Below are 144,179 nucleotides of genomic sequence, written 5' to 3' on the forward strand. Positions count from 1 at the left end.
GTTCGATTCCTGCGGGAGGCAAAAACAATATTTCCTGGGCAGCCGATAAGCGGACCTAGGGGGGATTATTGATTAAGCCGGTAACATGCTCGGTTGGCCGACACGGTTGAAGCGTGCAGCGGATATCGGGGTGTTACATTAAAAAGGCGCCTTTTTAATGTAACACCCCGATATCCGCTGCACGCATCAACCGTGTCGGCCAACCGAGCATGTTACCGGCTTAATCAATAATCCCCCCTAGGTCCGCTTATCGGCTGCCCAGGAAATATTGTTTTTGCCTTCCGCAGGAATCGAACCATGTACCTAGGGGTTAAGTACATATTCATAGCAATTCCTGCTACCAATTGAGCTTTAATGTAACACCCTGGATTTCCGCTTACCCCGCAGGGATTCCGGCCTACCAAGCATGTCACCAGCTTAATCAATAATCCCCCCTAGGTCCGCTTATCGGCTGCCTAGGAAATATTGTTTTTGCTGGATTTCCGCTTACCCCGCAGGGATTCCGGCCTACCAAGCATGTCACCAGCTTAATCAATAATCCCCCCTAGGTCCGCTTATCGGCTGCCTAGGAAATATTGTTTTTGCCTCCCGCAGGAATCGAACCATGTACCTAGGGGTTAAGTACATATTCATAGCAATTCCTGCTACCACTTGACCATATGGTCAATTGGTAGCAGGAATTGCTATGAATATGTACTTAACCCCTAGGTACATGGTTCGATTCCTGCGGGAGGCAAAAACAATATTTCCTAGGCAGCCGATAAGCGGACCTAGGGGGGATTATTGATTAAGCTGGTGACATGCTTGGTAGGCCGGAATCCCTGCGGGGTAAGCGGAAATCCAGGGTGTTACATTAAAAAGGGATTATTGATTAAGCCGGTAACATGCTCGGTTGGCCGACACGGTTGAAGCGTGCAGCGGATATCGGGGTGTTACATTTTCCTTTTGACATTTTTGGTTTTCTAGCAACATTTTGTCACCTAGAACAATGAATGTAGTTTTTAAGATGATTGATTTTGTCATTCAAAAAAGGGTACATGCGCAACTTGTTATCCATTTACTTGTTATTTCTGTATAATTCTGCTTATATTATAAATCATATTAAAAAGAATAAATTATCAATAAATTGAAACAAATGAGATGAACTTTTAACTAAAATTATGTATAAATAACATTTATAATATTCTTACTATTAGAATTTGTTGACCCTCTATCACTCTTTTCATGTGTGAGCGCATATTTTCATTTGAGGAACCATGGTGTTGGGGTGATAGACAATTAGACTATCAACAATGGTTCATGGATTCAACACCTTCCTTTTTCATTTTCTACACTTCACATCATCTTCTCTCTCTTCCATCTAATAATTCAGCACTCATTCAATTTTTACGCACTACAATGATTTTATTTAATAAAATTCAACACCCTACCCCACCATTTTTATTTCATATTCTTATTTCATATTCCTATTTGTAGACAAAAAAAATAATGAATTTTGGTGGAAAAAAATTTACAATGAAAAAATTGACTCCAAATGATTAGGGTAAAATAAAAATCTAAAAAATCACAACAACCAATAAGATTTTGCCAAATATTTTGTGTGACCCTCACTCCCTCCTCATTTAACATGTTGAATGTTTTCAACATCAATTAATACACCTCACTTTCAACATCTCATTACAATCATTCAACTATTTAATAAAATTTTCAACACCCTCATTGTAAGTGGTCTTCTTTCTTTCTAGCATGATATGACGATACATAAATAACGTTAAAGTTTTTAGCTAGAAGAAATCTCAAACTTTTTAACAAACCTCATAATTAAGGTGCCAATATTTTTCTTTCACAAAAGATTGACTCACACTCCTCTCAACATACCTATTTATCTCTATATAATTCGTAAGGGAATTCGATACCTTTTTTCTTTCAAATAGGGGGTTTATGAGTTACTTAGGCTATATTTGACCAAATTGTTTGTATGATCCAATAAATTTCACTATTTTAGATTGGGCCAAAATATATAATATATTTTTTTGTCAAATTTAATCGGGAAAGATTAGAAATAATAATGTTAAAAAGTTTTAAAAAATTTAAATTTATGATTTTTCATTTGAGTTTTTAGCAATACCTACAAAAGTTTTTCAAATTTCTTTAAAATAGATTTTCCAAATATTTATCTGTTATTTATTCGTGGGTAAATCTAAGTTTCCACTGATAAACTTATTTACCGAATGAATTATAAGAAAGATTTCCGAAACTTTACTAATTGCTTATTCGTAAATAAATTTTATATTTTCGTAAATAAACTTGTATATCAAATAACATGTAAAAAAATATTTTTGAAAATTTACCTGCGGATTATTCATGATGAATCTACTTTTTTCGAAGATTATGCCCCATATCTCTACAATTGTACTTTTACATATATAAAATTTTAAAAATATCAAATTTATCCTTCTTAAGTATATTTTTTCACCATTATAAATTTCTCTGATTTCCTTAAAAAATATTATCAAGAAATCTAAAAGCGACTTATTCGTAAGTAAATTTAACAAATTTTTAGATTTTTTTTAAAAATTTATCCGCAACTTATTCTCGGATAAATTTAAGTTTTTTTTTGTTGAAATTGTTCATAGAATAACTAAATTTTCCAATTGATTCTTGGATAATTAGTATAAAATATTTTTAAAACTTATCTATAACTTACTCGTAGATAAATCTATATTTTTTTGAATAATTTATTAAAATAATTTTCACAAAATTTATGCACATAATTATATAGTGGAATACATAAAAAAAAATATTATCCTCAGCTTAATCTTTGATAAAACAAAACAAGCTTTCTCCTCTTAGTGTTATTATCTGCGCCTTAGCTTAGATTAAGTTGCGAGTATTAAGTTATTATTATAAATATAATAAAGTAATATACTATCAAAAAGTATTTTATTATCTTAATTAATTTTGTTTAAAATTTATAATTTGTATCCTAAATATAATTTCATTTAATTAATTATTATACCCTAATTAGTAGCATGAAAACCGTTTTCTTCCTTTATCGTGTCGTTTTCTTTCATTCTCGAGGTTGAAGTTTTCTATATGTTTCAAATTGGCTGCATCGAAAGTTCAAAACCATGGCAAATTCTTTCCAATTTCTTCATTTAATTTTGTCTGCTTTAAGATTTCTTATTAAATCCCACAACATAACCCCAAACTATTCAAACCTTCTGTAACCCTACTCTTTCATTTTCCCTCCCAAATCAACAACGCTCAATTCAAAATCTAGTAAGTTTGTATTTTTTGAAATCAAATTATTTCTGTAATTTATGTTTGTTAACAATTTAATATTCAAATCCAGGCAGAAAAATGAGTCAAAGGATTGACTCTATCAAGGACATTAACAACACAAAGGAAACTTGGTGATTGGCGGTTTTAATCGTTGATGTCTGGAGTGTTGTTAACAGTAAGGGAATTGAGCATATGGAGATGATTATAATGGATGCATCGGTAATATTTATTTTCAATTCTTTCTATTTTTTTCATTTTATTTCAAGGATAAAGCTAACATGTGCCTCAAGGGCACATGTTAAGAAATCTAAATATAGAAAATTAGTATTGAAAAGTGTAATAAACATATTAATTATTAACTTTTGATGAAAATAATGCACAATTTTTAAGAAAAAATTTCACATTTAGCACTTAACATGTGCCCTAAGGGCACATGTTAGCATTACCCTTATTTTAATTAGTAAATCGTAAGAAAATATAATTTTTTTCATTGATTTTAGGGTGATAGAATATAAGTTTTGACTCGTGCTGGCCATACACCTAAATGGAAATAACGTGAGGTCATGACCTGCATAATCAACTACGACACTATTTATGATAATGATTTTCAGTGGAAGTTTTGTGATCATCCCAATAAATTAGTGTTCCTAGGTGGTACTACTTCCTGATTTTCATTGAAGTATTGTTTCTATTTGCTCTCATGTTTGATAAGACTGTACAAATTGCATATAATTATGTCAAGGATAATTAGATTCATAAACTAAGTTATTAGAAGATTCAATTTCAGGTTATGAAAAATCTATATAAATGATGTTAAACTTTATTTTACTTTTCTTATTTATTCTCTGTGCTGACAGTGAAGTGAGGTTAAAGGGGTTGAGGAAACTGAAGTAATATATTTCACAGAACAAAGATTTGCTTTGACAATTTATCCCTACAAGTGATGATGATTATTTAAATGTGTTACCTCATTGACATGATTAGTTTGAATAAAAAGTTATTCTCCATCATGTTTGAGTTTGAACTTATCAAGGAACTTGATGAAGATAATTGTACATTAACACTAAAGTTATGAAGTTGATGTTAATTACGCATTAGTTGTCAAGAAAAAGCCATATATATGAAAAAATTAGTATTAATGGAAACAAACCTGAAATACTCATTTTTAACCATTGGGATGGTGAAAAATATGAAGATTTTTTTTTTTGAAGTTTTGAATTTGTAACTCAGTTTACGCAAACTATTTTCAATAGTTTGTAGTTTGAAATTTACAACTTCTTATATTTTATTTTGATGTTATACATATTTTTGAATATTTTAAAAACTCATAGAAGTTTTTGCATAATGTTTTTTCAATTATGCGATAACTATATTGCCATTGAATAACAAATAATTTAAATGTTAAAAATTATTTCCTGTGAAATTATTTCATTAATTACTATAACTAATTATTATGAATTTTGATTTTTGTATTCAACGGAAATATTGGATTAACTCAGGTTTTTGGATTTCAAGTTCAATAAAGTCGTAATTTACTTTACTTTTTCAGTTCCAAATTCATAGGAAATCAAAATCATTTATAAAAAAATTAATAAACCTTTTATTTTTTCTTAAACCTTAAATAAAATTAATAAACATTTTTTCCCTCAAATTATCAAAAGTACAATTAAAATCATTTTAACTAAAATATGAATTCTTCTCAATTATTATAACAAAAATATATCATAAAATAAATATTATGATATGAATCATTACAATTTTTTCAATTTATTTAAAATAAAAACATATATTAAATTTCAATGAATGAAAATGTTGATATAAATATTATATATATATATATATATATATATATATATATATATATATATATATATATATATATATATATATATATATATATATTTGAAAAAGATAAGAAAGTAATGAAAAGAAAACAAATATAAGATTTTATTTTACAAGTAATAAGAAAGTAATAAAATCATATAATTCATATAATATTGAACATTATAAAGTATACAAGATTAAGGCATTAGAATAAGATATAATTTTTGCACATAGTGTGAGGATTGAAACAAACGTTGAAAAATTGTGGGGGCGAGCCTCTCCAAAATTTATAGAGACAAAATAATATTTAACATTGTCAAATAAAATGAAAATTAGTTAGTGGGGGCTTAAGCCCCCATATGACAGTACTTGCATCCTCCCCTGCTTGGTATCATATGAATATAGTTAATTTTGATTTTCATATTATAAAATACTATTTAGTAGTAACAATTAGAAGTCGAAAAACTTTTTAGACATATGAAATCATAGCTAAGTTGAACGATATACAGAATATCTTGAGACTTTAGCTATAGTAGATATCTTGAGGTTTTAGAGGGTTATCTGCAAGTAAGAATGGGAATAGGTCAGACTGACCTACAAGAGCCTATAGTCTAGCCAATTTAAGTTCAGGTCAGGCCATGACTATTTAATAAAAAGGCCAGGCTTAGGCTTTTTTAAAACCCTATTTAATTACATAGGTCAGGCTTAGACTATTAAAAAAGCTTATGAAGCCTTATAGGTCGGCCTATATATATATATATATATATATATATATATATATATATATATATATATTAAAAAAAGACTAAATAGATAGGTCTATATATGCATATATATTAGAAAAAATGTTAAACAGACCGGCCTAAATATTCATATATAGGTCGACCTGTAAGGCTTCTTAAGTAATACGAATTAATTGAAAACTTTAATGAGAAAGAGACTTTTAAATAGACTTTCAGGTCAGGTCAGGCTTTTAAAAAGGCCAGACCAGACTGGAAAAAAAAAAGAGCCTATAGTAGGCCATAGGCCAGGCTCAAGCCTTGTAAGTTTATCGTAGGTCATGCTCATGTCTTATAAAGCCTAGCCTAGCATATTCACACCCCTATCTGCATGACAAATTAGCTTAGACTCTTTATCGTGAAGAGCATTGTTGGTTTCAAAAGTCGAGAGATAAATGGATTATTTATAGAGATAGGAACACTAAATATTATCATTCGAAGACCATTGTGCATAGAAGGAGAAATGGAATAATGGCTCTTAGTAGGGTAGAAATAGGCTGGGCCGAGCTAGGCTTTGCCAAGCCTGGGCCTGGCCTGTCAAACAAACTGAAGCCTAAGTTTGGCCTATAGCTTGTCGTAGGCTTATTTTTAGGCCTGAGTCTGGCCTTTTCGAAGGCCTAGTTAGCCTACATAAAAGCCTATTTGTGTTAGCCATATGGAAATAAGCATTTAAAATAATATTTAAATAGATTAACTAACAAAAAAGCAAGAGACTAAAAATTTGTTTGCATTGACTTATTTTAACTTACCTATTAACATTAATTCTGTGAGACTATTTGTTTAAGAGAACTTATGAAAATGATGCTCATCACGTGTTTTCATCTTATTTTCACAAGGTCTTCAAGATAATCAAGTTTTACTTATGTATTTTAATTCAAAGTACAAAACATAACATAATGATAATAAAAAATTATTCATATTTATTTAAATAGGCCGGTCTGGTAGGCTTAAAAGGCTTTGTTTAGGGCCTGAGGCCTAGCCTTTTTAATTATATAGGCTTATAAAAAAGTCTAGGCCTTCTCCATTTTAAAAAAATGTGTGGCCTGGCCTGAGCCTATATAGGCTAGCCTGTAGGCCCCTGTTATCGGCCTGACCTATTTCCACCCATAGCTCTTAGGAATGAGAATAGAGACTGAGAATATGATGTGGAGAAGATGAAAGAGATGGTGATGTGTTATTTATCTAAATTTAAGAAGACCATAGAGCACATAGTTTCCTTTTTCTCTTATCCTACTTACTTGGAGGATCATTAAGTAAGCTTGTGCACCGTTCTGTCTATTCTAGAGGTCAAGAAGGCTTTATATATATATATATATATATATATATATATATATATATATATATATATATATATATATATATATATATATATATATATATATATATATATATATATATATATATATATCCTCGTAAAGACCCGGGTGGAGATGAGTTTTGGCTCTTTTTTACCATAATTATTGGGATATTGTGGAATCATCCTTACAACATCTTGAGAGTAGGGTTTGGAGTGCCCCTTTTTGATTAGTTTAGTAAACAATACTCTTCTTGCATTTATTTCGAAGATCGAGCAACCTGAGTTTCTCACGCACTTTCGTCATATTTCCTTTTTCAATGTGATATATAAGCTAGTTACTAAAAGTATGGTAAATCGTGTAAAACCCATGCTAAATCATATAATTTCCTCTAATCAATCTAGCTTTATCTTAGGGAGGAATATTCGTTATAATATTCTTATTATAGTTCCTGAGATGGTTGTTGTCATATTTAACACATGTGCAAGTATGCATAGTACAATAGTAGCAAGTGGTAAAGAGTAACATAATCATTCTCACAGTCACAGGGATTAGCTTAACTTAAATTGATTCCTCAAGATCAAATTTTGTAAATAGTCATTAGCAAAAGATAATAATAATAATAATAATAATAATAATAATAATAATAATAGTTGTTGTCACAAATTCAGATTTAATCAATATTGTGTAAGATTAAATAAGTGTTAACAAGTGTAGGCATGTTGAGAAATGATTCATTTAATGAGTTTCATGGTGTGTGTATGATGAGAAATGTTTTGACAGATAAGGTCAGAACGTGATCTAATGGTGTATCCCTACAACATCAAATAAATGCAACTAAGTTAACAAACAAATTCATAAGTCTCACATTAACATTAGTGCAGGTATTTCATAAGTTTTCATTTCCCAATTGGTTGTAATTATTTATTCCTAAAGCAAATAATTAGCAAATATCCCTATTATACTATTTTTAGCCATATTTATCATGAGTTCCACTTATTAAAGAAATCCTCAACATTAATAAGCCTTTACCTAATTTTATGATGATCAGGCAAAGAAATAAATGTATAACAATAAATCACATGATAAGATGCATCACTAAAATCACATCATTTCACACAGAAGACTATTTTTCATTAAACTTCACATTGCTCAAAATAAAGAGTTTAGCTCATCGTGAGCATGGCAAATACAACAAAAACAAGTTCTCAAGCTTAGCATTTCTATACAATAATGAAAAGAAAATATAAGCTTAAGAGTAACACTTCTATTTATTTCAATCTTCAATCAACAAGAGGCAAGACCTATCAAGCTTGAAATACATTGCATTCTTTAAGAAAAGGAAGGTAGAGATTGCTTCTAACTTCTGGGTTAGCCTTCTTCTTCTCCAAGGAAATTGTATTTTTCTAAGTGTTTCTCAAGTTTTTCAACTTCTGGACCTCATATCTTTTCTCCAAGATGATCCCTTTATAGCCTCTTTTTTATAGGTTTCTCATTAAACATTGGATCATGGGCCTATTGATTATCCCTTGATATGGCCCATGGAATTTAAAATATTCACTTTTCTTATCCTCTTGTACCAGTACTAGGAATAATACACAGTACATGCATGAGATAACTTGTGTCTTGGCAGAACTGATGTGTAGAGAGGACAGGCAGTGCACTATAGTAACGCCTGACAACTTTTTGTAGAGTTTTGTCATGTAGTGCTCATATTTACTGCTTTAACTTTCTAGCTCAGCTTTTGCTTCCATTTTGACAAGTCTGCCGTGTTAGCTCTAATTTTGAGATGAACAACTCTCTTCATCATCTTCTGGCTCAAAGTTCTATTGATTATATGTACGAAGTTTCTGACGCGCAAGAGCTTATTATCAAAGTACTCCTACACATGCACTAAACACATAGCACCTAGTATGCTCAACTAAAAACTAAGCTAAAAGCAATAAAACCTCACTAATTACCTCAAGTTAACCTCAACATATCTCTTAAAACCAAGTATAAAGGGCTTGAATATCTCACAAATAGTGAGTTATATTTGGTCCATGCGATGAAGAGAGTGAAATCCAAAAGGTTTTTATGTCATTAAAGATTGATCTAGAGAAAGCTTATGACTAATTAAAATGGAAGTCTGTTACCTAGTGTCTTCAGGACTGTAAGTTTCCCGAAGAACTTATTAATTTATTTATCATTGATTTTCATCGTCGTACTTCAAAATTTAGTGGAATAGGGACAAGCTTGATAGCTTTGCTCCCTCCAGAGGTTTTCATCAAGGTGAACCCATATCTCCTTATCTTTTTGTTATATGTATGAATTATTTGTCACATATTATTGCCGATCAAGTCAATGGAGGATATTGGAAGCCTATGCATGTAGGACGCGGGGGACCTTAAGTTTCTCATCTCTTTTTGCATATGACCTCCTTCCTCTTGCAGAGGCCAATATAGAGTAGGCTTATTGCATCAAAAAATTTCTGATCCAATTTTGACAAACCTCTGCTCAAAATATCAAATCTGAGAAAACTTAAATTTATTTCTCAACAAATACATATTCCCAGCTTTGACAGAGGATTATGCAATAAGCAAGGTTTAAAGGGGCCCAAATCTTGGGCAACTATATTTGGGAAAACATTACCCATGGTATAAGCAACAAGAACTATTTTTGCATACTACTGAGCAGATGCGATGACAGTTGTGTGGATGGAAGCATCAGTGCTTGAGCCTGGCAGAAAGAATTACGCTATGTCAATCAGTGCTAATTTTTATCCATTATTTTCATATACAGTATACTGAAATTCCCACTATTTATCATGATTTGGAAAAGTTACAAGAAGGTTTATTTGGGGAGACACGAAGAAAACCTACGAGACTTGTTTGATCGGTTGGGAGATTTCGTGTATGCCTAAGAGTCAGGGTGGCATAAGCATTAGGCGAAACTCAGTTAATGATTGATGTTTTTTTGTTTAAAATCATTTAGAATTTATTGACTAATCCTAAGGATTCATGGTGCCAGATTCTTATCAATAAGTAAAACCTTTTGGAGAATATGATCAGCAAGCCAAATGTTTCTAATTTATGGAAAGCTTTGGCAAAGGTGTGGGACACGTTTTAAAATAATATCATATGGAAGCTTGAAGATGGAAGAAGGGTTTATTTTTTGATGGATCATTGGACTCCAACTGAGCAACCTCTTTTCTTCAAATTGGCCAAAATTGATATGATTATGGATACCACCATGATGGTTAAATATATGGTTAATGTAGTTTGGGGAGTGTACAGACAAAATATAAATTGTGGGTAATGCATATAAGTATCTTTTTTCTTATCCGAAAGAGGTGGAAATAAATATTTAGTAGAATATCATTTGAAAATGGAAAGGTCTCCACCGAATACAAACTTTCATGTGGTTTATGGATCAAAAGAGACTCTTTTATAACTCTCGGCACCATAAGTGGAACCCAACTATATTTGGAGATTGTAACTAGTGTATGAATAAAGAAGAGAACTTAATTCATATGCTTCGAGACTAATAATATGCCACACATGTATAGATTAGACTTGTCCCTTATAATAAAATGACTCAGTTTTACTCTTTTCCTTGTAGGGGTTGGATATCTAATATTCTTAAAGGAAATGTTACGGATTCACACAAAGAACACTGGAGGTTAATATTTGTGATATCATGTTGGTATTTATGGAAGTGGAAGAACAAAAAACTGTTTGGAAAAGGCCTTCAGCGATCTGATAACCCATGGGTAGTTTTGTGTTAGAACAAAGTTAGGTTTCCAGCGACAGAGATCAAACATGTTCAATGGTACCACCTAAAGGGTGGTTGGAATAAGGTCAATTGTGATGAGGCCTACAAGAAGTCTACTTCTTCAGTGGAGTGTACAGGCTTGTTTAGGGACTCCTCAAGAAATAGGATGAGAGGATATGCTCGGAAAATTGGTTTGTGTGATGCTTTTACGACAAAGATGTGGGCGGTGATACATGTGAGTAGGCTAGCTTGGCATGATAGAATTACAAATATGCTAGTCGAGAGTGACTCTAAAGTTCTAATAGATATCATGAACTAAGAGACGGGGGACGATCACAACTTCCCAACTTTAGTATGTAGAATCAAAATAATGACTCAAAAGAATTCTCACATCAACTTATGTCATACTTTGACGGAAAGAAAATTGTTGTGAAGATTGGATAGCAATTATTGTCTTACGATGAACAACAATGATATGCTCATTTTTTTCAAATATCGTGACGAATGAGTTAAATGTAGTTTTAATTAATAATAACTTTGTGTCCTCTCTCCCTATACGTGTTAGAGTGTCTCGTTAATTTTATTTTTTTTTTCATTTTCTTGGACCTTTAGACCCTCTTTTGAAAGAAAAAAAATAAAAAAAATAAAATAAATGTTTCTATTAATTTGAGAATAATTTAGGGATAACTTTCTTAAATAAATATTTCTATTAGTTTGAGAATAATGTAGGGATAACTTTCTTTACCAAATCATGATTATTTTTTATTATAAAGACAACCAAAACCGTCCATGCGTTCCTTTTCAGTTTCCAAAGTCAAGGCAATTAATTGTACCACACAAATAATAATGATGATGAAATAAATTTTATAATTTAAGCAAATTTCATTTTCCATCATCTACCTAGTCAAATTTTACTAACATAGTACATAAATTCATATGATAGAAAAATAAAATAAAAAATTATGTTGATTCTATACATATAAAAAAAATTGCCAATAGTTTTGAATGCTAAATCACCACTTGCAATTGAACTATATATGAAATTAATAGCTGATTACATTTTGGATCTGGATTCTATTTCCATCTCCTTAGGTAATTTTTTATACTTCTTTTTATTTTACTTTTTTTTGTTAGTTTTGTGTTTTACATATTTGAGGATCACAATCTTAGAAAAAAAATTCTGCAAATCTCTTTATTTAATTATTTTTGATGAAAATAAATTCTGATCAATATTCTTTATTGTGTTTATATTGTTTTTAAAAAAAAATATGTGCAATTTTTTTCTATTTAAGACTGATTGTTATTTGTTACTGATACTTTATTTAGATTGAATAATAATTATTTATTTTGTTTTACATAATCGATGTATCAATTTGAAAAGGGATTGAAATATGTGTGCAAGTTTACATTAAGTCAAAAATGTCACACCAAAATGACAATGATAATGATGTTTATGGAGTGGTAGGAAATATCAACATCAATGGTAATATCAAAGGAAATCTCTTATCTATTTCTTCCATAAATTATAAATCTTCTTTTTCTATTTTTGATATTCATGTCACTTTTTTTTAAAATTGTTTTAATATCTTTTTCATTTGTTTTGGATTTTCAGGTTACTCATAAGAAAACGAAAAAGGTTAAATAACATAGACAATTTCTTAAGTCTTAACATCATTTTTATTTTTATTAGTTGTTCTCTCTTCTTTATTGGAATTTGTTATATATTTTTAAAATTTTATAGTTATGAAGTAATGTGACTATTTTTGTAATTTTTTTAAATATTGAGATTGAAAAAAATCTATTATTTATTTTAATTTAATGTCCTTTATTATTATTATTATTATTATTATTATTATTATTATTAACATTATTGTCATCATCATTATAATAAAACAAATCAAAATTAGTAGTTATTAAAATGTGTTTTAATAAAAAAAATATGAATTTTACTAAATGTCATCGTATCATGTTAAAATAGTGTATATATATATATATATATATATATATATATATATATATATATATATATATATATATATATATATATAATCGTTTATTATTGCATTGTATCCTCTTAACTTAAAATATTATATATATATATATATATATATATATATATATATATATATATTAAATAGTTTATCATATCATACTATAAAAACTATTTAATATAATATATATGGTAGATTATAGAATAGGTCATAATATACTGTGTTGTATCGTGCAAGTCAAATCTACGGTGTCTCTTGCAAGTCCATACTATCTCTTGCCTATGTATTTTTTTCGTTCATTTTCATTATAACAATAGTCTTTTAACAATAATCTTTTTATAGTGTGATGGTACATTAAGAGCTACAATGGAAAATCATATGCTTAAAGAATAATTGTTTGTAGATTGTGTCATTGGCTATAAATGGATGAAATTGAAGACTTATCAATTTTTTATTGATATTTTTTTTGGAAATATGGGATTTTCCAATTAATATTTTTTTTTGGAAATATGGAATTTTCCAATTAAAAATTTTGCTACCATAAACATTTTAGAGTTTATTTGTTAAGTTAAGATTTTTATTGATATTAATATTTTTAATGATGTTGATCAATAATAATAAAGCACATAAATAATAATAATAATAATACAATCTTTTTAAATTAGTTTCAAATTTATCCAATTATTTTCTATCTTAGAAAATTATTTTGTCATTATAAAGAATCTTAATTGGTTATGGTGTGGACCGTTGATATGTCAGTAAATTGGTTTTGAAATTCAAATAAAATATAAATATATTTTATTTAATTGTAAAACAGGAAAAAAAATAGTCAAAGATAAATATATAGGTTAATTAAAGATAAATATTTAAATGAAAGACATTTTTAAAATAAAAATAAAATTGTATCAAATTTTTAATTTTTAAAGAAAGACATCAATAAAATTACTGTATTTTAAATTAAAAATAATTTCAGAATAAAAATATTATATAGATGAATAATATTTGTAAATATTTTTAACCAAATAACCTTATATATCTAGACCAGAACATCTGCAAAAAAGAATAATATTTTATATATATTTGAACAAGGAACCTACTTCAATAAAACATTGCACCAATGAATCAAGAATACAGTAAATTTAAACTTATGCTATAATGGTGAACAACTGTGGAAAACAGTTACATTAAACTAGAATATATTAGAAATCTTGTGCAGTGTGATAGGCAAACACGATACTTTTAGTAGACAGAGCTGGCTCGAGACCGTACGTGTGAGACATCTTGTCCTAAATCAACAATGGAGTTGTTGGACAAATACTATAATGCAGCAGGAGTTGCATAAAGTTAATTAGTAGTCTTGATTAAAAACATTGGTTTTGGCAACCACATTGATTTAACTAAACCGATTATTGTGTAGAATATTAATACATTTAAACAAATATAAAATCGAATTATTTAAGTAATTTAGTGTTTTATTTAACTTTTTTCAACTTCTTTTATTTTTACCTATTTCCTATTATTTCTGGTCATATAATTTTATTTAGGGGTGTAAGCGGGTCAAAAAAATCCAATTAAACCGACAATCCAAACCAAACCAACCCAAAATTAAACCGATTATTATTGGTTTGGTTTAAAAACCGAACCAAACCAATAAAAACCGATGTGGTTTGGTTCGGTTCTCGGATTTAGTTTTTAGGAACCGCCAATCCGATGAACCGAACCAATGGAAATAATGACGCTTTAAATATTTTATTCTACCCATCATTAAACTCAATTTTTTTATCGGTCCAACTATTATCCATCTTTGTTTACACTTCCTTCCTTTAAGCAAAACACGCATCTAGAATCAAACTCTAAAGCATAGACAATAGAAACCATAAGTCACAAAAGTTATGCTTTCACAGAACTGCTGCTCTTGCTGCCCACAACTATTGTTCCTTTCACTACTGTCATTATGATATGTTATGGTCGTCTTCTTCGTATTCAAGTTCTCTTTGTTAATTTTCATATATTTTTGTACCTTTTTTTTCTTCTTTTTCTTCATCAAAACTCATTTAGATCTTGTTACAAAATAGTTTTGATGTGTGTTTGAGGTGTGAAACATGTTAATGAATGTGTGTTTTGTTATATTCTATATGTTAAGCTTTGAAATCCCTTTCCAACTTTCTGATACTAAGTGTTAACTTTTATATTTGATAGGAAACTTGCAAAGGAAATGATGTCACTATTTCGTATGGAATAAGAGCAACTTGTAATTTGTTTGAACAAATATAGCATGAAACATATTATTTTAAAAAATAATAGTATAAAATACACCAAAAATACGATAATGGAGAATATACAGATGAATATAATGTTTAAAAAAATAATAGTATAAAATACACCAAAAAACACGATAATGGAGAATATACGGATGAATATAATATTTAAAAAAATAAATATTGTAAACCGATCAACCAAACCAAACCAAACCGAACCAAACCGGTTAGTTTGGTTCGGTTCCATTTTTGAAAAATGTTGAAAACCGAACCAAACCAAACCGATGGAAATATCATTGGTTCGGACCTTTTTTCAACCAAAAACCGGTCCAAACCGATCCGATTACACCCCTAATTTTATTGATGTCTTTCTTTTAAAAATTAAAAATTCGATACAATTTTTTTTTTAAATATCTTTTAGATATAATAACTACTTTGGGAAAAATATTTTGATTTTCTTATTTAGATCATAAGATATGGCATTCTTACTATATTTTTAGGTTGTTAGTGTTGTTGTTTATAATCTTAAATGAATGAATCATAAAAGCATAAAAGGTAATCTACAATATAAGAAAATTGAATGGTATGGAAAAAACCAAAATGTCCTGCTTATCATATAAGCTTCCACTTGGATGGACTTAAAAGCTTTCTTTCCATTTTCTAAAATTTTTCTTTCTTCATTTAATTGTTGGAAATTCCACTGTTTTTTCCATGCACATCTTTTGAGATTGATATCAATTAATGCACTAAGACCTATTTCCTTACTTTACTTACTACTTTTTTCAAACTGCTATGAAAATAATATATTATTTCTTTAGAAACTTTTTACCCCCTTTATCGTACAATGTGATTATGATCATATTGGATGATTATTGTTTGATTTTTTTAATTTAATATTAATAGATTTGATATTTATGATTATTATAAGTACTAAGCTTTAAAGAAAAAAGATAATATATAGAAAGATTGTACAAATATTAAGTGTGATTGGACAATTCTATATGAGCAAAAAAAATAAATAAATATCAATTAATTTGATCAATTTGATTGTTTTTTTTTTAAAAAAATTATCTTTCACTATTATAATATTCATTTAATGAGTTTGATAGTAACTGATTTTAAGGCCAATAGTTTTTGTGACAGAATAAACTTAGCTAACAATCTCATTTAAGTAAATGATTTTATAAGAGACCATTTTTAATAAATATGTTTTACAATTTTAAATTTTAAAAAGAAAATAATATATAAGAAAATTTATGCTTCTAAAATGAAATTAATAATATTTTTTAAGTTAGTTTTAGTGTATAAAATGTGATTAAAAAATAAGATTATATTTTACTAAATCTTTTGTACACGGGAACATGAAGTTATTGATCAAAATATTGATTATTAACGGGACATGAAATTATAGATCAAAATATTGATTATTAACACGGGACATGAAGTTACTGATCAAAATATTTTTTAAGGTACACGAGGACATGAAGTTATTGATCAAAATAATATTTGTAGACGGGAACATGAAGTTATTGATCAAAATATTGATTATTAACCGGACATGAAGTTACTGATCAAAATATTTTTTATTAATTATATATTTAATTAATATTTTAAATCTTTCTTTGAAAACACAAATATTTCATATCAATTTTCTCTTTCTTCATAAATTTCAAATTCAAATAATATTCTTCTACTCCTAATAAGTTAATATTTCTTTCTATCTTTTATTCTTATTTTCAAATATTATTTTCTTTTTTATATTCATAAGATTTCTCTTTAATTTTTCTCATATTTTTTCATTCATAATTTTTTTAGCTTCTATTTTTTATTACATTTTTTTATCTTCTATTATTCACATATTTTATAACAAAATTATATTTTGTATTAAAAAATTTATTGATTTAAATGTTTTTACGGGTACCAGACATTTTTCTATACATCCAATTAATTTTTTTTACGGGTACCAGATATTTTTCTATACATTCGATTATTATTTTTTCACGGGTACCAGACATTTTTCTATACATTCAATTATTATTTTTTCACGGGTACCAGGCATTTTTCTATACATTCAATTATTATTTTTTCACGGGTACCAGACACTTTTCTATACATTCAATTATTATTTTTTCACGGGTACCAGACACTTTTCTATACATTCAATTATTATTTTTTTACAGGTACCAGACTTTTTCTATACATTCAATTATTATTTTTTAACATATACCATACATTTTTCTATTAAAAAATATACATTTGAAATAAATGCGCGTCCCGTACCAGAACCCGTGCGGACGCACGGGTTTGTTACTAGTTTTTTATTATAAAGACAACCAAAACCGTCCATGCGTTCCTTTTCAGTTTCCAAAGTCAAGGCAATTAATTGTACCACACAAATAATAATGATGATGAAATAAATTTTATAATTTAAGCAAATTTCATTTTCCATCATCTACCTAGTCAAATTTTACTAACATAGTACATAAATTCATATGATAGAAAAATAAAATAAAAAATTATGTTGATTCTATACATATAAAAAAAATTGCCAATAGTTTTGAATGCTAAATCACCACTTGCAATTGAACTATATATGAAATTAAACAAAATACACTTGCTTAACGGTAAATATATAATTTGAAAATATGTTTATGGATGAACAATTTTCACATTACAATTCGATTTTGTAATGATGAGTTAGACCCAACCATAATTCTTTACGTGGTATCAAAAATTTAATCCAAAACGTGAGGGAGTTTATTGAGAGTCTTACATCAGATAATATATAGTTTTGAAGCAATGTTCACCCTATAAATCAGTTTTGTAGGGATGAGTTACACACCCATTTAAATTTGATTAATTTAGTGTTACAAATTATATAAATCATATATCATATATACATAATCGCATAGATTAATCTTAAAACTGAATTAATGTGTGGCCCATGAAGATGAAATTGAGGGGGGAGAGTCCCAACCGCCCAGGAGCATGGTCCTAATGCAATGTCACCAAACGTAACCTTGTCCATAATGTGTCAAGTGTCAACTGGTAGCTATGTTACAGTTTCATAATCCAAAAGAAGAAACCAAAGGCACCCACGTGTAATGATGCCAATTGTGAATTCCAAATATTGGCTAGTGAACATAAAGTCATGTCTTAATCCAAATACCTTATTATAGTAATTGTAACCAACTAATATATGTCCCTACATTGAAAATAAGAATGACACATTAACTTCAATCCTTACATTACATGACTACTCCTCAAGTTTGTGGATAGCTATTGTACTAGAATCAAAATAAAATAAAATTTGATGATGCAAAGCCACTTATGTGTTCACTTCTACACCTCTTTTAATTATGGTGCAAATACATTTTCATTACATCATCCAATCTTAGAGCAATCTGCATTACAGCACAACGAACACTGCCACAAGCCTTATCATCATCATTTCTACTGAGAATGACTGTGCGACATATAAACGACAAAGGAATTACTTTTACAGAACACATAAAGGCTATATTGTTTTTGTGGCTAAGGTTATAATGTTCCCTACAGCACGCCAGTATACACTAGTGTTAGGAAGATCTTAACTTTTTTTTATACTGGTTGGAGATAGAGTATTGAGATAATTTATATAGAATGATACATTGAGACTCTTCATCTTACAAACCGATATTTAAAATGTTGAGTTAGGTCAAATTCTAATAGAGCGTGAAAATAAATGGTAGGTGGTTCGATAACAGAAATCTGATTGCAGTCCATAGATCTTACACCAGACTCTAGTACATGTTTTTATAAATGAAGACAATTGTCACTCCACAAATCAATTTTATAAGATTTAATTTGACTCAACTACAATTCTGAACATGAATATTTTTCCGTACAAAAAAGAAAATTTCAACAACACAAAAATTGGAGCCAACTTAGACATTATCATCATTTTACTTTAATGCCTCATCCACTAAAATACTACTGTATTTTTTCACCATAAAATTATGTTCCAGGAGAAATTATATGTCGACAAAAAATAGTAGACCCCTCACTCCACAGTCTTAACAAGAAATTGTCTGAATGAGATTGAAACAAAATTGTAGTATCAATTACTAGTCTAAAATAATGGAGAGAAGGACCACTTCTTCACAAAGTAATTAATAACCATATTATGTGCCCCCCTAAAATTATTTGGCCCCCCCTCCTTCAGTTGCATATTAACTGGGTGGATTTTGAGAAAGAATATTCTTCTGATTCAAAGTTAAAATTATTTTTGTTTGATTCAATTTTGGATGAGTATTTAAAAAGTTAGATCCAATTCAAATTTATCTAATTTGATTTAATTGATTTTTGGATATTTAAATTATAAATTATAATTTTTCATTAATATTAATATTATTAAAAATACTATAAAATAATAGTTTTAAAATAATATAAAACATATAATATATTAAAAATTAAAATTTATAAATTAAAACAATTGATTGTATTTGAAACAAATAAATTGTTAAAAACAAATTAATAAATTATATTAATAAAGAATATTAAATATCAATGAATAATAAATCAATGTGGTTGTAGTTTTATATTTGTAAAGGATTTGCCGAGGGCAGGAGCTTTGCAGTCTCAGAAGGGGCGCGGCCATCTATCGTCCTCCAAAAAGTATCGCCTCGCCCCAAGAGCCTCCCTCTTGCATAGATATGGGAAAACGTGGGAAAAGACGTTTTCTGGGCAGAGAGAAGTCAAGGTCAGTAGCTGGTCCACGTCTCCCTAAGAAAATGGGATTTAACGGTCCATCACTGATTGAGTGGACGGTGATCCTTCCCGAGAAAATCCTAGGCCCAAAGGTCTCTATAAATACGCCTCCCCTAATAGGAGAAAGGAATCAGATTCTAAGTTACACATAACACTATAATTGATACGCTATACATAAGCATCAAACTGAGATACATAATATATCACTTTACGTGAGAAGGTCCTCTAAAACCACTGTAAAAGGCTTCTTGTCGCCGTGGGCAAGCCCTAACCACCACAAATTGTTATAAATCTACTAAGGCCTCTGAGTACCCCTGACCTTGCAAGAATAGCATGCACACCTGTACTTTTTTACTAATACAGTGGTGTCCACCGTAGAACTCCGGTAAAACTAACATGTGTCACACCTCTGCCATTCTCACTACTTCCATCTTCCTTTCGAAGATAGCCGAGAAAATTCTACACTCAAATACAAACATAATAGTCTGAGGTTTCATTGGTGGAGGTAGTTCCACTCCTCCCGAAGGAAATACGCAAGGCAGGTGCTTGTTACAATGTGATATCTTCTGGTTTCTCCAAGGGTGTGCGAGGGGAAACAAGGGTTATCATCACCTTTTCTAACATGGATGTCATCAAAGTCAACCCTCACGATAATGACCCTCTGGTCATCATAGTGCAACACGACAACTAGGATATCAAGCGGGTATTGATAGATTCTAGAAGCTCAGTTGATGTTTTGTTTTGGGACATTTTCCAAAAACTACAACTCAATCCCAACGACGTCAAAGTGTTCAGTGACTCGTTAATAAGATTGTCCGGCGAACAAGTCCAAGTAAGTGGTCACGTGACCCTAGAGACAACGTGTAGTGAGGGGGCACGCTAATACACTACTAGAAAATTCATTTTTAGTGACAGAAAAATTTTGGTCGCTATAGTGACCGAATTAGCCACCAAAATTTGATATTCATGAGTCAATTTTAAGAGGTCACTAAATCGGTCACTAAAATAAATTAGCCACGATTTAGAGACCAAAATTTTGTGACCGAAATTTCGGTCGCTGTAGTGACTGAAATAGCCACCAAAATTTGATATTCATTTAGCCAATTTTAAGAGGTCACTAAATCGGTCACGAAAAAATATTTTTATATACACTTTAATTTATATATAAAAATTAGAGACCGAATTTCGGTCACTAATATTTTTTTTGTTTTCTTTTTTTTAATCCTCTTTATTATGTTACTATTTCCTTTCCATTTTTTTAAAGATTTTAATTCTCTTTCAATTTTTAATTTTTACTAAAATTTCCATATTTTTTATTGTTTTAAGATATAATATATTTATATAAAATTATATGTATATATATTTAAATATAAAATATAACAATAGATGTTAAGTGGTGTAGTGGCAAGTTCTTAGTAAAATATACGGAGGTCACAAGTTTGATTCCTAGTATCACAACTTTTAATTTTATTTTATGAAAAAGATCACTAAAATCGGTCTCTAAATTTTGGTCACTAAATTCGTCGCAAAAGCTTAGCGACTAGTACTTTTTCAACCGAAAAGTAATGGTCGCTAAATTGATCGCTAAACATTTTAGTGACCAATTTTTAAGCTTTTTCGGACTCTAATTCGCTAGTCGCTAAAAGCGAATTTTCTAGTAGTGTAAGGCGATTGAAGTCAGCTACCTTATTGTGGATGCCTTGTCGCCCTATAATATCATTTTAGGCCGTCCCTCCATCAATGCACTTGGGTCGGTTATTTCCACTCAATACTTAGTTCTAGAGTACCCACTTCCTGGAGGGAGAGTTAGTACAATTTGAGAAGACAATCAAATTGCTCAAGAATGCTCCATAATAGCCTGGCTACAAAAACATAAGATCTCGCCCTGGTGGGTGCCCCCTTTCTGAAGTTCTATTTGCGTACCTTAATTTTTGGGATCTTAGGTTAGGCGCAAACATTGAAAGGCTCACGCCCACAGAGGACTTGAAGGAGGTACAAATAGGCTTTTCATCCCATGAAGTGACAAAGATAGGTAATTTGTTTAGCGTGGAAGAAGAACACGAGCGAGTTGACCAACCCATTAAAAATGTTGACTTCTTTTCTTGGGCTTCCTCTGATATTACTAGGATAGACACTAAGGTGGTGAGCCAACACCTAGCCATCCACCCCTCGGCCAAACCAGTGGCGCAGAGGAAACAAAAATTTTAGCGAAGGGAAGAGGGCCGCCATTGATGAGGAAGTTGGCAAGTTATATGATGTCGAGTTTATCATAGAAACAAAATACCATACTTGGCTAGCCAACGTGGCTTGGGTGATGAAAGAATTGAAATTATTAATAATCCAACACATATACCTCCTTGATGTTTGGAACAATTGAAATAGAGATGCCAAGGTTTAATTCCTACATATGTGACCATTTCCATGTCCACACAAGAATGGTTAGCCAAGAAATCAACTATCACATGACCTTTAACAACTTCCATGGGGACACAGTTCAAGGATAATTTTGATAACTTAATTGTCATTGTCACGCATCTGTTTAATAATAATTTGGTGAACAAGTATTTGATCACATCAGTTTTTAACACAACATAAACACAACAAGGAATCATGTGATATTAAAAGTTTTGTGCAAGAGAAATACAAAATCATACACAATTTTTCAATTGAAGAATATCTAATTTCTGCATCGTTTGATGACCAATTAAGATAATATAAAGCTCTTTCTACATATATTATAAATATGTTACTACCACTTTGACAATTGTCGATCACCGCTTCATCCACCTCTAATCTTTAATCCAACTATTATCAACTATCACTTTAATTTTCACTCACACCATCATTGATCAACATCGATCACCCTTTCATCTACCTCTAATCACCAATCCACTACTATTAACTATCACTTTGATTATCACTCTTACCCGTATTACCCGTATTGATCACTACTCTAACAATTATCGACTGCCATCTACTTACAACTACTATTATTTAAAGGGTTAAATATATAAAATCCCCCTGTAATGTTAGCGAGTTTTGATTTTAGTCCTTGTAAATTTTTTTTTTGCAATCACCCCCTTGTAATTTCTAGATTCCCTCAAGGACTCCTCTGACTGCCACATAGTAGAAAACATTCTCTCTTGCTGCCTACGTGGCAGTCCACGTGGATTTTTCATTTTAATTTTAAATTCCACGTGGAATAATTTTTTTTTAAAATTTATTTTTAATAATTTTATTACTGTTTTTATTATGAACACCCCCCTGTAATATTAGCGAATTTTTATTTACCCCCTCATAATAAAAGCAGTAACAAAATTATTAAAAATTAATTAATTTTCTTTAAAATAAAAAATTAAAAAAAAATTTATTTCATGTGAAATTATAAAATAATTTAAAAAAAAATCAACGTGGACTGCCACGTAGGCAGCAAGAGAGAATCTTTGCTGCAATGTGGCAGTCAGGGGGTCCTTGAAGGAATCTGAAAATTACAAGAGTGTGATTGCAAAAAAAACTTTACCAGGAATTAAAAACAAAACTCGCTATTACAGAGTTTTTTTTATATATTTAACCCTTATTTAAAATACTACTAAATGAATATATTACATATATATTTATAACATTTATTTTTATATTTAGAATTGATTTTTAAAATTTATAAATAGATGACTACTCTAAAGGTAGCCTTAATTAGGGATGGCAATGGGCAGGGTTTGGGCAGGGTACTATAGTACCCGTCCTCATACCCGCAGTTTAAAAAAATCTCCGTACCCGAGCTCAAATTCGCGTGGGTATCAATATTCATGTCCGTACCCGTATCCTGTGGGTACCTCAATGCCCATACCCGTACCCGTTTACCCGCATTTATAGTTAAATTAAATTGTTTAATTACAAAATATCATATAATTTAAGTCTTTTTAATAATATTAAAAAATATATGTATGTTATTGTTGAGTTAAGAATCAAATAAACCTTTTTATTAAAATGTGTAATGATTTAATAGCGAAATATTTTTTAAAAAATTTAGAATCATGTATTTTTATATAATAATATAAATGACATTATAGAAATATGTAGTGTGGGTATAGGGCGGATTGGGTAGTAAGGTACCCGTGCCCGCACCCATACCCGCATATTTTAATGGGTAATTACCCGTGTCCGATACCCATTTTTATGGGTATTTACCCTATCCGATATGGGATTCTTTGTGAATACCCACTTGGGATGGACCAAATTGCCATCCCTAACCTTAATAAACCAATTGTAATAAATCTCTATAGACGACTTATAAGTTATACGTAAATTCTATTTTAAATCTTTAACAAAATTGTTGATTTTTACTAACTTTATATTAGGCGTGTCTTCCAAATTTTAATCTTAATTAAAATAATAATAATAATAATAATAATAATAATAATAATAATAATAATAATAATAATAATTAAGTCTCAAAATTTTATTGAGTACAGAATATTCAAAATAAATCAGATCATAAAATAGTTTTATAACTTAGAGATAATTTAGGTAGAACATCTCTTGCTAAAACATTGTATATATGTGTTGATAATATTGCTTAACATTTTTAGATATTGTAGTGGGGCATGTACCACCACAACCACAGGCATGGGTCTGTCCCTAAATTGCATATCAAAATATTATGTGTGAACAATTTGATAAATATACTTCTCTGAAAGTCAATATAATGTTTTCTCATGATTTTAAAATATAGCAGATATATTTGACAAAATTCGACTAGAGTAGTCAAATCAAGCCAAAGATTTTCCAACAATAATTAATACATGATGGTCTCAGCATGTTATTTGTTAATTAAGCAAACAAGATTACAAGTTGATAAAGTATTGGGCCCTAGAGTGGGGCGTTGCAGATAATTATAGATACAGCCAGGTATGTTTCATCTCATATATATTTATAAATCTTTTAAATTTTAACTTAAATAAAGAGATTCTCAATATAGGCTATGTATTTTTAGGGATGATATAAAAATTTAATTTTACTCATTTTTAAAAAGAAGTTTTGGAAATCATTTTGGGTTTTTACTTGCGGAATTTGTATTTTTATTTGCGGAAGAAATTGTAGGTAAATTTGCTTGTAAAATCATGGGTAAAATTAATATATGCTCTCAAATTGTACTTTGAGACGTATTTTTACAGTATTTAATAAAATAAATATTTTTTTATTTTTTTAATTAAGATAACAGGGCCAAATTTTGAAATGCACAGAATAGAAAACATTTAAAAGACAATGTTGTTTAAGACAACAACACATCTCAAAAAATTAATCAAATGGTATACCAAAAACATCAAAAATACTATCTACCATCTATTTATAACAATTTAATGGCATGAATTTTCAAAATTGTCCTTTTTAAATCAATTATTTACACTAAAAAAAGGTATTTAAGTAATTAAATAATATTTAATTTTTTATTTTCTTCTCCTATTATAGCATAATGTTGACATTTATTTTTCAACTTTCACCAATTAAATTTTAATTAAATATTACATACATTAATTCTCTCTCTCGATTAAAATCGTAAATTTCTCTCATATTTTTTTTCCACACATTCTCAGTTTTATTTTAATTTTTTTTCTCTATTTATTTATTATCACTAAAACTACTAATAATTTATTTTTTAATTTTAATAAAATTAAAAATTTATTTATCTCACGGGTCACTATCAACATAATATCTATTTTATTTTAATTGACTATTGTTTTAATTTGAGAGACAAAATTCTTATTTTTAAATAATAATTTTTTTCTTTATCCGTCTCACGCTTTCTTTTTTATATGATTATGTAATACAATTAAATTTATATGATAATTGTTCGTAAATTATTTCAAATTTTACATTTGTATATAAATATATTTTATATCACATCAAATAATTTTTTATCTCACATCATTATTAACACAAGGTCTATTTTATTTTAATCAAACATCTACCTTGATTTGAAATCTTTATTTCAAAATATCAAAATTTCCTTCTTTTTTTTGTCTTCATTTCTCTTCTTTTCTTTCTTTTTGCATGAATATTTAATACAAAAAAGGGATAGTAAAAGATTAAAATATGTTCCTTCTATTATATCAAAAAAACTTTCTATTTCATTGGTCACTATCAGCACAATACATATTATTTTAAATTAAAATATTATTTTATCAAATTGGATATTACTCAATACTCGTGCAGACAACTAACTTTTTATTTTACGAGTTACCTTCAACACAATATATATTTTATTTTTAATCTACAATTATTTTTATTTAAAATATAAAATCCTTATTTCTAAATATCTTTTTTTTTTCATTCTCCATCTCACAAATCTTTGTTTTCTTTTTGAATGGTATTTAATACAATTAAATATATAAATGATCATTGTTCATTTTATAAATAAGTAACTCATTTTAAATTTACATGTATATCTAAATACATTTTATACCGTATCAAATTAAATAATACTCAACCAATCGTTAGTTGGTCCAGTGGTGATTGGCGTAGGACTTGATAGGTCGAACCACAGTTCGATCCCCCGCAATTGCGATCGGGAGGGGGATGGAACCAAATACATATTTTACTTTTAAGCAACATTAATTGAATTTATATAATTATTGTTCATTTTACAAAATTAAATAACTCATTTTAATTTTGCTTGTGTATCTAAATACATTTTATATTGTATCAAATTATATAATGTTCAATAGTAATGTAGACAATTAATTTTTTTTTAACAGACCACTATCAGGACAATACATATTTTATTTTTAATCAACATTAATTGAGTTTATATCATCATTGTTCATTTTATAATTAAATAACTCATTTCAAATTTACAAGTGTATCTAAATACACTTTATAACATTTCAAATTGGATAATACTCATTAGCGGTGTAGACAACTAATTTTCCATATCACAAGTCACTATCATGACATTATGTATTTTATTTTAATCAACAACTGTCTTTATTTGAGAAATAACATTTTTATTTGCATATGTTAAAAAATTTCTTTTTTTTTCTTTCTCAATCTCACGAGTTCTTTTTTTTTTGTACGGCTATTTAATACAATTGAATCTATATGATCTTTGTTTATTTTACAATTATGTAACTCATTTCAAATTTACACGTATATAGTCAAATACATTTTATAACGTATCAAATTCGATAATAATTCATAGTCGTACAAACAATTAACTTTTTATCTCATGAGTTATTATCAGCACAATACCTAATTTATTTTTAATCAACATTAATTGAATTTATATGATCGTTGTTCTTTTTATAATTAAGTACCTTATTTCAAATTTACATGTTTGTCTATATACATTTTATAGCATATCAAATGGATAATACTCATCAACCCTGTAAATAACTAACTTTTCATCTCACGGTCACAATCAATACAATATATATTTAATACAATTGAATTTATACGATCATTATTCACTTTATAATTAATTAATATATTTTAAATTTATATATATATATATATATATATATATATATATATATATATATATATATCTAAATACATTTTTTATATTATATATAATATTTAGAGTTTAATGGTAGTGCACTGTCAGTGTAAAAAAATATTACACAGACATCCAATCATATTATTTTAAAGTGCCAAATCATATCAGTAATTTAACATTTAAATAATGACATGGTAAGATACATGGTTGTCATTGGTTGACAGTGTAAAAGTTATTTACACTGTCAGTGCACATCCCCTTTTCTCTAATATTTATATATGCGTTCGCACGAATATCTTGTTAGTTCTTTGTATAAAATCACCATAATTGAAGCTTAATTATTAATAATTTATATTGTTAATGATTTTTTATTACAAATCCAATTGCCCATTTCTCTGAATAGCTCATATACATGCCAACTACAAAACAATCGTACTAATTCTTTAAACATTTTAAGTTTTAAAAAATTATGTGTAGATTAAAAAAAACTGTGATAAAAGAGGTCATATTTTATGAGATTAAATTGTAATAAATATTTTTATAAAAAGTTATTTAAGTACAATTAAACTGTGAATTCTTTTTTTTTACTGATATCATAAAAATGGCATGTTGACTGATATTTCTTAAGAAGATATAAAAATTTGAAACTTTTTTTAAAATGTAAAACTATTTCTTAATTTAGTGCAATTCATTTTTCAATGGAAAATAAAGTTAATTTATTTAATATTTGTTGAGACAATTATTACTTAGTTAAAGTTTTTTTAAATATTTTTTTAGAAAATAGTAAAAAAATATATATCGCTCTTTAATGGAAGAACAGTACACTACCTACATGATCACATCAGGACTTTTAATTAAAATATAAATTTTATTCTTTTGAAATCTAATGGGATTGATTTGGTGGTTTTATTCTCTTGATGAACTGTCAAATAGTGAAAAATAGTTTCATTGTCCTATATTAAACAACTGCCGATCTAGTAGTTTAATTAAGAGAATACGAAATCAGAGACCTTTTTTTCCCTTCTTCCTAATGATCATCATCTAGTTCGTTCATCTTCCTTTTTTGCTAATTCATGGCCCCATCGGTAGTAATTCCATGGAACTGCCTCGGTTCGCCTCTCATCTCATCTCCTTTGAAGCCCACCGCCTCCAATCCACCGCCCCCTTTGAAAAAGTCTTTTGCTCAAGCGGTGACCAACATCTGTGATATCCCGATCAGCCAGCTCCCTCAATCTATTGTTAAAGGCGATAGAATCTCCATAACAATCCCTGAGGAGGAATATTTAGCAGGTTTGGCTTCTTGTAAACATAACCTACATGGTAGAATTTTATGGCCGAAAGGTTCGGTGCCCTTGAAAGTGGATGTGCTGAAACAAAAATTGTCAACAATCTGGAACTCGTTGGATAAATGGGGTCTCATCTCTTTGGGGAAAGGCTTCTACGAATTCTCTTTCTCTAATATTGAAGACCTTCAAAGAGTTCGATCTAACAGCTCTTGGAATCTAAACTCAGGACTTTTAAAATTATTTGCTTGGTCCAAAGACTTCAATCCTAATGAACAACATCAAACTTCTGCTCAGGTGTGGATTAGAATTTCAGGTTTATCACAGGAATACTGGAGGCCAAAAATCCTATATGCCATTGCCAGCGCTATTGGAAGCCCTATTTGTATGGACGATACCACCACCAAGTCTATGTTTGACCGATCCTTCGGGCACTTTGCTAGAATTTTGGTTGACTTGGATTTAACTGGAAATATTAGGAATAGCATCCTAGTGGAGAGGAAAAGTTTTGCTTTCTTTGTAAATGTGGAATATGTACACATCCCTGACTTCTGTGATCATTGCAAGTTCATTGGTCATAATGTAGGAAACTGCAGGAAACTGAATAAGCAATCTATCCCAGAGCCAGGATACAGCAATGCCCAAAGTAGGAAAATATATGTGGAAAAGCACAACGAAGTAAGCTCTAAAGGTCCAGGGGAAAAGGAAAAGGTCCCTCTTGATGTGGAAGGTTCATCTACAGTCAAAATTGTCAATCCTAGTGTAGAATTGATTAATGATGAAGGTGATAATCATAATGATTCCATTGCTCAGCTGAACCGTGAGATGGTGTCAAGGAATTTAGAAGAGGAACCTGGAAAAACGATAGAGAATCCTGATCAACAAGACAATTCTCTTGTAATGGCAGTAATAGTTGCCCCAGAACAGAATCAGAGTACTCTCAAGGTAGTGGAACACAGTAGCTCTAGTGAGTCTGAATTTGTGGATGCTACACAAATATATACTGCCCCAGAAGAAGAGGTGGGTGTTAGTCTCAATAGGAATGTTCAGCATGATATGGATTTCCTCAAGCAGTCATGGAATAATATGGCAGAGAAGCTTGATAATCCTGAAGAGATTGATAAGGATTTTCAAGTGGTTACTTCTAAGCAAGCCAAGAAGAAAAGCAGGTCAGTTATTAAACCTAAAAAGGGAGGTCAGAGCTCTAAAGCCAAGGCTGTTTCTTTTAACATTTCTCAATGAAGTGTTTATACTGGAATGTTAGAGGCTTTGCTAATCAGCCCACTAGATTAGCTTTTAAAAACCTCATTAATAAGCATAAGACAGATTTGTGTTTTATAGCAGAACCCTGGATGTCTTTTGATAAATTATCTCCAAGGTTTTTTTCTAGATTGAACCTCAAAATGTTTGCTTCAAACTCTAGACAACCTCTTTCTCCCAATCTGTGGTGTCTCTGTGCTCCTCACTTAAATCCTCAGGTTCTACTGGCTGATGATCAGCATGTGTCATTTTTTCTTAATGATGGTGCTCACTGCTTTGGTCTGGCTGCAATTTATGCATCTACTAATTATGTTAGAAGAAGGGCACTATGGGATACTCTCAGCTCTCTAAAGTCTTTAAAAGATATTCCTTGGAGCTTTTTAGGTGATTTCAACACTATTTTGGGGGCCCATGAACACAGGGGCAAATCTGATCCTTTTAGAACACCAATACTCGACTTCCAAGAGTGGACGGATAATAATAATCTAATTCATCTCCCATCTAGAGGTGCTGAATTTACTTGGAGCAATGGTAGGAAAGGTAATAAGTTCATTGAAAGAAGACTTGATAGAGTTATTTGTGATCAAAGCTGGATTCAGCTCTGCAGTAACACAGACTGCTCCACTCTTACAAGGCACAGATCGGACCATTACCCGATTCTTTTCTCCTTTTCTTATAATTCAATCAAGGTAACCTCCTCCTTTAAATTCCATAAAATGTGGGCTGAACATCCGGAGTGTATCAAGGTGATCAAAGACTGTTGGAATACCAAATTCTTTGGATGCCCAATGTATATTTTATCCCAAAAACTCAAACTGCTCAAAAACACTCTCAAAGTTTGGAACAAAGAAGTTTTTGGAAATGTTCATGAACTGTTATCTCAAGCCACTTCCAAATTGGATGAGATTCAGTCCCAAATTCAAACTGTAGGACATAATGAGGACCTTCTAGTATTAGAGCAAAAAGCACAATTGGATTTAGGAATGGCTCTAAGGATTGAAGAGTTATTTTGGCAAGAAAAGTCTAAAGTCAAATGGCATAATGAAGGAGACAGAAATACAGCATACTTTCACAGGATCACCAAAATCAGGAATTGTACTAAAACAATCTCTGTTATTCAGCATGATGAGATGTCTTTTCACAACACAGACGACATATCCAATCTCTTCACTACTCATTTTGAAAAGCTCTTCAGCTCAAGCAATGATTGTATTGATAATGGTCTTGTGGATGAGGTAATTCCAAAACTAATTACTGATCAAACCAACTCTCTTCTTACAGTTCTTCCTAGCCCTGAGGAGATTAAGTCCGCTGTCTTTTCTTTGAGCAAAGATAGCTCTCCGGGGCCTGACGGTTTTGGAGGTTTTTTCTTTCAAAATTACTGGGATGTCATAAAACTCGATGTAATTAATGCTATTTCGGAATTCTTTTCTACGGGCTTGATACTCCCTAATTGGAACGCCAATACAATTGTCCTTATCCCTAAATCCTCTACTGCCAATACTGTGGATCAATATAGGCCTATAGCTATAGCTAACTTCAAATTCAAGATTTTATCTAAAATTTTGGCAGACAGGCTCGCTGCTATCATGCCAATCATAATTTCTCCCGAACAACGAGGATTTATAAAAGGTAGATCCATATCTGATTGTATTTGTTTGACATCAGAGGCCATCAACTTGCTCCACAATAAATCCTTTGGAGGAAACATTGCTGCCAAGATCGATATTAAAAAGGCTTTTGACACTCTCGACTGGGGTTTCCTACTTAAGGTGTTGAGTAAGTTCGGTTTCTCAGACAGCTTTTGTTCTTGGATTAAAGCAATCCTTTATTCTGCAAAACTCTCTATTTCTATAAATGGAGTTCAAGCCGGTTATTTTGATTGTAAAAGAGGCGTGAGGCAAGGAGACCCCCTGTCCCCGCTACTGTTTTGCATCGCCGAAGATGTCTTGAGTCGGGCCATTACAAATCTCGTGGAACAAGGCAGTCTGGATTTGATCAAAGGCCCTAAAGGCTCATATGTGCCCTCTCATGTACTTTATGCAGACGACATCATGCTATTCTGCAAAGCCAAATCCTCTAACATTGAAGCTCTTAAAAATCTTTTTCTCAGGTATGCGCAATGCTCCGGTCAGCATGTTAATTCCCAGAAATCAGTTTTATATGCTGGATCTATTTCTTCACAAAGGTTTGCTGCTCTTGCTCAAACTGTAGGATTCCAAAAAGGACATCTTCCTTTCACTTATCTTGGGGTCCCTATTTTTAAGGGTAGACCAAAGGCTCAGTATTTCCAACCTATGGTGGATAAAATCAAAGCCAAACTATCTAATTGGAAAGCCTCTCTCCTAAGTATAGCTGGTCGAGTTCAAATTATTAAAAGTGTCATTCACAGTATGCTCATCTATAGTCTCCTCATATACTTACTGCCTATCGGTCTCATCAAAGAGCTAGAAAAATGTTTGCGAAATTTTGTGTGGAGTGGCGATATAAGTAAGAGAAAATTGATAACTGTTGCTTGGCATAAAGTCTGTACGCCTATCGTTGAAGGTGGTTTAGGCATTAGATCTCTCTCCAAAATCAATGATGCTGCAAGTCTCAAAATGTGTATGGATTTATTTAATTCTTCCAATCAATGGGCTCAACTGCTCCGACGACGAGTTCTAAGAAACAATTCACATATTAAACATCACATCTCCTCTTCCATTTGGTGCGGAATCAAAGGTAACTTCCAGGCTTTGCTTGACAATACAACTTGGATTATGGGAAATGGTTCTAAAATTAACTTTGGACTGATGCTTGGTGTGGCCCCCCACTGGCAGAACAGCTTCATATCCCAGCAAATTTGCAGAATGGGCTTCAATCCAAGGTTGAAGATTTTGTGCTAGATTTTCAGTGGAATCTCCCCCCAGGTATTACCGCTCTGTTTCCAACTATTGTAGATATTATTAATCAGATCCATATTCCTCTGTGTCCTAGAGATGACGAGCGCAGATGGATTCATTCGATGGATGGTAATTTAAGTCTTAAAGATGCCTATAAGTTTAAGTCCCCTCCTGGTAATATTCTTGGTTGGGCAAAGCTAATATGGAATTCTTACATTCCTCCGTCTAAATCCCTGTTTGTTTGGAAGCTTATCCTTTCCAAAGTCCCTACCGACGATATTCTCGTTAAGAGAGGTTTGCACCTGTTTCCCTCGCGTTGTGACCTCTGTGGTACTCACGAAGAAACTTTAGACCATTTATTTTGGAACTGTCCCTTTGCTCAGAATTTATGGCAGTGGCTTGCTAGTACCACGAACCTCGCATATCAGCTCAATATTTTGGAAATTTGGGAAGTTTGCTCTCATATTTCGTCGAAACAAGCTAGGACAGTTATCCTCTCTGCCATCATTAATACTCTCAACATAATCTGGTTCTCTAGAAATCAGAAAAAGTTCAACAACAAGAACACGCATTGGAAGTCCGCAATGAATATGATTATCTCAAGTGTCTCGCTAACTGGTAATTCGCTAAAGGTAAACTCGGCTTGTAACATCAAGGATTTCCGTATTCTGAAAGCTTTCAAAGTTATTATCAGACCTCCTTTGGCTGTTCGTCCTGTGGAGATAATTTGGAAGCCTCCTCTTCTTTCTTGGGTCAAATGCAACACCGACGGAGTATCACTGGGTGTCCCTGGACAGGCAGCTTGTGGCGGGATATTTAGGGATAATTCTGCTAAAGTTCTAGGATGCTATGCAGAATTTCTTGGAGAAAGTTACGCCCTTAACGCAGAGTTTATTGGAGTTATGAGAGCAATCGAAATAGCTTCGGACAGAGATTGGAAGCACCTTTGGGTTGAAACAGATTCCAAATTAGTTTCTCTTGCGATTAACAACCCTCATTTTGTTCCGTGGTCACTCAAAAACAGGTGGATCAACTGTATGAACCTATCTCAAAACATGTTATTTATTCTTTCCCATATATTTAGAGAAGGGAACCAATGTGCAGACACTTTAGCTTCATTAGGCCTTACCACTCAAGGTTTTGTCTGGTGGAATGAAGCTCCTGTGTCTGTGTATGATGATTTGGTTCGCAATAGACTAGGTCTCCCTTCGTTTCGATTTTGTTGAGCTAGGAGGGTTTTGGTTTTGGTCCCCCCTCCTCTGTACTCGTTTTTTTTTATTTTTTTTATATATACTATTTTTTGATTAAAAAAAAAAAAAAAAAAAAAAAAACTGTCAAATAGTAATTAAATTATTTAAACCACCTCAATTCATAATACTATTGATGATCAATCACACTCACTGGCAACTTTTACCTTGAGGATCTTAGTGATGAAAAATTGTGAGTTTTGTCTGTTGGTTGGACCCTTATAGGAGCCATTACAGTAATTAAAAGATAGCTTTATTTTCTTTTTTACAAAATTCACTTTATTCTAGAATCAAACAATAACATTTTTTTGTTTATAAAGTAGAATCCACCAATGTCAAAAGATATGTGATTAGAAACTTTAACATTCCATGTCATTGTATCATAAAAGGGATAGTAAAAGATTAAAATATGTTCCTTCTAGAGATGCTCCAATGGGTCTTAGACAAGAAATATATTCCATATTATAATAATGTGCATTGCCAATTATTTTATGATTAAGTTGGATTGGTTGTTGATCATTACTCACATTAATTTAGAAGCGACAAGCCCCCTTTATTTTTTCGTTGAATTCTTAGCTTAAGTTGTAAGTTGTAATATTATAAACCAAGGAAATGTGTCGCACATTATTTTTGTTAGTTGAAGGAAATGTGTCGCACATTTTTCAAATAATTACATCATCATCTTCTAGATGTTTGTTTGACAATAACCCTAATCATACCGTTGTAAGGTTCGAAAGCTATTATCTTATAATTTTTTTTTTAAGCAAAATTATCTTATAAGTAATATACCTTCGGTTTTATACTATTTTATAAGTAAAATTTATTTTTTTAGATTTATATAATTAAAGTTTATATATTTGAGCTATATATAACCTAAATACATTAATTATTTAATAAATTTAAAAAATAAAGTTTGTTTATAATATGAGATCAAGGAAATATATATTAACAACTTTATGCTTGTCAGTTTTTGAGTTTGAAAGAGGAAAAGGATGGGCGTTTAATTTTATATAAATATAGTCAAATATAATTAAAAATATATGGATAAAAAAAGACTAAGAATATTATTTAAGTTGTTCAAAAAGTTAATTATAATTTATAATTTTTGTCAAGAAATTTAATTATATTAAATGACTATGATGTAAATGTAGTAAATATGAAATTATAGGAGTAATAAAACCGTCAAATTAAAGATATATTTGTGTAATCAATTGTTAGTTGGTACAGTGATGATTGACTTAGGACTTGATAAGGAGAAATAGAGTTTGATCTCCCTCAACTGCGATCGAGTGGGGACTGGAACCACTTAAAAAAAATTAAATTTGTATATGTATTACCTCGATTATGAACAAAAACCATAATTTAATAATTTATAATTCTCTTCTATATTTAAGTTTTATATTTAAGGTATGCTCTCTCTTCATTCTATTTTCCTTCTTTTCACCCTAGTTTTTAAGCCATTATGACCAATGATGAAAACAAACTAGATTTCAACTCCTCTTACTCTCTTCACCATTTTCATCATTTTGCAATGGTTCTTCTTTTTAAACCTCTTAATGGCAACGAAATTCAAAATTTAAATTTGAATTTTATTTGTGGAATCATGTAGGTATCAATTGTCAAAACCAAATTAGAAGATGGTGCTTACTATATAAAATTAAAAAATTGTGGGAAGAATTAGAATCCTACAATTATATTATTTTTACATGTGGAGCAAACAATAAAAGACTTAAATTGATGCAATTTCTCGTGGGATTGAATAAATTTTGTAATGTCGTCTATAAACAACTCCTTTTGATGAATCTTTTACCTAATGTTTCATAGACTTAATCATCCACCATTTAAGAAGAAAAATAATGAAATTTGAATACAAGAAGAGATAATATAAAACCTTTTTTCATGGTTATTCAAAAGGAGGATCCAATATCCCTTATTGTTGGATACAAATTTGATTTGTCTTCTTGTTCTAATTCCAATAACTTTCAGTTGTTGCATTGTTCCTGTATCATTAGATAAAATAACATATGCAAGATGTATTTTAGGTAACATGCGAAATAAGTTGTTTCAGCATGCATGTATACCAGCATCTGAGTTTGACTATGGTTGGTGCGAAGAATAGTTGTTTAGCTAAAGTGCTTAACAGATCCAGTTAAGCAAGAGATTTTAAGCTAAAGTGTTAGATAGAACCGATTAAGCAAGAGATTCCAAGATTCACTAAAGTGCTTGACAAAACTTATTAAGTAAAGGGTTCAACATGTGATTGTGTATCTTCCTTGCATAAGGTTTGAATTTTAACTATCTTCAGATATTTTCGTAAATCTTCAGATGTCCTTCAGAAGAGTTGTGGTGTTGAATTCTTCAAAAGATACAAAGGTTTGCCTTTGTGAAGAAGTTTATGTTGTAAAGGTTTGGATTTGGTTCAGTCAAAGAAGATTTTATTGGTTGTACCTTAAAGGAAGTTTTGGCCAAGATTTACTCTACAAAGAAGACTTATATGAAGAAAGTTATTTTGGATGCTATAGTGTAACATGTGGAACACGATATTCCATCATGTATGCTGCAACATCTGGTCTCTGTCAACAAACATATGTTAGTGCAATTTGGGTAGAGAAGTGTGTGATGCAACATCTAGTCCCTTACAATAGACAAATGGTATTATAGTATCGGTCATGATTTATTATATCTAAGACTCACTCTTCAGAAAGATATAAAATTCATGGAGAAGAATTAATTTGGATGTTCTAGTGCAACATGATTGGAAATGATGTTTCAACATGTATGCAGTGCAACATCTAGCCGTGGCCAACAGGAAATGATGGATGTTGCTTGGTGCGAAATTTCTGTTTGGGATTCAACCAGATTTGTTTAGCAATGTTTGTGAGATTTTTTTGGCAGTTGTTGAACATCAAATGAGATTTAAATGGAGGTTTAAATTTGAATTTGAAATATAGAAAATCATATATTTTGTTGGAGAATTTTAGGGAGCAAATAAAATCTAACAATATATGTTATTATTCTGGACAAATTTAACTCAGATATCCAAGGATAACAAGCCCAGAAGACATTGTTATTTAAGGAGACTCAAACCTCACGTTTGAGGTGTGCATGTTGTGAAGATACCTTGTGTAAGGGTTTGTCTTTTGAGTCTTTATGTGTTTTACTTTTGTGCATCACTATAGCGCCTCTATTCATATCTTAAGGCATAGAGGTTGGTTTGATAGTTAAGTTGAAAAAACCTTGTTCCAATATACTAAGTCTATAAGGTTGAGAATAAAGGGTTTATTGTATTCTAAATTGTTGCCATCATAAGGAATAATGTTGAATATTTGTGTACACCACTCTATATTTCAGTAAATTGGCATAGTTGTTGGTTTTTCTTAGTTGAGTTGTAAATTCAAAATTCAATTGACTTGTGAATGAATTTGATCATTAGGGTTAGTGATTGGAAGAAAGTGAGAGGGGTTCTCATATTTATGGGGAGTCCTAAATAGAAAGTCACTAGGATTAGGAATAGGCATTGAGAAACACAAGGTTTTTGTTTATAGAAGACTAAGTGTACTAATTCAAAGTAGTGAATTTCCTTTTTTGGGTAGAGTGCCCTCCAAACGTAGGTGTGATTTCACCGAACTAGGTTACTAATCTCTTGTGTTCTCTTCACTCCATTTCTACTTCATCATCTTGTATAAGCTACGATATTACTCATTATCGTCAAACTAGTTTATCACGTTAGACCAATTGCCACAACATCATGTCCAACATTTGTCCCCTCATGAATAGAATCACAGTTGGCATCAAAGTAGTCACTCTGTTCTGTTTAGGTGTGTTTCAGGGTTCTTATTTTGTTCAAGATGGATAATCTCAAAGAAGGAGGAACAACTCATAGTTCAAAGATAATGTATCCTCCAACAAATAGAGCCAATGGAAGTTATGAAAATTGTGAAGATCAAGGAGAAATAAATCATAGGCTAGCTAAGAGATTCAATAAAGTCTTCAAAAAACTAAACAAGAGATCTAGGAAGAATGTCTTTTTAAATGGTTGAGACAATCAACATAAAGGAAAAAGTAATGAAAAAATCCAGTGTCTTAAATACATAGGTTTTAGACATATTCAATTTGAATGCTCAAGTTTTCCAAGGAAACCAAGAAGAATCTCCAATGTCTCTAATAATGAAGAAGGTATATTTAATCAAGCAAACACTGGTGCTACTTTTAAAGACATGAAAAAAGGTATACACACTAGTGAAATTGTTAGGTAACATGTCTCAACATTGGGTCAAACATGATTGTCTGTACATGAATTGTATGTCTTCCATTCCCATGTACTATTGTAAGTTGTATGGTAGATAACCACACCATCTACATTTATATCCTCAATGGAATGAGAAGTTTAAAAGGCATCATCAACAAGTTTGGCATGGTAAGCCTAATATTCTTTTTATATTGCTTGTACCTCTCACAAGGTGTTCTCTCTTGAAGATAGATATCTTCAACTAAGAAACACTTAATTCATCTCATCATCATATTCATTGGAAGCCATTAGAAAGATGAGATTTTTCTTAGCCATTTCCTAGATAAGCATGTTGATCCTTACATTATTTTTCTTTGCTCGTTAAGAATTTAAATGAGGTTGTTGATTGGAGGAGTGTTTCTTCTTTCCCTTGCCCTTCTTGGTTGGTGGGGAACAAATTCCCCATCTTGAATTTCATATCCCATTTTTCTTATAACTGCTTGTCATGCCTTTGTGTATACATATATAGGTTCTTTTTATACAAAAGGATAGACGATGTAGTGTAGGATTTTTGCCATGAGTTCAACATGGTGTAGGGTGTTTTTATTTCTTTTGCATTCTAGCATGAGAGTAAGTACAACATCTGCCCAATTCTTTGGGACTTGGTTTTCCAAGAACCACGCGACTGATATGTCTTAATTTAGGACTGTGCTATAGTTTCATTTCCTAGGAAACAAGATGTGGTTCACGGTGTAGTGTACTAACATAACGTTTGGACTTAGTAGTCTAACATTGAAAGAAGATGGTATGATTGTGTGAGGATCAATGAGGAGAGTGTAAGTAAGAGAGTGTCGAAGTTAAATTTATTATCTCTCTTGGGAATTTCTCAAAGATGAGTTCTTTGAGACCTGCAGTAGTGAAGGTTTCTATGAAAGAGTAATTTTTGAAGAGCTCTTCATCTAGATTGTGGGTGGAGAAGATTTCTCTATCTAAGAAATTGTGATTATAATTGGTTTCTTGGGTTTGGTTTGAGAATTCTTCGCATGGGGGGAGAATTTTGTGGTTCGGAAAAACTTGGTTTTGAATTTTTTTTGGCAAATTAGCTTAAATTAGAGTTTTAAAATCATTTTCAAATATTAAGCTGCGGAAAATAAATAGCATAAAGTAAAAGTAAGGGATGAAGGAAGACACAAAGAATTTTAGAGGTTCGTCAAAACTAAAGGACAGACTCCTTTCCTTAAGACTTGGTCTTGAGAGTTTCCAATAATACATTAGAGCTTTTAGTAGCAAAGGCGAACCCCCTTATACAAGGAAATGGTGGTTGATCTTCAACCAAATATTACAAGACGATGGATATGAGCGTTTGCGTCTTTTCTCCAATAAATTGTTGAGAGTGGAATGGCCATTCTCCCTTCCCAAATGCGGATTGAAGCAGTTAGTCTCCTTTCCATGAACACGAACGTTATAGCGGTTACTCTTCAAGTACCAAATATATGAGCTCAATTTTAGTTTAACACATAATCAAACAACCTATGAGATTTTAACTGGACTGATCTCAAACCTATGAAGATTTTTATTATCGACTAATCTTCAACCAGTCTTTGTTTTACCGGCTAACCATTAACCAAGGGAAGATTATCAAAACAAGATAACCTTCAACCTATATAGGCACTGATCACACAATCTCCAACCAAATCTTTTATCGGGTGTAGCTTCGAACCACATATTTTATTTCTAAATGGATTGTATTCAACCAAGGTCTATAAACAACATTTCCTTTATTAATGTTACAATTCTACTATTCTTGAATTACATTGATATTCTCACTCACAAAGAACTTTTTACACAAAAGGATTTGGCTATAAGATCTAGTGAGAGAAAGTTAAATAAAACTTTAGAGAGAGAGAGAGAGAGAGTATATGAGAGAGGGAAGAATCAAAAACATGTGTCTGGATTATTAGAAATGAGAAATCAGGCCTCTATTTACAGGAAAAATGAATGCCCAAAACGGAATTCTCATTTAATTATTTTGACCATTATCTAATCTATTAGCTCTTTGGCCTAATCGATTAAATCATAAAAAATAGTTGTTGTTGGTCTTTAAAAAAGGAAATAAGATCTTGCTAGCCGTTTCACATCATTGAGGCGTTGTCTAAAGAACTCTTGGGGCTTAAGTTTGATTTGATCTAATCGATTAGCATAAAGGTCTAATCGATTAGATTGATCAAATATTTCCCTTTAGCTATTTCTACTGCTCCTAAGTTATTTGGCGCAACTTAAAGACACTTTTGAAAATATTTTCTCTTGGTTAAGGTATTTGAAAAAAGATTTTAGTGTGTGTACGCGCTTAAAGTCATATACTTTTACGAAAAAGCCCTTTACTTTTATAAAAGATCGTTCACTTACTAACTCAGGAGATTAACTCCTATTACAAACTCTTTACTAGATATTCATAAATTAAATAAGGTATGATTAAATAAATGAGATCTATTTCATATAATTTTTTTAAAGATTACTGGGGTATTATTTATTGGAATTTAGCTTATTTGTGTTGAGCAACACTTTATGCCATTTAGATATTTTATGAGTGCAAATCAATGATATTCACTTTGTAGTTAACTTCAATGGTTCATGTTTATTTGACATCTCTAAAGTTCCCTAATGGTCATTTGAGTGCTTATTTTAATTGATGATATTTCATTGCCAAAATTTGATTTGTCAAAACCATGAATTGTAAGTCTATGTCCATTACTTGTGAAAATTGTTGTTGTTATTATTTATGTTGATGGTTGTATTTTATGAATTAATGAATATGATTTCATAGTTTATTGAGAGGATTCATTTTTTCATATAATTATATAAAAATAATAATTTTATGAAAAAACAATTTCACCATAACCGTCTCAAATTTTGAGAGATCATGTGTAAGAAATTTTGAAGTAAGTTTCAATTGAGTCGTGAAAATTTTTAAGAAGTCATATTTAACTGTAAATTAATCGTGGAATATATTTTTGAAGACCTTTTTTATCATAGTTTAAGCATGAAAAAAATGCGAGACTATGTACTATAAGCCGTCTTGCACACCCTCAAAAACGGTTATAATCTTCTCTTGTATAACTATAAATACTTTTTAATGAAATGCATTAAAATTTTATGATAATACACAAAAATAATTTTGATTACAACTCCTTCTTTTTTTTTTACGGAAAAAGATTAACTCATATCATTAATAATAATATTTTGAATACATGTTGGAATATCAACGGAATTGTGAAAATTAGCAAGAGATGGAGCCACCCGTGCCAGAGCATGAGCAACCTCATTGGCTTGTCTTCGAACGAACTTAACATGAGAGTTCCTAAAGAAAATAGTCATCAACCGAAATTCATATTATCGTACCCTAGATCATGAACCCAATTTATAGAAGTCAAAAGGCTAGAGCTTCTCCAATAACAACTTTAGTGCAAGGCGAAAACCATTCTGTCCGGGCTGCAATAAAATTGCCCGCATCATCTCTAATACAAGCATCTCTAATCGGGACGGTATTGATGGGCATCTCTCCATCCAGCCAAAAGATGTGATGCTCGCTGACAAATGATGGCCGATGATTTTTCGACAGTATTCCAAACATAATTATTTCTTCTTTTCCAAAAAAAAATCTTTTTAAATGTACTGAAAAGACATCTTAAAAATCTATGCTAAAATTTTTATGATATTTATTTTATAGCAATAAAAAAATCATTTTTCTTTTGTATAAAATTCAATATTTTTAAAACTGGATTTTTATGCCGGATTCAATTTTTAATTAAAAATTCATATGTAAAAAAGTAATACTTAGTTTTAAAAATTGAATTTTATGTCCAAAATAGATTTAAAATTGAAAATAGAATATAATCTTTAAAATTGATTAGGAAGTGTATAATCAATTATAAAATTTGGTTATACTCTAACCCATTTTATAATCAATTTTTTAGAAACAAAATTATTTTATTTATGAGTTGATTATAATATTCAATTATGATAAATAATTATAGATTGTAAATAATCAAACTATCAACATATCCCCATTTCTAAGTAGAGATGATAAAATGGATTAGGTCAACCGGTCGGCACGTTTGACCCATTATTTTTGACGGATCGGGTTGAAGTTTTCAACTTAATGTTTTAAGTTGGTCCACTCTGCTTAACCCGCTTAAAAAATAGGGAGGGGGCGGTTTTTGACAACAGACTTTTGGTTAAATTTTTTTTTTTAACATGGAGTGAAGATTAGGCATGAGGAATTCAATTCAATAATTTTTTTATTGATAAAAAATTGAATGTTGCATCTTGTATAAATATAATTGTATTCCATCTTTTCAAAACTAGGTTTCTTTCCATTTGTTTTATCTTTTCACAATCGTATTCCATCTTTTCATCTTTTCACAATCGTTCTATTCGATCATCCAATCCACCGTTTTTGTTTTGTTCTTCTTCCTCTCTAGAGACACACAATCTTTCTATTTTCATGTATAGTGAGACAAATACTTAAACACCTCACTGAATTTTATAGAGATGAGACATTTACAAATCAGTTTTAGATTTATTGCAATTTTAGTATTGTACATTTGTATTATCATGATCTCAAGATAAACTTCACAAAAAAATTTTTTTTATAGAAAACAATCTCATTCATTAGATGAAAAAGAGAGAGTACAAATATAGAGAAAGAAAATGTGTTAGGACATTTTCCATCCACACATTAACAACAACACTAATAATTAAGACAAACAAGCTATGGACATCAAAAAGCTTTTAGAGGTTAGAAACCAAAAGGAAGGTACCAATCCAAAACTTTAATCAAATCAACCAAGCAAAGTTATTCAGCAAGAGACAAGTGAGTTTTGGAACCCCAACCTTTAAATCTATCCAGTTACGGATTATATCTTTAGCTTTGGCACTAGCTTTATCACGTTCAAATCGATTATTCAGGTTCACAATATTGATTAATCTCACAACTTGTGGATGAAACAATTGTTGACCGAAAAGAGGAGTTTGATTTGCCACATCCCTAGTAAGATTCTTACTCAAAAACACATTTCCCTCATCCAAGCTTCTTTGAAGCATTTCATCAAATATCTTGAGCACAAACTTAAAACAACCTAAACCTAATAACAACACACCCAACAAAACAAACCAAACAAGAAAAAATAGAATCCACAACAAAACAAGCACAATAAAATAAACTATTACATAAACACACACACAAACTCCGGGCTTCCTTATTTTCCTATGGTGGCGGCTCCAGTAGGGGTCGTTTTCCATGTCGATACCACTATAGATCATCAATTGGTGGAGGTGATTTTGGGGTTACAAGCGATTGATGGTTGATGGCAGAAAGGAGGAGGAGCTTGATGGAGGTTGGAGGAAGAAACATGGATGAGAGTTTCAAAGGAATGAAAAGAGAGAAGAGAAAACTTACAGCGGAGGAGGAATCTCCATTGAAGAGGAGATGACCACCATAATGGTGGGGAATAGTTCCCATGAGGGAGGAAGAGCCCCTATAAGAGGGGAGGTGACACCCATCAAAAGAGAGGAATCCTAAGTTTAGAGAGGGGAGAGTTTCTTTCTCTAAACATTATGCTTTTTTATTTTCTTATTTAACTTCAGAAGAAAGCTTTAATATTTTTTGTTTAGGATATAATTATGTCTTTGAAGTTTATGCATCTTTTCTTATTAATGTTTGGATATTAGATTGATTTTTGACTTTGGTATGCCTAATTTTTCTCTCATAGATTGATTAATGGCTTTTTATTGACAATAATACAACAAGTTGTTGCGTATTTATTACCAAATGATATTATTATGACAAAAATAATATGTTTCGAAATATCAAAGTGGTCATGTAAATAGAATTTATTTGTGTATAAAATATTATTATTTTTTAAATTATAACCCATCACTCATTAACATAGATAACTCTTGTTATTTTTCTTCTTCTTACTCATATATATATTTTTAATTTTTTATTGGAAGTTCATTTCAATTTTATTAATATGATAGTTGAATTAAAAATGCTGCATGTTCCTTTACACATAGTAGCTAATTTTTTTTTCTTGTTTGATGCCCTGTTTTTTTAATATGTTTTTTGTTCTTGTGCTTACGTCTATTTCACAAATGAGAAAAAAAATTTGTAAACTATTTAAAATTTTGGTAAGGATTAAGTTTTTATAAATTATATAGTAAATTAAATTTTAAAAAAAGTTTGACGAACCGATTCATCAACCTATCAACTCGTTTATAAATGAGACAAATTTAAGTTTTGAAATCAAACATTTGATTATGTGTTTGAAAACTACCACTTATGTTTTTCACGCTTTTCACCGTGATTTTTGAAAAACTACTATTATTAATCTTTAATTTTTACTGAACACATATTATCTTTGAGATTTTTTAAATTTTAAACATAGACTAAGTTGATTCGCCAGATTCAATTTCACTTTTAAACAGATTTAAACATGACGAATCTAAATGGAAAGACAATCCGCTTTGTCACCACTTTTCTAAAAAGTGAGTGTTAGTGTATGTTTGGTTTGACTTTTGGAGTCGTCGAAAACAATTTTAGTGATATAGAATTAATTTTGGAAATTTCTTTAGCCACCTCTCTATGGGGGTCACCCCAGCGAAAATCCCAAAATACCCCTGCTTCGGAAATGAACTTCCGAAGCGCTTTTTTTTTAAAAAAATTTCCATAATTCGGAAGTGCATCTCCGAAAACACCTCATGGGGGTGTCTTCGGAGATGAACTTCCGAAAAGCATATTCAAACAGAAAAACCAGTAAGCAGCGGCAATAGAGTTAGCCAGAAGAGAAGGCAGAGTTGAGGAACATCTCATCTTCATGCTCAATATGTAGATTCTTGGATTCCATTAGAAAATCAATTTCTTCGCTTTTAAAATCAATATGTAGATTCTTGGATTTCATCGCCGCGAACACTATCCATCTTCTGGATTATAAACATAGAACTTTGACTTTTCCAGCGCACCCCTTTGTTTGATTTTTTTGTAATGACGTCCCCTGATGATAATGATAAACTATAGCTTACATTGATTGGCTCCTTTGTCTCGCGAAAACTCAAGTTGACAAGACTTTGAACAGCTTCATGTCTCTTACTTTGTTCCATTTTCAGGCTACAACATGCAAGAAAACCAAGAATAAGCTTAACCAACCCCCTTAAGTTGAGAATATTATTTGGATCAACATGCTCGAGTTCAACATCATCATTCACAACAGATGATTCTTCTTTGGATAGTGACTCAGAGATATTTCTAGCACCAACTTTTCTGTAAATATCAGATAGTTTACTCTTGAACAATGGTGTCATGTTATGCTTAGGATACCATACAAAAACTTTCTCGCTCTCAAAAAGCTTCTTCATATGAAGGTTATCTGGAATAAAAACATCTTCCTTATCGGCCAGAAGTATATCATTATTTCCTGATGTCGTAGGTAGTTTCTTCAAACTGTCAGCTCGAGTACCGCTCGCCATCGCTTAACGACGATGGAGGGTTGATGATCACACCTTTTGAGATCAAGAACGACGAAGATTTAGCGGTTATGTGGACAACGTTCGACCGATTTTCTTCGAAAGGCCCGATCGAGTTGGACGCCAAACTTCAAAGATCGGCGGACGACGTTATCAAAATGTTGACTCATCCCCACCTACCCGTGTTCAACAATATGTAACTTTAATTTTCAGTAATATTATCGTTGTAATCTTCACCCGATTAAATAAAGCGAATCGTTGTTGTTTTTCATTTTTCTTCTGTCCAGACATAAATTCGGAGGTTCATTTCCGAATTCCATCATGGGGGGTGAGTTCGGAGATGAACTTCCGAAACACCACATTTTCTGAAAATGTAACTTTATTTCGGAGATGCATCTCCGAAATCAATATTTTATATTAAAAAAAACACGTTTTCGGAAGTTCATTTCCGAAAACACCTTTTTTTCAAAAAAAAGTACCGTTTCAGAAATGAACTTCCGAAACAAGGGGTAATGTTGTAAATTCACCAGGGGTGGGCAAGAAGGTTAGGAGGTGGGTGAAGAAATTCTCTTAATTTTAGGTGATTTTAAGATGTCTGATTAGACAAAAGTAAAACTGTTGTTGTCTCCAGAATTGATTCTATTTGAAGTTAGAATTTATAACTTCTGTCTCCAGAATTGATTATCAATGATTGTTACACTGAAATTTATTGTTTAACTCACTTTTACATAAATGTATCCAAACATACTCCCCGGTCTTAAAGGGTGAGTTTTTTTTTTGCAAATTTGCTTATATTTGAGACCGGATAGAGTAATTCAATTATGCTAAAATTAATTTTACCAAAGTCAATTCTGTTAGAATCAATTCTGTTGCTAATCCAAACACAGCATTAATTTTGTTTCTTTCAATCCCAGTATCTTCTAATTAAAATGACCTAAATGTTCTTTAAAATCAGTTACAATTTTTTATACTATTAAAGAACAGTAAATACGATAGTATGCTTCAGTAACATTTATGTCAAATCTACACACAGGATCCAATTGCATCAATTTCTTCTCAGATCCAAAGACTTCATAGTTCAACACAACACCACCAGACCATTCACACACAAATGGTCCTTATATATACTCAAAAGACGTCAACCTCCATCGATTTTGTTCCTACATTACATTATTACCAATTAAATAATTAAAAACTCTACGAAAAAGAGTTTTGTCGTTTACCTCCCTATTTAGTTTCTCTCTCTCAAGTTCTAGTTTTTACTCTTTCTCTCATCACATTCTCTCTCACTTATCACCTCCCACCCTCCTCTAATAGCATAACATTAATAATTTAATTATAAATTATAAATATTATCCCATCTCTCACCGTTCGATTCCTCTTTCATCTCTCAATCTCCACCGTTCATTCTGTCTCTCTCCCACTATGTATTATTCCTCACACCCTATTCCTCTTTCCATCTCCGATTGGCCCGGTCGGCGGTTCGGTCCCGATCCAATTGGCTCGTCTTCAGTGTAAAAAACATCCCCCTCTTAAACCTTCTTCCCACCTTCATCTTCATCCTCACAAACCTCACACGTGTCACCAAATCCGTTACACCGAACCGAAAAAATCTTCAGCTTCGTATAATCGTATCCGATCCGTTATAACTAACTCTAACAAACAATAAAACCCGAGATCTTCGGTAACCGTTTCCGTTATGGAGGAGAAAGACCAAGACAAAGAAAAAGACACGTGTCCCGGCGTCGGAAGAATGAGCGCGAGATTAACCGACGTCGTTCTCGACTGCGTCTTACCGTACGTCCACGATTCCAAAGACCGAGACGCGATTTCTCAGGTATGTAAGCGGTGGTACGAGCTCGATTCGTCGACGAGGAAGCACATCACGATTGCTTTGTGTTACACCACCACGCCGGACCGGCTCCGGCGACGGTTTCCTCATCTGGAATCACTGAAGCTCAAGGGAAAACCTAGGGCGGCGATGTTTAACTTGATTCCGGAGGATTGGGGAGGATTTGTCACTCCTTGGGTTAAAGAGATTTCGAAATACTTTGATTGTTTGAAATCGTTGCACTTTCGTCGGATGATTGTGACGGATTCTGATCTTCAGATTCTGGCGCGTTCTCGTCATCAGAGTCTTCATGCTCTTAAGCTTGAAAAGTGTTCTGGATTTTCAACGGATGGACTTTACTATATTTGTCACTCTTGCAAGTAAGTGGTAATTTCTGTTTTTATATAGGGATAGTAGAATTGTTGTTTTAAGTACTAACTTTATGTTTTGTTAGTAAAAAAAGTAACTTTTTAATATAGTGTTGCCGATAATTATGCTCAATTGTATGGTGTTATTTAAAGGATCTGAATTAAAACTTTGATGAAAGAAAAAATTGCTATATGAGAACTATGATATATATTAATATTTACCTTCCGCGAATGTAATTTTTTTTATATATTTTTGTGAATTATGTGAAAAATAATTCATATAATCATGCTCAAACTCGGGTTCAAATTTGGGTCCTTGGTTAAATTAGAAGAGATCTTATTTCAATTTGAGCGTTTTTGGGTATTCAAAACAATTTTTTAAAAATATCTTGAGAAAAAATTGTGTTTATTTTATGAGTTTTCAATGCTTCATTTGTATTGAAAATTCTCTGTTTCATATTGAAAATAAAAATCCTCTGTTCTGTTCTTTTTGTTGATATTATGGAGAATCTCGAACAAATGCTACTGTCATCGTTAACTTTGATGTTATGTTCTAGATCGTAATGAACCCGATGTCATGATTTTTGCTCACATGTGAGTCAGAGAATGCAACTGTGTTAAAACTTTTGAGCAAGAGTTTTATTGTCTACTCTTGCTAATGAACAAAATATTTTTGTGATTGATCATTGATGAGCATGACTGAAAATGATGGAACTACTATGACTGTTAAACTTCAACTATGCTGACCAATTCCTTAAAACCGGGGAGGAACATGATTGTTGAAGTCCTCCTAATTTTTTGTTTTGTGTGAAATATTCAAACTTGACTTTTTCACTTGATCTGGATGATGTAACCAATCCTATACATTGTCTTTTTTTTATTATACATGATTCAAATTAATGGTATATGTCAAGGTAGTGGGAACTATGAAGCCACCAACTGACTTAGCTAATATACTTAGCTTCTAATCCTTTCACATCTAATTGTATTATTATATTTGTGATTGCTTTATTCTCTGACTTACCACCATACACTTCTCAGCCTCATTTTCCAGACTGTCTTATTCTATGCTTATGCCCCTTTCACTCATTAATCACAGGCTTTATGTTCTTATGTCTTTTCAAATTAATTAGTTTTTTTTCGTCTCTGAGCTTCTACTCTAAATCATCTGTTAGATTGGACTGTTTGTAAGGATTACTCCTAATTTAGAACCTCACTTAGTGCCTTTTCTTTGACACGAGATGTTTAAACTTTATTGTGTTCTGTTTGGATCAACAACTTTAAAGGTAAAATAAAGTCAAACTTTTTTCATAAGCTACCCTAGAAAGCTGAAATATGCCGAAAGTAGCTTATGGATATGTCATAAGCTAATTCCATATGCTCTTCCAAACAATCTCAATAGAAAAACTCAAATAAGTTGATCCAAACTTGGCCTTCCTCTAAGTCATTTCTTCTTGGAACTTGGAAGTAAAAAAGAACCTATACTTGCTTTTATTATTCCAAAAGGTGACTAAACTGTGACTGAATTTTCTTTCTGGCAGGAATTTAAGGGTCTTGTTTATGGAGGAAAGCTCAGTTGTTGAGAAAGATGGTGAATGGCTGCGTGAGCTTGCTTTGAATAATACATTTCTTGAGACATTGAATTTTTACTTGACTGATATTAACAGTATCAGGATTCAGGACCTTGAACTTGTAGCAAAAAACTGCCCCAACTTGGTCTCTGTGAAAATTACTGATTGTGAAATCTTGAGTCTAGTAAACTTCTTTCGATATGCATCTTCTCTCGAAGAATTTTGTGGAGGTTCCTACAATGAAGAACCAGAAAAGTACGCTGCTGTATCATTGCCAGCAAAGTTAAATCGATTGGGTTTGACATATATTGGGAAGCATGAAATGCCAATTGCATTTCCTTATGCAGCTCAACTGAAAAAATTGGATCTTCTCTATGCAATGTTGGATACGGATGATCATTGTACATTAATCGCGAAATGCCCCAACTTGGAAATCCTTGAGGTAAGATTCTAGAACTTTCTCTAGTCAAATTTGCTCACCCTTCAAATCCTTACGATGGTTCTTGTAATCTAGTTTGGTGGTCTTTCAATTTTAATAGTCTAGCCTTCAAAATTTATCCACTATGCAGAAATATATGTATTTTATAAATTGCAGTCAGAATTGCACTGTGATCCCTGATGTTGTGGATTAGTGTTGCCAATGTAGCCACAATAGTCATGGAAGCCTCCAAAAACTTTATATTGTGTTGGTGGCTGCAATTAATATGCATTCATATATTGACTTGAATATTTGGTTGTACAAGGAAAGGATGAAACTGTAAAAATAATAAAATATACAACAAAATGAATCTTGGTACTAATTTGAATGGGTAAAAGGTTATTTTGAATGATTAAAACTGCATTTGAAATTTTAATAATAATCCAAATATCTTTTCCTCATGGACAGTCAAGGAATGTAATCGGAGACAGGGGATTAGAAGTACTTGCTCACTGCTGTAAGAAGCTGAAGAGGCTAAGGATCGAAAGAGGCGAGGATGATCCTGGAATGGAAGAAGATGGTATTGTTTCCCAGAGAGGACTTATTGCCCTATCACATGGCTGTCCAGAGCTTGAATACATGGCTGTTTATGTATCTGACATTACAAATGCCTCTCTAGAACACATTGGCACACACTTGAAAAACCTTTGTGATTTTCGCCTCGTCTTGCTAGACCGCGAGGAGAGAATAACTGATTTGCCACTTGATAATGGAGTGAGGGCTTTACTGAGAGGTTGCGAAAAGCTGAAAAGATTTGCTCTATATCTCAGACCCGGTGGTCTAACTGATGTAGGACTAGGTTACATAGGAAAATACAGTCCAAACGTGAGATGGATACTTCTTGGTTATGTCGGAGAAACAGATGCAGGGCTATTGGAATTCTCAAAAGGTTGTCCAAGTCTTCAGAAACTTGAAATGAGAGGATGTTCATTTTTCAGTGAGTATGCACTAGCTGTTGCTGCAACTAGACTAACATCTTTGAGGTATCTTTGGGTACAAGGCTATGGAGCATCAACATCAGGACTTGATCTTTTGGCAATGGCTAGACCCTATTGGAATATTGAGTTGATTCCTTCTAGGCGCGTAATCGATAATCATCATCCAGCTCATATTCTTGCTTATTACTCCCTTGCTGGACCAAGATCAGATTTTCCTGATACTGTTATACCTTTGGTTCCTGCAACAGCAGCATCCTATTTTGTTAACAGGTAAAGTTATGTATTTGTATATATACCACCAATTCCCCGTTTTTCCTTTAAAAAATTGCTTGCAAGTGGCTCAAGTGTGACAAGTGTTGTTTTAGGTAGAAGGTTTCAATTTTCACTGCAATTTCTAGACATTATTATCAGTGTTGTAATAAGGTTGTATTCTTTTTTGCAATTCAGATATGCTTCTACCAACTCGTCCAGATTAATTTATTTTCCCCATTGAAGATGCTCAATTTTGTGAATATAAAATAAGGATTATTTATATATTTAATTTGTAATCTTGATAGGTTTATCATGTTTTCTTTTTTGTGTGAGATTAAGCTTCATTAGGTATTTTTGCTTGTTTGGACCATTCTGATTAAACATGATGAAGAAAAATAAGTAAATTAAAAAGAAATTTTTAAAGTGGTGGAAGAATTCAGATTTGTGCCTTATCTAGTGGAATCTATGACACATGGTGTGTTTCGGTTCATCAGCAGACACAGTTGGAGTAAATTTATAAAAATATACTATTTTTGTTTGCTGGTGGCAGCACCTTAAAGTCAGTGCTGTTACTTTTGTAACCACCACACATTTAATGACATGTCGCCCAACAATACTGCTGCATTTAAGGGATAATAATGCTAATAGGAGTAACATGCTGATCGAAAATTAAATACATGAAGTGTAGTTAAATAAGAATTTTTTACATATGCATCTCTTTTGATAGTTATGTTCAACTTTGTCTTCTTTCTCTAATTATTACAGTCTAATTATATATGCAACTGCTTTTATTTAATAACATTTTATTAATTTTCTTATCAATTCTGTGTTTTCAGTTTTCGATTTAAAATTAATTTTTAATAATTTGTTATTAAGGAAATTAAATATAATGTCAATTAAATGATGAAAATGTGTAAAATTTGAAAATATTGTCCCAATTAATTTATTTTATTTTAAAACAAAATTTCACAACAAATTAACATGGTTTTTTTCTCCACTAGTTTTTTGGCACAGGCTAATGAACTATTTTTTCTGTCACAATCCATCTATTTTTTTCTAACGCAAGGAAAGTGAACATGGTTAGATCTATTTTATTTCTTTGTTTTTTGCTACAAAGATGTGTGAGCTCTGTTTTACTGTATTGTTCTCGTGTGTTACAAGGATAAGTAAATTAGACCTATTTTACTTCATTTCTGTTTCAGTATAATGACGAAATGTAAGTCTATTTTACTCCTTTTATTTTTCTTTCTTTATAAGAACGAAAGAACAATTCTTAAAATTATTTTAATCTATTTTTTTATGTACAAAGACAAGTAAATAGTGCAGGTTTATTAGATTTCCATTTTTGTATTTTAAATTTATTTTATAAATTGAAAGACTAATTTTGATATTCTATAATGTAAATATACGTTGTTTAAGATCAAAAATAGTAAATATACGTTGTTTAAGATAAAAAATAGTTAAAATTATAGTTTTTTCAAAAAAAATTATCTTAAAAATAATTTTGATGAAAAATTATTTGAAATAGTTTTAAAATTAAATAATTTTTTAAAATTTTAATTTTTTGCATTAAAATAATAAAATATCTAAAATAGTAATTTAAGAATAACTATTCAAATAAGTTTTAAATTTTTATTAATTTTTTTATAAAATAAATAATATGCAACATTGTATGAATTATATTTTAAAAAAGTTGAAACAAACTGGCAAACTCATATTCACTTATTTTCTAACATTATGCAACATTATCTTATAAAATATCGTTTTCATTCTTACAATATCACTCTAATAAATCTAAGAGTTGATTTAATTCTAAAAACTATGTTTTAAATTGAAAAAGTTATAAAGGTTAAAACTTGTTTTATTATATAATACTGTAAAACTGTTTTCAAAATTATTTTTTTATATTTTTTAAACTTACAAACAAAAATAGTATATACGTATATTTTACTTTTCAAGTTTTTTTATAAAAAAGTACACAATTTTCTTTTGAACCATAGTTTGTTGAATCGGTTTGCAACTTCCTTCATGTTTTGTTTCTTCTTGTGGCCCTTTTGTTTTTTGGTCTTTTTGTAACAATTCATTGTACCAATGGTGACTGCATTACAATACTTCTTTGAATTTGTCTTTATTAGTATTGAAATCTCCAATTGGTTGATCAGTTCATGTTTCTCTAACCGACCCATTTGTGTTTTTAGATTCTTGATAAAAGTACTCCCACTTTTTGGTTGGCAATTGACATTTGTATGAACTGTTTTAACGTGTCCTCCAATTTTGACAGTTTATCTTGTTCAGAAAGAGCTTGAGTATAGTTCTAATATAGTTGTTGGTTGGACGTACCTACTTCGAATCTCCACTATTGGTTATAATTATTTCTCTGCTGAAAAACTGTTATTCTAGTATTCTAACCTCTGTTGTGTTAGAAATCGGTATGATAATCCTGGATATCTTCGAAGAATCGTGTTCGTTCACTTTCCAAACAAAGTATTTCGACATTATTCTTGTCTGGGTTCACGAAATCTTTGCGGGGATAATTCTTGAAGAGCAATATGTTTTCTGACAATAGAGAACAGATCAGAATGTAGAGAGGAAGTATATATCGTGTCCCAAAATCGAGGCCAAATGACTCCTTATATAGGAGACCAATAACAGAAAACGAACAGACACACCTTTTCGGAAAAAAACGGTCATGTCTTTTGGGAAATGGTACAACTATTCAAATGAATTTTTCGAACGGGGCGCTGCCCTGCACCCCGCCAGGGGCTCTGCCCCTTGGACCCCGATGGGGCGCTGCCCCGCACCTCGTCAAGGGCTACGCCCCTTGGAACTCCGTTTTTATTATTCGTATTCAGTTACATGTTTGGCTCGACGAACGTGCACTCCGCACTACCCTAACTCGTTTCAAACTTAACGCATAATTGCATTGGCCTATAGTAAATCACATTACTACCAAAATACATTGATGATACTAAAATCACCAACATGTTGATCATTGACGGCTAGTGTACAAAATTCAACTGAATGATCTCCATTATATAATTCATTGTATGCAATCTGCTTATGCTTAGGCATTTCATGCATTTTTTTAGTTGTTGATGTAGCTTGGATAATTGCTTTGCAAGTTGATCCCTTGTTTGCGTTAACAACTTATTATGTGCCAAAATTGCTTCATTGGATAATTTCTTTTGTTGTAATTTGTTTCTAAAGATGTGTATATGTGTGAAATCATCTAAATCATGATTCAGGCATCTTCGTAACATGGAATTGTATCACTACTAGGCTTCACATAAGATCTCCAATGCACTTTGGAAAGCACACAATGATGGCGGTCTTTGCTTCTATGAATTTGTTATGTGAGAAAAATCAATTTAGAAAATTTTCCTCTAGTGAGTTTCAATTGGTCATCACTTGTGTTGGCTGATCCCAATGCCATTCTTTTACTTTTCCAATTAATGAATGGGGAATAAAATCATAAACACTGCCTCCTCTTCTTCTTCTTCTCCGGCTGCACCCAGAGTTCCAAATAACTCGTAAAACTTTATGAGATGCATGCATGTTTTTTCATGGTCTAACCTTGTGAAAGGATTAATATATAGAATCTGTAACAATCATGTTTTCACCTTAGCTTGTCATGTATTTTTAGGTCTGACTATACGTGCTAGTCACCTCGGGTTGTTGTGGCAAGGTAAGCCAACACCATTGTTGTTGTTCTGATTTCCATTATTCCCAACGTTGTTATTTATATTTTGACTGTTGGCCTTTTTGTTGTTGTTGTTGTTGTTGTTTCTTAGATATGCCATTTCTTTTAGCTTGATAGAAGATGTTGAAACAAATGTTGTTGTTTGGTATTTTAGCTTGGCTAGTTGTTTTTGTCTTCTAGTTTTGTTGTTGTTTCTGCGTGTGGTTCTTTCAATCTCGAGATCAAGTTGATTTTCATAAATTTTACCTCGCATAAACAACTTAGAATAAAACTAGTCAACAACTTTTAGTAAGTTAGTTCGAAAAATAAAAAATAAAGTATGCACAAATATGAACACGAAAACTTAAAATGATAAAAACTATCACAATGCTTTATAACATCTAAACGTTAGTCTCTGACAACGACGCCATTTTATTGTAGTGAACGAAAGTAAGTCATGTGTTAAAGGTCATTGGTGTTTAATTTTCCAAAAAAAAAGGAGTACGATACATTCAAGATCCGCCATGAAAGCAAGAACCAAAACCAAGTAAAATCTCAAATCTTTATCTAACTCACTCTTATACAGGATGAACTCAACAACTGAGAACACCAAGCTCAACATCTTTTCAAATACCACCAAGGTTAAGGAAACCATGACTTCCTGGAGACACTTTCAATAGAGACAATAAACATTCAAATCCTCCGAAATGAGCATCTCCATTGCAGATTTGAAGCCAAGAAGGATTTCAGTTTCAAAGAAGAAGAAGCTAAAGAAGAAGAAGAAGAGGGTTATAGAGAAAGTAGTTTACTTTGATTCAGATGCTTCAGAGGAGTGGGATGTTGATTGAGAAAACTTTCTTATGACACGAGGGTTGAGTGATGATCAAGGCTAAGTAATGTAATAAAGCTTCTTTAGAAATTTTGTCTTGTAATCATTCTAAGTTAATGAAAGTTTATCCAATTGACATTTGCACGAAATACTCTTTTTCTAAAACTTCTTATAATAATATGCTTTAAAGAAATTTTCAGAAACATTCCTCAACCATTTAAGCCAAAAATATTTAAAATAAAACGAAAAAAATGAAGATATATTTTATCAAAAAAATACTAAATCCCAGTTAATATAGCACAGTGAATGAGTAAACATGAGAGAATCTGAGAGATATGAAAATCCAACAGATAAAACATCAAAACAGTACATAGGACTTCCCATATAAGTGACAAATAGGTGGGCAGACGATACTCCAACTATTTTCTATTAGAAACAATTAATCAAGTTCGGAGTTTCAGAGGCTGAGATGCTTCAGAGTCAACTGTACATCAGAATTCATTTTAGAGCTTCTGATCACAGTATCTTCCTATTATCATCAGTCTTTGATTCTTCATTCAGAAACCAACACTACTATTCAACAAAATGCATGTTCAAATTTTTTAATAAAATCAAATCTATCAATAGTAGGAGACTTGGTAAATATATCATCCCATTGATGATCAGTATCAATGAACTATATATCTATTACACCCTTGTGAACAAAATCTCTAATAAAGTGGTGTTTGATTTGAATGTGCATGGTTCTTAAATGTTGAACTGGGTTCTTTGTCAAACAAATAGTAACAGTATTATCACAGAAGATAGGTATACCGCTCCCACAAATCTGATAATCCTCTAGTTGATACTTCATCCAGAGTAGTTGTGTGCAATAACTAGCAGTTGAGATGTATCCAGCTTCTGTTGTGAACAAAGCAATAATTGCCTGTCTTTTACTAACCCAAAATATAAGGTTTTCACCAATGAATTGACAACCTCCACTAGTGGATTTTTGTTTAATTCTATCTCCAGCATAGTCAGCATCACATAATTTAACTAGCTTATAGTCTAGAGATTTCTTGTAAAGCAATCCTAGATTAGTTGATCCCTTCATATACCTAAGGATCCTCTTAATAGCAGTTAAGTGAGTTTCCCCGGGATCTGATTGAAACCTTTCACAGAAGCAAACACTTAATAAGATATATGGCCTAAAAGCTATTATGTAAAGCAAGGAATCAATCATACCTCTACACAACTTCTGACAGACTTCGATGCTAATTTTCTCTTTGCTTAGATTACAGGTAGGAGTTGTCATGATTTTACAATCATCCAACTTAAACTTCCTTAGAAGTTTCTTTATATATATATATATATATATATATATATATATATATATATATATATATATATATATATATATATATATATATATATATATATATTGTTTGGTGAACATATTCTACAAATGATCTTGCTTCTGACTAGTGTCCAGTTTCTTCAGCCTCAAAAGCTCAGTCGGAGCTTCATCCAATGCAGAATCAATAGTTGGATTTTATCTAGCAGTTTAATCCCCTTCTACTTCCTTCAAGAGTTCTTATGCAGAATATTACACTTGCATAAATTTATTTCAACAAAAACAACTCATTCACATTCAAAAGATTACTACTTCATTAAACTTCACATTATGCACCAAAACGAGTTTAGCTCAAACTGAGTAAAGTAAATACAACAGAGAAAGATCTTAAGCTACACATTCCAAATCAATAAGATATAAATGATAAACCTAAATATGCCATTTCAATAACTAAAAATTTGTTAATCATCAAATGACGTCTTCCTTCATGCCTCCCAGAGTTATATTCCTTCAGATCTGATAAGACTGAAGTCACACATAATTCTTTTTCTTCCTTAATTTCCTTTATGAAGAATTCTTTTCGAATTTTAGAACATTTTTCTTTATATATGTTTTCTCAGCTGCATAATGTCTCTCTATTTGAATCTTGGTCAATTACAATTATTCATTAACTTAAGCCCAAAAATAAACCATATTCCATTATGTTGTACTATGATAGTACAACGCACATGTGAGACAACGTGACATTGTGGCAACACCATCGCATTAGCAGCATTGCTGAAGTAGTTATAGCAGACCAAAATAACTTTTTAGACTTTTGTCCTCTAGAGTTCATCCATTCTCTTTAACTTTACATTTAATCCCTAATTTCCTTCCTTGTAACTCTCCAATGTCAACCCTAATGTTGTGATTCAAACCTTTTTCTAGCATTGTCACCAAAGCAACTCCTACACATAAAAAATAACATAAACACTAAAAGAAAGAGCGCCTAGTATGCTCATCACTAATGAAGATAAATCCACAAAAACACAAGTAAATATTCTTAAATAAGCATAACTTAACTAAATAATTCAAGTATGAAAGGGTTAAATATCTCAAAATAAATGAGTTATCACACCCCCAAACTTGCTTCATTACCTATCCTCGTGTAATATGACAGACAAGCTCAAAATTAATAACTGAGGAAATATAACTACAACATCATATTTCATACAACTAGATTCCTCTTTTGTGCTTTGCATTCAAACATTAGCACAACTCAAACTTTCTAAGAAATTTCTTAAATATCACATGTGTGTGTAATACACACAATGTCATGCTAAAACTCTTCTTTGAAAATAGATAGCTTAAATCCAAGTTTGGTTACTCCGCCCTATGGTTCAAGAATTTAACTTTCAGTTCAAAAGGGGGGGGATCAACTAACTTATTCATCTACAAGCTTTTTAGTTATTTTTTTTAACTTATTCACAAACTCACTCTGCCTATCACTCTATGGATGGTAAGTTGTTGATATTCTCAACTTAGTGCCATTTAAGCAAAGTAATTGTTGCCGAAAATTGACCAGTAAATACGTGGTCCCTATCAGAAACCATACTCCGAGGCATTCCATGGTATTTATATACCGTGTGAGCAAATAGCACAATTATATTTGCCACAGTGAATTGAGTAGCTAACATCCCAAAATCATGTAGTCTTCTAGATATTATGTGAATGACATTATGCCATCCCAACAATGAGGCATGGAATTCTTCCAAGAGTGCTTATTTGAGAGGAGATTTATTGGGAATGAATAACTTGCCTTCAAAAAATACTAATCCATTTAAGATTGGGATTCCTTGTGGTCGATAGGGTTGCCCTTTATTGTGCTCACAAATTGTTAAATACCCCATCCTTGTCAAGTTGTTCTTTGAAATCAACAACAAAGACCACTTATGGAATGGATAAAGCTAAACAATGGACATGAATAATAGCACTATTCTGTCTTAATAATAGAGCTATACAATTCCACTTTGTTTGAGCTTCTGGTTTGTATACAATATCCAATGAATATCCTAATAGCTAAATAAAATTGTTGTTTATGGAGTTTGTATCACCTGTGTAATGAGCTCCCTAAGACTCATTTGATACGTATTAATGGTAAAATCACTCCCTAACAGGTATGTCCTCCATTTTTTAATAGTTGAGGTGATGGCACAAAGTGATGTCATATGTGTTGATGCAGAAAGTAATCCATGGTAAAACTACTTACTATAATAGAAAATGGGGTGTTAACTTTGGATGGGGGTTTCACCAATCACTAAACCTACAACATATGTTTTTATGATAAACTAAAAATATTTAAGAGGGCTAGAATCGTTGCTTCAGAAATAGCTTTCTTTAATAATTCAAAAGCTTTGTTAGCCTCTGTTGAAAGAGTATTGTGGTGTACTTTTCGTTTATATCGTATCCACAGGGATTATTGCGATATCACCGCCGTTCTATAGCCTATTTTGTCTTGAGTTAATGTTACTTTAGTTTTGAGTTTGCAAAAGTTCATTCAATCAATTTAGTAGCAAAGAGTAAATTAATGAAAGTTCTAAGTTAAAGAAAATGTATCAAGATTTGATTTCATCAACCTAAATTTGTATGCCTCCTTATAAATATATGTATATGAACTCGGTAACGATCAATATAATTACGTATCGACGCCTATATCGTCCGTGTCCGCAACGATATAGTTAGATTTACCGTATTGTTTAACCGACGATTTCTCCACCGTTTAAACAATACGAATAACGTTTTTAAAACCGATACTAAGTAAACATCAAACGCTAAATCCATGTCTGCAATTTATAGTTTGATAGATGATAAAGTTAAGTCTAGATACAAACATTGATGTCTCAAACACCTATACCAAAGAAAAGCTTTAATAAACAAACTAAACCATCTATATTGATCATCACTTGTTCATACATAGTATATTCACAAGAAAAACATAACAAAGGCTAGGAAGATTACATCTTATCTTGATACAAAAGAGATTTAGCTATCCATGAAAATGGTAGCTTGCTCAAGAAGGAAAGGATGAAGATCAACAAGCATCTACGGCGATTAATCGACGATCAAAGCTTTGAATCTCCAATTCTTCACTTGCTACAGTAGTTAGGGTTCCAAGAGCTCTTAAGAATGTCAAGAAGAAGATCAAATATCACAATTACTCCTTATATAGTAAAACAGTTTTCTGTCCAGGGCGCGTCGCACCCTCCAGCGCGCTTCGCGCCAATAAACTTAAAAAATATAAACCGCCAATGCGCGCGACGCGCGCAACTCTCTGGTTTGGAAGCTCCAAAATATCTAGCCCAGGACGCGACGCGCCCATATCTCCGCGCGACGCGCGCTATCTTCTGCCCAGCACTCTCCAATGAAGGCCAAAACAAGCTCCAAACTTCCCAAAAATGGCTAAAACCTACAAGATCACAACTAAAACACATATTATCATTAAAAGAAAGCTTAAAATTATAAACTATAAATAATTATCTAAAACTTCAGGGAATTGTACGAATATCCGATAAAAACGGTCGAAAGGTGCCATTAATTAAACTAAATATTAACACAATTTGGCACCTAACAGCCTCATCGCTCAATTCAAAGTTATCTTTTCTGAGTAGAGCATTGAATGGTTCTGCTATATTAGAATAATGCTTAACAAAATTCCTTTAGAACCATATGAGTCCTGTAGGCACAAGGTTTTGAAACCATGGCGAGCAACTAAGTAAAAAAACTAACATTTTCCTCTTTTTCTGTAAATATCTTGTAAATAAAATAAAGCAAGTGTTTAATTAAGAAAGAAACAATCATTTATACACACATTCAAACTTAACTAACTAGGCAGTTCCCGTTGAGTACAACGAATGTGTGGAGTGCTTAATACCCTCCCCTTGCATAACCAACCCGCGAACTCATATTCGGTGGCGACTCTATGTCTATTTGAGTGTTTAGACGCTCAGATATTTTTCGCATAGCGACAAGGTCTGAGATCAATTTTGTTCCTTAAATTCATACTGAATTGAAGTTTGAAATCGGAAAAGAATCACATTTCTTGATTCTGCGGGATTGGGAAATATGAGTGTTGGTAAGAACTAAGTGATTTACACAAGATCGAAGATGAATGGAAGAAACAATATTTTGAACACAAAGCTTCCAGTATTCAATGGAAAAAATTGGAATCGGTGGTTGATTCAGATGTGTTTGTTGTTTAGAGCTCAAGATGTTCTTGCTCTCATCAAATGACGGTTACATGCCGGTTGCACAAGATGCAACATAAACGAAAATAAACACACAACGTAATACAAGGAAGAAGGATCAAAATGCATTGTTCTATATCCCTCTGTGTGTGAATACGAAGGTGTTTGAGAAGATTGCCAACGGGACGACAACGAAAGCTCTGTGAGATGTACAGGTGCAATGCTATGGCGGTGATTCATCAGTGAAGAAGGTGAAGTTATAGTCCCTGCATAAGCAATACAAGAATATGAGCATGAAGACCAATGAGAAGGTACAATATTAAATCTCCAAAGTGACTCTGATCACGAATGAGATGAAGGTTTGTGAAGGAACTCTCTTTGAATAAGTAATCATTGAAAAGGTACTCAGATTAATTACTCCTCAGTTTGATTACATAGTTGAAGCCATATAACATTCTAAATACACTATCAGCATGAGAATTGAAAGTAGTTTAGAGGCATAGGAGTTACGTCTGACTGAAAGAAACTCTGAAAGGGAGTCTGAACAGGGTCTGAAGGCTTATTTTGTTAAGAAGAATAACAAGCAAGCATTGAGAAGTAACCAAAAAAATAATATTCAGAAGTTAGAACCTTCTTCTTCATAAGAGAAGAAACAAAAGAATATTTTGAAGGGAAATGAAAATTTTGATAAGACAGAGGTTCAGTGGTACAACTGTAACATATTTGGCTACTTTGCCTCTGACTGTTGGTCAAATAAAGAAAACAAGTAAGAAGAAGCCAATATAGCCAAAGGAGGTTCAGAGGATGAACCTGTGCTATTGATGGCATATGAGAATGAAGGTGAAAAGATGGTAGACTGGTGGTATGTGGACACTTACTACTCAAATCACCTAATTGGAAACAAGCAATGACTTGTTAATTTTGACTCTAGTAGAAATACCAAGATCATATGTGACGATGATAAGTCTCTAAATTATAAAGGAATGGGAAATGTCAGAATGAAATTTCAGAATGGAAAAGGTGCTCGGATCAAGGATGTATGGTATGTTCCTGACATGAAGAGAAATCTAATGAGTGTTGGTTAGCTAATTGGAAAAGGTTTTTCAGTAACCATGAAGGACAATCTCTTGAAGTTGTATGACTGTAATCTGAAGCTCATAATGCAGTATGAACTTAGAAGAAATAGAACATTCAATGTGAATGTTGAAACAAAAATTACTTAATGCCTTAGTACAACAAGTGTTGCAAAGAAGAGTGAGTTGTGCCACAAGAGGTTGGGGCATATGAACTTTAGAATTTTAGGGCATATGAGTTCAAAGAATCTAGTACTTGGAAGTCTTAGATTGTGGCACCAGAGAAATCATGTGATATATACATGAAAGGCAAGCAACCAATATTTCCTTTCTCGTAAGAGTTTCCTCTAAGAGCAACTCATGCTTTCGGTGTTGTGCATTCTGATGTATGTGGTCTTGTTGAAGTACCTTCATTTGGAGGAAACAAATAATTTGTGTCATTTGTGGATGAGTTCATAAGAATGATTTGGGTAGTACTCATAAAGTTAGAATATGAGGTGTTTGCTGAGTTCAAGAAGTTCAAAGTAAAGGTTGAAAATCAAAGTGGACAAAGGTTGAAGATATTCATAACAAGTGGTGAAGGTGAGTTTAACTCTGGAGAGTTCAAGAAGTTATGTGAGGAGAATGGTATTGAGCATGAGGTAATTGTTCCATATACTCCAAAGAATAATGATCTTGATGGAAGAAGAAACAGTACGGTGGTTGATATGACCAGAAGCTTGTTGAAAGAAAAGAATTTGCCTCACATATTCTGGGGAGAAGTTGTTGCTACTACAAATTATGTGCTTAACAGATGTCTAACTAAAAAGTTAAAGGAAATAGTTCCTCTAGAGAAGTGGACTCGAAGAAAGCAAAGTGTGAGCCATCTGAAGGTGTTTGGTTTTATTTGTTACAAACATATTCCAGATGCTACTATAAGGAAATTGGATGACAAAAGCAATTCCATATTGCTTATAGGTTACCACTAGGTGCCCATAAAATCTATTGCCAAATCACTAATAGAGGTGTTGTCAGCAAAGATGTGATAGTGAAAGAATCAGAAACATGGGAATAGAACAAGTCTGATCCTGCTTTTGGAGTTGAGATGTTTCTAAAGATGCCCCTGAAGGAGAATCTTCCTAAGAAGGAGATTCTGCCTCTTAAAGAGACTCTGATTCTGACAAATATTCTTAGTCTGATGGTGATTCTAAGTCTGAAGGTGACTCAGACTCTGAAGGTGATTCTGACTCCAAAGGTGACTCAGAATCTGATGGTAATCCAGCCTCTAATGGTAATCCAATTTCTAAAGGTGGTCCAGACTCTGAAGGTGGAACTTTTGAAGGTGTACCTGGCTCTGAAGGTGAACTTGTGCAGTTCTAGAGGCCACAGAGAATCAGACAGATACCAAGGAGACTTATGGATTTTGAGTTGTTGCATGACACTATGATTGACTATGAAGGAGAAATCATACAGTGTGCCATGATGATGGATGTTCAACCAGTCAGCATTGTTGAGGCTCTCAAGAAGAAAGTGTGGCTAGAAGCCATGAAGGAAGAACTTAAGGTCATTGAAAGAAACATTACATGAGAACTGACTGTTTTACCAAAGAACAAGAAAGCCATCACTGTGAGATGGGTTTCCAAGATGAAGCTGAATCCATATGGGTCAATTCTCAAGCATAAAACAAGGCTAATAGCTAGAGGATTTCTACAAAAATCTGGTTTAGACTACATTGAAGTGTTTGCACCTCTAGCGAGACATGAAACAATCAAACTGGTGATTGTTATAGCTGCAAATAGGAATTGGCCTTTGATACATTTATATGTAAAATTTGATTTTCTGAATGGTCCATTGGAAGAAGAAATTCATGTGTTACAACCTCCTGGATTTGTGATGGAGAGCAAAGAAGGGACGGTGTACAAGCTGCATAAAGCTTTGTATGGACTTAAACAAGTTCCAAGAGCTTGTAATATGAAAATTTGATTTATTTTTTAAGCATTTGGGATTCAAAAGATGTGAAACCGAGTATGGTTTGTAAGTCCATTATACCTCTGATGACAATGTGATTCAGGTGTATCTTTATGTTGATGATATATTGCTAACATGAAGCTGTAGTGCTGAGATAAACAAGTTCAAGAAGGTGTTGATGAAATCATTTGATATGACTGACCTTGGAAATATGGTACTCCATCTATCCCAAAATAATTTTCATAGTTAACACCGAGGTAGTGAAAATCGGACCGGACTGGCCGATTCGACCGAATGGACCGGGAACCGGACCAATGTCTAGTTAAATATGTCTAAAAAACCGTCATATCACATAATCGGGAAATGAATTAGAAACCCAGATAAAAACCGAAAGAAATCGGGAAAATCGGCGATTTGGATGGTTCCACAAGTTGGACCGTGATTGTCATTTTTCCAAGAAAAAACAGAATGGTGCAAATTAATTAATATGAGAAAACATGATTTCGAAGGTCTTGAAAATATTGTGGCCTTATTAAATCTATAAACCTGCAAAGATGCTAGCAAAGTTAAGATGTTAAAAGAGAAAAATAGTGTGTTGAGTAAATATTATGAGAAGGTGTCTCATAGATGAAAAGTGAAAACACGACATTGGATTGGAATAAGAAAAAGAAGCAGCGCATTTAGAGAAAAAGTGGAGATGATGGTTAATACAAGTGAAATAAGGGTTTTTGTTTTCAAATAAGTTGTGGGCCTAATTTAGGAATATGACCTATTACCTTTGTTTTCCCTTTAGTACTTGGTTGAACTTTTCTATGTTTGATTTTTTTACCTAGTTTATGCTAAATGAATTTCTAATGTCTTAATTTTGTTATAGCGTTTTTTTAGTTGATTTGATTGTTTATTATAAAGCTTTAAAATATTTTTAAATAATCATATATATATGTATATATATATATATATATATTAATATTTTAGATAATAAATAATAATAAAATATATATTTTAGTAATACTAGTTGAACCTCGGTCCAACCTGGTTCGACCTTGAAACCATAAATCCCTTACTACTCCGGTTTAATGTCGAGTCCGATTTCAATTATTTTGGTTAACACTTTCGCACAAATTAGGAAATTATGATAAATAAAAGAGAGAGAATAAAGAATTTACCAAGTTATCCTTATTAATTATTAGTGTATTCAAATTAGCACTAATGTTAGGTGAGAAAACAATAAAGTAAGAGTATTTATTAGAGGGTACAATTGGAGAATAAAAATAAAATTGCATTGGTAATGTAAAGTAACAGGTATTTTGGGACGACTAGACAATTATTTTGGAACGGAGGGAGTATATTTTTTCAGGAATGTAGATTCTACGCTCTGAAAAAGGAATCATTATGCATCAGCTGACGTATGAACTTGAATTGCTGAAGAGGTTTGATTTGATAAAAAGTAAATCTGCAGTCACACATGCATGAATAAACCATAAGCTAGACTTTGATCCATATAGTGAGGAAGTAGATGCTACAACCTTAAAACACTTGGTTGGTTCTCTAAGATATATGTGCAATACTAGACCTAACATATGTTATGCAGTTGGTTGGTGAGTAGCTTTATGAGTAAACTGAAGTGGTCACACTATCAAGATGCACTCAGAATCGTCAGGTATGTAATGGGGAATCTGAAGCATGAAATTTTGTTTCCATCTAGAGTGTCAGTATCAGATGCTACTGAGCTGATTTTCTATTCAGACTCTGAGTGGTGTGGAAACGAAGTTGATAGAAGAAGCACTACGTGTTACATGTTTATGTATCTAGGTGCTCTCATTTATTGGTGTTCCAAGAAGAAACCGGTGGTTGCATTGTCAGCATGTGAAGCTAAATACATTGTTGGAGCTTTTTCACCTTGTCAAGCTATTTGGCTGATGAATTTGCTGTAGGAACTGAAGTTCAAAGTGAGCAAACGAGTCAAGTTGATGATGGATAACAAGTCAACAATAAACCTGCTCAAGAACCCAGTGCTGCATGGGAGAAGCAAGCATATAGATACTAAGTATTATTTCACGCGCAATCACTTTCAGAATGGAATGTTAGAAGTTGTTCACTGTAACACTCAGAAGTAACTTGCATATGTGCTAATCAAGGCGATCAAAACTGAACACTTCATCAATTTGAGGGATAGAATTGATGTTGTTGAGTTTTAAACCTGAATATGGATTAAGGGATGACGTTGAAATGTAATCCAAATTCAAGATAACTTTAGTTTCATTTGCATTAGAGTTTAGTTTGCATTTGAATTTAATTTGGTTAGCATTTACATTTGGATGTTAGTATATAAATCCATTGATAGTTGCATTTGTAACAGAATTCCGTTTTCACATTTTCGAGATAGAAAGTTAGTTACAATTTGTCTCTCTTTTCCTCTGTAATTCTTTCATTTTCATCTTGTGCTCCAATGAAGGTTTTCTGGTGTTAACTCCAACAACATTCTCATACATCAATTTTTTTGTTTTATGCTATTAACCTAGATGTTCTGAGTTTGCTTATAGTTTCATTTTTTTATTTTTATTCTTAATTTTTTTTGGAAAGTCAGAAATATATTAATCAAACTGGAATACCAGAGGTACTCAAGCCCAATACAAAAAATCGGTCCAACATTAAGGAGACCAGAAATATTGCTATCCAAATAAAACTTAACCTAAATACAACAAAGGATCTTTGCAAAATTCATAAAAGTTATATTTGACATAAGAAATATCCTCAATAAAAGACTATTTCCAAACTACTGCTTTAATGTCCCAAATAATGTCCAATAAAAAACAAACTTTATTGTTGAATATCAAACCATTTCTCGCCCTCCATGAGGACCAACCATCGTTTTAAAATATTAAATGAGTAACATTGATCAAACCATTAATAAATAAATCAATATGCACATTGTAGTCTTCTCCATATCAAAGAACACTTAACATTTAGAAAGTGGTCAATTTGCATTCTTTATTCCTACTAATAGTGTTTCACAATTCACATAAACAAAATTGTCCACATTGCATATGCAACATTCTATTGAGCTGTCTAGTAAAACAAAGAATCAAAATAAAGCATGATGCTTCACAAGACTAATAAAGAGTAAAAGAAAAATCACTAGCTGACGCAACAGTGCTGCCACCACACAAAAGCTAATTCAAAAAATGCAAAAATAAAATATCAAAGGACAAAGTTGGATTGGTTGAGAATCAGATATTGATAAAAGAAATTAAAAATCTTATATTGTGTGAACCATATTGGCATATGCTTACGTGAATCTGCCAATTTTTTCTGACCCAATGAAGCATGTGATTCTAATTAAGTGGAATGCAAACTCAGATTCTACTTAAAAAAGTGATTCTGATTTTTAAAAAAAACAAACAAACATGGTCAACTTGGCCTTATTGCACTCACAAAGCAAACAAATGATTAATAACATTTTCAATGACATAGAAAAAAACGTTACTGTAATATATGCTTCTCAGAATTTTCAGTGGAAGTGCTTATATGAGTCAGCATCATGAGTAAATGACCTGGCTTCTCAACATATATATGTTTTAGTGGAAGTGCTTATATTTTCATTTTTTTTCTTTCAATTTTGGAATATCTAATAAGCCTATTTTGAATTTGAGGTTTATTATTTTTTATTCTTTGGACCTAACTTAAGGGTTGATATAATAAACTAGCAAATTTAAGGGTTGCTTTGAATATTAAAGGCGTAATTAGGTTGTTAGAATACGATTCTATTCGGTCAGTAAACTTTTTTGTCACAATTCATCGTGGAATTTTGACGGTTGGATGAAGATCAAACAATTCGTATATTGACTTTACTAATTCAAATATAAAATATAAATCATGTGATCTTTATGTAACAACTGTAATCTATGATTACTAAAATTTTGGTAGTAGAGAATTCAAATTTAAATAGCGGTTTTTTATTATAAGTAAATTACGTGTTTAATTTAATAATCATAGAATTTAATTATTAGTGATATTTGTCATATATTGCTTTTGAGACTTAGTATGCTTCAATGGACATCATATCATATGATACAAATTGGTCCTTGAAAAGATAGACATAATCACAATCATATATAGACATAATCACTATTATAGTTAAAAGACAAAGTGAGAAAAAAAAACATCAAAAGAAGTCTATTCCAAATTCAGATTTAAAGATTGATACATTATTGGAGTCTGCTTTTAAGGTTCATGATGTTCATGAACCAAGTAGCTTCATGTCATCAACATTTAAAGTGCATGAATACCAAAAACAGCTCCTTTGTTGAAGTCTCTAGAAGCCGTCGCGAAACCGGGGATTTTCATCTTAGCATAAGATTCATGAAAAGAGCAATCATATAGATCTTGCCCTTGAAGTGATCCATCATTGTAGTGACTATTACTACTCCAGCACATTTTTTGTTTGTTCTTATCTGATGATGCAGAAGAAGTTTCTGTGAGACTAAGAGTTGTTATATCATGAATGCTTGGTCTTCTTTTATCTTTTCCTCCAGAAGAAACCTTTTGCCTTATGTAGTACTTTTGTGCATGACTTGCTACTTGCGTCGGAGTCTTTGTCACGACGAAATTGCGAGAGATGTTTCTCCAATCGCCTTTTCCGTACTTTAGAAGTCCCATCAGAAAACGTCTGTAGTTTATAGAATCGAAATTGAAACAAATCAAATAGCAGTCATATAGATGTAGAGTAAAATCAATAACTAGTAATTCGGATAAGTAAAATTGAATTCACTTATCCGAATTCATGATAAGTTATATCATTTAAAGAGCCGCGGCATCAAAGTTTTTGACATGTCTTTATAAAAGTAACGCAATCACAATTTAGTCTTCATCAGACGCATGTGATTTTGATTTTTCGCAATCTCAAAGATCGTGATTGTGATTGTGATTAAAATCGGCATATCTCACTAATCTTGAGTGAATAAAGAATACATTATATATTGGCTAAATTTCAATATCAATATTAATAAAGAGAGTTGAAATAGCGTCATAAATATACAAAATCCGTCTCTAATTTTGTCGCTAAGAGTTAGAGACGTCAAATTTAACGACCAATTTTATTTTTTTCATCTCTAATTTCTCCAATTATTTTAATTTTTAAAAATATTTTCTTGCTCTAGAATCTAAAAAATAGAAAAATAAAGAAACAATTATAGATTCAAGATTGAAGATCGATGAAACTCACCTGTGTTCTTCTTCGGTCCAAGGAACCCCTTTCTTCCTCTCATGATCAGAACCTCTAACACTTCCATGTCTTCTTCTATTTCCATCATAGTTTTGATTTTCCACAACTTCAAAAGTGAAAGAAGAGGCAAGATAGCCCGGAATCGGAACATTACCAGCTTCGATTTCACTCACATCTTCTTCCAATTCCCTATACTGTTTAATCACATCAAAAACAGTCTTACCAGGAATCATCTCAGCAATCTTGAACCATCTATCTGGTGTATCATTATCATATATAGCAAGAGCACTTTCAAATTTCTTGTTATCTTCTCTACTCCATTCTGTGTTATGACTCTCTTCAACAAACCAACTTGGATCCATCATAAAATAAGGAGAATAAAGGGTTTCCAAATCCATAGCTTCAATCACAAATAATAATACTAAAAAAAAAAGAAGAAATTATAGAGATTTGATTGAACTACTAAGAATCTTTTACTTGTGAAGATTAAGATAAAGATGAGAATCTATCAAAATCAAACCTTTTAGAATCATATAGAATCTTAATCAAGACCATGGTGTGCTAAAATTTTAATGTGTGAGTGAGTGTGATCATAATTAAGTGAGACTAAAAAAAGATGAGAATCATAAATATAAGAACATACAAGAAAGATGAAGAGGGTGAAAAAAGCTAAGAAGATCCAATAGATAAAAAAGAGAGATTCTTTTCAATCAAAGAAAGAAAAAAGATTGATATAACTATTTTCACTTTGTCGTTTCTTCATGAGGAAGGAATCATTGCATTACAAACATATAGTTACATATATTATATATACATGTATAGATATACAAAACTTAGTATTGAGTTTGAGAGAGTAGAAGTAGAAGGAGAAGGATTTGATTATGGTTTTTTTTTGGGTGTGTTTAGATGATAATAAGGTTGAGATTAGAGTGTGACACTAGGTAGTAGTAGGTGCTAGATTGTAACTATAAGGCTAAAACTAACGACAAAGTTTTGTCCTTAATTGATTATAGTATTAAGAAGAGTTTAAATAAGGATATGGAACAAAAATAATAGTAAAATATACACAAACTTTTTTGAGGTAAAGTATGAGTTTATTATATTCACATACTCATCTTAAGGTGTGATGGTTATGTCGTGCAAGTATCAAATTAACCTTAATTTGGTGGGTTGTCTTGTTATTCTTCTTTTTTAGAAAAATAAAGAGAAGAATAAATATCCAAAATAAAAGGAAAGATTAATAATAAGAAAAAAATATCACATCTATTCTTTATTATAGACAATTTTGAGATTATGTGTTCTTTGATATAAGAATTTTTTTAGATTTTCTTATCCCTTATTAGAAAACTAATATTACAAAATTAACTTTGTTCTCCCTCATATATTCTTTTACTCCAATTGTATATTTCATGAGAAGAGAAAAAGAATTTATTGAAACCTATTAGATTGGGTTCGAGCTAATAGCAATCATATAAATGAGTTAGATTCTATATTTTCACTCAAATTTTAAGGTATTAAATATATGAATATTTTTATTTATAAAGTGTTCAATGTAATGAATCATTTAGTGATGAGTCACTACTATTTAGAAGATCTAGATAGTGATTAGTTAATGGATTACAATATTATAAATAGATACCTTTTGAATGTAATGGATTATCAATAAAATAATTGAAAAAGTTAATTTTAAATTTGTTAGCTTTTTCAATGTAATTTTTCTCTATTTCTCTTAACCTGAAAGATATGTCTATGACATTCAACATCAACTTTTTTATAGAAGTAAAGCTTTAACTCATATTTGAGGTACTTAGCCAATATGCTTCTAAGTTTCAATACTTGTCACATAGGTGCTTATTTTGTTCCTTGAGAGTATGTTTTATTGGTGGACAACACAACATGATATAGTGTGAATTTAAATTGACGATGGGCATAATTGATTTTCATATAATTGAATTTGTTAGAATTGATTTTTTTTTGTTAGAATTGGTTTTAATATAATTGAGTTTAGAAAACCAGTTCTGGAGATAAAAATCAATTCCACTTTAGAATAAATCACTCTAGAATCAATTTTACACCTCTAAAATTGTTTTTGACCCATTCAAAAGTCAATCCAAACATAATAATATTCGAGTTGATATTCTTTGAATGATTATATTACATAAGTACAATAGACGTTGTGAGGTTTTAATAGTTAATAGTTATAAAAAAAAGTTTGAAGTTTGAAGTTTTTGAAAAATTTTAAGATGAATTTAAAAAAAGAAAGTCACAATTGTTGTTGTATCTTTGGCCTTCCCAAAATCTCAAGTATAAGGTGGAAGTATGTTAGTGATTTGTGCTTTAACATGTGTTTTGATGTTATTATTAGAAACCTTTGAAAAATTGTCGTGATCAAAACTGTTTAACAGTTGTCACTTGAAATGTCTCTTTCTTTGATCAGATGTCATCATACATCATTTGAGAAATTATCATCATCAAAATTATTTGACGATATTTTCTACACAAATCCGTACACAACATAGAACAATGACATGTACCCCATTTTAAGCTCCTCGATCATTGGGATCAACTCACAACTTTCAACATTGTTTTGGGCTCTATGACCCTCTTAGATGAGTCACACTCATGAATAAGAGTTCAAAAATGAAAATCACAAGGAAATAAAGAGATACATGGTAGAAGGTGCTTGCTACAAACATACAAGATAAAGTGAAGATATTAGAAAAATGAAAAATCGGGAGCCTATTTAAAGAGTTTTTGTGGCACAAAAAAGGACGCTTGTATTTAAAGCTATTCTCCAAGGTTGCGGGAAGTATGGATATGCCATGAAGTTGCTAATATTTCCAAGACATTTGGAAATCATTACAGCTAGTGTAAAGAGGCTACAACTAGTAAAAGTGAAACAATAAGAGAGGAGGTTAGGGAACCAACAATAAGAGAGGAGGTTAGGCAACCAACATACATAAGTCGGTCACAGTCAAAGGTCATCACTAGAGCAAGTTAGCCCAAGAGGAATTGTTTGTTAAGGCACATCAGAGAATTGTTAACCGGTCTCAAAAAAACATCTCACCCCTACGCGGCTCATACTTAGAAAACTGTGTAAATGTATAACCTCCCGTAAGGAGTCAGGAAATCATTTCTCCCCTACATGGATCATGCATGCTTAATGGACTATTTAAATGTTTGACCTCTTGTTAGGACTCTTGAAAGCATTTTGTCCCAATACAACTCATGCTTGGGAGAATGTGTACATGTTTGACCTATTTGGTCGGTTCGTCAAAAGTAGGTGTAGGATTGTAGCCCTGAGCCAACAAAGCACGCCCCAAATTAAAGCTCGCTCAACAAAACAAGGTCATGTTGAGTCAATCGATGGATCAATCTGATTGTGTCAATCCAAAACTAACATGGAGGGAATATTTTGATTAGGATACAATAGATAAGATATGTATGGCTAATTGATAACATTATGGTCCAAAATCTAGCAATAAATTTGAATTCCAATTACTAATAAAGTATGATTTCAATTAGCATTAAGATACCACCGTAATTAGTAACAGCCACTTTAAATGACTTTTGATTAGGGATGGCAATGGGCAGGGTATGGGTAGGGTACTTTAGTACCCATCCCCATACCCACGGTTAGAAAAAATCCCCGTACCCGAGCCCATACCCGTTTGGGTAGCAACTTTAGCACCCGTACCCGTGTCCTCTGGGTATGTAAGTACCCATGCCCGTACCCGTTACTCGCATTTCTAATAAAAAATAAATATATCAACTATAAAATATCATATCATTTTAAGTTTTTAGTAACATTTAAATGTTTTCAAAAAACTTATTGTTAACTTATGAAATAAACGAACACTTATGTTACATATGTAATGGTTTAACATCGATGTATTTTTGAAAATTGATAGACATTTATTTGAATATAATAATATAATTCAAAATATATAAATATATATGTTGTGCGGGTATGGGGCGGGTTGGGTACTAAGTTGCCCATACCCGCACCCATACCCACTTATTTAAGTGGGTAATTACCCGAGCCCGTGCCCGTACCCATTTATGTGGGTTTTTACCCTACCTATTATGGGTATTTTTGTGGGTACCCACTGGGGATGGGTCAAATTGCCATCCCTACTTTTGATGGGTCTCGAGTACAGAATGGATCATAGCTACTATATAAGGAGATGATAATCACAGAAAAGACGGACATAATTAACGAAATAGACTATTGAGATTTTATTTCTCTTTGTATTATTATTGCATCGTTATTTATGAAGTCATCATCTCAACCATAGAAATACAGATAATCATTCTACTTATAAGAGACAACGTCTTTCATTGTTAAAATTTGAAACATTTTTCCAGTGCAAACCCACAGGAGAGCACTTATGAAAGTTGTATATGTTAAATTTTTTCCTTGAATGTTTCACAAAGTTGATATTTCTCAATTAGCTTATTTAAATTTTATGTTTATTGCATGGTCGTGTAATGAGACTTACTTCGATTAATTTTTTAAGATTTTTGTTTTATTTAAAATATCAAATAAAAGTTTTTATTTAGCGTAAATAATCACATTGGATGTGTACTAGAATTAAATGTAGGTATTTCTTTCGGCCGAAATTTGAATTTTAGTTCCCCATTGCAAGAACCTAACCCCTTAGTGATACCACTTAAACAACAGTTAGTTTCTTGCAATCAACTACAAATAGTGATACAACTTTGAGTTTTATTTTAGCGAAACTAAGGCAATCAACTTAATTTTAGTTTTAAATAAATTATATTGACAATATCTCAATGCACCCCATAATACTTTTAGTTAGTTGGCGAAATTTCATTTTTGTCCCTCCGTTTTCGGAGGTGTATTGAATTGTTTCGTATGTGTATCTACGGAACCGTTTAAACAACGTTAAATAAAAAGAGTGTTTCCTGAAATACACTTTCGAAATTAGGAAGTATTTTTAAAAATATACATGGTGCGTGGGAAATTTCATGGGTGAAATGAGAGATTGTCATTTTGAATGTTAATTTGGTTATCTATCTTTAAAAATATTTATAAATCTGTAAATATGATCCTCGAATGATAAATAGTAAAAGTAATATTTTACAACTTGGAAGCATAATTTAACACTTATTGATGATAACAAGTTTTTACAATCTTAGATAAATATCAATTGTGATGGACCATATATGACTGAACAATGTAAATTACTTGTTTGATTGTAAAATAAGACTTTTTGTAATAGTATCTATAAGTAGCTTTTTTGGGTGTACAAGTACACATTATCATCTTTTACATTTACAAACTATCAATTGATGAATAACACTACATGATTTTGAAATGTTTAAATTATCATAAATACTTTTGGAGACCATGATGTGAATGAAATTATAAAGATTCTTTTTTTTATATACTTTAAACAAAAGCTAGTGAGATGATATGGAAATTTGATGCTTGAAGATAACCATGTTTTGATTTGCATGTGAATTCTTTTATGATAATAATTAAACAATGAAGGAAATGACTAACAACCAAGCGCCTGTAGCTCAGTGGATAGAGCGTTGCTTTCCTAAGCAGAAGGTCGTAGGTTCGACCCCTATCTGGCGCGATAACTTTTTTCTTCCCCCATATTTATGGCATTCTTAGGCAACCACACACATTGTAGTAACTGAAAATTCAAACTCATAAAGTTCAATCAACACAAAAATCACCTATCTTATCCTAAACTTCAAAATACAAACATCAATCAACACAAAAATCACCTATCTTATCCTAAACTTCAAAATACAAACAACCCAAATTGCATTGCTTTGTGCAACAATTTTTTTTTATTGCTTTCTACTACAAATACAAATTAAACAATTTAATATCTCCCAAACATGCTCTGAAATCATCTATCTATTGCATATAGTTTCTTCTGCATCAGAAACCCTAGCACTTTGGAAGATCTTTTGGTGGTGGAAGTATAGACTCATTGAAACCTCTCCCATTGTCTACTATAAATGCCATCTTAAGTCCCCATGTTGTATGCACTTCTAAATGGCAATGCAGAAACCAAACACCTTCACAATTCACACACAACACATGGTCAAAAAGTAAACAAAAATTTAATAGTTAGAAAGGACTCTAAAAACGGTTCGTGATCGCCAAAATGGTCATGACAAAACGGTTTTGACATATGCAGATATCAATATCGTTATCACTGTTTTTATATTAAATAACAAATTATGGTTAATTCACACCAGACGATCGCAATCAACATCACTACAACTGAAATCGTGAACGCGACGGTTTCCTAAAACCTAATAAAAGAAAAAAATGATTATTTTGTTACCTGGATTATCTGCTCTGAATCTGATTGCAACCCAACCATTATTTGGCACTGACAATGTGTTTCTTTCAACTGGATCAACAAGATTAAACCCTAGAGGATCCTTATCAGGGTCAAAATTTCCTAAACCTTGTCCAACAACAAAGAAATTATAGCCATGCAAATGAAACGGATGATTTTCCGGTGCCATCATTGCAGTGCCTTGAAGAACAACTTCAACACTTGAATTGAAATTCAGTCTGTAAACTCTTGTACCGTTCTCGGTATGAAGATTATCAGGTTGATTTGTTCCGGTGTAATCGAAAACCATAGGCGGATTCGCAGGAAAATCGTCTGTGAAAACTCCTTTGATATTGTAGTAATGTGCTTGAAGAAGTGATATAGTAGGCATGAGAAATGTAATGTTGTTAATAGCAGATACAAGCTTGTTGCCATTGGTGCATTTATCACATGGGTTAAGCCCAACTGTTATAGCAAATAGAAGGGAGTGATCAATGGTTGATGAAACTTTTGTAGGGTAGGTGTTTGAGTTAATGCTTCTGAGAGAATCTGTGAAGGTTTTTGTTATTGGAGTTGCATTAAGGGGAGGAATGTTTGTTAAGATTGTTTTGGTATAAGGCGGTGTTCCTTTGTAGTGAAGTGTAGCAGTTGAAGAAAGATTGTCAAAGCCGATTGGTGCGTCCATGAAAGGAGTTGTTGCTATTAAGTATTTGCCGAAAAGTTTGTTAGCGGTTAGAAGAACGTTTGTGGTTTGACCTGGACTTAGAAATATTGTGTCTGTTTCGAAAGGTTTGAGATATGATGCATCTGCTTCAACAACTGTTAGTTTATGGTCTGCGATTTTGAAGAATAGTTCGTCGTTCAAAGCTGCGTTTATGATGCGTAGGAGATAGGTCTTGCCGCTTTCAACGTGTAGAGTGTAACCTGCAAAAGTCGATAAAGGTCAATATTTCGAGAACGGTCTCAACAAGGTCTGTGACAGCAATTTGAGCGTTTGACTCTAATTCTGTGCAATATCAAGGATCACAATAAATACCCTGGGAAATGCAACCGGGAGCCGGTCCTGGATAACCGTTGATGGTATGAGCATCTGAAATATTTGGTGGCAGACCAGAATTTGTGGCCTGATTAACCACTGCTTCAACATCTGATTTCCACCATTCACCTATAACTCATACAAATCAAGGTTAACAAAAGGAACATAGTGCACAACTTCTAATTGCTAAAGTTTATGAAATAATTGCTACTTTGCAAATTGCTAAAACTTACCTAGAATGATTATCTTTTCTTTGTCAGGTTTAGGAAATGGATAAGGAATGCCTCTTTTAGGCAAAATGACAATAGCACCATGCACTGTGGCCCTTAGCCAAGTGATATGTGCATGCCATAGAAGTGTGCCTCTTTGACCTGTGAGGGTAAAGTTGTAGACAAAGCTTTGTCCTGTCTTAATAGGGCATTGTGTGACATATGCTGGCCCATCAGACCAACAAGTCCAAAGCTGTTTGATTCCATGCCTGTGATTACATCCAAGAATGATTAATCAAATGAAAATCTATGAGTGAAGACACAACACTAACGGTGACCAAACGCGTGTCTGACACCTGACACACCTTCAATCAGAAGTGTCAGTACTACATAGGTCAAAATACTTCACTGTCAATTATTTTGTCAGTTAAAAGAAGAAAATCTCACCAATGGATTGTAACTTCATGTTTAACATGGTTAGTGACCTTTACTATTAGAGTGTCATCCTCTCTTGCATACAAAGTTGGCCCTGGGAATTTTCCATTTACCGTGACAAAAGATTTTGTTGAACAAAGCTTTGTTTCATTCTTCAATACCACCTGTATGCATTCAGCAGCATGAAATGTTTTGTTTTCCCATATTTTGATAAAAACACGGTATTATGATAACGAGTTCTTTGAAAAAACTTGTTTAGAGTTTATTCAGCCTTATCTACTCACATAAGAATTTAGGAGTGGTAATAGGCTACGTTAAGGTTTGCAATGTCGTTCGAAAACGTTAAGCCTGACTCTGACTTATTACATCATAGACCCATTTTTAATGTCTACCCTATCCTTTTTGTCAGTAGCATATGAACTGTTATTTTGATAATGTTTTAATGCCAACCTTTACTGTCATATTTCGATTTAAATGAGCCTGCAAAGTTGAGAATAAGAAGTGTACTTACACTAAAATTGTAATGACGCACCGAGGATTGAACAAAGTGTGGAAATGAAAGAGCTATCATAAAAATCGCTAGAAAGTGTGGCTCCATTCTATTCAAGTTATTAATCTCCTCTTGTTTGAATAATAATTATGCAAGACCAAGCATATTAACATTATATAATGGAATAATTTGTGATGCTGTGTCGTTTTACGTATGGTAGGTGACTACTAAAAAATGCTAGCTATGCACATTTTGAAAAACTATACCAAGGTTTCTTGCATGCTACACAATGTTGTCCTTATCTGCCGTGTTCAATGTAAACCAGTGCTAATATTTTCATTTTCAGTGAATGGAAAAATACAGCTCAGCTAACAAATACTTGTTTTTCTCATTATCAATAGCATTTTTCTTGACTATATCTTTCTGTATGTGTAAATTTGAAGTGTTATTCTTCAAATATACACTGCTAGGAGATTGATTTACCTGTCAAATCATGTTTTAATAAAGATTCTGTACCATCAAATGGCACCAAAATGATTCAAATGTCTTATCTTTTTCAATTTGAATTTTCTAATTTGCTGCCTTTTTACTTCACTAAACTCACCTTATTAGGCCAAAATCAAAACTCACATTTTTCGCATTGTAAAAACATATTATATCTTTCCAATAAAATTAGTAGCTTAAAATTGAAGAGGTTGAATTGTTAACACTGCTAAAGAAGTTAATTAAGTCATAATTTTGTAATGGAGGCGGGGTTAACGTCTCTAACTGTTTTCTTGTATTGAATTAAATTATGAATCAAAACAATATGGTTGAAAATGATGTAACATCTTTCTTCTTTTTAATGTTAACAACAAAACTCATTACATAGCCATTTGTGCACAGATATGGTAGAAAGAAAGAAAAAAACAGAAAAATTAATGGTGAAACAAGATGTAATAATATAACAGAGAGTCAACTTTACATATATACATGAATTGCAAAGAAGCTTGAGGTTTGAATAAAATGATGTTAACTATGATGGTAGAACATTTCTTGATGCAGCTTCTACAGCACCTTCAATTTTATTAATGCAAGATTTATAGAGAAATCCTAGATAATCCACTAAATTATTCTCAGATACATCTTCTAGAGGATTAATCTCGAACGACCATTGAATAAGAGTTGATTCATCTCCATAATCAACTAGTTTTAGTGTGTTTACAGATCCATCCAAACCAACATTACTTGCTTCCATTCTATAAACATAGCTATGTGATGAAGAGTCCTTTGACACCAACCTCTCTTTGATCCATGACCTTTCTCCATCTTGTTGAGGAAACATGAAACCGGAAACTAACCTAACATAGCCTGGTTCGTCTTCATCTCCAGCTAAGGTAGTGCATCTTTCCACCATTGGCATCCATTGTGGAAGGTTCTTAGTTTGAGAAACTATGGTCCAAACTTTGTCAATTGGTGCACAAATTATGCCACTAATTGAACCATGCCATTTTCCATTTCCTATTTTAATAGCCTGCGAGATATGAATTAATGTTAAAGTACTATCATATATAAGTGTATAACAGAATGTACTAATAATGAATCATATCAGAACATATTTACATACCATGTTTATGTTTTGATTATAGTAATTGGGGCCTAATATAGCTTTTTACAATAAAATCCTTATTCTTATAATATATGAATGTGTCGCACGCTCGCGAAAAATGAAAAGAGTCGCCACCAATATATTTATCCCATAAGGGAAAGGAATATCAGAAAACCTAACAAAGGAAGGAACAGGGTCTTGCGACCAGAGAATCAAGGTACGGGAGTCGGTTACGCAAGGGGAAGGTATTAGCACCCCTCGCGCCCATCGTACTCGATGGTATCCACCTATGTTTGTTTCTATCTAAAGGGTGTGTACTATGTCTATGTCTAAATGCGAAATGAATGCAAAATGTAGGGAAAAGAAAGAATTGTACTCGCACGGGCCCTACCCCGCTGCCTACGTATCCTTTTCAGGAATCAGAGTTACCGTAGCTCGGCTAAAGATTTTCTGTTTGTTTTGTGTTTTTTAGTTGGGCGGCGCTAACGCTCGCGCTCTTGCATAAGGGATCGCCTAGGATGCAATAGAGCGGAGATAACATGCCCTTAGAAAGAAGAAAAAGAGAGATTGGTTTGTGTCTTTTAGGGTAATTCCATGGTGACAAGAACCTACTACAAGGCTTCGCACCACTTCCTTACTTTGTTTTAAATCTAAACATTTATTAGGTTTTTTGAAGTGTTTTTGGTTGGTGTTTTTTATGGGGATTTTAACTTTGTGACTTAGATCATACCAAAAAGAGTTTTGTTTTGCCTATTTAGAGAACGCACATCGAGGCCTACGCCACAATCGTTTCTCTAAATGGCGGTTAAGAAATACATCGAGGCCTCACACCTCAATCATTTCTTCTCCGCTAGGTAAAAGAGATACAAAAAGGAGTTCTTTTGTGAATATTTAGAGAATGCACATCGAGGCCTACGCCACAATCGTTTCTCTAAATAACGGTTAAGAAATACACCGAGGCTTCACACCTCAATCATTTCTTCTCCGCTAGGTAGGAAAGAACATACATCGAGGCCTACGCCTCAATCATTTCTTTTCTACCATGAAATAAAGCAACGGTATGATCTTCATCGATTTTTATTAAGTATTTTAAGATTGAAAAGAAAAGAATGAAAGAAGGGAACTATCCCTAAATTCTAGTCTAAGTTGTTCTAATTCCTATTTATGTACAAAAGGAATCTAAACTAGGCCAAAAATATGGCCAAAGTCAAGTAACAAAGTCACACAAAAAGTCATATAGAAATCAACATATAAATGGTACAAAAGCAATTCAAACATAAATGCAAAATTGACCTAAAAAATACCACTATTTTATGAGTCTTTGTGAAAGAACTTAAATGTCAAAAATAACCTAAAAGTGACTTAAAAATCTAACAAGTTTTATTGATTTTATGCGTCAACAATTACCTAAAATCTAATCAAAAGGATGGTTTTTATTACAATTATTACCTAAAAATCTAACCAAAATGTATGAGTATTGTGTTTTTATTACTAAGAAAAAATAATAAGAGAGAACCGTGTTGAAGATCTAAATTCTAATATGAAAATAAAATGGAGTCAGGGGGTGAAGAATGGCAAATGAGGCCCAATGTTTATTGTGTGATTTCTTGTATGCCAAAAGGAGTGTGAACGGGCCAAAGGGGGGTGTGAGTAAGAATTTTCATTCATGGCCCAAGGTTAGATTGATCCGGATTCATCATATTGCTTTCAAGTAAAAGGAATTAGAAATAAAACTGAAAATAGTTAAAGGAAAGGGGATTTAGGGTTCAGTAGTGACTATCCCGATCCCTTCCTCATACCTCCTTCTCCCTTAACCTCGCGACGGCGGCCATTAATCCTCCGATCGACCCTCTCGCCGCCGTGATAACCCTACCACCCCAAACTTATGCTCACCTCTTCCATCTCGCAACTCAGCGATTAGCTTAAATCCCAAATTACCACATCTAATCCACAACGTTCTAAAATCATTCAAAATCAAAACTAAATGAAGAGAAACCTGGAATTTCAGCGAGAGAAGGATCAAATGAATTCCGGAGGAGCTTCCAATCGTAGTTGGCGCAAGATGGAAATCGAAGTTCTCACGGAGTAGAAACCTTCAATCGGAGTCGACGCGGAGACGAAGGAGCCGCTGATGATTCAGGTAAAATCCTCTTCTTCCTCCTTCGGATTCCTCTATCTCTTCTTCTTCTACCTTCTATTTCTTTTGCTTTTTTTGATTCTTTATGAACTTCTGATTGAGAATTCGTGAGAGGGCGAATTGTTGTCGCTGATGAGTTGTTGAGTACAGAGATAAATTCGATGAAGGTGAGGAGTGAGGTCTAGCTCTGTTGTAGCAAAGCTTCAGAGGTTGAAGCTCTGCTCAACAATGGAGGTGAGCGTTTTGTGAGTGTGAGGGAAATGAAGGTGATGGTGAAGGTCGAGAGAGAATTTGAGAGAGAGTGATGTCGTGGATGAAAGGTGATGAAGTGGTGGAGAATGTTATGGTGTGTGAAAATGGCCTGTAAGAATGAATGGTTCAGAGAGACTATATAGGTGGCAGAGGGAGAATCTGAGCCATTGGATTGAATGAGGTTGGTTATGAATTGAAGGGCGGTGATTGAAGCTGAGCTGGCAATGCGGTTATTGTTAGTTGATTCTGTTTTTTCTGTTATGCAGGTTGTAGAAGTTAGTTAGCATTCTGTTAGGTAGTTTGGACTGTTATAGAAATTGGTTAGGAGCTGTTTTCTGTTATTGGTTATAGTCAGTTAAAAGTTGCTACAGGTGGTTAGAAAAGTCGGTTTAGATTCTGTTAGGTTAGTTGGAGATTGAGAATGAGGATTAAGAGTGATTTGAGGGAGAGGAAGTTAGTTAAATTCTGTTTTTGGTTGTTATAACTGTTAGAGGTAGTTATGTGGTTAGGATATTTGATTGTTGGTAACTGTTAGTGGAAAAGTTAGTTATGAGATTGTTTAGAGTTTGGACAGTTAGGAAACCTGGGAACTTGAGTGAAAACTGAAGGTTAGTTGGATAGGTTTGATGTTTAATGTGTGCCTTGCATTTTGAGCCAATCGATCTGTTTCGGTCTGACTTGGGATGCATCTACATGATGTGAATTGCTTTTATATATTTTCTGTACCACTGTTTCTTGAATTTTTCTTTGGATGGATGTGTATATGAAACTGTTATGAATTGTATTTGTATTTTTGAAATAAAACAAAGCTCAGATACATTTGTCAGCCTAGGAACTGGTTGTTGGGATTTCTGTTATCAGTTACTGATAGTGGGGACCATTGAAATGGATCTTTTAGGTTTTGAGGAATAGGATGAGATGGAAATTGATTATGGGTGAGATCATTTATGAATTATGGTTTAGTGTCTGTTATGTGAGGTATAGGGCTGAATGTATCTATTTGTGTGTATGCAAAACTGAGTGCAAAACTGGTTGAGTTTATTAATGGAATGTGCAGGTCTGATGAGTATTTCTAGAAGTCAATCACTACTCTGTTTTTTCTGTTATAGGTTTGGAAGGTGGGAAATTGTTAGGGATTGGACAGTGTTGATAATTTTCTTGAATCAGTATTTGCCTTTTCTGTTAGTATTTTTTGGCTTGAGTTAATATGAATGTGTGTTGGTTGTGAACTTTGATGCAGGGCTGATTTGATGGTGTTAATGATGGCGGATTCTCGATCTTGGATGTGCTGCGATATCTTGAGTAAGTGAAAGATTTGGTTCATGCGAGCTTCCACGAGATGAACGAAAGTTGCCTCTGATTGGAATGCAGTACAGGTATTGGCAACCGTCTTCTTTTCGGATTTTCTGTTAAGCTATGGTTAGCATTGGTAGAAATTGAAGTAAAACTGTTGGTGAATTGTTATTAGGAGCTAGATGTCGGTTATGTTAAGCTTGATGTTCAACCCCCTTTTTGGATAGTCTTGGTGCTGATTTTGAATTAAATAGGGCTGCAATGATTAGGAAGATGGCTTGGATTACTCGAGTTTTTATTGAATGGTATGGTTCATTTTGGCTTGGTGAATTGTATGGATTGTGTCCTTGTTTTTATTGAGTGTATGTGAAATGTGTATGTGATGTGAATTGGATGTTGCAGGTTGGTATTTGAACATGGTTTGGCCAGGAGCTAAAAGGTGAAGGAATACAAGAAATGGAAGCAGCAGCATGAGGGATGAATTGAAGGAATGGGGAGGAATTAGTTTTTTTTGTGTAAATTTGTGAATTTATGGGTTGTAATGTGAGGACATGTACTCGGATACGACTTGTATTTTGGTATGGCATTCTGTAATAAACAAGGCTTTGAATTGAAATGGCTTGAAATGTAGTGGTTTTATGACTTTGGCTTGTAATATATATTTGAAGTGTGTGGATTTGGATTTGGATGAGTACTTGAATGATGGTTCTTGTCTTATATTCAAATAAAATTTGAATTTTCCATCATTTGTTATTTTGAGTTTAAATCTCGAACTCGAACCGATCTACCAAACCTTCAACAAATTTAATCCATCCTTTTTGTGCACCAATTTGAACGAAGCCGCTTGATTACCTTAATGATCTCCACAATAGCCCATATCCTTCACTGAGAATTCCAAGCAGACATTAATTGACCTATACAATTCGCCCCACAAGTGGACACTAACAGAGCCCTGATTTATGAAGATAATGAGATCTTGTCCAATAGCATCCAACAGAGGAGTAGAAAAACCCAACTTCTTGTATTATAGATAGCAATAGAGAACTGTTACTCAACAAGACCCTTGATCCTACTACCTTGGATGTTTGTTTTGATGGATGCAATTATAAGGAAGTAAATTCTGATTCTTGATCCTTAATTCAGTGATCCTTGGTCCCGATGCCAATTAGTGATTAATGATGCATGATGTGTTAAATGACCTAGTGGAGGTATGCAGATGAAATGCGAAGCTAAAGCCAGTTAGAAATTAAAGGGTAGGACAAATTTGGGGTATGACAGAATGCAGCATCTATCTTGTACATTAATCGGGATATTCGAGGCAAAAATTTGTCATGATCATTGGATAAAAGACAAAACAAGTTTCTGGTGCTTTCATTTCAAGACTGATAACTCCAAAGACAGACTTAGATTTTCCCACCATTTTGTAGGTATTAAACATTTACATGCCTTATCAAAAAAAAAAAAAAACATTTACATGTTATTGTTAGGCTTAAGAATTTGTTTCATAGTGAATTAGCGTATATATTTTGTTGTTGTAGGCATATTCCACTAGATTATATTCTGGTCTCATCTGTTACGACCAAGGTAATTAAAACTTGACTGAACATTGAACCGGTATAGACTAGAGTCATACTTGTATTGAATAGGTTATATGATTTAGCACTAGTTCTTTATTACAAAGATTAATCACTTTTATTGCTTCCAATTTTTTTTATGAAAACCAGTTTGAGGAAGGGTTAAAGAATGTTAAAATCTTGTGGTTGATGTAAGAAAAATTATATTAGTGTGGTGCTTGTTTTAGGCAAAAGAATATTAGAAGAAAACACGTTTTTGTTTTAATGTTGTCAATTTTGTGAAAAGACAGTCCCGACTAAAAGAATTAAGTTTCATGTTGAAATATTATAAATTAAAGTGGAAAGTGTTAGTTAAAAATAGAAATCTCTACCGCGTTACTAAGAAAATCAAAATTTTGAATGGGTTAGAGTGAGACCTTCAATTGTGAGGCTCGTCAAATTCAATAGTATTAAATCGGCATTTCTTTTTAAGCTTTTATGATATTTTGTTTTTAAAAAAATTAAAAAAAACTTATGGTTTGGATATTCTGGTTGCTTGTACTGTGAGTGAGACTCTATACCTAGGAATGTAAATGGATATTCATGGGATGGATAATATGATATCTGCGTCCGCTTCGTTGGATAATATGATATACATATCTTTTTCATATTTGTTCGGTATCCACTAAACGGATAAACTATGGGTTTTAAGGTATCCTCGAATATTTACAGATATTCATGGATAATATTTTTTTTGAAAAAAAAAAGTATTTTTCAACTTCTTTTAAAGACTCAAGAAGTTAATATCACATAGCATCCATACAAATATCTTTTATTTTAACAATAAAATGTTATCACGTTAATTTCCTTCGTTTTCACATAAACATAATATCAATACATTTCATTTTTAACAAAAAATGAAAGATATTGTGATTGTGAGTTATGGTGAAAGAGAAGACAACGGATGAGTAAAAAGGAAGGCACTAGTTAGACATGGAAAGTGGTTGGTTGGACGGTGAAATTGTTGAACTGATGTATGGAGTACAAAAGAAGCTTAAATATAAAATGACCAATATAATTTGTATGAAATGTAAAAGGTTTTTTTTCAAAGAAAATTTCAAAAAAAAAAAAAAAAAGAAGCTTAAATATAAAATGACCAATATAATTTATATGAGAAGACTAGTTTTTTAGAAGATGAAAAAGACAGAGTATAATAAACTACTTCCTCCGTCCCATAATGAGTGACTCAACCCACCATTTTACACAGATTAAAGAAAGTGTAAAAAATTAAGAAAGATAATATTATTTTTATTATAGTATCCTTATCATGTATTGAGAATGGTGAACTTTATAATAATTAGAGGGTAAAATTGGAAAAGGTGTATTGGAAATTGAAGTAGATCATTCATTTTGGGACATCATTTTATTCCAAATGGGTCACTCATTGTGAGACGGAGGGAGTAATATTTCAGTAATTCTTATAATTTATTAATGGACATGGATATCTGCAAGCATGGATATCATTAAACTCGTATGCATATCCATTTCTAAATGGGTATTTAAATATCCATTTATTTTATCCTCAGATATCTATTAAGATATTCGCCCCGTACCCATGACGAATTTCATCTGCGGGTATGGAACTATTTGCTATCTTAATCTCTCATTGAGTTTGAGAATAAAAACCTAACTTTAAGTGGGTGGTTGTGTAGTGTTGGCCTTCGAGATGTATGTCTCGCTTGGTTGGCATGAAGAATTACTCAAAATAGATCCTCTTGAGGGTAATGTTGTCTAATGATTAATTTATTACCGACGACTATACTTTCAAATAGGATTCATGACTCTGGGAACCATATCTAGAACCTTCGAGTCGATGGTTGTGTAGTGTTGGCCTTCAAGATGTATGTTTCTCTTGGTTGATGTGACAACCTCGCCTAAAGTATATCCTCTTAAGCTATTATTGTCTAATGAGTAATTCGTTATCGACGACAATATTTTCAAATAGGGTCCGTGACTCTAGGATCCATTTATCAAAAACTTTATAGCCAGGCTTTATGAGTGGTTTGGATAGAGAAACTTAGAACTATCCTATCGTAAGAAGTCTTCTCATATAGGTTATTCTGTTGATAATTACCCATACTATCCCAAATCCATACATCATTGAACCCTCACATGACATTGCATTGCACCCATGCATGGCATGACTTTGTATTTCCATAAAAATCTTTTATCATATCAAAAAACTCATGGATCCATATTCATAAGAATGCATGCCTATTTTCCAAAGCAAAAAAAAATCATTCCATTTTTTCCATCCTCGATAACATCAAGCAGTTAACAAAGTAAGTTGATTTCCCAGCACTCTTATGGAACACGCAGTAATTCCAAGAGAAAATGGAAAACTTAGAACAAGGACAAAAAAATTTGAGAGAACCTGTTGATACACTCAGAGGCACAATGAATAATGCCTTAGAGGATTTACAAGCTATAGCAAGTAAAATGGACGAGGAAGACCAGTCGCAACCAACTATGCATGCAAAAACTGCTACCTCTTCATTCCTATCAGGTTTCTCCATGGGACCCCTGCAAATTCAAAGGGAGAGCGTTCAATTCCCACCTTTTGGTCTATCATAGGGTTATCTTTCCCAAATGTCGCCAATAGTGGTCCATCTACTCAGCAGCCCGTGCAGATCTCGATAATCATTAAGGCGCATCTCGCCGGTTATTCGGCACACCAAGGTCCCTCTAAGGACCCTCGTCTTTCATACCACATATATGGTCCCCAATACACCCATCCAAAGGTAATAGTCGAGAATGATGAATCTAAAAAAAAAATTATTAGGGTTTGGAGAAGAGGTTAAAAGTCACTGATGGACATGAATTAGTCGACCTAAATGTTATGAACATGGGCTTGGTCCCTGATGTGACCATCCCTCAAAAATTCAAAGTCTCCAACTTTGAAATGTACAAAGGCCTCAGCTATCCTAATAATAATTTGGCAAAGTATTTTAAAAAATGACGCCTTAAGCTCATAACGGCAAGCTAATGATTCATTGTTTCCAAGATATCCTGATTGCGGCATCGCTGAAGTGGTACATGAATCTTGAGAAGAGTAAGATCCAGTCATGGAGGGACCTGGCAGAAGCCTTAGTAAAATAATAAAAGTACAACATGGACATGGCTCCAGATAAAAGGCAATTGCAAAACATGACTAATAAGGATAAGGAATCTTTCAAAGGATACACTCTGCGTTGGAGAGAAATATTTTCTGAAGTGGAGCCACCCCTAGTTAAACGATAGTTGTTTGACATGTTTATAGATACCTTTCAATCTCCTTTCTATGAAAAAGTTATTCGAAGTGTGTCATCAAGATTTTTAGATTTGGTGACCATAGGAGAAAGAATCGAACTTGGGCTGAAGAGCGGGAAAATTCCAAGTGCTATTGGGGAATCAAGTGGTGTGAAAAATTTCCCTCGTAACTTCCAAAAGAAGAAAGAGGGAGAGACAAACACCTTCATGATCAGAGGTGGAAAATCGTATTATCCATATGTAGCGACACTCGCACCCATTCACCAACTACAGTCAGCGTCCGCCAATCCTCAATATCGAAACCATAATCATAATAGTTTAGGCTTTGGAGTAATCTGAAAAGAAGGAATGCCCCCATTGACCCAATTCCTACACCATATAGTCAACTCCTATCACGTTTTATTCAAAGCTCATTGGTGGTTCCCCGACCTCTTAAGCCTTTTCTATCACTGTCCTCCCCTGGTATGACCTAACTGTCAAATGTGAATATCATGATGAATCAGTGAGGCACTCAACAGGGGACTATATAGCTTTTAAGTCCAAAGTACAAAATTTTATTGATAGTAGGTGCTTAACCTTTAATGAAGGAGACTCATTAGTGAGCGGTAACCCCTCGCCCGGGTGAGTACGAAGACTTTGGGAAGCAACTCCTAAAGCCAGTGGATCAGACAGGAAAGCTCATCCTCGAAGTTGATGATTATTAGGCCACTTTATCATCTTCATTTGTAATTTCCTTATTTATTAAGTGTTGTTTGCTTTTAAACTTGTTGCTTTTTGAACGGTAATATTAATGAAATGAGCATGTATCTTTTGAATGAATCATTTAGTGTTCACTTCTTTCTATTTCCTTTTTATCGAAAAAAACAATATTAATATTTATCCACCTCACTTTCCTTTTTCAAATTTTGTTTAAGTGAGGATTGGATGGAGGATGATGTAAACAAAATACCTAAAATTGCTAAAGTATGCTTTTTAATAAAACCTTGTAGACGATGTAAGGGATTGTTTCAATTCCCAAACATTAAGGAGTTAAGGAGATTTAATCCCTAGTCAACCATTTTGAGCTTAGAAGATTGGTGTTTCTTTCTGGATAAAAAAAACCCTTAATCTTAACCAGAGGCAGATAGTTTTTCATTTGATTTGACTAGGCATTCAAAATTCAAGATAATCATCACATCTATATACCTCATAATAAGGGTTCAATCACATCTTCTTCCTTACACACGTCATGAAGTGTCAAAGAAGTAGTGAAAACTCAAAAGCTCATAGTGATTGTTCCTCACTAACCATTAACATGGTAGTCACGGCCCTTGTCCAAACCAACAAGAAGAACAAATTTGATGGAAATTTGATGAAAATCGAGGAAAAAAATAAAAAAGCAAAAAAATTGAAAAGAAGGGTCAACAAAATCCTTAACAAAAAAAGAATAAAATTAGGTGTCTACCATATAAAAAAAAAAAGGCAAATAGAAAATAGGTGACTGTCACCTCAAACAAAAAAATCTCATAAATTGTTGTGTCATCATATATTCACCTTTACACCTTTTAAATTCTCTTGGAAATTGAATGCGGGTGTCGAATTAATTGAACATAGGAATGGTGATCATCAGAAGGAGAACGGACTGGGTTAAAATTAAAAATATGTTCCTTATATCCTTTTGTTTTAAAAATCGTGAATCACGTCACATTACAACCTTCAAAAGGCCTAATTGATGCAATGTTTATTTTGAAAACATACTCCAACAAGATTGTGATAATCTGACCCCAAAGATACTTACTAATCATCTTCAAATCATATTATGCGCTCACATTACTATTTTCACATTATAAACGTCAAAATCAACGTTGCATTCTGACCAGTGATCCATTCATTGTACATCACAACATTATCTCAATAAATAGCGTTGATTTTAAAATCTGCATGAACATTGCATCAGAATTACCATTTTAAATGAACGGTTTTATTTGCAAGTTAGTATTTAGAGTAAAAACAATATGCTTTGATTTAATCATTGAGTTTTCTCGTAAATGTTATAGTCCACAACTTAGTTCAATAAAGCTCGCTTGAGTGTAGGGGTGTGCATGGTTGGTTATTTTCAAAAACCAAACCATAACCATTTTAAAACCATTTAAATGGTTTGGATTTATAACCATGACCACATTTTAATCAAAACTGGTTATAAAACCGGTTATAAATTTGGTTATGATTATATAACCGGTTTTTTAAAAAAATCCAATTTTTTTTAAAAAAAATTTATTATTATTTTTTTTTCAAAAAAATATATTTTATTTTGAGAATTAAAATATTTGGATTTGGATAATAACCGGATTATAACCGAATCCAAAATAATTTAACCGGTTAATAACCATTTAATTATATCCGGATTATATGAATGGATAACTAAACCGGTTAATAACCATTCAATTATATCCGGATATTTAAAAGTGGTTTAGGTTTGGTTATGGATTTGGACATAAAAACCGGATATTTTGCACACCCCTACTTGAGTGAAGACTTAAACCAGTATTGGGAGGCGTTTGTTGAATAATACAATATGTATATGTTAATCTTTTATATATGATTATCTGGTTTAACCTATTTTATATTACACTGAATGGCTAAAATATATTTGTAACTCGAGTCCATTGCAGTGTTTGATGATGTTGTGTACTTGATAGAGCATTAGGAGAATTTTCTTTATAACACTTTTTATTATTCTGTAGTTGTAGTAGCAATATTGGGAATCAAGTATTGGTGGTTCAGATTTTGCAACACATGGCAAAAAATTTGGGAATCAAGTATTGGTGGTCCAGTTTTTTTGTGACAGCAAATTTTCTAGTACGAGAATCCTTATTAGTTTGTTAGAGCATCTCCAATGGTGCAACCCATTTTTGGGTTCTTTATGGGTCCCACTAGCCACATCATCTTAAAATAATTTTTATAATTTTTATTTTAATTGTATAATTCTAAAAAGTTATTATTGGGCCCACAACTTTACCTCATAAACTAATTTGATTGGGTACCACAATTTTTTCATAGTTGCATTGCAATGCAATGGTACTATGATGTGGCATGTCTAGGTGGAGAACTTATTAGAAGGAACTACCATTGGAGATGGTCTTAAAGCTGGCAAAAAATTGTTTTGATCCATTTATGATATTCTGGCTTCATGTGAGAATGTTTAACACTAGTAATGACTTTAAATTTTGTTGTTGAGTGAAAATGTGTGTAGTGTAGTAAAGTTAATACATGGAAATTCATACAAGAAAAGGCCAATCAATATATGTGATCAAAATATAATTCGATTTGCAGTTTCTCTGTCTCTGTTGAATGATGAATACATGATGTGATTGCGTTTGGAAGGGAACCTCTCTGATTGCACCAAGTGGATTGGAGAAATGTGGATTATTCATGCATTATTTATAAATTACATAGGACTTATAGAATCTAGAATCTAGACACTATTTTCCTTTGCCCCACCATTGGAGCCTTGCCAAATGGCTCTATCTAGAGAGTGACATTGTGTCATATATATTATTATTTTTTTAATCTTAGATCTATTTTATATTAGTGATATCATTTCCGGATAATGATTAGCATTTTTAAAGATTAAGTCAATATTTATATAGTTTTAGAGAAAAAAATAGTAAAATTTAGTTGAATGATTCAATAAAGAGGAGAAAATTGAAGGTTGACGAATGACTCAGTCTACTAATTTATATAAATTAAAAAAAAATTTATAAAAATAAGAGAGAATAATATTTTTACTATAATACGCTTATCATGTATTAAAAATGTTAAAAAATTTATTAATTAAATAATAGAATTGAAAAAATATATTGAAAATGAAATAAATCATTCATTTTAAAATATTATTTTATTCCAAATGAATTTTTCATTATGAAACTCAAGAAGGAGTATAGTTTACGAGATATCGTACACACATAATAATTGAATTTACTTAACCAGACAAAATCGATTTCATTGTTCAATAACTTAAATAACTTAAATAGTAATCTTTTATGAAAGAATATACATTTAATAAATTAAGATTGAAAATTAATTTTTTAATAAATAATCACCCTTAGCACTATGAAAACATATTCAACTTTTTAAATTTAAAATATGTTACTCTCCAATCATAGAGAAGCACGTTAAATTAAAATGCTTAGCTGTAAGTTATTCTATTTAGTACATCTTCTTTCATCCATGATTCACTTTGTCACATCATCACCATAATAATTATGATGTATGTCCTATGTGTTCTTTTCTCTCACAACAACCTTCCCAAATCACCGGCCTAACTCCACATGTTCACAAATGGTTACCTTGTTCATGTTGTTTTAGAATGCTTATTGGGACAATAAAACAAACACTTTCCGGGTCAGTTTCTGCTCTTTTTTGTTTCAACTTTTTTAGAGCAATTCAATTTGTTTGCTATGGTGTTGGGTGATTATGATGTGAAGTCATGTAATTAGGTACTTTTTTTCATTGAAACACTTGTTTGATCCTGAAATAGATTTAGGGTGGAGTGTTATTATGTCTGCTTATGGCCATCAAATGGAGCATTCTTATTCTACAAGGAGTCTCTCTGCTGCTTCTGGTATGATCAATCAAGAATTATTATCACCTATATGGAAGATTCTGCTCATAATGAAATTGAAAATTCTCGATCATGTTAATCGAGTCTGCGAATTGATCTCGAAATGAATAACAAGATCGAGAAATTTTATGTTCAACTAATTGACCTTGAATTATTATAGCTACTATATCTTTTGTTAACTTCAAGTTAATATTTTGGTTTAATTATGATGATTATTTTGTTGTTGTTTTTTGTCTCAGAGATGAGGAGTAGTTTTGTGCTAGAATCTGGATTCTACATCACATCATTTTCTGCAACAATCTTCATTGCTGGATTTGCTACTCTTGGACTTCTATTAATCACTCTATTGGTTTCAATGGCAATGATGCTACAATCTTGTCAAAATAACAGTGCTGGAATTCTTGAGCTTAGGAATATAAATGATGACTATAGTTATTGCAAAATTCATTCTCTGCATGCTCAGCTCAATCATTTGGAAGAACAGAATGTTCCTAATGTTTGTAAGGACCTAGCTGTACAGTATATCAAAGGCGGTCAATATGCTAGAGACTTGGATTTAACCAAATCTGTGATTGAGGATTACTTCAATGGTGTTAAACCATCAGAGGATGGTTTTGATGTGGTGTTGATTGACATAGATGGCATTTTTCCATTGAGTCCTCATTCTTCCAATTTGTTTCAAAGGTAATTTTATAATGTAAGATTTGGTCAAGTTTATGTGATTTGGATTTCACAGCGTTACAAAATCATGACCGCTTGATTTGTCTTACTGTGTTGTTTTCTTACTGCAAGTAATTTGATCCGGGTTTTGCAATAGTAAAAGCAATTTTACTTGTCTCTTTTATCATAAGTACATTTTGCCACTTCGAAGATGTTATTTCATATAGAAAATTTTGAAGTAACTTGTACACTCAATCTTCATGAGTATCCGAGATTGAGTATATTTCAATTGGTTTGAACTAATGGTTACATAAATTAAAGGTGTTATAAGAGTAGGATTCAAACATTTCATGTAGGAGAAAAAAATAACAGAGTAGGATTCAAACATTTCATGTAGGAGAAAAAAAATACTAACATAATAATTAATATATAATAGTTTGTCTACCTTAAGGAAAAAAAAAAAAAAAACATCATGAACTTTGTTTATTGTATTAGCAGATCTAAGCCATTTATGTACCCTGGATAACGTAAAATATAGATAAATGTGTAGGCCAGCTTGAATTTTGGTGTCTAAATTTGGCTGATATAAATGGTTTGTTACTCCAACTTGCATTAGTTTATTAGTTATTTCTTATTTCTTGCTATAAAATCTCAAATGTAATTATTATATATTTTTTATGTAGCTAATCCAGCTTGATGCTAATCCGTATGTATTATATTATTAGCAGTAACTTGACAAGGTTTTGTTTTGATGTTGGATTTCATTATAACAGCATTAGCAATTGTATCTTAGAAGCAAAAAAGTTAAAGCGCATGGCTGTGTTAAGATTATACATCAACCTTCAAGCTAGTGGTTGGCCTATAATCTTGTTCTCAAGAGAGCCAGTAAAAGACCAAAATGTCACCATCGATCATCTTGTCTCTGCTGGATTTAGAGGCTGGTCTTCATTGATGATGAGGTATTAAGTTCCACCCATGTATCCTAGATAATGGTTCAACAAAAATCACAAATGTAGTTTTTAAGATACCTTATTCTTTGCTTTAGTTTGAGAATATATTTTCAGTTTAGTTTACACTTTATTAAAAATTTGTTTTCACTATTTTTTTTTCTCTTCTGTTTCTACATGAAGAAAACTAATTGACTATATAATTAACTACTATGCATTCAACTTGATTATATAGTGGATATTTGGACTCACACTGAAATTGTCAAAATCACATTGAGCTATCGTAAATTTGGCAAAAACTACAGTTTAAAGTTTCAGCTAAACTAGGTACCACAGTGATTTTGCAAAACTTTAACTCATCCAGAAAGTATCTTTTGACATGATATGTTTATATTGCCATTGACATGTTTAAATTGCAACACTTTGGACCAAACATACACATTATGTAAGAATCACATCTTAAGCCACCAACGATGTTCTATATTTGCAGAGAAGGTGAAAATTCTACCAAAACGAACGAGTATATTTCTACGCAAAGGAATGCGATACAGACAAAGGGCTTCCAAATAATAAGCATCATAAGCAGTCATGTGGATATTTTGAGTGCTGCATATGAAGATGCAGGAATGCGAAAGTTTTTGCTACCAGACCCTATATGTGACATGTTTGAGCATCAAATGAAAGCATAGATGCTGAATATTTGTTTCATCCTACAGGACTACAGAGTTTTTGGTATTTTTGTAAATTAAGAAACTATATGTAGCTTGCTCTGTTCATATCTATCATTTGTAAATTTGATTTTACATTATAAAGTGCAGTTCACATAATTCAAATTTCTGTAAAAGAGACCCAATCACACACACAAAAAATCTGTATTTGAGCTTCATTAAGATATGGGCTCAACCTCAACTACAATTCAACAAAGTTCTCTATACTATCTATCTCTACAGAACAATATGAACACCAATGTTTCCTTTTGATTAGGCATCATATACCAATCTAATTACAAATCTAAAACATGATTCATACGAAAAATTAACACTAATGAACAATAACCATGCAAACCTCAACGACGATCAACCAAAAAGCGACGTTAATCCAGTTCACCAAACTCGAATGCGAAGAAGCTTCAGAGAAATCAACATCATACTTCGTAGTGCCATTCGGGTACAAAAGCCCCCAGTTTCTTCCCGCTCCTTCCTTATCAAAAAGCTCGTAAATATAAACCCCTTGCACTCCGTCTCTCAGCAACGGTGTTCCGGCACCGGACTTCAAATGCTTCACCAATCCCCTCAGATAAACTTCAGCATATCCTGGATTCGCATCGAGTTCATTCCCGGTGCTAGGCCATCCCGTCTCAGTGACAATTACCGGAATAGTTTCGTAACCTGCAAGCGCCATTGCACTGACAACAGCGTCAACCATGATATCGAAGAGATTCCGGTAACGAACTCCGGTTGTGAAGTCGTCACGGAAGTTAAACGGATAATCTTGAAAAAGCGCCATTCCGAGAGGAATCTCCGATCTTAACCGGTAAAGATTGTAAGGGTAGAGATTAATCAAGAACGAAGAATTCGTGTCGCTCAAGAACTGAAGCAACGGTCCCATTAGGTTAACGCCGGTAGGTTCTTGAAAAGTTGCGGAAGACGGTGGAAACGGAGAAGTAACGGTGGTTACGAAAGAAAACGAAGTCGAAACGGAGATCTTACGGATTCCAAGATCGCGGAGTGACACGTGTACGTTGGAGATTGCAGGGAGAAGATTGTTGGCGGCTTCCGGGTACACGTCGATGAAAGCGTTACCTACTGAGATTGTAGTGATTTTGGCGCGCGGGTAGAACGGTAGCACGTGAGTGTAAATCCAGGCACGTGCGACGGAGCGGTTGTTCGCCATTGGTGTAACCATGTAGTTTGGGACGGTGAGGAAGAGGGAGACGTTGGTGTAGAGGAGGCTTCGGATGATGGAAGGGTCGGGCTCATCGAGTCGGAGGGAGTCGAGTTTGAGTTTTTCCATGGCGGTGGAGATGCGGTCTGGTTGTGATGGCGGCGGTGGTGAGGAGGGAGGTGGAGGTGGTCGTGGTGGTGGTTCTTGACGGTTTGTGGGGAAAGTGGAGTAGGTGGCGCCGATGGAAGGGAGGGAGAAGGTGGTTGTTGGGAGGAGGGAGAGGAGAATGTAGAGAGAGAAAGTGAGAGAGATGAAGGTGTTAAACATGGTGGTTATGGCGGTTCTGTTATCGAGTGGAAATGTAAAGTGTAAGAGATGGAGGGCGATGAGAGAGAAAGATAGTAGTGAATCTGTTAGTTAGTTTAGTTTTAGAATTTGGCGGGTACGTAACAACGGTTTTTGTTTCTTTCTTTTTTCTTTAAATTGCTTGCATATTGGTTTGGATAATTTGTGAATTTCGCTTTAAAAAATTATTTATTTTAAACAACAAATAATAATTATTGTAATAATTTTACTAAACCATAAAACTACTACATGTATGCATCAACCAAAAATAAGAATTTTCTCTTCAATAAACAAATGTAAGCATTGTAAAGAACAAATGGTCTGAGATTCAATTTTACAACTTTTTCTTCAAAGAATAAATGACCACAATACTTTTTTTCTCAATATATGCCAACAAAGGAATATGAGAGAGATTACTCAGTTATTGGAATTTTGTACCATGAGCTATTTCTGCACAGTTTCTAATACAATGGGGAACCCCCTTTTTATATGAAGCTATATCTATGTAGGGCCAAAAGAATTCTTATATAGAGTGTGAAACATTCTGATTCTGATTGAAGTCATGCTAACAAGTTTGTCTCGTGGAATCATCTTGTCCAAGGTGGCGACGAAAACATTGTGGATTTCGTATTAGAATCACTTGCTTCTCTTTTTGGCTTCGCTGTAAAGAACAACTCCGAGGACTGTAAGTGAATAACCCATCATTCCAGTGACTGAAACTGGGTTTCTAAATATCAGAATTGAAACTACGACTGCTACAGCGCCTTTAGCATTCCCGAGTACCTACATGAGCCAATGATTGAGGTTTAGTTCTTAAACATTAACTTACATCACTTTAACACAAATTTACATTTGTTACTATAACCAGAAACATGTAACCCTAAGCAACTTGGTAAATAAACAATTGTAGCAGCCAGCTTTTGACCAAAGAAATCTACCAATGTGAATCAGTAAAACATGAAATGTCATATAGCAAAGAATACCATCAGCAACTCTAGGTTGAATTTTGAAACTGCAGACAAATTTCAGCAAGAAATTGAAAAAACTACCCTAGCACTAGCTATAGGGAATCCAACAGAAATTTTTTTGCAGCAAACCCTGATAGTCTTTTCCCAAAGGTTTGAACAAGTTTGAAATAGAAACTGGAAAAAGTTTACTCATGAATTTTATGAAACTTGGTTATGACGATAACAAATAATTGATGTTCCAAATAAAAAGACAGCAGGCAGGTTCGTAACAAGTTGTGTGACTGTATGAGAAAGGGAGGCATACCTGAAGGGTGAGAGCACTGGTGTGTTTTGTGACCAAGAAATTGGTCAAGTTGACACAATATGCAAGTGAGGAATTAAACAGAAGATACCAAATGATCTTCACATCATCTCTAGCAAGAGCCAATGTGATGCCAACCACATTTTCTTCCATATAAAGTGTAGCGGGAAGAAGGAAAACAACAGCCATTGGAGCCATGTAAAGGAGAAGGTTCATAGAATTTAGCTTCTCCCTAATACACAAAAAGAAGGATGTCAATACTCACTTATAAATCGACCACAAAAAGAAACAGTAACGAGGTAGATAGCATTTTCCTTATACACATACCCTTCAGACGAAAGTAAAATTCCTTGTAACACTGATTTTAGGGCTCGTGCCGCTGTAGCTGCAACACATATTATGAACCCAAACAAATGAAAGCTTGGTTCACCCTATAAGCAAAGAAAGAAAAGAATAACAAATGCATCAGAAGCCATAACGAATTCTTGTTTTCCACTTGTCAATATCAGTTGAAGAATATATTAAAGGAAAAAGATTGACCACAACTTATGCTGAAAACTAAAGCTTATAAACATTTTTTCCTAGTTTGGCTTTAAAAAGTTCTTCATCAAAACACCAAATAAGTCCATAGAAAACAGAGAACAGTCAGAACACCCTGCACACAACAAGAGCATAACAAGTTCTATTTTTAGAAACTTGATTATTTCTTACACCTATTAGCAGCAACTGAAGCTCAGCCTCTTAGACAAACCTAAACCAGATATTTCACTAACCATATTAAGTAGAGATTTTTATGTACAATGGAAGTAAAAAATCACTCTATTACAAATTTACATGCCACATAATTGCTCATAACATAAATGGGCACGGAAGGCATCAACTTTTTTATATCCCTACAACTACAGTCAACAACACATAAGCAGCAAGTGACAGTAACCCCCAGCAATATCAAACATTTTTCCATAATTGCCGCTGCAACTCTCTGAACATGAAGGATCATGATACAACCAAGATTGCTATTTAAAACCTCGATCTAGCTTCTGAATACCAAAAGCCCCAAAACATCAATAAAATATAAAACCCAGTCTAACATCAAAGAATTTATTTTGCAATAGCTTTGTCATTTTCCAAAACCATCATTTTAAGCATGTTAAATTTTCCATTAGTTAACCAAATGGTTGACTTCAAGCTGTTAAAAGAGCTTTCAAATCAATCCAAAAAAAAGTACCCAAATTCAATTCTAAACTGGAATAATCATTAATCAGACTTAAAATTACCATAATTGTGATTAATGCACAGATAATCATAAACATTCCAAAATTGTTCTAGAATATACTGTAAATTTAATTTTCTTATGCAAGGAACTTACCAAACAATAAAAAAAATTCATATACATAATTTTGATCACCGACAAAATTCCAGAAATTGAAATTAAATTAAAAATTTAAAAAAAAAAACAAAAATTGGCGTAACTTACCCCACTAGCAAAAATAACACCAGTAACAACAGGAAGGAGCGCAAGATAAGTAAGCCACGCCTCTCTTTTAAACGTCATAAAGTAAGCAAAAACGGCAGTAAAAAAAGGCGTAGTAGCACCGACAGCTTGCGTAAACGACACCGGAAGATACCTCAACGACACATTCCCAAAAACCACAGAAACACAGAAAACCAAACTCAGAGTAGCGATCTTGAAAAACTGAAGGCGAGACCGAATGGTTTGCATTGGAACCATTTTGAGCCACGCAATCGCGACGTAGCTGAACAACGAACAAGCCGTCATGTGGCACATGGTTAGGAAGATTGGGTACTTGAATCCGTAGTTGCTTAGGAGGTACTTGTTGAGTAAGAGTACGCCAATGTTTGATGTGTACCATGATGAGATTAGACCGATTGTGAACATTCGATTTGAAACCTTCATTTTTGAGGTTTGGGGAAGGGTAGTTGTGTAAATTTGATTATGAGGGGGTTTGAGGGGTTATGGTGGTGGTGTGTTCATGGATCTGTGGATTGAGAATCGGAGGGGGAGACTTGTTAGGAGAGGTTTTGGGAGGAAGGGCGTGTTTGGTTTGTATTTAAAAGGGGAATGAGAATAGTGTTGGGTTATTGTATTGTGTGAGTGAAGGAAAGGTAAACGGAACGCGTAAACAAACAGGGACTTAGTTGCGCTCCATTTCCTTGGACTTTCTTTTTTTTTTTTTTTGATATGTGATGTATTTGTATTATGATATATTGATATGATAAAAAAATGTTGAGATGTGTAAATATAATATGGGGATGGTGGCAGGAAAAGGAGGAGACACGGAATTGACATGTAATATGTACGCTTGTAAAAGGAGACTAGTCTATTATTATACCAACAAAATTAAAAATAAAAGGACACAGTTAGATGGAAAAAAAATAAGATCTTCATAAATCAAGGAAGGATTGCTAAAAGTTTGAATAGTCAGTCAAGAGGAGATACACTAAGTCAAAAATTTGTTAAACCTTTGTTGGATGTAAATTTCATAACATACATAACACATGTAATTTGCACTTCAAAAGCATTTCTAATTCTTTAGGACTCATAACGCGGTTAAAGAAATTTCAATTATGTTTTCTACAAATTCATCTGTGAGGTGAAAGTTTTACATACAGAGAAAGAGAAAACCAACTCACTAAGTATTTTGGGTGGCGAAAAAAGATGAAATTCGATCTCAAAATATTTAAGAATTTGAAATTTACGAATTCATAAACACATCAGAAGGATAAAGAAGGAGACTTGCAGCAAGAATTTCTTGGATTTGACGTAATTTAAGGAACCAAGGATAAAGAAGTGGGAAACCAGTGGCGTGTTTGGGCGAGTTACAAGTAATGAGTTGGACGAGAATTGAAGCCGATGGATATCCAACCAGAGTAGAATGCAGTGATTTCTGAAGCAACAAAGACTTAGTGTGAAGAGGTAAAGGTTGCAAACCCTGAAAGAATCCATCTCCAAGTATAACAAAGTGGCACATCAGAAGAGGTGTGATTGTGTAAGGACTAAGGTTACTATGTTGTTTCATCGAGTTTGTTCAGTTAGTGCACGTTACACGATGTTGCTACTGAATTGTCCTATCATCCTTATTTTCGAGTCAAGTGGAAAAGGATCTTGCAATCAGATCCCCGTATTTTGTCAAGCTCTCGTTGAACGACGCTGATGCTCTGCGTACGCACGTGCGGTTTACATAGTCCCTCCTTTCTTCTCATGATAGCTTACATAGCCTTGGTTGTTACGACATGTTGGCTAAGCTCCCCCCACCCTTTTTCCCTTGCTTGTTTGCCTCGGATGGTCATTCCCGTTGGCCAAAGCACCCCAGTTCCCAGGTCACTACCTCGGTGCCCAGATCGTGGTTAGTTGTTTGTTTATCGAGCGATGCTCGATTATGTGATATTGCTTTTGTGTTGTTTCCTGCCGTAGGATTGCTAGACTTAACGTAGTTCTCTTTCGCATGCTAACTTAGGTAGAAATTTCCCTTCGCATTAGGATTTCTTTTCATGTATTTTTAAAACACAAGCTATACTCTTTCTTTTCTTTTGCCTCAACGGCGCCTAAGAGCATGTTATTTCCTTCATATCTCCCTTGCATAAGTCTTAAAAGGTTAAGCTACTTATAGGATGCGAATGTAACTGTTCACCTAAAAAACACAAAGCAAACAGAAACTAGTCAGCCGAGCTACGGTATCTCTGATTCCTCAAAAAGGATACGTAGGCAGTGGGGTAGGGCCCGTGCGAGTACAACTTTTTCTTTTTCCTACATTTTGCATACATCCTAACTTAGCTTTAAACGTAGACTTACACACACATAGATTAGACAACAAGCGTGGATCCCATTAAGTACGATGGACGTGAGGGGTATTGATATTTTCCCCTCGCGTAACAGACTCCCTTACCTGTTTCTCTGGTTCGCTTCGACCGTGTTTATCCTTCCCCCAGGTTTATTTTGTGTTCCCTTTCCCTCTCTTGGGATAAATAGACACGGATGGCGACTCTTTTCTGCGCCACTTTCGCGTTTGTACTTGAATGAAAATCCCGGGAGCAACAGACGCTTTCGATTCTACCATGACACTGGAGATTGGATCAATGACTTTTGCGTGAAAGAGATTAGTGCTCTAAAATGGGACAAGATCAATGATATGAGATCGTGGTGGAGAGACGGTGACTCTTCATGAAAAATCACGAGAATCAGAATTCAATTCTCACAGACAACACTACTTTTTGTAATGAAACCATGGATATGTGTAGAAAGAACGAACTTAAGCTATGAAGTGGTGGAGTGAATTTTTGATACAGTGGGGCGAGTGAATTTGCAAGGTTAGCACTCAAACGCTTAAGTCAGTAAATGAGTGAAATAGTAGTTTGAGTATGTGAATGAGAACAAAAAATAACGCACGCTTTTCTTTATAAAATCCAGGCGATTACATGAGTGATTATTCCTTTAGATCCAACAAATGTAGGTATTAGTGAAGGTCGTAATCTTATGCCCTCGGCTAGTGAGGTTTCGCATATTTCGCACACCTTTATACATAATACTTATTATTGGATATTTCGTCGTGGACCTCGTGTGAGCTGCATATAATGATTACTCGTATTCTTTTAGAAGTAACTTATAAAATGTTAGCAAAATTTTAAAGTTATGACCTTTTATATTTTAGAAGAAATACTAACGATTTAATTGTGATGACATTACATGTAAAATTTCATATATAAATTTAAACTTTTACATCTTTTTAACTAAAGAAGTTGAACTAAAAGCCGCTATATTAGGAAGAAGCAAATAAAGAAGGGAGTCGCATTTGGCGCAAGGACATGAGGAATTGGGAATGGGGTGGTAAAGCCGGTCCAATAGCCGACATTGTTCGTTTTTCTAACATTTATTTTGTAGATAAATAAAATAAAAGAGATCCTTGTGGCAAAATTTGTGCTTGCCTTGTAGAAACAAGGATAGAAAATACAGCTTTTGAAACTTTGGGTCCTATCCTACCCAACCAAATTTTGTTTTCGTTGGATGATGACAATATCATTTTCAACAGAATTGTCTCTTGTTCTTGGCCTACAACTCATTTAAGAATTTCACCCCAAAAAAAACTATTTTAGAGAATTTACTAATATATCATCATAAATTTAATATGTGTTTTTTTTTAATAAATTAAATATAAAAAGAAAATATGACATATACTATCAACTAATTACTATCATGAATCGCGCCACATCAGACCGTAAATTTTAAGTTATTGATATAAAAGGACTGAATAATATATTTTTATTGGTTGAGATTGTATAACTATTGTACACTATCATGCATAACTATTATACTCAGAGCTCGTTTGGCCCGATTTTTTAAGTCTTAAAAGTTACTTTAAAGTTAAAGTTAAAAATAAGAGCTTTTAAAATTAAATTAAAGTTGTTTGGTTATGATTATTTTTTAAACTTTAGAGTTATTTTTAATTTTATTTTTTTGATTAAAGTTATATATATATATATATATATATATATATATATATATATATATATATATATATATATATATATATATATATATATAAAAATGCTTTTTGATTAATTGTTGGTTTAACATTTTATAGTGTATAGTATAAGAAATTAATAGTATTATTATTGAAAATCATTATACAATAAAATAAGATATAATATACAAAACGAATAAAAAGTTGGACAAAACTAGTATCTACAAAAATGATGATGTAAACAGAAAGAGAAAAAATAAAATAAAACATAACTCTAGATGTTATGAACCGTAGAAAAAATTGAAAAATTGTCGTTTACTACACTAGCGCAATTTTTTATAAAGAAAATGCTTTCGTTGGGATTCGAACCGCGGCCACATGTTTTAAGCTCTGAAAAAGTTGGTTTCAACGCCTTTTTTACAAGCTCCTTTTATTTAATCTTTTGCCTTAAAAAAAAGCTACTTTTTTTCATAAGAGCTTTATAAAAAATGTGTTTGGCCCTCCATCTCCTTATAAGGAGAAGAAAAGTAGAAAAAAATATTGTATTAGAAAAAAATTATTTACGTTCATATAATAAATTGTTTGTTTTTTTAATTATTGTATTAGAAATTATATATTTAATTTTCAAAAATTATTATTTTTAGATAAATTTCAATATTTAACTTCTAAATAAATGTCTTCAGAGTGCATAGTAGCAAGAGTCTAATATTTATGATTGATGAAGTGTTTTTCAAGTCCAAACATAATAACTTCATGAGGTATATTGCATTTGCATACATATTTGGCTAAACAATTTTGTTTGATTTCAAATATTCTTGCATTGGACAAGTTGCCTTCTATTTTTAAAATTTGATGTATCGCCCTAAATTTTATAGATTTTGTTTAAGCCTAAGTTTTTAATAGAGACTTTTTGGTTGATTTTGAAGATGACATCCATTATGGAAAAGAAGAAAATGCAGAAGCTGTAACTAATTCTAATAAAATTTAACTACATTAAAACTGACTTCAACCAATGGAGCCTTAATCAGCTGCTACTACATGCATTGTATGCTTATGCTCTTCTTGCTTAATCATGATAACATGTTTGTTGTCTTCAACTTGTTTATGATCCAGTTCATCTTGTGCATTATTTAGCAAGATATTCCACCATCGCCAACGAGCACTAGAGGTTTGGCTTAAACTCTAAAGTGAATAAAAAATTCACAGATTAAAGTAAAGACTGACACAAAGCCCTAAAGTTACAAACATTTTAATCATCAAGGTAAAACGTTTTCTATAAATATTAAATGTCATTCTATAAATATTAAATGTCATTACACCTAAGACACAAACAACAAATTGTGGGGAAATCCTTTTTCCAACCGATGTGATATATATACTTTTTGTAGTAGTGTGAACTTTCACAACTTTACAACTTCAAATTATTTTGCTTGATTTAATTTTGTCTAGCACTTTTAAAGGGAACTTGAAACACTTTGTTTTGTGCTTGTTTCTTTAGTGATGAGACTTTAGATGTATTTATTTTTTTTGTTATCATCAAAACCATTGGAAGAGATTTCATGTACATCACATAAAACTACATGCACTCTTTAGTTCAATTGAGTTTGGAAGAAGGAAATTAATGAATGATACTATTGTGTATTTATTTATGCGAGAAGGCTCGCTTGAATAAGAATTGGAGACCAACGCTTGATTAACCAAAGTTTATGGTTTTTTTTTGTTGTTGTTTTTTTTACTCTGGTTCCATGGGAAAAGGGGCACTAGTAATCCAGATCTCGTTTAACTTGTAAATTAGAAGATAATCAAGGATTTTTAAGCACTTATCTTAGGTGTGACCAATCAAACCGTAATGGGTGTAGAGCAATCTATCTATCTTGCTTTGAAATTTAGGGTTTAAGGATTTAATGACATAGGTCATCGGTGGATTAGAGAATAGGGTCGGGAGGAACCTACTTGACATTGATTTTCATCTTGACTAACAAGGACAAGAATGTGATCGTAATCATCATTAAGGCTCCCAAGAAAGGCCATAAAGTACTCTTGATGCAGCAAGTCGGTGAAGGGTCGAATGTTGCCTCAATTGCATGTACATGTCAAAATTCAGCCAATTTTTTCCAAAGTGACTAGAATGTGATAAAGTGGGTAGAGAGGTAAGAGGGAACTTTATTGCAATAAAGGAGACATTTCTTGAGTTGAAAGATCCTAGAACCTTTTTTTTAAAAAAAAAATGGATGTGTAGGTCATTCCAAATTTTTTAGGCTAAACTGGAGTAAATAGCGGAAGCTTATATTTTCTTGAAAAAATATTCAAAATTCCATAGGATTTGTGGAGCCAAACAAGGAGTTGGGGATGATTCTCGACCGAAGCAATAATGGTTTCGAAAATGAAGTTGTAAGAGTTTAGCCCTTTGCAACAACCGAATGTAGAGAAAATGTAAATAATGGATAAAATATCTCTTGGTATGGAATTCACTAAAAAAACGGTACAAGAGAAATTAAATAAATACAAGGTCAAATGATAAAGTGTGAAACTAGTAGAAATAAAGATCAAGTACAAGACTTAATTATTACTCTCACTGAAAGTAATTAAGAGGAGAAAGGAATTACTCAACAATTTTTTTTATGTCTTTGATGTGCTCTTTGTGTGGTCGGTTTCAAGAAGATTTAGAACATCTTTTTCTTCATTGTGACATTGCTAGAGATTGGTGGATTAATTTGCTTCTTTGGCTTCGTTTGGATGACGTCACTCCGGCCAGTACTATTTTGGAGCGGATTGCTTGCTTGGAGACTTCTTGTAAGTTTCACTTTCGTTTGGATGTGGGTTGGTTTTTTGGATTGATTTTTTGTTGGGCTATTTGGATGTGTAGGAATGAAGTTATTTTTAAAGGGACTATTGTATCTAAGTTTGATGAGATGGGATTTATCAAACAATCTTATATGAAATTCCTTTTTGTTGATTAATAACCAGATAAGATTGTTATTAGATGAAATTCCTTTATGTTGATTAATAACGAGATAAGAACTCTAACAAAACTAATAGAAAATTTAACAATAATATAATCACTATAACCATTAACTAACTACTTAATCATATAGGGCGAGTTTATTATTTTTTTTAAATGATTTTTATAGTGTTATAAAATTTTGTTTAAATAGTTATTCTTAAAATGTGATTTTAGGTATTTCATCTATTTATAGAGAAAAAAATTAGATATCAAAATTTTAAAAAATCACTTAATTTTAAAGCTATTTCAAATAAATTTTCATAAAAATCATTTGGAAATACAATTTTTTTTAAAAATTGCGATTTTAATTAAGTTTTGATCTTCAATAATCTATGTTTATGTTATAGGATGTCAAAATTAGTATTTCATTTTAGAAAAAACAAATATAAAAAAATTGTAATATTTTAAAAAACAATTTTGAAAAATCTATTTTTTAAAAATAAAAAAAAAATCTTTTTTTTAAAACTGAAACAAAACATGCCCATAATATATAATGAGTATAACCATCCACCAACAATAATATTTATGTTTTTAGGCAAGTTTAACTTATGATATAGGATAAAGTTTATTTGTATAGATCTGTAAATTTGTCTTTTTTTTTTAATCTCATGTCTACCTATATACGTCAGATTATTTTGGGGGCAAAACAAAATTATTTTAATCATTTGGTGTGTTTCTCCTAGTAGGAAAAATTCCTAATCTGAACATGTTTTACGTTGCCGTTTGTTTACTCTGTTTTGCCTAACATATTGAACTACTTTTTTTTTTTTTGGCTTTATACCACCGGTTTAGTCCGGTTCGGGGGCGAGTTCTGGCATCAAGTGGTTCCATCCCCCTCCCGATCGCAGTTGCGGGGGATCGAACCGTGGTTCTCCCTACCAAGTCCAGCGCCAATCACCACTGGACCAACTAACGATTGGTACATATTGAACTACTTTATTTGGTTATTAAAATTGCTTTGACTTGTAGAATGTACATTCAACAAATGTAGGTATAAGTTTTTAGTTGATTCATAAATAAATGAAACTGAATTAATTTTATTGGAGAATTTAAAATTAGTAAAGAATTTTAAATTCAGTTTTTTATTTTTTTATCTCGGTTTTGTATCTTTAGCTTTTCGTTAATTTCCTTCTTAAAGATTTTGTTGCGTATATAAGACCTGCATTTTTTAACTCAAAGGATATGACGTTGTATTTATAATTAGTATGCTTTGTCACAAATGAGATCTTGTCTATATCTGCTTTGTGCACGGGAATTTAAATATATTCATAATAGGCTTTTACAAATGACAACAACTTGTATCCAGCAAAATTGTATACCAATGTATCGATGATGGGCAATGTATATGTCTTTAGAACATACCTTGTTGAGGTTTGTGTAGTCAATAGACATTCTCCATTTTTATGATGATTTCTTGACTAGGACCACACTAGATTACTGCTTAGTGTACCTTAGTTTAGAAATAAACTTTTCTTGAAAGAGACCTCAAGCGGTGTTCCTATAGCCTCTATTTTTTTTTTTGCAATTGATGTCTTCTCTTATAGGTCGCGTATCAGACAGATGGGTCGATGTTCATTTGACGGTATGTCATGTTAGGGTCGATTCATGTATCTCATCCAACGAGACGACGGAGAGATCGACATTGGCCTTGAGGCTCTTCATTAGGCTTTTTTCAAAGGTGTTGGAGAAGTTGGCTTTTATGTTTACCGTTCTTGCTGGATTTTCATCGAGTTTGGCAGTTATGAACTCATCGTCTAAAGATCTTTATTCTAGCTTCCAAGGGTAGACCATGTTAGTCGTCTGTTGTGGTCTCATCTAAATGTGTATCAAAATTTGTGATGTTGACGTCCAACTGATGATGTCTGGAGGGACGTTTCATCTTCTCGTTTTGCCATAAGGCCTTCGTAGTCGGATTTTTTAACAGTGTTTCATAGGCTTTCACTAAGGCATTATGGATGCTTACTAGTTCGTTCTGAGTGTTAAGATGTTTCATCTTCGTATGGATAGTAGAAGTGACGATGTCAAGAGTTACAAAAAAAAGGTTTTTTTAAAATACATTTGTAAACTCTTCTCCAGGGGACCATAGAAATTATAAATCTACTATCAACGCATACATTCCTTCTCCAAGGGTGTGTTACATAGTCATTGAATGTGTGTAGATGGGTGCCCGCTTAGGGTAATAATCTCTTCCTAATCAAGTCAACTTTTTAAAGAGATCGGCATACATGATGTCACATGAGTTTTCCTTGTGGTCAAAATTCTTGTACTTCGCAATTGGTTATTTTGACTGTTTTACAAATAAAAATACTTCATTGGGATAATCCCCCATCTTTTATCGCTATTTGTGAAACCTAAAATGGGAGCACCTCTCGTCGACGATGGAGAGGTGGAGAATCGTCTTGCAATATGTCAAAATGAAACATGATCACGTTATAAAGGTTTGCAACAAGCTCGTTAGCGCCTTGCGTTCCAAATCGGTCATAAATTCATGGAGATTTTGGGATTCTGACCATTGTATCACCCTAAATTTTGAGGGTCGTAATGATGTTTCATTGGTGTTAATGAGAGCGTGGTTTTGGAATTTCTACTATAGATGGGAGATATGAATCTTTCAGTGAGATAGTGGATACTGATATATAATGTTTAGAGGAACGGGTGTCTGAGTGACTGTTAGAGCTACCACTGCTCGGAACAATGAAAATTCGCAATAATCGAATTGATTAACATAAATAATTGTGGTGGTGCAATGAAAGAGATCACAAAATCTTACTTAAAATATCGTTTGATTTAAGAAACAATTCTCACATTCAGCTCCGATGTGAGAGGAAGTTCATGACGTAAAAGAACTAATTTTATTAATGAAATAAAATATATAAATTAGAAAATGGAAAGAAAAGAAGAAAAAAAGGTAAAGCATACTAGTCCTTGTTATGCCGAATATTTTCTCTACATAGAAAGTGAAGTGCTAATTCAAAACCGCCCAAAGTCGTGCGTGTGCACGTATCATAAAAAGTTCAAACTATGTAGTGTAGAGGAGCCAAAGTTAAGGATATTATTCTTCTTTTCTTTCCCACTTTATTTGATTCTTAAATGAATTCAATGCCGGTAATTGTTAGGAGTAAAAGCATTTGTTTGAAAAAGAATAAAATTAATGCAGAGTATCACAATGTCTCAAAAGTTATATATGAGAACTATTTGACTTATAAGCTTCACTTTTTAGGTGAAACTTGTTATTGTTATTAATTAATATGTGACATCTACCAATAACCAATAAGAGGGTATAATATACAACAATATTGCATTTCCAATCACACATAACCCGAAGATTAAATATTACTCCACAATCTTAATATTAAATAAAAAAGAAGTGTATGGTTTTACTCATCCTTTGGAGAGAACATGTCAATAAAGGTTGCATAGATAATAAGTTGTGGAGAACATGCATGCACAGTATGATTTTTGTCAAACCCAAAAGATTTGTCATTCCTTGTTACTCACATAAAGTCCATAGAAATAACCTCATCTAATTCAAAGATTGTTACTTTTCGTTGGGAAGAGGATGAATATGAGTGTTTTCTACATTAGTGCAAATATGTTTCAAAGATGATTATTTTGTTATACATTCTGTGTATCAATCATTTACACTGGACTTTGATGAACGGTGATGTGCTTTAGTATGTTCTTGGTTTTTCTAATATATTTGATTTTTTTTAGCTTCAATGATTGTTTTCTATCATTTATCAGAATTAACTTGTTTACATCTCACATTTAAGCTCTTAGTCAATAACTTCATTTTGCTAATAATTCTTTGAAGTAATATGATTTCTTTTGAAGTCTTAAACAATGTGGAAATAATAAGGTGGTACTTCGGACCGGGCTGATGCGTGAGGGATAACTTGGGATCTTTTGTGGTCGTAGGTGCAAGGTTGAGATTCTGGTCTCTTTCCATTCCTTGAGATGGAAAGTGCTAGAGTTGAACTTGGACCATGTTACCTTCAGATGGAAAGTGCTAGAGGATCATGTTACCTTCTTGAGATGGAAAAAGTGCTAGAGATGATCTTGGATCATGTTACCTTCAAAAGCAGCTAATTCTACTAGGCATAATTTATTTAATAGCATTCCTCCTTTGAACCATTATTGATTAATGATATGAATTAAGTTTCTATTTGTCTAAAAAAAAGACACTTGGCTAGACAAATATAGAATTCTTTCTATCTCTAAAATTGATTCTATTTAAAACTATACCAGAATACAAGTTTCATTTGCCCCCAGAAAACAAGAATTAAGTTTCTATTTGTCTAAAAAAAAGACATTTGGTTAGGCAAATATAGAATCCAATCTATCTCTAAAATTGATTCTACTTAAAACTAGAATTTGTAACTTCTACACCAGAATACAAGTTTCATTTGCCGTTACACCAGAATACAAGTTTCATTTGCCTCCAGAATACAAGTTTCATTAGGCGTGTTTGAACCGTATAGCAACTTGTAGCAATATAAATGCAGTTGAATTCAAAATATGGATTTAAACCTTATTAATTATAGGAGTTTGATTTTTATAGATTTTGTAAGTCTGTTTTAGAGTGAACATAGATGGACCTAATGTAGAATAACTCAATGGGGAAACTCATCAATGAAATCACGACTAAAACCAAAATGATGAATAAAACAGTTCATTCGCTTTCTAAAAAAGAACTATTTTGTTCAGAGTTACAAAAAGAAACAAAAATTAACTTCCATATGCCTTCTAGTCAAATGTAGGGACAATCTGCAAAAACAACCAATAAACATAAGCATAATCACAAAACAAAATGTAGAAACTATATATGTAGAGAGAACCTAAAATATGTAAAACAGAGCTTCAAACTAACCAAAAATGGGATGGGAGGGTTTCTATAATCATCTAGCATTAAAAATAAATAATTAGAAAAGAGGATTGAAAGTGTGAGCCGAACACATTGGAGAACATCTCCATGGATAAAAGAGAAGCCTCAAGCAGAAAGGTTTCACTTGCTATCTGCACAACTAAAATCTAGGAAACCATTTTTGTAAATACGGTAGCCAAGAAGATCAGTGTGCATATTACAAACTACCAATTTTAATTATTCACAACAAAAACAGGAAGGACGTCATACTAACAATATAAGGTGCAGGCTTAACCAGAAGCGAATGAAACTGTAAACCAAATACATTGGAGCACATCTCCACAGATTTATAGAGAAGTCTCAAGCAGAAAGGTTTTTCATTTTGATATTTGCACAGATAAAATCCTGGAAACAATTTCTGTTAAACAGTGTGTAACCAAGAAGAACTAAGTGCAATTTTAATTTGCCCAAAAAATACAATTTCTGTTAAAATATGTAAGCCAGTTACATTGGAGTACATCTCCACAGATTTAAAGAGAGGTCTCAAGCAGAAAGGATTATTACTTGGTATTCGCACAGATAAAATCCTGGAAACAATTTTGTAATACAATGTTAACAAGAAGAACTAAGTGCGGTTTTCTCATCTAGATGACCCTTTTCATGAAATTATAGAAAAGGGTCAAAATCATAATACAGTAAACACTCTATAAACAATGTTCATGACCCTTTTCATGACCCAAACATGCTCATCAATCAGTATCACCATTCACAAAGTAAGCATAATAATGCAACAACAAACAATGTAAATAAAATAGTAAAACTACCTTAAATATTGCTTGGATACATGAACACTCTAACCCTAGCTCCCATTGATTTTGGTGGCAAATTAGACGTGAACTTGGCACGGACTATACCGCTGTTACCATGAGGTCTAGTAACCTTGCCCCAGATGCATCTATAGTGGCTACCATCCCTTTTAACCTTAGCCTTGTAAATGTATGCCATCCTTTTCCCAGCATACCATGCAACCTCTTCCTTGGTGTTTACCCCCTCAATCTGAACAAGAGATGTGTTTGGGTATTGATTCGACTTAGACCTAAATCAACCATTTCAAATCTTAGCACAAATGAAACTCAGCAACCAAAATCAATATCAAAATATATATCTAGGGTTAAAACAAGTACCTTTTGTATCCAAGAACTGTACCCCTGACATAGAGCCTGATTACACACACAAGATCAAAATGAACAACATTCAGAAAATGTTCTAACCAAATCAAGTTCATAAATATATATTAGCTCAGAAATTATTCATGAAATGACAAACCTAATTCGTTCTCCCTGTCTTCCCTTGACCATCTTGATATGGTGAAAGATGCAAAGCTGCTCTGTTTCTTGCAACTGCGCTCGGCTAGGTGGAAGCAGCGTGATGTTATTTCGGTGGCGGGGTTCTTATAGACGTAACAAAATGGAATGGGTCAGTTAGGGTTTTTCTCTACGGCCCAATCTCAATCCTTTGGGCTTTTTTTTTAGAGAATTATACCCCATACCCTATCCTTTATCCCTTTACCCATACCCCCATCAAATTATGAGTTTGCACCAAAATCACCCGGTATAAATACTTAGATCGTCAAAAAAATTCACTTTTTCCTTATTTTATTTTAAAGAAAGCAAAAGTAGTTTCACATCGGAGAACACAATCCCAAGATATCTGATTCGATAATCCATAAGAGAACATGAAGTAAAGATACCTAATTCACTCTCTCAATATACCGGAAATCTTACAAGTAAGTTTTTTGGTTTGACTACGAAGAAATTTACACACCGGATAACTTGGCATGTGGTTATTCGGTTCACATTATTGCTAATCGGATAACTTGGAACCATGTTATTTGGTTCTTAATGTTTTTTACTAGGGAATTTTACACTAGGTTATCTAGTTCTTATCCAATCCTCATTTTTTGTTATTTTTAATGATGCACAAGATTGTTTAGGAATGGGGAAATTATTCTACGAAAAGGTGATGGACGGCAACCTCCACAGGCAATGGATGGAGAGGAACACCAAATAGTCGCACTTGAGACTGGTCCACAACAACCGTGGTTCCTCGAGGGTCGTACGATACATCTGTTCTAGTGAGATACCAAGATCATGTTGCTCGCCATTTATGGTACGGTAAGGTAAGTTAATCTCTATCATTTTATGTTAAATCATTTTTAATTTTAATTGCTTGTATTTTATAACATATACTATAAATTATTTTTAAGAGAGACATTCGAAGAAAGAATTAAGATTGATGCACATGGTAGCAAAATGATAGGATGGGTTCCACACAATCTCTCATCACTAATAGAGAGTTGGTTGTCTGACGTTGGTTTATCCTCTCTCCAAAGAACCAGTTTGTCAAGGATAGATCAAAATTCGGTATCGGTATTTATAGAGATATGGCATCCAGAAACACTGTCCTTTCATATGCCAAATAGCGAGATGACCATTACATTGGATGATGTTTCTTGTCTCCTTCATTTACCGTGTCGGGTTGAGTTTTAGGACCCTACACGAGGTTTTACTAATGTCAATACTATTACTCTTGTTATTTATCTGTTAGGTGTTCCCTTGAAAGAGTCAATTGAAGATATATGTAATTGTAAGGGGTGCTTATTATATAGTAGATTGGTTGAATGAGGTATATATGCATAGTGAGCTGATAGTATTTTTGATTGTGCTGCTAGAGCATATATATTGTTACCGGTAGGTTGCACCATTTTTGCCGACAAGACTTTTACTCTTGTAGAGGCAACATATTTATCATTATTTAAGGACTTCGATGGATGTGGTAGGTATAGTTGGGGGCAACTGCACCTGTCACACTCTACAAATACTTATGAGATGCTTCATTCTTTACGTGTAAGCAGCTCGACGATATGTCTTTCTGCCACAGGTAGAAATGTTTTATTTTAATCTTATTTTGACTTATCTTTACTTATTTAAATTGATATATTCATATTGTGTAACAATGTTAGATTCATGAGTATTTTTCAACTATTGGTAAAAGAGGATTGTCTAGGATTACTGGTAGCAGTAATCCACTTCCCAGAGTGATGAAATGGGTTTACAAGCAAGAAGAACAAAAGGTTGAGGAGCTTAGACCTGTGTTGGATGCATTGATACTTGTTGATGTCATTTGGAGCCTTTTTAAGGATCATAGAGAGCATATTCAATATGATGATATATGCCTGTCAATGGTGTGGCTTGAAATGGTATGACACAGTTGTACTATACTTACCTGGCAAATGTAACGTCGATTTGGATATAGACAATACATAATGTATCCACCTCCTGATTCTAACACACTTGATGTGGATGTTGAGAATATTGGATATCATGAGAGCGTGATGGATGTGATCCATCCGACAATTTTTGCTACCACCCTATATTGTTAATTCTTTATCTTATGGTTGGAATTATGTTTGGTAAAACAACTTATGGGAACATGTTGAACAAGATGTTCTATCCACTTCAATTGAAGAGACATATCAAGAAAGATGTCATATGCAGGATCATCCGACATCCTGACTGTTAAAGTACTGTTGAAGTCTATTTTTATTCATGGGTGCAGAATATTTTGGAATATTATGCAATCCTATGTTGCGCTTGATTTAGGGATCAAAGATTGTCTATGTTTTCAAGATATTTGATTAGTTTCTAAATATGGAGAATATTTAGGAAACTAATGATTGAATCCCTGTCTTCATGATGCACAGATCCAGTCCAGAAGATTGTTTTAAATAGCAAGCAACAAACGTAGTTATTTTGTGGAACTTACATTGTAGTTTGTGTTAGTTTTGTGCAGTCTTTTGTATTATGAGCCTCTTTAATATCATCTTGATAAAAGAGTTGGACGTTTCCATTGAGTTGTAAGTTTTGTGTTCATTCATAAGCTTTTAAGCATTGAGTGACTGTGTCTTGGAAGTGTGCCTTCTAAAGTATTGTTATTGATTATCACGGTTGTGATTTAGGGGGATTGAGAAGGGTCTCATACCTATATGAGTCTTAGGTAGAAGTATAGCACTTGTAGTGATTAGGAGATAAGGCATTAAACTAGAGGTTATTTTACGTATGAACTAGAGGTTATTTGCATAGTACTTCAAACTGACATTATCATAGTGGACTTATCCCTGGCCTGGTAGCTCTATAGTATGTATTATCATATACCGAAATAGGTGGACAATTACTTGTGTTCTTTTAAGTTTTTGCATTGCACTTTTATATACCTTATCATTGTGTGTTGTTTAGAAAAGTCTCGGTTCTTGTCTATGACGAAGGACCGTCAGATTCGAGGTTATCATTTATTTCACATGAGCTTCATTATTATTTACATTGTCACGAGGCTGATGAGAAGGACGATGATTTTGTTGAGATATCTCGAGCACTACGTGCAACTCAGAGCAGACCAATACCTCGAGTTGGACTAGTACCTTAGGCTGATAAGGAGGATTAATGCACTATTATTTTTTAGACTTATGTAGTATTTTCAAACTTATGCAATGTTTACTATTTTGAGACTTGTGTGAAGGTGTGAAAAATACTAGAAAGGGGGGGTTTGAATATGGTTTGAAAAACAACGCTTCTCTAAGAAAACCCCCTCTTAAAAAAAACTTCAGACTTGATACTAGAATAAAATATGCAAGAAGGAAAGAACAAGGAATGTTTATACTAGTTCACTTAAAAATTATCAAGCTAATCTAGTCCACTTGCCAAAGTGATTTTGCCTTATCAACATGGTCTTAATCCAATAATCTCAAGATTATTACAGTACACAAACTAACCGCAAGTGACTCACTTACAAACTCTAAGACACACTAATCTTAGACTTCTCAAGGATTCTGACCAGCTGGTCCCTTAAGGCACAATCAAACAACAGTTCGAAAAAAGTTTGTTTACAACGAATATGCTTCTACAAAAGCTGATAGTAAACAATATCTTAGAATATGGACTAAAGAGAATAGGAATGTTTATGAGCAGTCTTTTGAGAATGAGTGAATGAGCAACCCTTTCCTTTGGTCTTCAAACCTATTTATAGCCAAACAAAATAATATATCCGTTGGAAGGTATTTTTGAAATTTCCAAAAAGCTGGCAGCTTGACATTGTGGGGGACAAGATAGTACGACGCATCTGTCCTTTCATGGTAGTGGAACATAACATTCGCTTGTGCCTTTTATATTGTAAACATTATCTTCTAATCTTCTTGGACTTTAGAGGCTTCTAATGAGCATGAGTTAGCAGAAACAAAATAAGCCTTGGGTCATTAGAACTTTAAGTCTTTAAAATCTTCAGAACTTCGTCTTCAGAATCTTCAACACTTGGTCTTCAGTACCCATTATCTTCAGAAACTAGGGATGGCAAGCAGACCCAAACCCGCGGGGCCCACCCACACCCAAGTCAACGAGTGAAAATCCGAATTGACTGGGTTTGGGTGCCACCCGATATTTCGGGTGCGAGTTTGGGTAGTGTGAAACTCGCACCAGAAACCCGAAATCACACCCGCTTATATATATATATATTGTGGAAAGTTCTAGGAAAAATATATTTTATGTATTTTGCTGCGGATTTGGGTTTGGGTGAAAAAACCCGAACCCAACGGCTGTGTGCGTGGGTGTTATTTTGCCACCCGAACAACCTTTGGGTTTGGATGCCAATTTCAGGTGCGGGTTTGGGTAGTGAAAAACCCGCACACAACCCGACCCATTGTCATCCATATCAGAAACATAAGTCTTTAACATCTGGACTGTTCCTGAGAACCTATATCTTCAAGTCTTTAGAACTTTGTTTCTTTGATAGCGTAACAGATGCCACAACTTTAGAGCCTTCTGAAGAGGTTTGCTACTGTTCAATAGAACTTGTGTAGCGCAGAAGCGGAACTTGGTTTCTTCTAATGGTTTGACATCACTTTTTATCATATTCAGAACCTATTTGTTAAATACTCAAAATAGCAAACATTAGAGTACCAAAATTATTCATACAAACATAGTCATTGTTGTCATCAAAACTCAGAGGTATTATTTCAGAACTAATTCTTGTTCAAACATTATGTATTTTGATACTTCTTTACTATTTTAAGACTTATGCCATATAATCCAAAATATAACATGAATTTAATATAAAATGAAATCAATTTCAACATAATCCAAAATATAAAAATCACATTACAATTATAATCTAACATATTGCAACACTACAGGTGTTTGTACCCAAAATGTCAACCCTCAACCATTTTTCAGCAATATGCCTCAAAGTAGCTCTTAATACTGATCCCCGCAAATTCCCATAAAATGGTCTAGTGTGCACATGCTCGACTTCATAAAAATTATTCTGAAATGAAGCTCTAATATTGCCCAATTATACCTTCAATTTGTCATTCATAGTCTTCCAACATTTGCACATATCACCTAAGTTGTTCTCCAACATTTTCTTTAGTTTCCAATGCGCAGACCGAACCCTAAAAAAACATATTAGTATCCATAATATTAAGATAAACAAACTATGACTAAAATCAAACATACCTATTAGTTGTGGTGTTGCCCAACAAATCTATGCATATGAGTAGTCAATCATGTGTCTTTGACATAGTCAAAAAATTCTCTAAAATCAACACATGCATGCTTGAACTGTTGAAATTTTTGATGGTACTCCACCTCATCACTAGCCCTCACAAGTTCATACCATAGTTTCTCTATCGGCTCTCACATATCATTCACAACATGTTTCTTGCACTTTGATTACACATTTTTGTTGATATGAAATCGATAAAGCAACTTAATTGTCCTTGGAAATACTGTTTCAATTGCTTTCATTAAAGGAAGATCTCTATCAGTCAAAATCACTTGTGGTCATAACCCTTGCTTAGTAAACGGTTATTTCAACTAGGGGTGTTCATGGTTCATGAACTGCATTGAACCAAACCATATTTATGGTTCGGTTCAGTTTGTAATAATCATTTCAATAACAATTCAATTAACTATTAAAATGATTTAAATTCAGTTTAAAATTAGTTTAGAACTACTTTGTAATTTTAAACCAATTTAATATTTTCAACTCTTATAAAACCAATATTTTAAATTTCATAAAAAAATTATATGAAAAAATTAATATTTCAGAAATTACTTTTTGGAATAAAAAAAGTTTCTATTGTTTATTTATTTTCTGAAACTTTTTATTTCTAGAAAAAAAATTAATTTTTTTCAAAATTATTCTTTTTTATTTTCGGAAACATTTTTTTCAAACAAATATATATATATATATATATATATATATATATATATATATATATATATATATATATATATATATATATATATATATATATTTCGAGATAGCAGTGATATATAATTTTTTTTTAAAATATGTTCAAATGAATTACTAATTTATAAATTAGAAGTTTAACGACCAAATGAAATTTCAAAACTTTTTTTATTCTAGCACCAATAGCATGACTCAAGTAGAAGATTTATAATTCAATGACCATGTCTACAAATTTGTAACAGGAGTTGACTAAGAATGAAAATTGGTTACTTTGTATAAATATTTTGAAAGATCAATTATTAATTTAACATAAACAAAAAGATAAATAGCATGTTTGAAACTTTAAACAACACTATACAGTTTTTCTTAATAAACATGTTAGAGAAAGAGCACGAACATGTTATAATTCAGGCATGTGTTTGCAAGATCAAATGTGAAAGCCATAATAGCATCAAGTATAAATATAGAAGATAAATGAGTTATTTTAGATGGAGGAGACACCAGAAGCAGCGATATTATTTTTAAAATTACAAACAAAACTCATGCAGTGAAGTAGTGAACAAATGTGAGAAAAGAAAGTAATATTACAGTCTTATGATTTAGAGTTTAGACATATTTTAAATCAAAATTCAATCCTCGAGAATTTAAGTATAGAACACAACAAATTTTAAAAGCTAATCGCAGGAAATCAAGAACTCAGGAATGTAGGTGAATTAAAGTTTGATATAAATCATACAAATAAAAATAAAACTCAATTAGAATATGCTAAGAAATCAAGGGAAATAAAAACTTGTTTCGCCTGCATCACTGTTTTTCTTTTGATGAATTTGCATCCATTTCTAAAGAGTGAATGCAAAAAAAAAAAAAATCTTAAAGAAATATATTTTAAAAAAAATGTTTTTTTCTTCAGAATATATATTTTTTAAATTGACAAAAAATTATTATTTTTTATTCTTTTTATTAGAAACTAATTTATATAATTAAACCAGTTAATAAAAGGAAGTTGGTTTTGAACCAGTTTTAAACTAAATTTGAATTGTTTAAATTAAATGGTTTAGTTCATTAACCATTTAAGTGGTTCAATTTTTTTATGGTTCAATGCAGTTCAGTTCAAGTATACAATTTAGTTAACCATATTTTTGAATACCCCAAGTTTCAAATTATCCAATACCCACCAAAAGTTATATGTTTGCATTCCATACAGGCAAATGCAACAATAAATGTTAACTCAGTTGATGTCATACCTACTACTTCAAACAGAGGTTACATATACTTGTTTGTCTTGTATGTGTTGTTTATAATCAACACAATAGGAAACATATTCAACAACTTCACTGATTCTGGGTGGGCTCATAAAATATCTCTCACAACTTCTGACTCATCTTTTTTTTTTATTCCACTAAACATAATCAAAATCATGTAACAACTTAAATAAATGTTGCATTTCCGTTCTAAGACCTCTGATGTCTTTTTGTAACTTACTCTTATGTTTATATATTTGCGTGATCCGAGAGACTTTTTGCAGAAATCGTAAAAAGTGTAGGAAATTTAAATTTAAGCTATGTATAAATTGTCTAAAATATGAGAGATATTATTATGAAGATTACAAGATTTTATATAGCTCACGACCCATAAAGTGGGCAAGATAACACTTTAAGAGGGGCTTAAAACTGAAGAAAAATAATATGGAAAAAGGAAATAGCATAAACTAAAACAATATAACACAAAAAAATCGAGAGTCACTAAAACCATTATGACTGTAATGGCCATTATGACCAAACTTTAATGCCTCCTGCCATGCACTACGAAAAATAAATTTTAGGAAGTTGTCTCATGAGGAAATTACGACCATAATGAACATTACGATTAAACCATAATGCACTATGGACTTTGCTTCATTGTGCAATTTATTAGAAATAACAATAAAATCAACAATAAAAATACTGCTTATCACAAGAACACTAACATCCAATAAAACTAAAGTAAATATTTTTTTTTTAAAATTAGTTAGAAAATTATGAGAGTAAATGTATTGAGATAAAAGTAATATTTAATTTATTTTTGAATACATGGGCTTATTCTTAGTGCTAATATAAGTTATTAACCAGAGACACAAGCACACACAATATATCAAAAGAGTATTTTATATAAAGAAAAAACTATAGACTCAATAATCACTTATAATTATACATACTATTAATTTCACAAAAACTTAGTGGAGACTTGAATACAAAATGCCATATACTCAAATTCTACATTATATGTTGTCCAATTTTAGGGGTTAAAATTAAATACTATTTTTATAGCACAATCTTTTTCATGTTACTAGTGTATTATTATTTCACTACAAGCATGAAATAGCCACATGTGTCGATACCATTAAAAAAAACTCAATATAGGATATAGCATGCAAACTAAAAGCATAAGAAACATAGAGATTTTATAGCCTAATATTTCGCACTCATAGATTAACCATTTAACTAAACAAAAGCCTCACCAAACACACGAATGAGAAATGCCAAACTCCCTCTAATAAACTCCACCCACTTAAACCTATGGTTAATTTTTTTGTTTCCCATTACCTCTAACTCTTCGTTCATTTACCTTAACTCAATTCTCTTTACTAAATTTTTTATTATGTCTTTTGCCAATCTTGTGTAACTATTCTTTTGTGCACATTATTCATGGCACCAAGGAGGGGCCTATTAGATGGAGCTGAAGAACATTATGGATTAATGTCTTTTGGCACCAAAGATATTTTTCGTATACGTCGTAAAATAAGACTTTGGCATAAAAAGTTCAAACGGCGACACATATTTGGAGGATTAATGGTTCTTATTTTTGTGTGTATGCTTAGCAAGTTTTTGTTGTTAAACATGTTTTCTGAACAATTAGATTTAGATCCTGTTATACATTCGAACGCGGTGGAAGATGAACATTCACCAAAAAAAATTCCGGTAAATTTTGAAAAAAGTAGTTATGCATGACATTTTGTATTGCTTATGCATTAAGATTGTGATGCTAGTTTTTCTCTAATGTTTGTTAGATAGACTCTCGAAATTTGGAAGCATCCTAATAGTGAAAACTATTACAATTGCATGGGACGAGCAAAGAATGATAAACGTGCGTTTAAATAAGCTCTTTAACACAGCTTAAATTATTTTAAGTAAAACTTGATATAAGTGATTCTCACTCTACAATTTATCTTTGTATAACTAGGAAGAGTTTCTATATTATACAGGGAATGGAAGCACCACGAATGGCTATCTTTTGGTTCATGCCAATGGAGGATTAAATCAGATGAAAACCGGAGTATGTTGACCATCATTGATTTCTCAATTTATAATTTTTTTCCAAATATATTTATATGTTTTCTTTCATAAAATTAGCAAAATAATTTCTAATTGCAGATAAGTGACATGGTTGCAATTGCAAAAATTATGAATGCTACTCTTGTTGTGCCTACATTAGATCATAATTCCTTTTGGACAGATCCTAGGTATGAGTTAAATCTTATGAACTTGGATTCTTAAGTTAATCAAATTGACATATTAGTCTTATTCAGTAATGTTCTAATTGTTTATTTTTTCCAGTGAATTTAAAGAAGTTTTTAACTTGAAGAACTTCATTGAAGTTTTGAATGATGATATTCAAATAGTGGAGTCTCTACCACCCGAATTAGCATCAATTAAGCCAGTTTTGAAGGCCCCTGTTTCTTGGTCCAAGGCAATTACCATTATATTATCTACATATAGTGTTCTAGAAGAATTATTATTAAGTTTTAAAGAAATTTTTGTTTCTAATCTAAATTATTTGATTGGTTTGAAATATTTAGGCGAGTTATTACCGAGGAGACATGTTGCAATTATTGACGAGAAACAAAGTAATCAAATTTACTCATACCGATTCTCGTCTAGTCAATAATGGTCTAGCTGGTTCTATTCAAAAAGTGCGTTGTCGTGCCATGTATGAGGCGCTTAGGTTTGCAACCCCAATTGAAGAGCTTGGAAAGAAGTTGGTCAATAGAATTAGGCACAACAACACCCCTTACATCGCTCTTCATTTAAGGTAATTTATCCAACATATTTTGTCTAGATAGTTCAAACTTAGCATATATTTGTTTTGTTTTTGAAAATAAAAATACACATGTTTGGTCTGAAGCTACAATTGTCGGCTTTTGAATTTTCACGTAAAAATAACATTGAAATACAATTTTATGTTTGTAAATGTCATTCTAAACATAGGCTTATTTAGCATATGTTCGGTAAAGTGGCCACACATTGCTACCTCACATTTTATACCATTTCTACCTTGAAATTATGAAGCTACTATTTGTAGCTTCACCCTAGCAGTTATTTGTTACCTTATTTTCTCCTTTCACCAAACACACACTTGTATTTTTTCTCAAACCTTTCATTCAAAATTGGACTATTCAAATTTTTGGTTTGATATAATCCTTATACATGCAGATATGAAAAGGACATGCTTGCATTCACAGGTTGTAGTCACAACCTTACAAAATTTGAAACACAAGAGCTAAAACAAATGAGATACCAAGTAAAACATTGGAAAGAAAAAGAAATTGATGGAAGATCAAAGAGATTAAAAGGTGGTTGCCCTATGACACCAAGAGAAGTTTCTGTGTTTCTTGAAGCACTTGGTTATCCTGTTGATACAAAAATTTATGTAGCAGCTGGAATTATTTATGGATCAGAAGGAATGAAACCACTCCAAAATAAGTTTCCTAATTTGTTATGGCACTCCTCTTTGGCAACAAAAGAAGAATTGAAACCTTTTGAAGGGCATCAAAATCAACTTGCTGCTCTTGATTACTACATAACTGTTGAAAGTGATGTTTTTGTTTACAGTCATGATGGAAATATGGCTAAAGCTGCTAGAGGTCATAGAAAATTTAATGGATTCAAAAAGACCATTATCCCCGATAAGTATTAATCTAACTCTTAAACACCCCAATATTTTAATTCTTAATGAAATTTACTTTTTTTCTTTCAATTATTAGAGTTAGAGTTTTACCCTTGAATTTTTTTAATACACTATTGAGTTTAGTGCGTGTAGAGGTTGCAAAACAGACCCGACCTGTCGGACATATTCATTTTTCCTATACTTTTTTGCAGGGCGGCAAAAATTTAGCCCCACACTCTCTAATATGCACGTCCGATGCCCACTCAGTTTTTCATCTTTTTACGGGCACGAACAGTAACATAAAATTTTGCATTTTTAGGCTTAAAAAGTGCAGTGCCCACAAGTCCGTCCTCATTTTTTGTGGGACAAACCAAAGTTTTAGACCCAAACCCTTAACTATGTCAGCTCTGCCCTGTCTTGTTTTTTGCGTGTGAGCTTAAACGGGACAGACATATCTGTTTGTCACCTCTAGATGCATGGTTATTACCAGTGGGTTACACATGACTCGATTGATAGATTCTGATACCTTATTAAAATTAGAGTTTGACTTAACTCAATCTTACAAAACCAACTTGTAAGATGAGAGATGTCACTATATTTTAATCTCACTAAATTTCATATTTTACCAATGTGAGATTTGATATTTTCTTGATACTAATAAATTTTAATGTATATGTTGCAGGCAAAGATTTGTGAAATTGATTGATCAATATGACAATGGTTTGATTTCTTGGGAAGATTTTTCATCAAAGATGAAAAGTATACATTCAAAAAATAATGGAGCTCCTCACGCTAGAAAAATTAAACGTCACCCAAAATTAGAAGAGAGTTTCTATGCTAACCCTTTTCCGGGTTGCATTTGTATAAAACCACAATTTGAGATGTTGACGGAAGTTACAAGTCATCATAATGATTTTCGATTGTTTTAGCTTATGATTTAGTTGAGCTATTAGATTTAATAAATTTATTTAAACGTGTGTAAATAATAATTTTGATACGTGTATAGATATATTAGATAGTTTCATAGGGATATTTGTGAATTTTTTTTTTTAGGTTTTGAATGTACATTGTATGTTACACTAGCTAGACTTTATAATTCAACATAAATTCAATTAAGGTTTTGTTAATAAGTGATTCAATAAATTAATCTAACAATCAATATTAAATTAGGTGACATTTGATACAATTCAAATCAAATTAAAATTAAAGGAAAATGCTAACAAATATCCTTGAACACTAATTAAAAGATTAAAAAAAAGTAAGCTGGATATTCTTGATTAAAAACATATTAAAATGATAAATTTTTTAAAAAATAGATATATTCAATACATTAAAAACAAAAAATAATTAACTTTTTAAAAATAAAAAAAATTCTAGTTTTAATCCCATTTTCATTTTCTAGTTTTGATCGGTTTAATCTTACTTCGGTGTTATAACTTATGTGGCGTTAGTTGTGGCTGAATAGTATTTGTACAATTCTCGCTTTTTCATTCTTCTCCAAATTAGGGTTCTACGCTTCATCTTGTTCCTCTTAATTCTTCACCACTGAAATTCCTGGTTCGTATTCTGATTTTTCATTTCTTTTTCAACTATTCCTTTCTTTGTGATTTTTCAAAATATCTTCATTGTAGTACTCGTGAAATGCATCTGAGGCAGCCGAGGCTATGATGCCGCCGGCAAGCGGCGGATCTCCTCCGTGCCTCGGTAATCGCGCTGCTATCGGCTGCGATTTACTATCTAGGATGATTTTGAGATCTCTGGCGATTGGATCTTGTTTATTTCATGAATTTCAAAAATTAGTATTATTATCTATATGAAAAATTTATTAACATAAACGATTTTACAAGATTTGGTTACGAAAAGCAGTTATCTAGTTTTACTTCTTGCTTGTTGATTTCATGATTAATTGCATCGAATAGATGATAACTAATTAACTATGAAGCACGGACACCTGAGAAACACGACACTGAGCCGTCAACACCGATAATAATTTTAATAACTGAAAAAACTAAACATAATCACAAGTGTTGGTTTTGGAAATCGACATACGACATATACCCTCCTTTTTTCGTCGGTAATACGGAGAATGATATTGGCCTTTTAAAGCTTTAATAGACAAATGAACTGAATGAAGTAGTGTTATTCATAGTAGTTAAGATATAATTTAGATGATGTTTCTAGGAGGTAAATGCTTCACTCAATGCATTAGAATGAACTTTATCTTTAATTTTTGTTGCCTGTGTATTCGGTTATTTGTAATTCATCAAATACTCTTTATTCTAATGTTTATCATATCTTCTATTCTTGTGTAAGTCATTAGTTATGTATTAGTTTATACATTTATAGATAATTAAGATACATGATTTTATTTGATGAATTGAAATTATGGATTCCATTTTTTATAATTAGTTATTTATATTGAGATAGTTCATGTGGAGAAGCTGCAAGACTTTATAGAGGAAGCTTTATATGATTTGTCTGATTCATTTTTTTTTTCTTTTTCTTCTGCTTATGTTATAATGTTCAAATGAATTGAGTTTGGGTTGGATTGCAATGCAGGGGAATGGGATTGTGGACATTACTCGAGGGGTTACTACTTCTTGCAAATGCGCTAGCAATACTAAATGAGGACCGCTTTCTTGTCCCTAAAGGATGGGGTATGTCAGATTTTTCAGGAGGCAGGACAAAATCTTTCAAAGGCCAGATTATAGGTCTCATTTATGCGACTCAGTACCTAAGACTTCCTCTCATACTTTTTAACTCCATCTTCATTATTGTAAAGTTTGTTTCTGGGTGATGCTTAACAAGGTGAGATGTCAGAACTTATAGCTATGTCTGAACTTACATTCTCTTAATTTTGAGTGTGCAGATGGTAGATAGTAATAAAAATAGTTATGAAAAATATCTGTTGTTGTTGGAGTACTTTGAGTCACTAATGAATGAAATGTATGCAAAATTTGTATGTTGTTGACTATTAAGACCTATGCTCTTCTTCCTACTTTTAGTTCAGTTCTATTTTGTTCTTTTTCTCTGCATAAGTTTTATTACTCTATAATTTAGGCTCTTTAACTATTAAATATGACGATCTCTTGTGCATTAGTCAATTTTTAAGTATTTGTATTCTGGTTTTTTAATCTTCGCAATAACGGCTATTTTAAGGGGTCGCTGCTACACAATGCGATCCGAGATTAACAACGTAGATTAAAATAAAAGCTATATTTTTCTGAAAATGATATTATGAGCAGTATAAGGGATACACTTCAATATAAGATGCAACACATTTACAAATTTTAAATGAACAGAGTTTAGTTAATTGGATTCTGTATTTAGGTCAATGCATGGTTTTTCAGTAATTCTTATTTCTTCCTTTCTGGTTGGAATAACTTAAAAGATTAACTCTAGCTACACACTCTCTTGTACACTTTTTATTATTAGGTAAATTTCACGTGATTCTCTTTATTTTAGATGTGTCTCACCAAATAGGTAATGAGACCCAGCTAATTTAGTGGTATCCACATGATTTTTTTAAACAATAACAAAAGTGTGTTATATAGTGTGCTATTAGCATTATCTAGCTTGAAGTATGGTTGTTTTGCTACTTAGTTGGTAATAGGGAAGTCCAAATATCAAGCTAGTATGTTCAACAAGTCTTGAGCCATTAATGTCTACCTTATACAGTTTGAAGAGTTTGGTTGTTTATTTCTATTTCAAGGGGATTATACTGTAAGGTTTAACCGTTTAAGGGATGATGTTTTTCCCTGATGTTTATTTTATCTTAATGGTTGCAGGTGCTGGAGTGTTTTATCCTAAGGTTTCAAGTGTTTTTAGGCAGGATAATTTGAGAAATTCTATTGTAAGAATATATACATTGAAAGTATCTCTTTTGGGATATTGATCCATTGATATTATTAGTCACAAAATCACGATTGCTACCATTACATATGCAGTCAGAATTGGAGATCAGTATTATTGTGACTTTAGCTGGCTAGGTGCTGTATTCATCTTTTAAGATTTAATTAAAATGGGCCAATGTCCTTGTATTATTTTCAATTGCTAATTGCTTGGTGATGTGTCCCAAACTGATTCTGCCAAACTCGCCAAATTATGGGATTTATAATTAAATTAATGACTTATAATAAGTTCATCATTTTACAATTAATCTTTTAGGCTTTACTTGAGAGTTTGGAGGAGAAAGAAGACAAGGGCTTTGGGAGGAGTGATTAGAAGAGAAAATTAGATAAATTTTAACTAATTTTAACTAATAACGTTCGTGGTACGACTAATAGAGGGTGGTGCTTTAGGGATCATTTGGGGAGATTCATCAGAGCAGGTGTAGCTTGGGATGTGGTCTTTTTTCTGTCCACGAAGCTGAAGCCATGGCTTTGAAGGAAGCAATCCAACATGCCATCTCCTCCCATTTCTCTTATGTTGTCTTTGAAAGCGATTGTCAATTAGTCGTAAATTCTATTAAAGCCAAGCATGTTGGCTCCTCTGAGTTTAGTTTTATAATTAAGTCTATTCAGAATTTGTTATGTTGTTTTCCGAACTTTGAGGTAAAGTTTATTAAGCGCCAAGCGAATTCGGTTGCCCATTCCTTAGCTAAGGCAGCCAATTTTTGGTCTAGGCGTAGTTTCCTTAATATGATACCTCCTTGTATTGAGATTGATTTGATGAATGAAAGCTCTTAAGTTTGTTCCTGTGAAAAAAAAAAACTACTTATTATTAATATATTTTTAATACTTAGATTATTCTAACAACAAAAATTGTATTAAGATTATATAATCTCTCAAAACTCTCTTTTAATATACTTTTTTTTAATTTCTTCAAATTAGAGGAATTTGTGATTCGAAGAAAAATAAACCCTCTATAGCCCTCTCTCAAATCCTAGTTAATTTCACTGTATTTTTCTTTTATGTTTTTGCTCCCTCCTCATCCTCAAAAATCTTGTGTCTTTTAAAGTATATGTCTGAGAGCATCTAATAATAAATGATGTTCTGTGCAATATGATTAATCAAATTCAAAGAATTGTGTCACTTATATAAAGTGAATTACAAAACAAAGGTGTGTTAACAATGGATATTCTAAACATGTGTAATTTGGCTAATCAATTCCAAAGAATCGTGTCACTTGTATTAAATCAAGTATACACCAAAGGTAAAATATTCAATCAAGTATACACCAAAGGTAAAATATTCAAAGCGCGAAACAATTTTGTAGACATTAGTTCAGAAACCATACATGATGGTGTATTTCCCAAATTTTAGAGTCTTTTAAGGAGCAAGTTGCGCTTAACAAAATATACAGGTGAATTATCCGATGTTAAAAGCAATTCATTTTTGTAATAAAAGCATACTTGAAAGCAAGATTCAACATCATTAGAATAGCTGAAAGAATAATAATACCAAAAAAAAAAAAAGAATAGCTGAAAGAATATGAATTTATTAAAATCATAAATCGGCAAAAACATGATAAGTTTTGGAGTCTCGAGCAATAAGCCGTAGTGCTGCAATAGTTGCTGCAACAGACATGACGGCAAAGAAACAAATGTTGAGCCAATGCCATAGCTTTTGAGTGGATTTTAGTTTGTTCTTATTTGCCCTTAGGTACATATGGTGTGCAAGAATAAATGTAAGAGGAAATGTGCTTATAGCTCCAGTAAGGCTCATGAAATCTCCAAGGAATGGCAAAAGAGCTGATACAAATGTGTTCAAAGCCATGTAGCCACCTCTGACCAAAACTCGAAATGACAAATTCTTAAAAGCCAGAGCACTTCCTTTGATTCCATGTTTTGTATCCAAATACTCATACATTGGACTTGCAAATATCTACCAGAAAAGCATAAGAGAGGCTATTAGGATTTAGGACAGTGCAAAAGTAACAATGTTTTAAAGCAACAAAGTATTAGTTTAGAAGTTATCACATGCAATGCAATGACTGATTGAAGAAAGGCTGCAATATTGGCCAATGCCTTCACCCATATTGGACCATTGACATTATTCAACAAATAGGTTTCTGTTGAAGATCCATAAGCCCAGTAACCTGCGAATGTAACCAAATATAATGGCAAAACTCCGACGGTAAACTGAAAGTATAGGGCTTTCATCATGTTCTTGACAACGGGCTGTCTGATCGTCGCCTATTATTCAAAAATGGAAATGTTACGAGTTCACAAAAATATCCAGGAAGAAAAAAGTAATATGAGTTTTAATCATTCATCATACCTGTATCTCAGGAAGCATTCCTGTGTTATACGCGAACACAAGATTTGCAGACGCTCCAATTGTTGTAAATATTTTACTTGTCGATTCCCCCGAAATACCATAATCTCGAGGTGGAGATTTTATTCCTAATAATAAACTGTTGATTAGTATGCAAATTCGCACTGAATTTACCAAGCATAGTGAAAAGCAATTGCTGTCAATGATTGATTACGTACAATTTCTAAAAACATGAACATGAATAACAGAAAGAGCAATAAAACATTACCATCTTTTAGTGACAGTACAAGTGCTATGACAATGTATACGAGGCTTAAGACCGTTGAAAATCCGAGCCAAACTCCAAGAGCTGAGAGATGAGGAATACAAATGGCAAACATTGCACACACAAGTCCAGCTATGGCAATAAAATGTGGAAGCTTCATCATATCATCATCCCTAAATAGGACATAAACAGCCTGCACGATAAATAATAAACACGTTTAGGAAAAATTCTCAGCAGAAGATTTGTTGGACTATATCTATATGATATACAACCATTCATTCTATAATGTAATTATTTGTGATTGAAATTCTAGAAAACAGAAGATATATAATCGTTGGATTATGTTATGTTACCTTCAAAGCTGAACCCGCCAAAATGATGTAGCCAGTATTTATCATGAAAAGATTGACATACTGCAGAGTCCATGTGAGTGAATATATTTTTTTACCTACAATGAAAACGGAATAAACATAAGCAACTATGCTATGTTATGCTTATTTACACAACAAAATGACACGAAAAACACGTTTTTCGATCAAATATGCATCAGAATTCTCGATCCTGCAAAAAATTACAATTAAAATTGCTGATACAGTAATACTTGCAGTTGAGAAGCCATGAAAAACAAGAGAAAATCAACATTTTAGTCCTCAAATTGCCTCGGTCGGACAATTTAAGCCCTCAATTTCCAAAACAGCAATTTAGTCCTCTAAACTAAAGAAGAACTTTAGTCAATTTAGTACCTCAACAAAAATATCTCCTTAAGAAACATCCATCAAAATCGATGAAAAACCGCATACTCTGTAGCATTGACACTTGTGATCCAAGATCAAAGGTGAGTCTGGTATCAGAGTCATAAATTGTCCCAACACTTAAATATACACAATAAAAATCTCGATATCACGGCTTTAATTACAAGATACGAAAAGAATCAATATTAATGTATTATTATCTAGTTAAGGAGCATAATATACCATATATAAATCCAGCAAGATCACGGTATCTAATATGTCTGGTTCCACCAAATTCATGAAGCATAGCAATAAGAGCATTTGCATAAAGAGACACAGCAGTAGCAATAATCAAACCAACAACACCACCAATCCAACCCAAAGGAACCATAATGGTTCCTGAATATCCAAGCACATACGCGCTGTTAATTCCTGTCGTCAGCACAAACCCCACTTGAAACCATGAATCTGCACAAAAACAAAATCAAAAACAAAAACATAAAACAAAAATATTAGAAATAATAACTAATTTGGAATTACACGAAAATTAAGAAACAAAAATCGGAGAAATAATAAACCAGTGCTGATTTGATGAGCGGTGTTTGGGATTTGAACTTGAACATCGTCATCAATATCAGGTAGCAGCGTGACGCTGTGCTGCTCCTCATCAACAGAAACGTTCTTCGCCGCCAGCGTGAATCTCGCTCGTAAAACGGTTAGAATAAAATCGAAAATGGTGTGAAGAAATGGACTACTAGGAGTAGTGAAGAGCCATAAATATATAGTTGTTTGGTTTCCACTTGAATGAAGCTATGGTTTGTTTGTTTCGTACCCTAGTTGTTATTGGGTTGGGTCCCACAACTTTTTTCGGTTCTTTTTTTTTTTTTTTTTGGCTTTATACCACCGGTTTAGTCCGGTTCGGGGGCGAGTTCTGGCATACTTTTTTCGGTTCTTAATCGTAGAGCCCAACGAGGTTTCTAATTTCTATTTTGTATGTTTTATTGCTTTATGCGTAATGCGTGTGTGTATTATATAGTTATAGTTATTTAATTAACTCTTTAATTTTCTAATTACATGATTGAGAAAGGTTATTCCAATCCATTTTAATGACGTAAATACGGGGACATGGTATATGCATGAATTCGTGATTTAAATTTGTGAAAGTGTACCTCCACAAAACATCCAATCATATACAGGTCCGTCTTGATATTTTAGAAGTTCAAGATAAATAATAAATATAAATTTTTAATAATTTTCTCTCTCAAAAGAACATCATCTATTTATATTGTAAATAATACCAACAACTTTAAACTTAATCATTTATTTGTATAACTAACCTAAAAAATATAATATACTTATTAATATTTAGTAGCAAGGTCGTATCAAATAATTTGGAGACCCTGTTCCACTTTTAAAAGTCAAAAGAAATGAAAAGAATTTAGAAAAGTTATATTTTATTTTAGCTGTAATTAACATTAGAATTTTTTTAAAAAAAACTATCTATAAACATTTCAGTGCATGATCTAAGCAATATTCTTGCAATTGATGTTGCATGCATTTACTTTTTAAAATTGTAGTTTTTTCTTTTACTCATTTAACAAAAAAAAAATACTTTATTGAAAATATGACTCATACTAATAAGATTTTGAGTTTAATTGCTATGAACTGCCAGTATAAAAATTTTTACACCAACACTGCATCATAACCATTCAATCGTATTATTTTAAAAAAAATTAAAATAAAAGTCAAATATTAATAACTTATCAACGGTTGTGATTAACTGATAGTGTAAAACTTCTTTACACTGTCAGTGCATTTCAATTAAATTCTAAGATTTTTTGTATTTTGTTTCATGTAATATATATAATATTAATAAAAGAAGTATTTTAATTAATAAATAAACAAACAAAAATATAATAATATTTTACAAATTTTTTTTTAGTTCTCTCAAATCATTAGATTAAATATATATATATATATATATATATATATATATATATATATATATATATATATATATATATATATATATATATATATATATATATATATATATATATATATATTCTTAAAGTTATGAGATTTTTAATATTTTTTAGAGAATATGATAAATACTTTATGATTTTATTAGAGTTGATATAGTAGTGTGACGAAAGTCAAACTAATTAAAATAATTAAAGGACCTTAAAAATACTCTGGTAGACTAGATTACTATTGTTAAAAAATCTTTTAAATCTATTAATTTAATTTATATATATTTAAAAAATAATACTATTAATATTAAACAAATTATATGATTCTAAAATACACAAAATAATATATCTTTTCATATAAAAAATAATAATAAATTAACTACATATAACAATGTATTATATTTTATCATAAAAGTTTAATAATAAACTTTAAAATATTTATTTGTAAAATATTAATATTATTTAAAATTTATGCTTAAAAAAATGAAATAAAACTAAAATTTAAGAAAAGTATTTTTTGGCAGCTTTTGAAATAAAATTAAGAAAAAGTATCCCATTTGCCTCTTTAAGGGGTTGAACCCACGCCCAAGTTAAATAATACTTTACGATTATTTAACTCGCCATTTATATTAATATTTAGTTTTATATTATTTTAAGCCCAAACTCAAAATTATGAGGTCACTAATTTTTGGAGGCCCTGAATTATTGGTTTGATTGTCCTGGTCCAGGGTCGACCCTGTTCATATATAATATAATGATATAGTGATAATGATAATGATTGACTTAATTAAGAGGAGAGTTGAATTTAGTATTTAAAATTTGTGATTTTTTTTATTTATATTTTTTCTGATTAAGATCGTGTTAGTAATTTAGTATGAATTAATTGCAACAATAATAAATAATAAAAGTAATTAACAGCAATTAAATGGATAGATTAGAGAGATTGCATCCGAGATTTACACAGGTTTGGCCGAACGTTGATCTAGTCCTATCTCTAAGAGGCCTTCTTAAGAGTTTGACTATACACTTTAAGTTTTTGAAGGTTGTGCCCAAAAACCTTTATACAAGTTGATTTTGAGATTTTTACCAGCTTGTCCCCAACGACAACTATTTTTTTAACACATACTAAGCTAGAACTTTCTTAGAGATTTTTCAGGCTGGTCTCTATAGTCAAAAGTAGAACTTTTTCGGCAAAACTCAAATATTTTAAGACTGGTTTATCTCACGAACCAAACTTAATTCTCTTACAACTGTCGCACTCTCAAGAATTAGACAAACATCACGACCACTTACAAAAATTCTTCCTCACAAGTAAAGTTTCACTTACTAGCACTAAGGTCATTTAAAGGGAAAGAAATATTTTCTAGAAAGAGAAAGAAGAAAATTAGAGAAATAAATTTCAAAGAAAATGTAAATCATTGGAAAGTGGTGGGTAAAGAAGTATAGGCGAACCTCCTTTATATGGGAGTTGGAAAATCCAAAAACGAAAAATAATCCATGAGCCGAATTAATGAGCCAATCAATTGGCACAAAGCTCCAATCGATTGACCAACTCATTTTTAATCTATTAGCAAGCCCAATTAGAAAATATTGGATATAGAGCCGTTGCAAGTCTATAATGTGTTGTCTTAGTCGTTTGGTTATTTGCCAATTGATTGACATAACTTACCCATCAATTAGTCAGTTGAAAAATAATTTAGAAAAGGTTTGGATATCACTTTAATCACTTAGCTTGCCTTAGAAAATAATTTGTAAGATAAAAAACATTTGAAAAGATATTTTTAGGTGTGTGTATGTGAGTTTTCTTAGTACTTATAAGCTACTTCCTTATATTTACAATACTTGGATCACTCAGACAGACATACACACATGATCTGACGAGCTTTCCCACTTTATTTGAGGCTTCAAGATTCTTTGCTAGATTGTTTATGATCTTATAAGCACTTTGATATTGAGTCTCCTTTTATTGATGAGGTATGTGATGTTTCTCTAGTTAGATCTCCATCATCAAGGTTAAAAGTTGTTGCTACCGATTTTAATAATCGTTGTCGTCCTTAAAACTTTAGATGGATCTTCTGCAGGATTTCTAGCTTAATACTTGCAAGCACATAGATCTATATTCTTCTCCTTTTTTATGATGACAATGCATCTCTCAGGGAGGTGGTAAGAGAAATAACATAAATATTTTTGGAGTGATTAGACTCCCTCTCAATTTGATAGAGATTATATTATGCTCACTTTGAAAGTATACTTTTCCCTCTTTGTCGAAATCAAAAAGGTGAATAATAATTAAAGCACATAGATCCCATGTAAAAGGAACAAATTATCATATAAAGATGAACACGAGCAGTCCAAGTTACGGCATAAAAAATAAGATCTAAGATCTTATTTCTCTCCATATAAGGTAGCATCCAGCTTTGAAATCAACCAGTAGGTATGCTTTGGAAAACTTATTCCCTTTAATTCTTTCTCGAACATAACTCAGAAGTCCTTGAAGCTTTATGAACCGGGAGGAAATTTTGGAGTTTACTTCTTTCTTACTCAGATTTTTCCAAGGGATAATTATTTCCCCTTAGGACTGTTTTGGACAACCTTTTTTTAGTCTCCTTAGGCCTTATATTAGTATTGGGCTCTAGGTTTTAACAGTACTTTGCTCCATAAACACTTAAAAGCTCACCAAAGGTTAGTAAGAAAATAAATTTACTAAGCGATTAATAAATCACTTATTGGATAATCAATCAGAGTTTTCCAATTTTGCAATATCTATTAAGTGTACTACTTCAAAGTCTCAAGGTAATTTGAGAAACTTCCTCTTTCGACAAACCATCATCTATTAACGTTAACACCTTGACCACATACGTTGAATAACACCATCAATGTCTTGATCAAATCCATTAGGATTGACAATCGCCACTAGGTAATCACTTCTTCTCGTATACCCAAGAAAGACCCTCTCATTTTTTGATTTTAGTCTGCATCACATCAGAAACATCCTTGCACAAGGATTCATTAGTAGCATTGAATCGATACAAATAACATGCACAAAAAGGAAGTGCTTTGTTTTGAATCAATGTTGTATCATTCTTCCTTCTTAGAAACTTGTTTTCAAGCAGAGAATAATATATTTTTTTAATAAAACAGAGAGAATGATACTTCCTTATGGATGTAATAGTTCAAGAATGCACTCGTTTCATCCATTTGGAAGATTTTACGAAATTGCACGAGAAAGCTAGCACCATCCTTATGGCTTCTTCATTGAGATATATGATTTGTTGTTGATTGTAATCTTTTTTAACGAGTATTGTTTTATTTCTCTAGACATTTCCAAACACAACAATCTTGTTACAAAAGATTCATTAAGGTTCCAATCAGTCAACTAGCTTTGGGAACAAGTTCCCAGCCCTTGTTTCTCTCTAATTGATTTAACCTTTCTTGCATAATGTAGCAACCTGCCCTAAAAATAGACTTTTAGAGTCGCCACCTATTCTGAAGGGCGAATAGGAAACCCTACGCAGTATAGAGATCAGGGTAAGATACTATATTCAGGTCGAGGGAAGGTGTTAGGCACCCTTAACCCTTTCCTATGGCTTTGAATCTAAGGTCAACAGTGTTATGGCTAAGAGTATTAAGTTAAGGTTTATGCTTTCGAGGGTTAAATGATTAAGGGGAACGAATCAGGAAAAAAATGAGATTTAGAGGGAAGGGGACTCGCCTTGGTTATCCAAGTGCCTACGTATCTCCTTAGGGAGAATCAGAGTCAACGTAGTTCGGGGAAGGGTTGTACGCCCTTAAAATTAGAATTTGATTTGGTATGGTTATGGAGGCTTTTTGAGTGGCCTATCGTAGTTTTGAATAAGGATAAAAATCCGTAGTTTGATTTGAAGTGTTTTGAATATTTTAGATTTTGGGAAGTGTTTTAGGATTGGGCGTACAACCCTGATTTTAATTTGTACTATTAACCGCAATGATCGATTGATTCGATTACCATAGTTAACAGATTAATAATTGTATCGTTACCAATTTTAATTGATGGATTCAATTATCACTAATAACGAATAAAAGTATTTTTTAGAAATTTTAATAATTTAATTTTGTATCATTATCCCTCGTAATCAATTTGATTCGATTAAAAATAATAATGAATTGAAATGGGAAGATATAGGCTAATCATCGCAACCAATAAAAATGATTGAAACCCTTTAGCCAAATGAATGTTATTTTTATTTATATTTAATTAATTAAAGGATTGATTATTACCCACCGCGATCAATTGATTTAATCGAAGCGAATAATAAATTAAATCTTATTATTATGGCCTAGAAGACTAATGGGATTGGATAAACCCTAATGCTTACACCTTATAGGGTTTTTGTGATTTTAATAATTGAAATAATTAAGTCGATATATCCGAAATAATCGGGACAATAATCTTAATTAATCATAACCTAATTCTAATTATGTATTCTAATCCTATTTTAAATATTAAATTATATACATAATGACAATAATTAATTATATAATTCTATAAACAATATAAAATAAATAATTAAATGAAACCTGGAAGTAATCCTGTGCAACAAGCTTGTGAGCATCCATAGTATGTCCTCAGCCCTAGTACGTTAGATCTAGATTATAGGCAATCTTGTGGCTGGACACCTGAGGGCGCATGGTGAGCCAAACTTGGGCGTACACACCGGAACCTGTGGCTGAAGCTACGAATGAAATAAAAATTAAAGATCCCTAGCCAGGAATCGAACTGGCGTGATGAGTGTTCACGCCTTTTACATTTTCCACTTAATCTATGCATTTTTGTTGTCAACATGATGGCTCAGAAAATTAAAATATAAAACATTGATTAATTGGGAAACAAACAAACTCAGTCAACATGTGGGACCCCTTTGTCCCCTGCGCCGCCAATGAAGGAGAGAGAGAGAGATGATGGAGAACTTTGACCCACCAATGATAATGATGCACGTGTGGGGGGGGGGGGGGGAACTCAAGACCGCTGACCCACCAATGTCTGCATTCCACGCGTATGAACATATTGCCTCCCACTGTTCATCTTCTTCTTTAGGAATTCCTGCGGATTTTGCTGAGCATACACCTGCGATTTTACCTGCAGAAAATTCTTTGAATTCTGCAAACAACAAAAATTCAGGAGCCACGCGTTAATGAAACAATTAGCGCGCCCAGATCTATGAAATAGCATGCCATGAGTTCGATAGCGTTATTATTTTGTCCAGAAACGGTCCGTATCATGAAGAACGAAACTTGTGTTCTTCAAGCCCTAACAATGGTGTTTTTCACTCCGCACGTTAAAGCTTACTTTTAGGGCTTCAAACCTGTTCTAAGGAACCTCCTGAGATTATGCAAGCAATCAAAACAGATCAAAGATGCATGGATTAAAAGAAACGAAATTGATAACTTTTACCCAACTGGTGCACCCGAGTTCTATAATTCTGGACGTACTTCTCCTTGCTTAAGGACCTGGAACGAACCTTGGAAGACCCATTAAGGCGAATGAATCCTTGGTTTGACTTAGGGATGCTCAGAAATCATTTTTTCCCTTTTCCCTAGTTTTGTATTTTTATCTTCTTCAAACCCTAGTGACTTACCCATTTTTTTCGTCCCCCCCTTTGGGCTGCTATTATTTAGAATATATATGAGTCTATTAGGGTTTCAAGTTGCTTGGAAATCAAGTTGAATGGAGAGGAAAAAGATTGAAAAGATTTGATTGAGATTTTAAATAAAATCTTGCTTTTTTTTTGTTCCAATCTCTTTCCCATCCTCATATCTGATTTAATTGAATTTTAAGAATGATTTTATGATTAAAAAATCAAATCATATACTAACTTGATTTTTACTTATTTTTCTTTGATTTAATTTGCATAAAATCAAGAAATAAATAAGATAAAAATATAAACCATGGGCCAACGAAATTCCTTGGCTCTCAAGATGTTTCTTGGGCCTTTATTTGATCAAAAACAAAACCCCATGATTTAATTCATTATTTTTGGTATTTTTCTTAATTAATTTTCCATTTAATTGAATAAAATTCAAATAAATATAAATAAAAATTCCAAAAATATGGGAATGGTTTTAGAGGTCTTTATTTGGGTCATGAATATGCTTGAAGTGAAAATCTTAGGCCCATCGCCCAAGAAATCCAAAATTCTTCACATAGGATTTCATGTATTTCTTGAAATTTGGTCAACTTGTACATCTCGTACCTCTCTCAATTTTGATCCCATAATGGTGTTTTAGGACTTTTTGGAAAGCTTAAAGAGTCCTCTAAATGACCCTTTTGGTTTCATTTCCATTGAAGCTTCCATGCTCAAGTTATGAGCTTTGACCCAAAAGGTATTTTCGTTGACTTTCAAAAGGTCCTATAATGTTCTTGTCCATATCTCCCCAAATGGTACATTTCTTGATCTTGGGCCCAACATCAAAGTTGTAGAGGATGAAATTTCCTTGAGAATAAGATTTGGTTGAGAAATTTATGATACTCTGTGTGGAAGTTATGACCAGTCAAAGTTGAGTTGACTTTTTCTATGAAAAACCCTAATTTGAACCTTTGAATTCGTTCATCTCTGAGTTTTTATTGATGAATCATGATCAACCTTTCATCAAATGATAGATATAATCTTCCATACTTGATGTTGGCAAAAAGTCAGGAGTTTTGACTGTACTTTGATTGTAGTTGACTTTTAGGTCAACACAATCGATTATTGGTCATCTGAGCCATTGAGTGGGAAATCCTTGGGATTAAAGCTTAATAATTGTCATGGGGATACATTGAGACATATGAGACATCTTGAGATCCATTTGAGGCCTTAGAAATTCAAATTCCTTTGATAAAGTGCAAACCCTAGCTTTGAGACCCTCGATTAGGAGAAAGTGACTTGTATGATCCTTTGAACCTAGAGCCGTTGAAGATGAATAGGGGAGGCTTTGATTGGATATGGGAGGGTAAATTTTGGGGTATGACACATAACAAGAGACCAATATTCTTTGATGATAACTTCATCAATTTCCTTTGGCTCAATTTGTGAAACAAAACCCATATGGTTACATACCTTGCTAAGGGAGTATTGAGATATAATTCCCTTAGAAATATCTCCATTAGGAACGACATTTGTACCTATCCTCAGTGAGCACCTTCAAAAATCACCTATAAGGGGTAGGGTAAAAAACCAAAAAATAGGTACGAGCATGGGCACAGACAATTACCCATGAAAATAAGAAGGTATGGGCGCGGGTATGGGTATCTTAGTACCCACCCTCACCATACCCGCATAATATATATTCAGACATTTCTAGTTTTGTTAATATATATACATGTATGCTTATCAATTTTATTAGCTACATCTCTATTAAACTTGTACGCATTTTAATATATATTTTTTGTTTATTTCTTAACTCAACAATAACAATGTTAAATTTTTCTAAATGATGCTAAAAACTTAAAATGACATGATAAATTACAATTGATCGATATTTTTTATTAGAAATGTGGGTTAACGGGTACATGTACAGGTACTTAGGTATCCATATAGGGATGTCAACTTGCCTCCGTTAGCGGGGATCCCCGTAGGGATTCCCCGTTTGGGGCCCCAAAGACGGGGAATTTTCCCCTCGCGGGGACGGGGATGGGGAACAAAGTCTCCCCAAAGGCATTTCAGGGACGGGGGTGGCGTAAATATCCCCCGCCCCGTGGAGTCCCCGCCATGCCTAAAATAGTTTAATGTCATTAATTTATATATAATTTTAAATTATTATGTAAGCTTATTTGTCATTTCATATAATTAATCTTATACACAAATTTAAAATATATATGAATTGTTAGTAAAAGAGTGAAAACTAAATGATTATTTCAATTTTTTTAGTTTGAAATTTTGGTGGTCATGACACTCAATATTATAGATTATTAAAATAATATATTTATCACAAAGGAATAATTTCTAAATTTTTTGTGGTTAGTTTTTAACGCTTTTACTATTAATTTGGTTTAAAATAATAAATAAAAAATTCATGTTTAAGGATCTCCGCATGAACCTTGGGGATCCGTGGGGACGGGGATGGAGGACAAAATCTCCCTGTAGCGGGGATCTAAAGCGGGGATGTGGAATAGATTCGAGGGCGGGGATTGTGATGGGAATATATCCCCCGCCCCGCCCCATCGATATCCCTATATCCATAAGGTACGAGTATGGGTACAAACGTTGATGTCCATGCGGGTATAGGCCCGGGTATTGGGATTTTTCAAACTGTTGGTATGGAAACGAGTACTATAGTGCCCTACCCAGACCCAACCCACTGCCATCCCTAATCTCCGTTAACATTCTGAATATGACGGTCCTTAATGATCCTCCGTTTTTAAGATATACTTTCTTAGACTTGAATTTCTCTATTTGGACTTTGGACTTTCTCTTGTTTTTTTTTCTTTCCTTTTATTTTCATCTCTCAAGGATGTTCTTTAAGGGATACTTGCAAATTAACATCTACTTCTACCTGCTAAGGGTTAGATCACTAAAGGTAATATGTATGAGTTTTTCCAAAGGCATGGTATTTTCGAAAAAAGTTTTAAAAAGATTTTACATCAATTTTTTTATAGACCATGCATATAGAGAAGTTAAACATACTCTATTATCTTTGTTACACAACTTACTTCATGTTAAGTAGCTTGTGCAATAAAACTTTAATTAATTAAAACAACTAAAGGGTAAGATTAGAAATCTTACAAAAAAAAATTCAATGATTTTGTCTTGTTGTTATCATGCAAATAAATGTCTTCCCTCGCAAGATTGGAACAATAGAACATGTTTATTTCTTCATTTGTGTAGTTTGGTGAGCAACTCTATGTATCATCATCTGCATCATAATTTTTTTTCTTCTATATTTTATACCCAGATATTTTTGGGTCCTTTGATGTTAGTGAAATATATATTATAAGCAAACATCTTTCTCTTTTTATTTTCACAGTACACTGCTACAAATAACACTTTCATGACAAAGCTTTCATCTCAAACACGCCAAAAATTGAGAGTATAGGTCCTGGGAGCGCCATGTTTGATTTTTTTTCAGAAGATAAACAATTTTTCCCTCGGTTTTCTAAAAAACTGAGGTAACATAGCTATAAGTGAGTGCCATGTTTTTGAAGGGAAATTGCGATACAAGGCGCAACAAAAAACAAAAGATTTCCCTTTAGCGATCCTTACAAATGAGCATCATTATTGATAGAAACAATTACCTTTTGTGGTGATTAAAACCTTTGACGTAGAATCTAATGAGTGATCACAAGAGTTTAATGAAGAACAACGCCTCTACTCAATCCACACGAACAAAGTTCCTTCAGTCTCAGTGCTAGCGGTTACGAATGAAGGATTTAAGTGAGAGATAGAGAGAGAAAGAAAATACAGCTAGGGTTTCACATACCAAATTTTCATCAAGTAAGAACGCTTATGCACAAGGATTTTATTTATAGAACCACTTGTGTGGGCCTTAAGTTAAAAAGCTCACTTAAGTGCACGTGTACCATACCTTATGATGTACTGTATATCACTTAAGTGCATCATATTTCTGTATTCTACTCAAGTGCACCATACCTTATGGTGTTTTACAATTCACTTAAGTGCACCGTACCTTTTACGATGTTCCTTATTTACTCCATCTCTCATTATTATGTCATTATATGTGTGATACTGTAGGTTCCCGTGACGTTAACAATTATATTAAATCACACATTTAACATAATTAACACTGAGCGATATCTAGCAATACATCACTGCTATCCAAGTTACGAAAAAATGTCATTTGATATGTCAAAACCTTTTCCGTGATAATACTTGTATGCACAACCACCCTTTTCCCCTTATGTTTATATTGAATAAGGCATAAACCGTGTCACCCTTGTCTAGTTCAATCTTGGGCACGTATACATTTATCCTGTTATATAGGATGGGCAAATTCCATCTAGGTCACTCATGTCCCTCAACATGCTTTGTGGAGTACCCATTGTCATATCCTAATTTTTACTCCTAAGATTCCACCTATCATTCCTTTGCATTCAACCAAGATCACAAGCACGACATTCTCCTATCCCCTTTATCCTAGGGTTTATCTTTTGAGGGAGATCACCAAGCACCCTTGTGTTTTTTTTTTCATTTTTATTTGCTTATGTTTTATCATCTAACTTTGCTAACCATTATTCAGAATACAAAAATATGTTTGTTGTTTTCTTCGTTTTTGTGCAAGGTAGAGTTAGCAATCAAAGAGAAAGAGAGTATCTAATGCCTAAAAGGTCTTGTTTCATGTTCAAAGATGGTTAAAGACTCAAAGAAACTTGGTTTGTGGTTGAAGTTTTCCCAAAGATCAAGCATGGTTTCTAAATTAGGATTTTGAGCCTCAAAGTTAAAGTTATGGTCAACTATTGGTCAAAAGATACTTTTTCTTCAAGGCATGATCTATAATCTTAGGTCATATTCATTTCAAATTTCATTCAATATAATTTGATCAAGAAAAGTTTAAATTTGATGCATTATTTTCAAGTGGATTCAAGAATAGTTCATGTGCTTATTTCCATGCTATCTCCATCATATTTTTCAAGTTATGCAAATGGCAAGCCAATGTTTCCTCTTCTCATGTTCAAGTAATCATCATTTGGATTTTGGATGCAAATAAATTGAAAAAATCTCAATTTTGTGCATGTATGTTTGACCTAAAATCAAGTATGGCATACCATTTGGTCCAAATACCATAACTTCCTCAATTTTCAACTATTTTTTGCGCTTCTTGGAGCCAAATGTCACTTTTGAGGTCCTTTACAACTTTTCTTCAGAGGTCAAACATCAATTTAGATCCTAAGCATCTTAAATTTTGAATTAGATTTCAGGCCATACGTGCACAAAACTAGGTTCATGACCTGTTTCACCTATTGCAAGACCTGAAATTTCAGGTCACGACCTCAGCTTCTCAAGGATGCCATTTTCAGCTCAAGCATCCTCTGGACTTGGTTCTTCTTGCATTTTATTCTCCTCCATGAAAGGATCATTTGGCTTAAGAAAAATCAAAAAACGCACAAGGAGATTAAATCAGACCTAAGATTGACCATGGTGATTTGATCTTTGCATTTTGGTATATGACATGAGTTGAAAATGCGTGATTCTTTGCTTGGGACCACTTTCACATGTGAAAACTTCTTTGGCTTGATGAAACGCATCCCACTAAGTGCAAAATGACCTATAATCACTCAAAAATTACTCATTCCATGCTCATTTTTACACGCTTGCAAAATTAGAAAATTCTAGAGTGGATTCACACGATTGGGATCTGATTTCACACGTACCTCTAGCTCATTGATTTTCCTATAAATAGAGCATTATTTCCTCTTCATTTCAAGATTAAATAGCCTCCAAAACTCTAAAGAAATCTCAACCCGATACCTCTAAAAACCAGAAGTTGGTTTCTTAATTCAAGCTTGTTTTA

At 32.5% G+C, this 144,179-nt stretch overlaps 12 protein-coding genes and 1 long non-coding RNA gene across 15 annotated transcripts; 6 read left to right on the top strand and 7 right to left on the bottom strand.

Annotated features, from left to right (window-relative positions):
* The first annotated feature begins 47,115 nt into the window (after positions 1 to 47,115).
* LOC131633294 (coronatine-insensitive protein 1-like) lies at positions 47,116 to 51,632 on the top strand. Its single transcript, XM_058904006.1, has 4 exons — positions 47,116 to 48,058; positions 49,588 to 50,059; positions 50,504 to 51,303; positions 51,481 to 51,632. Exons 1-4 carry the CDS (start codon positions 47,547 to 47,549, stop codon positions 51,524 to 51,526), a joined length of 1,830 nt encoding a protein of 609 aa, XP_058759989.1. The 5' UTR covers positions 47,116 to 47,546; the 3' UTR covers positions 51,527 to 51,632.
* An 11,251-nt stretch (positions 51,633 to 62,883) lies between these two features.
* LOC131633300 (uncharacterized) lies at positions 62,884 to 64,384 on the top strand. Its single transcript, XM_058904013.1, has 4 exons — positions 62,884 to 63,279; positions 63,596 to 63,761; positions 63,861 to 63,964; positions 64,010 to 64,384. The coding sequence occupies exons 1-4, from the start codon at positions 62,884 to 62,886 to the stop codon at positions 64,382 to 64,384; spliced, it is 1,041 nt and encodes a 346-aa protein (XP_058759996.1).
* A 4,135-nt stretch (positions 64,385 to 68,519) lies between these two features.
* Positions 68,520 to 70,586, bottom strand: LOC131633282 (transcription factor DIVARICATA-like). The gene is made up of 2 exons (XM_058903996.1): positions 69,594 to 70,586; positions 68,520 to 69,038 (listed from the first exon to the last, which is right to left on the bottom strand). The coding sequence occupies exons 1-2, from the start codon at positions 69,989 to 69,991 to the stop codon at positions 68,642 to 68,644; spliced, it is 795 nt and encodes a 264-aa protein (XP_058759979.1). The 5' UTR covers positions 69,992 to 70,586; the 3' UTR covers positions 68,520 to 68,641.
* Positions 70,587 to 75,059: 4,473 nt separating this feature from the next.
* LOC131633289 (laccase-4-like) lies at positions 75,060 to 78,238 on the bottom strand. The gene is made up of 6 exons (XM_058904002.1): positions 78,117 to 78,238; positions 77,618 to 77,769; positions 77,195 to 77,439; positions 76,962 to 77,090; positions 75,929 to 76,849; positions 75,060 to 75,656 (listed from the first exon to the last, which is right to left on the bottom strand). The coding sequence occupies exons 1-6, from the start codon at positions 78,201 to 78,203 to the stop codon at positions 75,526 to 75,528; spliced, it is 1,665 nt and encodes a 554-aa protein (XP_058759985.1). The 5' UTR covers positions 78,204 to 78,238; the 3' UTR covers positions 75,060 to 75,525.
* Positions 78,239 to 79,095: 857 nt separating this feature from the next.
* Positions 79,096 to 80,919, bottom strand: LOC131633301 (uncharacterized). The gene is made up of 2 exons (XM_058904014.1): positions 80,900 to 80,919; positions 79,096 to 79,636 (listed from the first exon to the last, which is right to left on the bottom strand). The coding sequence occupies exons 1-2, from the start codon at positions 80,917 to 80,919 to the stop codon at positions 79,111 to 79,113; spliced, it is 546 nt and encodes a 181-aa protein (XP_058759997.1). The 3' UTR covers positions 79,096 to 79,110.
* Positions 80,920 to 81,416: 497 nt separating this feature from the next.
* Positions 81,417 to 84,563, top strand: LOC131633291 (uncharacterized). The gene is made up of 4 exons (XR_009293279.1): positions 81,417 to 81,823; positions 83,313 to 83,448; positions 83,541 to 83,670; positions 83,768 to 84,563. It is a non-coding gene; the product is annotated as an uncharacterized LOC131633291 (long non-coding RNA).
* Positions 84,564 to 92,440: 7,877 nt separating this feature from the next.
* Positions 92,441 to 95,369, top strand: LOC131633279 (uncharacterized protein At2g39920-like). 2 transcript variants are annotated; one of them, XM_058903991.1, is made up of 5 exons: positions 92,441 to 92,610; positions 92,747 to 92,830; positions 93,070 to 93,514; positions 94,264 to 94,449; positions 94,928 to 95,369. In XM_058903991.1, the coding sequence occupies exons 2-5, from the start codon at positions 92,767 to 92,769 to the stop codon at positions 95,124 to 95,126; spliced, it is 894 nt and encodes a 297-aa protein (XP_058759974.1). In that variant the 5' UTR covers positions 92,441 to 92,610; positions 92,747 to 92,766; the 3' UTR covers positions 95,127 to 95,369. The 2 variants fall into 2 exon arrangements, with proteins under 2 accessions (XP_058759974.1, XP_058759976.1); XM_058903993.1 differs by lacking the exon at positions 92,747 to 92,830.
* A 90-nt stretch (positions 95,370 to 95,459) lies between these two features.
* Positions 95,460 to 96,839, bottom strand: LOC131633277 (glucan endo-1,3-beta-glucosidase 12-like). Its single transcript, XM_058903989.1, has one exon. It carries the CDS (start codon positions 96,646 to 96,648, stop codon positions 95,479 to 95,481), a length of 1,170 nt encoding a protein of 389 aa, XP_058759972.1. The 5' UTR covers positions 96,649 to 96,839; the 3' UTR covers positions 95,460 to 95,478.
* A 149-nt stretch (positions 96,840 to 96,988) lies between these two features.
* Positions 96,989 to 100,159, bottom strand: LOC131633278 (probable sugar phosphate/phosphate translocator At3g11320). The gene is made up of 4 exons (XM_058903990.1): positions 99,413 to 100,159; positions 98,263 to 98,366; positions 97,939 to 98,167; positions 96,989 to 97,449 (listed from the first exon to the last, which is right to left on the bottom strand). Exons 1-4 carry the CDS (start codon positions 99,851 to 99,853, stop codon positions 97,303 to 97,305), a joined length of 921 nt encoding a protein of 306 aa, XP_058759973.1. The 5' UTR covers positions 99,854 to 100,159; the 3' UTR covers positions 96,989 to 97,302.
* A 10,916-nt stretch (positions 100,160 to 111,075) lies between these two features.
* On the bottom strand, positions 111,076 to 112,725 carry LOC131633280 (large ribosomal subunit protein eL33w-like). The gene is made up of 4 exons (XM_058903994.1): positions 112,610 to 112,725; positions 112,468 to 112,503; positions 112,108 to 112,379; positions 111,076 to 111,186 (listed from the first exon to the last, which is right to left on the bottom strand). Exons 1-3 carry the CDS (start codon positions 112,639 to 112,641, stop codon positions 112,109 to 112,111), a joined length of 339 nt encoding a protein of 112 aa, XP_058759977.1. The 5' UTR covers positions 112,642 to 112,725; the 3' UTR covers positions 111,076 to 111,186; position 112,108.
* Positions 112,726 to 121,253: 8,528 nt separating this feature from the next.
* On the top strand, positions 121,254 to 124,503 carry LOC131633283 (O-fucosyltransferase 19-like). Its single transcript, XM_058903997.1, has 8 exons — positions 121,254 to 121,542; positions 121,636 to 121,708; positions 121,827 to 121,897; positions 121,996 to 122,084; positions 122,179 to 122,311; positions 122,421 to 122,653; positions 123,055 to 123,531; positions 124,191 to 124,503. The coding sequence occupies exons 1-8, from the start codon at positions 121,270 to 121,272 to the stop codon at positions 124,435 to 124,437; spliced, it is 1,596 nt and encodes a 531-aa protein (XP_058759980.1). The 5' UTR covers positions 121,254 to 121,269; the 3' UTR covers positions 124,438 to 124,503.
* A 421-nt stretch (positions 124,504 to 124,924) lies between these two features.
* Positions 124,925 to 127,565, top strand: LOC131633306 (uncharacterized). Its single transcript, XM_058904021.1, has 3 exons — positions 124,925 to 125,065; positions 126,068 to 126,316; positions 127,297 to 127,565. The coding sequence occupies exon 2, from the start codon at positions 126,072 to 126,074 to the stop codon at positions 126,303 to 126,305; it is 234 nt and encodes a 77-aa protein (XP_058760004.1). The 5' UTR covers positions 124,925 to 125,065; positions 126,068 to 126,071; the 3' UTR covers positions 126,306 to 126,316; positions 127,297 to 127,565.
* Positions 127,566 to 128,931: 1,366 nt separating this feature from the next.
* Positions 128,932 to 131,703, bottom strand: LOC131633305 (proline transporter 1-like). 2 transcript variants are annotated; one of them, XM_058904019.1, is made up of 7 exons: positions 131,301 to 131,703; positions 130,966 to 131,190; positions 130,345 to 130,439; positions 129,995 to 130,184; positions 129,730 to 129,854; positions 129,429 to 129,644; positions 128,932 to 129,333 (listed from the first exon to the last, which is right to left on the bottom strand). In XM_058904019.1, the coding sequence occupies exons 2-7, from the start codon at positions 131,111 to 131,113 to the stop codon at positions 128,956 to 128,958; spliced, it is 1,152 nt and encodes a 383-aa protein (XP_058760002.1). In that variant the 5' UTR covers positions 131,114 to 131,190; positions 131,301 to 131,703; the 3' UTR covers positions 128,932 to 128,955. The 2 variants fall into 2 exon arrangements, with proteins under 2 accessions (XP_058760002.1, XP_058760003.1); XM_058904020.1 differs by lacking the exon at positions 131,301 to 131,703 and adding an exon at positions 130,735 to 130,832 and having other exon boundaries at positions 130,966 to 131,082.
* Positions 131,704 to 144,179: the final 12,476 nt, after the last annotated feature.

The sequence above is a fragment of the Vicia villosa genome, unplaced genomic scaffold (genome assembly GCF_029867415.1).
Source record: "Vicia villosa cultivar HV-30 ecotype Madison, WI unplaced genomic scaffold, Vvil1.0 ctg.001104F_1_1, whole genome shotgun sequence".
Lineage (NCBI taxonomy): Eukaryota > Viridiplantae > Streptophyta > Magnoliopsida > Fabales > Fabaceae > Vicia > Vicia villosa.

What these genes read in the sequence shown, in the direction of transcription:
- LOC131633294 (XM_058904006.1), top strand. Translation starts at nt 47,547, where the DNA reads ATGGAGGAGAAAGACCAAGACAAAGAAAAAGACACGTGTCCCGGCGTC. An exon ending in TATATTTGTCACTCTTGCAA is followed by an intron (nt 48,059 to 49,587) that starts GTAAGTGGTAAT and finishes TCTTTCTGGCAG; the next exon opens with GAATTTAAGGGTCTTGTTTA. An exon ending in CCAACTTGGAAATCCTTGAG is followed by an intron (nt 50,060 to 50,503) that starts GTAAGATTCTAG and finishes CCTCATGGACAG; the next exon opens with TCAAGGAATGTAATCGGAGA.
- LOC131633300 (XM_058904013.1), top strand. Translation starts at nt 62,884, where the DNA reads ATGATTTGGGTAGTACTCATAAAGTTAGAATATGAGGTGTTTGCTGAG. An exon ending in GGACTCGAAGAAAGCAAAGT is followed by an intron (nt 63,280 to 63,595) that starts GTGAGCCATCTG and finishes AAATATTCTTAG; the next exon opens with TCTGATGGTGATTCTAAGTC. An exon ending in AGGTGTACCTGGCTCTGAAG is followed by an intron (nt 63,762 to 63,860) that starts GTGAACTTGTGC and finishes TTGACTATGAAG; the next exon opens with GAGAAATCATACAGTGTGCC.
- LOC131633282 (XM_058903996.1), bottom strand. Translation starts at nt 69,991, where the DNA reads ATGGATTTGGAAACCCTTTATTCTCCTTATTTTATGATGGATCCAAGT. An exon ending in TGGACCGAAGAAGAACACAG is followed by an intron (nt 69,039 to 69,593) that starts GTGAGTTTCATC and finishes TATAAACTACAG; the next exon opens with ACGTTTTCTGATGGGACTTC.
- LOC131633289 (XM_058904002.1), bottom strand. Translation starts at nt 78,203, where the DNA reads ATGGAGCCACACTTTCTAGCGATTTTTATGATAGCTCTTTCATTTCCA. An exon ending in CATGAAGTTACAATCCATTG is followed by an intron (nt 77,440 to 77,617) that starts GTGAGATTTTCT and finishes ATGTAATCACAG; the next exon opens with GCATGGAATCAAACAGCTTT. An exon ending in AGAAAAGATAATCATTCTAG is followed by an intron (nt 77,091 to 77,194) that starts GTAAGTTTTAGC and finishes TATGAGTTATAG; the next exon opens with GTGAATGGTGGAAATCAGAT.
- LOC131633301 (XM_058904014.1), bottom strand. Translation starts at nt 80,919, where the DNA reads ATGACTTTTTGTGTGACTTT. An exon ending in ATGACTTTTTGTGTGACTTT is followed by an intron (nt 79,637 to 80,899) that starts GTTACTTGACTT and finishes TATATATGATAG; the next exon opens with TACTTTAACATTAATTCATA.
- LOC131633279 (XM_058903991.1), top strand. Translation starts at nt 92,767, where the DNA reads ATGTCTGCTTATGGCCATCAAATGGAGCATTCTTATTCTACAAGGAGT. An exon ending in TCTTCCAATTTGTTTCAAAG is followed by an intron (nt 93,515 to 94,263) that starts GTAATTTTATAA and finishes TCATTATAACAG; the next exon opens with CATTAGCAATTGTATCTTAG. An exon ending in TGGTCTTCATTGATGATGAG is followed by an intron (nt 94,450 to 94,927) that starts GTATTAAGTTCC and finishes CTATATTTGCAG; the next exon opens with AGAAGGTGAAAATTCTACCA.
- LOC131633277 (XM_058903989.1), bottom strand. Translation starts at nt 96,648, where the DNA reads ATGTTTAACACCTTCATCTCTCTCACTTTCTCTCTCTACATTCTCCTC.
- LOC131633278 (XM_058903990.1), bottom strand. Translation starts at nt 99,853, where the DNA reads ATGAAGGTTTCAAATCGAATGTTCACAATCGGTCTAATCTCATCATGG. An exon ending in GTGTTATTTTTGCTAGTGGG is followed by an intron (nt 98,367 to 99,412) that starts GTAAGTTACGCC and finishes CTTTGCTTATAG; the next exon opens with GGTGAACCAAGCTTTCATTT. An exon ending in CCAGTGCTCTCACCCTTCAG is followed by an intron (nt 97,450 to 97,938) that starts GTATGCCTCCCT and finishes TGGCTCATGTAG; the next exon opens with GTACTCGGGAATGCTAAAGG.
- LOC131633280 (XM_058903994.1), bottom strand. Translation starts at nt 112,641, where the DNA reads ATGGTCAAGGGAAGACAGGGAGAACGAATTAG. An exon ending in AGACAGGGAGAACGAATTAG is followed by an intron (nt 112,504 to 112,609) that starts GTTTGTCATTTC and finishes GTGTGTAATCAG; the next exon opens with GCTCTATGTCAGGGGTACAG. An exon ending in ACAGTTCTTGGATACAAAAG is followed by an intron (nt 112,380 to 112,467) that starts GTACTTGTTTTA and finishes TGGTTGATTTAG; the next exon opens with GTCTAAGTCGAATCAATACC.
- LOC131633283 (XM_058903997.1), top strand. Translation starts at nt 121,270, where the DNA reads ATGGCACCAAGGAGGGGCCTATTAGATGGAGCTGAAGAACATTATGGA. An exon ending in TCCTTTTGGACAGATCCTAG is followed by an intron (nt 122,085 to 122,178) that starts GTATGAGTTAAA and finishes TATTTTTTCCAG; the next exon opens with TGAATTTAAAGAAGTTTTTA. An exon ending in CCCCTGTTTCTTGGTCCAAG is followed by an intron (nt 122,312 to 122,420) that starts GCAATTACCATT and finishes TGAAATATTTAG; the next exon opens with GCGAGTTATTACCGAGGAGA.
- LOC131633306 (XM_058904021.1), top strand. Translation starts at nt 126,072, where the DNA reads ATGGGATTGTGGACATTACTCGAGGGGTTACTACTTCTTGCAAATGCG.
- LOC131633305 (XM_058904019.1), bottom strand. Translation starts at nt 131,113, where the DNA reads ATGGTTCCTTTGGGTTGGATTGGTGGTGTTGTTGGTTTGATTATTGCT. An exon ending in TGGCGGGTTCAGCTTTGAAG is followed by an intron (nt 130,185 to 130,344) that starts GTAACATAACAT and finishes TTTATCGTGCAG; the next exon opens with GCTGTTTATGTCCTATTTAG. An exon ending in AATCAGTCATTGCATTGCAT is followed by an intron (nt 129,334 to 129,428) that starts GTGATAACTTCT and finishes CTTTTCTGGTAG; the next exon opens with ATATTTGCAAGTCCAATGTA.